The sequence below is a fragment of the Electrona antarctica genome (assembly GCF_951216825.1).
Source record: "Electrona antarctica genome assembly, chromosome: 11".
NCBI classification, from domain to species: Eukaryota; Metazoa; Chordata; class Actinopteri; order Myctophiformes; family Myctophidae; genus Electrona; species Electrona antarctica.
Genome location: NC_136792.1, coordinates 38,133,179 through 38,262,397, shown reverse-complemented (window position 1 = coordinate 38,262,397; position 129,219 = coordinate 38,133,179). Strand labels below are relative to the sequence as shown.

The 129,219-nt window shown below is 42.3% G+C and overlaps 3 protein-coding genes across 5 annotated transcripts; 2 read left to right on the top strand and 1 right to left on the bottom strand.

Moving 5' to 3' along the window:
• Positions 1–10,774: 10,774 nt before the first annotated feature.
• Positions 10,775–60,865, top strand: pak4 (p21 protein (Cdc42/Rac)-activated kinase 4). 2 transcript variants are annotated; one of them, XM_079515018.1, is made up of 11 exons: positions 10,775–10,996; positions 41,519–41,774; positions 42,169–42,368; positions 43,063–43,270; positions 43,739–43,972; positions 47,230–47,700; positions 48,234–48,367; positions 49,541–49,667; positions 53,784–53,909; positions 54,038–54,172; positions 54,992–60,865. In XM_079515018.1, the coding sequence occupies exons 2-11, from the start codon at positions 41,574–41,576 to the stop codon at positions 55,145–55,147; spliced, it is 1,992 nt and encodes a 663-aa protein (XP_079371144.1). In that variant the 5' UTR covers positions 10,775–10,996; positions 41,519–41,573; the 3' UTR covers positions 55,148–60,865. The 2 variants fall into 2 exon arrangements, with proteins under 2 accessions (XP_079371144.1, XP_079371145.1); XM_079515019.1 differs by lacking the exon at positions 10,775–10,996 and adding an exon at positions 23,936–24,250.
• A 1,690-nt stretch (positions 60,866–62,555) lies between these two features.
• Positions 62,556–80,862, top strand: LOC306932794 (sushi domain-containing protein 6). The gene is made up of 5 exons (XM_079514723.1): positions 62,556–62,696; positions 68,020–68,126; positions 74,085–74,288; positions 79,026–79,176; positions 80,092–80,862. Exons 2-5 carry the CDS (start codon positions 68,033–68,035, stop codon positions 80,429–80,431), a joined length of 789 nt encoding a protein of 262 aa, XP_079370849.1. The 5' UTR covers positions 62,556–62,696; positions 68,020–68,032; the 3' UTR covers positions 80,432–80,862.
• An 11,663-nt stretch (positions 80,863–92,525) lies between these two features.
• Positions 92,526–107,953, bottom strand: hif1al (hypoxia inducible factor 1 subunit alpha, like). Of its 2 annotated transcripts, none has more exons than XM_079514698.1 (15): positions 107,813–107,953; positions 103,124–103,314; positions 102,772–102,929; positions 102,436–102,520; positions 101,967–102,082; positions 101,244–101,440; positions 99,990–100,096; positions 98,937–99,084; positions 98,176–98,381; positions 97,343–97,509; positions 96,963–97,088; positions 95,600–95,748; positions 94,951–95,059; positions 94,494–94,611; positions 92,526–93,583 (listed from the first exon to the last, which is right to left on the bottom strand). In XM_079514698.1, exons 1-15 carry the CDS (start codon positions 107,839–107,841, stop codon positions 93,528–93,530), a joined length of 1,962 nt encoding a protein of 653 aa, XP_079370824.1. In that variant the 5' UTR covers positions 107,842–107,953; the 3' UTR covers positions 92,526–93,527. The 2 variants fall into 2 exon arrangements, with proteins under 2 accessions (XP_079370824.1, XP_079370825.1); XM_079514699.1 differs by having other exon boundaries at positions 96,990–97,088.
• Between the last annotated feature and the right edge of the window lie 21,266 nt (positions 107,954–129,219).

Below are 129,219 nucleotides of genomic sequence, written 5' to 3'. Positions count from 1 at the left end.
ACAATCCCACTCCCCCTCCCCACGCACATGCACACACATTCACTCTGTCGACTACACCCCCCCCCCCCCCTCCCCTTCTTTCTCTGGGTCACTTCGTTGCTTTCCCCAGGGAGTGTGTGGCATGCATTATTCGTAATATAACAGACAAATGAGAGTGTGTGTGTGTGTGTGTGTGTGTGTGTGTGTGTGTGTGTGTGTGTGTGTGTGTGTGTGTGTGTGTGTGTGTGTGTGTGTGTGTGTGTGTGTGTGTGTGTGTGTGTGTGTGTGTGTGTGTGTGTGTGTGTGTGTGTGTGTGTGTGTGTGTGTGTGTGTGTGTGTGTGTGTGTGTGTTGAGTGAAGATGTCAATACTGAGATTAGCAGCTGAAGTTGTCGGGAGCCATTCGTTATCCCCTACTACCCTCATATCCCTCCATTCTGAAACCAAACCTATAACTCTGCAGCCACCAACATCCCATTGAGCTACAGCAAACAGAGAGATGCTCAACCAAAGACTAGTACCTACCTACTAGCTATTTAATAGCAGTACAATGCTCATTCTGAAGCGAAGACGGAGAGCTCGTCTGAGGACGACCTAGAGAGAGAATTCAAAGAGTGGAGATGTCTATTTATATGTATATTTATTTATACATTTAAATGTGTCAACCCCCCCCCCCCCCCCCACACACACACACATTTCAGTGGGCATTCATGAGGCTCCACAGAGCGGTTTTTATGATCCGATTCCTGTGGAGAGAAAGTGTTTAGACTGTACTGTGAAGTTGACATTCAAAATATGTTCCTTCTAATACACAGTCTTATTTGCAGTGGAGGCCTGGGCCTGGGGGAGTAATTACCCTATCTGTGTCACCGCACTGGTCACTTCCAGGTTTTTCACCCCTGACTTTCATTTAAAATGCACCTTCAGAAGGAAGAATATATATATATATATATATATATATATATATATATATATATATAGTATATATATTCTGAAATCTGAATCTTTATTTACTTATGGCTATTGTAAAAGGTTTTCCTCTTCCTGAGAAAGCGTATAACTGATATCCCATAAAAGATGGGATATCAATTATGTACAAGAAAGGTCATGAATCCGTTTCCAACCCATGATGCAGCACATGGCCTGTGCTGCTCTCCCAGATGACCCCCAGGTTTTGAACAGAGTCTGAATAGAGTTGTAGTAGCTATCTACAGTATTCTAGCTATTCTATTAAACATGTGGTATGTAGGCCTAGATTATTATGGGAAATTACTTCTTGGGCAAAGGGCTGTAGAGTTGAAAAACTTGAAATACACAAGGTTAATAAACACACAGGAATTTGTCTGTGTGAGGGACACAGTATTTCACCAAGCATAGGTTACTGACAGACAGTAGGACCTTACACAATCACTGCAGCATGTAGCCTATACATTCCACTCTCACTCTACAAATAGGCCTGCCTACACTTTCACTTTGTGCATTCAGCCAGCTTATCACAGCTGCAGAGTGGGATGGTGAATTGTCCTGCAGGCTGCAGTGTGTCCTGGGCCAGTGTACCATGAGGCAGAGAATGCAGTAAATGACTGCTTTTCAAGTGGAAAAATATAACTCATTTAGTCCTGCAGCGTAACACGTATAATATACGTGTTACGCTGCAGGACTAAATGAGTTATATTTTGCTATATTATAGCAAGGTACAGAGCTGGCTGGGATAAACACTTAGCTGCAGGTTGTGCAAAATTTAAGAAGTGCTGAGGTAGACAAACTGAAATGCAGCATTCACTGATTGGCCAGGGTCTGTGACGGTGTCAAGATATGACTCCGTTACAAGTAAAGGCTAGTCACAAAAAGATAATTACATAAATGTTGCATTTGTTGCTACCTTGTTCTGCCATTGTTCCACTATAAGCATTTTGTTATGGCATTCACTTGTTAGTTCAAAACAAGCACTCCTGAAATTCTAGCATCTAGTAAATAGAAGATTATGTAGCTGCTTCCTTTCATTAATATTTGCACTTCTTTTCTGTGGATTAAATCATTAATTCAGACTATATCAGAATATTTTATTTCTTCAAAAATAAAAGTATACTGAAACGTAGCACATGCCTGAACAGTGTATGGTCATTGCAATGTGTGAAATTGTGTGTTATAGTGATAGTCAGTGGAGGCAGGTAGTAGTGGCAATGTTTTATGTATTGGTCCTAGTAATATTTGTTCTTAAAATGTCTGAAGTCAATGACCTGCACACAGTACCAAAATCACTGAATGAGGCTACACATAAACCAGTAATAACCAGCTTCTGCATTGAGCTTTACGATACAATGAAGTTACAGTGAAACCATGATAAATCAATACATCCGTAGACCTATAAAACAATTTACTCAGTAAGTCATTTGCAAACATTTAATAGAAACATTAAATGTATATATTCTGACATTAGATTCATAACATTAACTGACTCTGGATGTGTGCGTGTGGGATTATTCATGAGATGAGAGAGAGAAAAGAGACATTGGTATCAACCCACATATACAAAGACAGACTGCAGATGGGTAAAATATACAAATGGATGGAAATTGATATACAGCCCTTACCGATCAAAAATAAAATATGACTTGACCTCATTTTGAGCCGATCCACATCTGTATTTTATACAAAACCATTTGTCCGGTGAGCTAATTATCTTATATGTTTAAAGTGGATTCAGGTTATTTTAGGCTATATTCTACAATGCATTCTGGCTTGGCCTTCCATTTCTATTCTGTCAATGACACAATTTGTAAAGATTGCGTCGCGGGCCGGAGGTGGCCTGAGTTTGAGTATCACTGGACTACTGTATACTATCTAATAAAGGTAGAAAAGGCCAGAGATATCGTAAAAATAAAATTAAAAGGGCATGTCTGTATTGAGCTGGCCCTACTGGTCCAGCCCAAAATGCAGGTCTACTAGTACTCTGTCTACACAGGCAGTGTGGGTTGATAATATAAATCAGACCTGTCTGAAATGAGTGGTACTGTACTGTACTGTACTGTACTGTACTGTACTGTACTGTACTGTACTGTACTGTACTGTACTGTACTGTACTGTACTGTACTGTACTACTCTTCGTAGTACTGTACTGTACTGTACTGTACTGTACTGTACTGTACTGTACTGTACTGTACTGTACTGTACTGTACTGTGCTTCGTAGTACTGTACTGTACTGTCTGTACTTGCAAGGTGAGCTTGTAGGTCTGAGAATACTTGCTGTGTGTGCGTGTGTGGGGCTGTGCAACAGTGACACTTGGTGGTTAAAGGAAGATACTTTTGTGCTTAGACATACAGACACCGAGACAGACATACATACCATACACACATTGCTGTGTGTAGGAGTGGTTAGCACCACTCAAAAATATCCTTCGTCAGGTAGCACTAGTGACTAAGCAATCAATCAGTCTTTGATAATAAAATATATTTTCTACATCTACAATATATTAAAATGCAGCGCCATGCTTCACATAAATGTAACAGAAGATAGATTGCAGTACAAAATCAGAAAATAGAAGAAGACAGATGCTAACTTTTTATACTCAAATAAAAAGTAAAAAGTAAAATAAATAGCCCTCAATAAATCATTTCCTGTATGAAGTGGGTCTCAACAAGCCTATAATTCTCTTGTTGCAGATCCATATTCGAGCTTGAAATTGGTTATACTGAACCAAACGTAATAACCAAATGTTATTAAAGAGAGTGTACTGCACATGAGTCATTGCAACGAGTGACTCTGCTGTATACATTCATGGAAACATACTGTATTGTATGGAGACACCATCATACTTTAATCATAAGAGTATGATGGTGTTTACATATAGAGTCTAATATGCATACAAAACTGAACAAATATCCCACTGTGGTGCAGTTTGCAGCTAAAGGTGAACCCACTATTACAAACCGTGGATTCCTGTCCCACTTCCGCTCTTTATAGTAATTAGCCAGCTCTCTACTTGGAATGATTGATGATGAGGCCGTGCAGCAGAAAGGCTGCTACAATCCAATCAGGAATAGTCGTTACTCTAACGAAGCGGGCAGGCAAAAAAGAATGGATAACTGCTTAGTTTTAATGGGAATGGGAAGTCTGCACACCAACGCTACTGCTGTGCTTTAAGAGGGGAGTCTTGGGTGTGGATGTTCATTCAGGAAACAAAAGTTGCATGTCTATTACTCTTGTTGGGAAGCTTTGATTCAAAGCAAGCTGCAGTACCATGACTGGATATGTTTAAAGCAAGAACGGAACCGATTGGGCTTACTGTAGTAGTGCCACGCTCAACCCACTACTCTCAGTGTTGGGTACATTACTTTATATTTGGAATATATTACTTATTACTTATTACCTTAATTTTAAAGTAATATATTGTATTACATATTACTGTCTGGGCAAGAGAAATACATTAATATTACTATTACATATTACTTTTTTTTAAATGCTCAAATTGAACAATTCAATATTTAGTATAATTATTATAAATTATATGTTGCATAGATTTAACCTACCCCATCCTACTCAGCTAATGGACAGTTAACACAGGAGTTAAATGTATTCCTTGAATTCATGGAAGCCAATAAATAATTTGATGACAAATTATAGAAAATAAGTAATTATTGTCTCCACCAGGCCGAAGGCATGGGGAGAGAGTATGTTTTGCACTCCGTCCGTCCGTCCGTGTGTCCGTGTGTCCGTCCGTCCGTGTGTCCGTCCGTCTGTGAACAGCTAATCTCCGGCACCGTTAACCCGGTCGATGCCAAATTTTGTACACACACTCCCTGGATGCCAACGATGAATTTCCAGAATGGCCTGTTATAGCGCCACCAGGAGGCCGCTTTGTGCAAAACAAGTTTTTGGACAGTACACCTACATATTTTGTCCCAACATCACGCAAATTGGTACACAGTCTCTCTAGAGCCATTCAACGAAACGGGTCTTTCAGATTTCTCAGACTCCATCCTGATTGGCTAAGATTGGCTTCCAAAGTTTGCAGGAGTGCTCGGTTTCAAACAAAATGCTGCAAATCATGAACACATCATGTGATTTCCGTGCAATTGTGCACGCACATTCTCACTAGGCAGAGGAAGAAATGCCCCATGAACATTTTCAACTCAGCCTCATGGTGGCGCTATAACTGGCCGAAAAGTGTTTTTACCTCTAACTGCACGGATCTGTGAATAACTTTGTATGCCAACTCCCTAGAGGCCAAGGAAAAACCTTTGCCTGGAATGTTTCACATCTGCTCTTTATAGCGCCACCAGGAGGCCGACATATGTAAAACACATTTTCTAATATTACTCCTTCAGATTGTATCCAAATTTCACGCAAATCGGTACACATGCTCTCCATAGTCATGTGATCAAGACGGGTTTGTTTGATTTCTCATAATCCACCCTCATTGGCTACGATTGGCTCCTAAACTTTTCAGGAGTAGCCCGCTTTGTACCCGTTTTGTACAAATCGCCACAACTACTCAACGCAGCGTCCGATTGTGGTGAAACTGTGCATGCATATTCCCACTAGGCATTGGAAGAAATGCCACTTGACCGTTTTCAAATCAGCCTCATGGTGGCGCTACAACAGGCCAAGCCGCGACACACACACACACACACACACACACACACACACACACACACACACACACACAACACACACACACGTTTATATTGCTCCTAAACATTTTGCCAAACATCACACACACACACTCCTATCCTCCTGGTGGAGACCTGTGCCCAGAAGGGCACTTTTTCTAGTTTATCTTCTGCAGTTGTCACATAATATCACAAGACAGAGCCACGGGCAACGACACAGACAGACAGACAGACAGTGAAACAGACAGACAGACAGAAAGTAATGCAGAAAGTAATGCGGAATGATTTTGATAATATATTACAGATTTCTTGTTAAGTAATGTATTATATTACGCGTTACCGCATTTCGGTTATGTATATTGCGTTACGTAATGCGCATTAGCCAACACTGCTACTCATTGTCACTTTAATTCAGAGTAAGCTTATGTCACATTTTTGATTTAATATGTTTTAGCATGGATTGACAAATATTAAAAAGGGTATCTTTGAAAAACAAAGAAGAGGTCCCGCACACCTCACTTGCCAAAAAAATGTTGCTCTTTTAGCATGGATTGTCCACATGTGAAATTAACCTGTACAGTCACCTGGCAGTGATAACACCTACTGTATCTAAGCTATGACGAACATCATGATACTTTTTTGGAAAATGTGGTGGCATTGGAGTTCAGTTCAGTGAAATGAACTGAATAACTTTCTCAAATCTCAAGCCCATTTATATGGAATACATATATTTGTTTGAGTTATTCATGTATTGGTCATGTAAATGGTCTGCATTTCTATAGTGGCTTATCATGCTTTACAGTCACCCATTCACACACAGCATGCAACGGGACAGTTTGCTCAAGAACACTTTTGTGTTCACACGCACATGCTGGGATAACAACGCAGGCATGATCGTATGACTTACTGCCACCACGAAAATCGTCATTGAATGCTGGCATTCAAAATCGGCACACGTTCAGTCACACATGCCTAAATTGCCAGAATTTCAAACATGTGTGAATGGGGTTGATGCATCAAACTGCAGTCACACTGCCTCTTGAGCCATTGCTGCCTTGAATACTTGAAAATGTTTACATGTAAATGTGCCCTGTATACAGGTGTGAATACAAGGATGTGGTTAGTATACTTCATTTCAATTGTAAAGATAAAATGCAGTTCACATAATATAATAATAATAATAAATGTTTGGCTTGAAGAAGCCTTGTCTCGTACAAGGCTTCTTCGACTATGCATGCACCTCTTGGTACCACAGCACCTCAAAGGCCCTTAAAACAAGGCTCCAGACTTCCCAAAACAAACTGGTCAGGTACTTGTGGCCTTGTACGAGAAACATCATAATTCATATTGTTATGCAATGATGTTTTTCAAATAAACTTGAATAGGACTTGAATAGGCTCCTGTTAGGGTCTTCAAGGTGTTTTTGTTGACCAGTGAGGAGATCCTGTACAGGAATCTTGTTCTTTGGTTGACATTTTTTATTACGTTGGTGGCCATTTTATCACCAGAAAGATTTGCCTCCAGGATGGAACCTAGGTAGGTAATTTCATCTTTCCGTGTGATAATACTGTCACCCACTCTAACCAAGAAGCCATCTGCCTTGTTGAGATTACTATTTGATCCAAAGAGAATGGATTCCGTTTTTCCCAGGTGTAAAGATAGTTTATTATCAGTGAGCCGGAATCTACCGGGTTCAGAGCTGAGGGCCTTTTCAACCTGCAGTTTATTCCTGTCCGAGACCAGCAGTGCTGAGTCATCTGCGAACAGGAACAAGTTGCAGTCACAGGTAAGCCCAGTAAGGCTATAGATCAGAGCTAGGAATGCACCATGAACCTGAATTCAGCCAAACTGGTGAACCCAGAGCAAATGCCTATGTTTTTTAATCTTGCTTGACAATAACAAACGGTACCAGAATAAAACGCAAAAAGTAACAGACAGAAATAAACAAATACATAAATGTCAATCATATTTTGTAAGATTGCCTTAGTGCACAGAGTCTGTGTGTCAAAGTTTCCCACTCCCTGAGCAAGACACTTAAAACTACTGGCGACTATGACTTTCTAATAGTCAGGGTGGCTAAGTGCAGACAGATTAGGCCTACACATTTTTTGTATGCACAAATGGGTAACACAAAAACATTATCTCACATGTAAATGAGCACACAGTCATTCACAGGACTATGACGGAAAAGAGCTTGCTTGTTCAGCAAAGCCAGTCACTGGATAAATAAAGCCTTTAAGAAATATGGCTAACTGTGCAGGAGAAATCAAAGTCTAATTATATTCAGTACTGCAGTGTCAGCCTGCATGTTCTCAAGTACATTGATCGGAATTGGAATGAAGGTGTTACAGAGACTCTGTGCCCCCTTTATTCTGCTTACATCCCGGTAGATGGGGCCACCTCAGATAGAGCTAGAATGGCCTGATCAGCACTTCTGGCATTGAAAATGTCTTTCTTTCTTTCTTTCTTTCTTTCTCATTACTGGAAAGTTAAGGTTATTGCAATCATTTTCGTTTGGTTAAAGGACAACTTTAGTTTTTTTCAACCAAGGTTCATGTTTTAGGTTGTTATTAGAGAAAGTAAAAGATGAGTGTTATTTTTTTTTCATTTGCTGCTTTCTTTCGAAAGGGGGGCGGGGGCATTCGAGCATGGGGCTAAATATGTATTTTTTTACAAAATATTATGGAGATTTATCTTTTTATTATTTACTATAGTCCTAATAAACCCCAGGAAATTACATCTGGCCACAAATAAATCACAGGATCTACTGAATGTGAAGGTAGCCTACTGGGGGGAAGCCACACTGTGTGTCATAGGCTCAATGTCAGTTTGACACATTCAGCAGATCTCGTGATGTTTTGTGGCCAGATGTAATTTCCTGGGGTTTATTAGGACTATAGTAAATAATTAAAAAATAAATCGCTATAAAATACATATTTAGCCCCATGCTCGAATGCCCCCTGTCAAAAACAGCTAAAATCCCTAAAACGAAAGAAAGCAGCAAAACACTCATCTTTTAGTTTCTCTAATAACAACCTAAAACATGAACCTTGGTTGAAAAAAACTAAAGTTGTCCTTTAAGTCATAAGTCATAAAGTAGCATAATGTATCTGCCATTAGGGGGCAGTGTTGTATAGGTTAACCAGTGCCACAATGACAATCCCATAGCATTAGATAACATACTGCATTTTACACTAGCCCCAGCCTTGAGCAGGAGTTGGTTTGGACATTACAGCTGTGCTGCTAACCTAGAATAGCAATTAGCAAAAATACACAATTAGATCAGCATGTCTTTTAAAAAGAAAAATAATAATGGAATAAATAAAACAAATAACATTTTCAACCAGTTTCATTGCTTTGACATCTGACACTCACCTTCATTATCTTCATCCATGTTTGCTTTTGGGACCAATAGTCTTCCAGAATGCAGGCTGGGTTGGAATGCAGCACAGTGACAGGACAAACAGAACTGGAATTAGTCAGCAACTCTTCTTCATTGACTGTCTGTCGGGGTCTGTGAACGCCTGTCTGTCTCAGTGTCTCTCACTGTAGGGTCACTGCAGATCACATGGTTGGACAAAAGAAAAATCAAAAACCTCAAAAATGGTTTCCTCCCAACAGCAACGATATTTAAAGACCTCTATGAAATCAAATCAACCTTTATTTATATAGGTTTTATCACAGGAAAAAATAAAAAAGCTAAATTATTTAAAATGAAGGTTGCATTTTAGTTTACTATGAAAACCTGCATCTCCCGTCAGCCATGACTCCGTATATGGTCATGTCTGTGACATCACACCTCCATATGAAGATCGCGACACTGACCTCATCAAACCCTGGATAGCAATACATGGAGAAGACTGGATCATTACCTATAGATCTGCATATATGGAGCTGGCCAGCAACTCTACATCTGACCTAAAACCTCAAACCCTTAGATCTCCATATATGGAGCTGACCGGACATTCTATATGTTGATCCCTTTTGACTGATACCTGTCCATTCAAACTCTAGACGGGCCTGCCCTAAAGTTATTAGTGCAGCTGCTCCCGGCAGCCGGCGAACACTAGAGTTCTCAACAGGTCTGAAAATTAAGGCCCGGCCCTACCTGGGACGTCATCACACGCTGCCCCCGCCGCTACCCTTAGATCTCCATATATGGAGCTGACCTGTTCTGACATTCTATATTTTGATCTGACCTCATCAAATCCTGTACACTCAAGACACGCTCCATATATGGCCAGACCTCATCAAACCCTGTACACTCAAGACACTGTCCCCGCTGCCACCCGTATATCTCCATATACTGTATGGAGCTGACCTGTTCTGACATTCCTTATGTTGTCAGAGCCCAACAAACCCACGGTGAGGCCTTTAGGAGGGCCATTCAAGCCGCAAACGGAGCCTGCGGCACCACCATGGGCCAGGTGGAGCCTGCAGAACCATTGCGGCTTGAGAATCCATCACTCCTGAATGAAGTGCCTGGTGCTGGGAGTCTGGTGCAACGCACAGGTGCTGGACCTGGTGAGAGCAGGAGTGGACCTGGTGAGATGTAGAAGGGGCCCGGACAGGAGTCAATCCACAGAGCCTAGTCCTTCCACGCACCAGATTGATGCGATCCTCCCGCATACCCAGTCCCGGCAGAGTAGTTCCGGAGGAACGGATTGTGTGGCCCTGGTTTTTCCCTAATGGGACTGATCGAGGGTAGCTGCTGGGACGTAAGTCGGGACTTGATCACCCCGGCTGGGTCACCTGAGTGAGGGGTATGATGTTGGAAGACCTGAAACCCTGATGACCTTGGGATACATCACTGAGGATACGTCCCAGGTACATCCATGCGATGCATTTTTGTTTTAATGTTGATCTGACCCCCCATGCCAAACTTCCAGCGCTCGCCCAGCAGTCTGCCGTCACCCAGGTGGATGCGTGCACACTGCACGCCTTGAGGTCGCTTCTCACCCTCAGGGTGTCTTACTGCAAGTTACTGGTAGATAGCCTCGTGTGTGTGTGTGTGTATATAATCTCTCATGATAATGAACATAGTAATAATACATTTATTAGATGGGTACTAGTACACTTCCCCTGCCTGTGCTGTGACTCATTGCCCTTTGCCAGGCATGCCTTCGACCCATTGAATGACACAGAGATAGAGGTGTGAAACCGTGTGACCGTGGGGTGGTGGGGGGTTTAGAGTGGTATGGTTGCCATGGAGTTTGAGTGCAACTCCCCGGATGTAGCATTTCCCAGTTCAACATGGCGACTGAAAAGTGAGACTTTTTGCTAATGTTACACCGTTTGCGGACAGCGCAAGCGTTTTAAAGTCAGTCAAATTTTCCACGATCAAGGGGACAAAGTTTAGACCCACACACCGGTGGCCGAAAGAAGTTTATCCAGGAGTTTTCGGGTAAGTACCCGCGCATCGGTTTCGTAAAAATTGTGTTGAAGCTTGTTGTGCTTTTAGCTTGTGGCGCGTCCCCCCTCTGCCTTGTCTAGCAGCGTAGCCCCAGCCAGGCAAAACTCATTCAAGAGTTTAGCCCTTCTAGCTGCTTTCACAAGCTGTTAGCTAATGCTATCGGTTAGATCTGTTAAAAGATCTGTCCAGCCTCGTGTTTGACAAGATCATTATCACTTTGTGCTAGTTCTGTACTATACGACGGACGCGGGGACTCATTCACAAAACTAAAGGGAAGTTCCGTGAACGTAGGGACAAAGTGTAGGATAGGGAGTCACTTGCAAAAGTTGTTAAAATAATAGCCACAGCAACATAGGAGCTAACTGGGTTGCCCTATCCTGGCTCGTTGCTAAAACCCTCTAAGCTTTAACCTGTCACTTATTTCAGATTTTTCTTTTCATGGTAATAATAAATAATGCAAGCCAAGCTACCAAAAACTAACGCTAAGAAGAACATCAATCATCGCCGTCTAGCGATATGTCAGTTTCAATCATTGAATGGATGAGGTTTTTGCTGATTTACTTTAATTTTACTTGCTGGCCTCAGTATCTAGTGCACTGAGGAGGAGGAACTCTTCCTCCTCCTCAGACCCTCAGCCCTGTGTTTAATTTCTATCTAGTGTGACTGACGGAGGAGGACTTCAGTTGCATGCAGACATAGTGATGGTGTGAAAGAGATACAATGGTACCAAATGAATGCAAAACATTGAAATACTGCTGTCAACTTTCAAAAGTTTACACCAATCTAACAACTATGTCTGACAGAGAACAGCGCAAAATGGTGATCGTTTAAGATCAAATTCGAGTCTTAACATACTGTGTTTACACTTTATTTTATTCCTTTCTATTCAATATTTATTTGAACATTTGTTAGACTATAGTAATTGTCAGACTTTATTTATTTATTTTTCGTATAAACATTTTAGGGTCCCTGTGACATCATGTGGGTCAGTACATCATCATAATGTATTTCAACCACACTTGCAATACCCCAGAATATATTTTTATATATATTTTTTTATATTTTTGGGGCTTTTCTGCCTTTATTGATAGGACATAGTGGAGAGAGACAGGAATCAGGGAGAGAGAGACTGGGAATGACACGCAAGCAAAGGTCATCGGGATCGGGACTCGAACCCGCGACACGCTGTCAGGCATGCGCCACCTATATGTGGTATGCGCCTGGACTGCTAGGCCAGCAGGCACCCCCATAATTGCGCTTTTCTAGTTTTGTTCCACTTTTGTTCTGGTAATGTACCATGTTTTCTCATGCCAATAAAGCTCCATTGAATTGAGTGTAGAGGATGGATGGAGGGATGAGGGAAAGTGAGACTACGTGCAGTCAGTCAGTTAGTCAGGTTGTGCGATTAGTGCTGGGCACTCCACACATTCCTAACATGCCAGAGCTCTGCCGAGGGGGTCACTCACACACATAACCCCATATCCCGATTCCCAGCAGTATGCACTCTACTGAAACTAAACCCCACCTTTTGGTTTTGAGTCATTGGCAGGAGTCAGACTTCATCTACCAGACATATTGGGTTAGGTCGGTTGATGCCGGGTAAATTCTGTTACATTGTTTGGGACTTAGAATACATCTGATCCTGCCCTGTCAATGTTAGTAGACCCAATACATTTCCCCTTGCATGGTTGGTTGTTTGGTTGGTTGATTGATTGGTTGATTTTATTTGCGGACTTAAAAAAAGAGCACAGAGCACTTTCCGACATACAGTCAATGCATCACTGAGGATGAAAACACAAGAAAGCCAGAGGGATTATTTCCTCACAGAAAAACACTAAAATGAAAGAGAGACATCACAACGACACATAAATAATATACAATAATATAACAGATATAAATCAATAGAGGGTATGCGCGTGACATCATCAAACCCGGAAGTTATGCAGGAATGCCTACTGAGTGGCAAAAAACTACTTTTCTGGCCTTGACAGCCCATGTATCCAAACATCTGATTACATTAAACAATGTTAAACTCACTTTGCATGTTGCCACTCTATTTGCCACTCGATGTGCCATTCACTTTAAGCATGCACATACCCTCTATAGCTGAGTTTGAGTCTATAGAGAAATGGATACAAATTGAAGGGCTGAGCAACAACAAAAACATTTTGGTTACACAGTTTGTTCATCACTCAGAGAATGCCTTGAAACAAACATGATGTGTAATTGTGCATCTTTCTATGTCATTAACATTCTGTAAAATGTGAGAATGAAGATTTTGCATCACCATCAGGCACAGAGACCGTTGCTATTACTGTTCAAGTACCCACCCAGATGGTGCATATTCTGGCCTGCATGTTACAGTTTGTTTTTCCTTCGAGTTTCTGAGACATTGCTTGAGGCACTGCATGGAGTTTATAGTTGCAAACAGAGATGTTCTCTCTCCACTCAGTTTGTTAAGGAGGCTTCAATTTGTTCTACCCCTCCTTTCTCACTGTACTGTTATGTAAAGGCCGACAAACCTTTTCATGTCAAGTAACCTCATATAGAGCTGCATGGCATGTGGACATCCTTTTCGTCAGACTGTTTCCTACAGACCACTTATCCAATACGTGGTGTGTTTTATGTTTGTCAGTAGGGATTCACCGAAAGGGAAATTCTTGGCCGATACCGAATATAGGAAACAGTTGGCCGAATACCGAATATGATTAATATTATATATCTTTTTTCCTACCATTGCTGTCATGATAGCCGTACCTTAAAGCTACCTGATTTATGGCAAAATAAATCGTTATGGCAAAACTTAACTTAAATAATAATCACTATTATGGGTCCATACAAAATGTATTCAGCTCTTTTGAATGCATTCATTGCATACACTATTCTTTGATATATTTCCTGCCTATTCAGGCTGAAACCGAATAGGCCGAAAATGCATTTTTAGCCATTTTCTGCCGAATATTTTCTGCGGCCGAATATTCGGTGCATCACTATTTGTCAGATTTATATAGGTTATTGAACTATCCAGCTATATACTGCAGCACTGGAGTTTACCATAGAGTGCAAACTTTGATTAATTTGTGTGAAGTGAGGGGCGCTCTTAACACCAGCCAATCAAACCATCACATTCCGTGCTACAAACACACCTACACACAAAGCAGAATTATTTAGGGATAAATATCTATTTTAATGGTATGAATCTAAGTAGGGTCAGGCGAACAAGAAGTGAAGTTGAGAGGCTAGAGCCGCTAGATAGAGGGTCGCGGAGCAATGTTGTCATTGGTGTGGTGACTGGTCCTGACTACTGACAGAAACCATGTTTGTATTATGATGATATACAATAACATATACTGTATGCTTATTGGAGACAGATTGTAAGAGAAATATGATTTATGTTGTTGAGATTGTAGTATAAAGTAAAGCAAGTGACTGTTTCCAATACCAGCAACAGCACACAGAGGCTGACCCCAGCTTTGTACTGTATCTAATGGTTTCATGTACATTTCCGAAACTGGAGAAAGCACTTTGTGGAAAGGCGGTAGCAAGTCGATGAGTGAATAGAATATGGGTTTGGGCAGGCGGACTGACTTAAGATTGCTGTTGGAATGTGAACTTGTGAGGACTGAAGAGAAATCGAGAAGAAGAGGGATAGCTGACTGGCAAAGATTGTTCAAATCTTCTCATCTTCTTCCAGAGATCCGGTTGCATAGAAGAAAGATGACACAGGCTTGAGAAAGACTGAGGAAAATGGAATGAAGAGGGGGAGAGAGGCTGGGTTAGAGCGAGAGAGAGAGATAGAGATATAGAGTGAGAGAGAGAGAGAGAGGGTGAATAAAAGAAAGTGTAGATTAATGTGTGAGAAGAGAGAGAGAAATATACTCTAGAGCAGGCCAAGGAATGAGATTCTCATTGTATTTAAATTGCATTTATGTAATGTCCATTTTATATGCATTGTCCCGTCTAAATAAACAAATAGTAAAGTAAGAACTGGAGCAGAGCAAGTAAGGAAGTGTAGATGAAAGGAGATCCGTCTCCCCAGGCAGGTAGACTGTGTGTTTATGGAGAGTCCAGAGAGAGCGTGAGAGATGGAAGGCAAGGCGCCTTTCTTCTTTCTACAGATTTAGCCTGGTCTGATAGCCAAACAGCCAGACCTCCAGAGAAAACACAGTAGCAGGGAAAGGCTAATACTCTGTAAATGAAAACCTGCAGGCTAGGTGTATCAATTCGTTCTTTCCCATCTGTCCGGCCGTTGATCTGTCTGCTGTTTTATCAAGTCACAAATGTTAACGGGTCACACATTTTCCCATGTTCAATCTAGCATTTGATCAAAAGGAGAACCAGACTACAATGATGACAGTCATGCTATTGCTTATCCAACTGAACTATTATACATTTCAAAATTTGACATTGTCTGAAGTCTTAAATTAAAAATAAAGAGTGTTGGGGGGGGGGGTAGACGGAGGAAGCTGACTGGAAATGGATGAAATGAGCACAGGGTGTGGAATAACAAGTAGAGGGGAAAAAACAAAATTGGAAAGCCAATGAGAGGCATACTATGATTCTTTGCCTTAATGGGGAGAAAGGGGCCAAGCTTATTGCCTTAGCACATAAAAATAAAATCCCTTTTGGAATGAGCACAGCAGCCAATATCAACACAACCGTGTAGGTACGCAGGACCACAGACCACGGCAGTGCTCCTGGAGAAGAAGAGGGGAAAAAGGTCCAATAATATAACTAGAGGTGCTCCGATCAGGTTTTTTGGGACCAATCGCTGATTGTTTTTCTCATGATCAGCCGATACCAATCGTGTGCGTAAGGGGAACATTTGAATATTTCCAAAATTAAATGTCAAAATAGCTCCGTTTGGAAGTTTGGAACCTCTTCTCTCTGAGAAGAGGTTCTGTGTCAGGATATCCCTGCATCGGTAGAACAGGGGTTGAGCCGTCCAAAAACGGTGTCGAAAGCCCTTTTCGCAGTTTAGTTTCCAAAAACGAATGGTATTTCTTGCTAGCTACAGATGATAAACTTAGGAAAGGCACGTACAATATTTAGACAGGGGTGAAACAAGAACAACCGCTTGCAAAGCTTATGAAGTCAGCCAGTACCATGTTTTGTTTTCCCAATGCAATCTTACGGAAGCAGTACTGCGCATGTGGACGAAGGTTGACTGGCCACAGGCTGACTAAATATGCAATTTGAGCCTGATTTATACAGTTGTTTCACCCCTGTCTAAACATTTTACCTGTCCTAAGTTTATCATCTGTAGCTAGCCAGAAACGGTACTGCGAAAAGGGTTTTCATCACTGTTTTGGGATGGCCCAATCCCCCCCCCATTGGGCACCTTTTGACGCCTTTTGACGCCTCCTGTCCAAGCGCCCTCTGCGCCAATTGAGCCTTTTGACGCCTGTTTTAATATGAATTGATAACGGTTCACAACTGTGTCCTGTATAAGACTCCGGTTCGGGTGCTATGAAAACAAATGAAGAAAAAAAATGAAATAAATTCCGCTGGCTTATGCTGTCTGTGTTTAGAATCGTAATATCTTGGATTCTTCTTTTTGGGTCAAAACAAGCTTGATTTGCGGCTCATTTCTCTAAACGATATGGTCCTCGGCTACAAAAAGTATGTTTTGGGTGGATTAACTGACAATCGCGTTACATAGCTGATGTTCACTTCCAGATTCTCGTTTTCCGAGTGAAACGGCTTTCAGAATAAGATGCTTCGCCTATTAAATGACTGGATGGTGCCCTGAGCCCCCACGTGATGGTGCTGTTGGTGGTAAATGAGTTAACAAATACGCAGCTTATCAACTAACCGGTTAATCAATCGATAAGGTTATCAAAACATATCAATTATCAATCAATGAATGAATTAATCGATAATTCCTAACCCTAGTTTACAGTCCCTGGGTGAGTTGATGCATGGTACTCATACCCCCAAAAAGGAATGAAGCTTAACATGTCAAAAATGCAAAACACAGCTGTAATATGACTGAAGAGGTTATTTGCCCAAAAAGTTATGTTCCTCAAGTAAATGTTTTAATTCCGCAGCACTGAACAGAAGTGTCCTACTGTCCTTTACTATTAACACTGTGACCAAGTCTTTATCTCATAATAGTGACAGGCCACACTTGATGTTGTATTTTAGGTCATGAGATCACCATCTTGGTGGTTAAAAAAAAGACAATAGCCATTGTTTGCAGCACTGGTTTATTGTGTTCAACGAAGGCTGTTTCATGAGGGAAGCTACTGTAGCCTATATGATGGCACATAATGTTGAATGAATGAATCTCTGCTCATCTTTGTCTCTGTAACAATGCTCTGTCTGTTTAGGTCAACCAGGCAGTTCCTGTGTGTGTCTGTGTGTGTGTGTGTGTGTGTGAGAGACGCAAAAAAGCAGGGATGGTTGGGTGTGTGTGTGTTAGGGCATTCACTTCTAGTCATTTTTACTAGTTGACTAGTTGCCTAGTTTACTAGTCGACTAGTTGTTTAACCACCTATTATGTTTTTAAAAAAAAGATATATATATATATATTTTTTTAGAAATAAATATGTGTACATTTAAAAACTGTGTACATTGGTGACTATAACTATAATCTACCTGATATTAAGGCCTACAAAATCGGGAATAAACATATTTTTAATTTTTAATATATATTTTTTCAACTAGTCAACTAGTACCAGCAAGGTCGACTAGTGGATTTACTAGTCGACTAGTAAACTAGTCGACTAGTTGCTTAATGCCCTAGTGTGTCTGTAGTACTGTACATTGGCATGATTACAATCTACGTCCGTCTCTAGACATGGTAATGCCCCGCCTGCCTCTGATTGGCCTACCGACACTGCCGGTCTTCACCAGACTTTCTGGTGAGGATACTCTGTGGTGGGAAATAATACAAAACTCATCCATGAGAAAAAACTCACAGCCCCAGCGGAAAACTGCAGACCATGACCATCAATGTAATAGCACCCGATGAGGGCATAAATGAATATGGATTGGAGACGGACACATGATAATCAACACAAACACTTTATTAGAACACAGTACTTAAATCATATTACCGCATATGTGTTCAATAATTCAATTCAATCATTTCCATACAAAGCAAACCGCATAAACAATATTAGTTTTCCTCTTCTGCATAAATAAAAGTTAAGTTACAAGTTACAAGGCTGCATTCTGGAGCGTCATCTGTTGCGCGTGCCAAGCTGCGTTCACCTTTGGAATACTACGACATTTTCTCATTCTCTGTCTCGCAAGGGTTTATTTACTTTCATGTTAAACTCTCAAAGCATATTTTTGGAAAGTAGCGATGCCGGCAGCGGCGTCACAGGGCGCCGCCATCTGTGACTGTTTTTGACATTGACAACAACGAGCTCTGACCAGTTTCGACTGGTTGATTACGGGCAGCCGGGGCGTTACAAGAGCGGGTCGTTGTCTAGAGACGGACGTAGATTGTAATCATGCTGTACATTGTTAGCCTGGTATCCAGCCTGCTTCGCTACGTTCGGCGGATTTTTTTTTCTCTCTTCGCTTATCAGTCTGGAAAGCCTCCCATTGGGAGGTTTTGCAGAACTACACTAGAACTACATATGTTACGTAGTCAACGTCGTTGCTGATTGGATGTTGTTCCAACGAATGAGAGTAGCGTTAGGCAACCTACGTCATCAGCCAGCGCCACCCTCCATGCTTGTCTGTCTGCAGTAGCTGCGCTTTGCTATGACGTCTCACTGGTGCTTTGTCCCGCCCCGCACCACAGACCAATCAGAAGCCACGTTAGGTTTCGAAGCTTTTGGCATGTCCCGCCTCCCTTGGAGATAGGAGGCTTTCCAGACTGATAAGCGAAGAGAGAAAAAAAAATCCGCCGAACGTAGCGAAGCAGGCTGGATACCAGGCTAGTACATTGTGACAGAGCAATTATTTTATTTGTACTTTGTGATTGTACGAGCAATGATTTAAATCACAGCTTCACAATCAACCAGGAGGCAGTCTTTGTAAAACACAATAACACATTTCTTTATTACTCACAAATCGGTACACAGTATCTCTACAGTCATGTGATCAAGACACAGTTACCGTGTGGGGGTCCCTCTACTGTACACTCCACTGTACTGTACTGTCACTGTACTGTACTGTATTGGCACACCCGAAATCACCATATATACAGTTAATATGTGCGTGTGTTTGTGTGTGTGTTAGGTTGCGCACAGGTGGTGAAAAACAACCATGCTGTTTTCGTGCTCAGACGCACCCACCCAGCCAGCCAGCCAGCCAGCCAGCCAGCCAGCCACCCACATATACTTAAGGAAGTGGTTGCAATCACATAAGTGGTATGCAATCACATACTTTTTCCTACTAGGTAGACCGTAGAGGAATAAATGCCACCCTATACACATTGGCCTGTTATAGCGCCACCAGGAGGCCACAATAACCTAACTGACCAGGTGAGACCTGTGCTCCGGGGAGCACTTTTTCTAGTTGTTTCAGTGCTGGTGAATAGCAACATGTTGAATTGTAGGAGGCAGAACAAGAGGGAAAACTGTTTTTTTGTGTGTACGTTTCACAGTGGCATAATACTGGAATATTCTGAGTGACAGAAGAAGGTCTTTTGTTCCAGTCTAGAGAATAGGTTTAGGATTTGGCTCAGCATGCAGCCTCTAGGGCCATGGAGAAAACCGTACATGAGATTAAATATGTATGCAACAGTTACTAATACACGTGACATGATCTGATGGAACCATCCATGCAATTTAGTGACTGTGAACAAATCTGTCTTGAATGTTTGAGAAAAAAGGGGTGATAGTGACTCGAGATTTGGTACGACACAGGGTTTATCAATAGGGCTTACAAACCTCGCACCTTTGGTATGCAAATTCGGGGGAGCCCCCATGACGTTTATAAAAACATTTCGTCTCTGCGCGAACGCATCCGCGATGTATTGTGATGACCAGCTGTTGTAAATCACAGATGAAGAGACTCTCCGAATCAAATCTCCGCTTTGAACTTGTTTTTACGACATAATGACTTTATTACTTTATGACTCTCAGTCACTCGATCTGTCCCAGACTAGTCGCTGTCCCAGTCAGACAGAATATAGAAGCAGAAACCACAAGAGTGACAACTGACAAGTGATCATCAACATGTGTTCTCTCTGCAGTAAATAAATATCGGTTTTATGTTGCAGGCTAGTTTGTTGTTAGCACCTATAGCCGAGCTTGACTCTCATTGACTGTCGCCGTCGGTCGGAGATATTAAATAATTAAATGACCGAGTTGGTGGTTTGACAGACAGATGGAGCAGCAGGTAGGAAATGGGTCGCCCACGGCCCGTCGACTGCAGTATGAATCTGAGATTTTTAACATTATTAATCTGTTAACTGTGAGAGGATCTCAATGGAAAGAAGTCTCAGGGCTTTCTTGTGTAATCCTCGAAATGTACCAATGTGGTTTCAATGCTTTTTACATAAGCAAAATAAAATAAAAGTGAGACAGACAGACGGCAGTGAGATGAATGCGCCGGTGAACCGTTACATTAGTCCATTATCTATTTTATCCCCTTTATTCTGACCTTGTTTATGGTGAGAAGCCTACTTGTTCACACAAGTACTCAAGTAGGCTTAATAAATCCCATTTTGGCGAACTGAAAGAGCTCTAGCACTGCACTAAACACTCAAACACCAACTTTATACACTTGATGCAGATCTAATATGTAGGGCTTGTAGGCCATCACAATCAAAATGACGCCAGTAGGCGTGACAGCCTTGCATTCCCTATTGACTGTGTAATGTTAACTTCTAGCACTGTAAAAGTAAATCAGGAAACCCCCCATGTTTCATCAGTAGGCCTACTTGTTTCATCAGTAAAGTAGATAGGAATACCATAAATAATATGCTAGTTGAGTTAATTTTGGCTAACCAACTACCATTCACTGGCCAATGGTAGCAGCATTTGTCTGGTAAGTTTCAATTCACAACACTCTATATTTGGTTATATATGGTCAAACCTGGCTTTTCCTGTAGACCTCCTCTGTAGTTTGAAATGAATAACATTAGAGTACAAGACCGTGAAATGTGACCAGATGTTTGATAGCATGTTGACTTATTGTGATAATTGACATTACAGTCAACTAATGACTGGTTCTTCAACAAGAACATCACCTTGGCTTAGAGTTTACTCACAATGTAATGATATAGTTATGACTGCACTGTCTGCACCTACAGTAACTCCATGATTCATACATTTTCCCAAAACCGCTACACGGCAGGCTTTGTTGCTGCTGTAGGCTAGATGTGTTTCTGTTAAATTGTTAACTGTTTAATGTAAGAAAAAGACCATGTGCTCTGTCAACATTCCCTTGCTATTAGAAAGGCACTCTACCAAAGTGGTAGTAACTTAATGGATTGGTGGATTGTAATGAAACTTGGTAATGAGTAGTCCTGGTGACATTACTACATTTTGGGTTGAATACAAAGGTCAAGGGCACAAGCAATATCAAGGTCAAAACTTGCATAAGGTAATATGTTGTTGATGAGTCTGTGAATTACTGCGCTGCTCACTTGGCTTGTGTGACTCTTTGCAAACCCGTTGACATAACATCGGCCTAAATTAAATTAAATCTTAATCGTTCCATTCCGACATGAACGAGGCATTGGAAAAAGATAGGCCTAGTCATCAGTGTATCCAACCAGGATATTTTCTGTTCTAAAATAAACATGTTCTCCTGTTTTGGGTGTGCGACCCGATAGCCAAGTGGTTAGGGCACATACCACGCAGGGGCACGAACAATCACCAAGTCCACCGTTTGATTCCGGCCGGCCAGACCATTTGCTATCAAAAAGTTTAAAAAATGCTCCCAAAAATAACTTTAAACAGCTCATGCCTTGAAGTCCTGTCCCGTAAATCATTAGTGTTTAGTTTAGTAGTTGAACTCTGTTTAAAGGTTATAGACTGAACTGGGGCGTGCTGGTCATCCTTGAACTTGTGCTCTTTAATGTCAATGAACATGTCTGCATGTTTGTCTGAGCTTTTGAGAGTGAGCTCAGGGCAAGTTGAAGTCTGAATGTCCCATTATTAACAGACTAGCGTGTGTGTGTGTGGTGGTGGGGTGCACGTGTGTGTGTGTGTGTGTGTGTGTGTGTGAGAGAGAGAGAGACAAAGAAATGTGCTAAGAGCCTGTCTGTTTGCTTGTGTTTGTAACTATATTTGTATGTGCAATTGTGCATGTATAAGCTAGCTATGCTCAGCTCCATGATCTCAGTGCCTGCTTTATCATTGACCTTTCCACATTCCATAACCTGCTCTGGAAGTCGGCACTGATTGGCTGTGCTGCTGCTGCATGCTTTGTTTGAACTCAACCACAGGATTGGACGGTTACGGTTTGTGTTGTTCCTTGCTCTGATATGTCAAGTGGACCTGTTCCCGTTCCGTCTGTATTTTTACAGACCGAGCAGCATAAACAGGCCTTTTCCTTAGGCCTATTGAGATTGACACATTGTTGTCAGTTTACAAGATAAACATCAAAGAGGAGAAAAAAACATCCGCACACTAGTAATTTCTAGAGCTCTGAGACTTACTTTATTAAGAGATTAGATTAGATTAGATTAGATTTAATCTAATCTCTCGTAGCTGCAGGTTAGTCTGTCTGGGACAAGTTTTTTTCGTTAAAATTAGGTTTTGTTATAATAAACATAAAAACATATTTCAAATAGTCTAATTTCAATATGTTGTTGAAAAGAAGGGGGCTTGATGAACACAAGGGATCTGATCAAAGTGGGAAGGATGTGCATGTTTGTTATAAAGATCTTTTATGTCTGGGGTAAACATGTTTTGAAGTGGGGCCTGGGCGTATGGATGGAATGAACTTCACATGCAAGGGGACAGATAATTGGAAGTGACTTATCTGATACATCAATATTTCAAAATGTTTGGCCAAATAGCTGCTAAAATCATCTTGTACGTATTTAGTACCGGTATGTATTTTAATAGTGGTGATCGGATTTTTCCAGCCGATGCCGGACCGGTCACAGATAAATTATATTTCCTTTAAAAAAGGATTTAAAAAAGGAAGAAGATGTTTGCTCTTTGCTACTACAGTGTCTGTATTGGCTGTCTCTTCTAGAATGGAGATACTCTATTATTATACCCATATGATGACACTGTTTTTGCATTAAAGGGGGTGTGATATTATATATAATAAGTTAAAGATCTATTCAATGTGATAATGTTCCAGTTCCAATTTGGCTGCAATTTTTTCGGTTACCTGGCTGAACTGTTTAGTTAAGATTAGCTTGTTTCCATTTCAGTCGTGATGCAATGGGAAATATTTGGCCACACTTGGTTCCTATCATGCAAAAACAAATCTGCTGTATCTTTTAATGCAAACGTTTCCTCCTAAACAGTTCAAACCAAAGTAACGAGGGATTCCTGTTTTATTACGATCTATTAGATTAACAATGCTGAGGCTTAAATCTATAAACAATATTCCTCTATATAAACAAGTTTTCCAGAAATTGTCCTCAGTATCAATGCTTTAATGTTGACCTTTTCGCTCCCCCTACAATCTCCTTGCCATCATCGGTAATACATCTTTATCAAAGATAGACGTGGTATTTCACAAAAGTCTGTCGCTCTGTCTTATCATACGGGCTATTAATAGCATTAAATTAAAAATGCTGTCAGAATCAGCTGTATGCCAAATAATATCCTCCTGTGACACTGACTCAACCACTCATCTTGTAGTGAGCGCGTGCTCTCTCTCTCTCACGCACGCACGCACGCACGCGCCCAGGCTCTACTACAGTAGCAGCAAGTTCAGTCGAGGGGGGCGTGTTCTCAATCCCCTATTTCCCGGTGACGTCATGATACTGGGCCAGAGGAATGCAGCGCAACACTTTTGTATCCAGAGAGAGAGAGAGAGAGAGAGAGAGATTAGTTCAGTTCAGTTACTATCGCAGTCGCTTCCTCCTCGATAGAACTTGTCGTGTTCCCTCCGGTAACAACACGTTACTGTTGACAAACGAGGACCGTGGGGAATACGGCAACGACGTGACTCGTCGTGGAAACAACTTTTTTACGGTGTACTACTGTACTTTTGTTTTGTGTGTACACACAGACAGTACACTGCTGCTATTCGTTTCGTGTCGCGGCGGTGTTGGTGTTTGTGCTGCCTTCTGGCGACATGAGATCAGGTGGATTAATGTTGTTGGACCGTTGTTGGAGCAACTGAATAGCTGACTGATAAGCGAACGTAAGTAGCGCGGACTTTTCGGCTACGTTGTTGTTATTAGAATGATTTATAGCCAGCCTACTTGTTTGTTGTAATGTTGGACAGCAGTGGCATGTGTTGTATGGAAAGGAAAAGCCGAGTCAGGCGCTCATTTAAAGGTCTATTATACTCTATACGTTTATAGTGTTCGTTCAGACAGTGTGGAAATTAATCAGTGGTGGAAAAAAGCACTCGCTTTTCTAGCATCACTTTTCTTAAATGGTATCAAGACAATACTGCAATGTAGAAATACTCTTGTTACAAGTAAAAGTCTGGAATTAAAAATGTACTTGAGTAAAAGTACAACAGTATTTGTATCAAAATGTACTTCAAGTAAAATTGCTCATTGTGCAGGTCCCAAATGCATGAAATGTGTAATAATCCTTTGAAAATGGCATATCTACCATCTTGTAGGGGCTATTTTCGAAAAGTCTAAATGTATAGGGCCGAAGAAGTGGTTACTGTATCTTTTGTAGTAATCATCAAAATCTACAAAGTAACTAATAACTAAAGTTTTCAAATAATTGTAGTGGAGTAAAACATACTATAATATTTGCCTCTGAGATTTAGTGCAGTAGAAGTAAAAGTACTGAAAATTGGAAATACTCCAGTAAAGTAAATTGCTCTGGATTAAGAGCGTCTGCTAAATGCCAAAATTGTAAAGTAAAAATATCGCAAAGTTGTACAGTACAACTGTACTCAAGTACAGTACTTGAGTAAATGCACTCAGTTACTTTAAACCATCTCTCCCTACTGTACCTCCCAGTCTGCCAGGACTCAGCTGTCAGTCAAAACACAGGAACACAACCACTCTGCGTGGGAGTGAAATTATTTTTCAATGGGGCGGCCTCTTGTTTGTTGAGCACTTGTTTGTCCAACTTTTGCTATACAGTAAAGCGCCGTTTCTCACGCCTTTGTTTTACCCAGAGGACCCCCAAATGATTAACGTGTTTGGCTGCAGGTTCTCTGGCCAAGGACCCCCGGACCTCACTTTAGTAAAAGTCAGACTCCTTAATGCAAATGAGAGTGTACAAATCAACAAATGTATTACCACCTTTTTTAAATTTACACTACAAATTTGTTACAAAAGGACAAATGCACTTGTGTACTGTACCCGAACCTGTGACCGATGACCACGGCAGCTGTGAGGCCTAGAGTAGAAACTCCATCGTTCACTCTCATGGCCTTATCAGGCTACAGTTCACATGTGTTGGCGATGTGTGTGTGCTGGGACAACAGAAATGATTGTGCTTTGCACACTGCCTTTGTTTTCATGTCTGTGTTAAAAAAAATTGCTCAAAGTCGAATGACTGCTGAAATCAGAAAGAGAGGGCTTTGGGGGCGGGAGGGGTTCAGTGATTTGTCAAAATGACAAACATTTGTTACAGCAGCTGTGGGTCACACATGGTGAGATCACTGCTGTTCATAATGCTATAAACATTCTGTGGCAGTTGGGTTGGTTACTTTGGTGTCATTTTTAAGAAACAATAACAGTTTGTACCTTGAGTTTACAGTGGGTATTTGAGTGGCAAAGTGGCAAAATATACATTTTGCTTGTTTAACCAGTTAAACTCTACTTTTTCACTCAAAAATAATGATCTACAAGCGCTCATAACGATTTGCTGTGAGCTTGTATATCCGTTATTTTTCGTGAATGTTACCCCCAAATTAGGCATGTGGTTCAGGTAAAAACTATGCGTGAAAAACATTTGCAAAACTACTATAACTAACTACGTTTGGACTCGCATATATTGCTTGATAATTGTTTTTATTTGTAGGACTGTGCCGTTGTGTGTCATGGGAACTCTTAAGAAGTGAAGCAAGTGGGTGTCTAATCTTAACTCCCTCATTTACTGTAATAGCTGACAGATGTAGACCCACTTAGTACAATGTAGACACACACACACACACACACACACACACACACACACACACACAGTACCAATGAACAGGCTGATGTAGTTAGTAGTTACATCACAGAGTAGGTAGATCCAAGGTCACAATAAGTGTTTGTACAGCACAGGGAGAAAACTAAAGTGTGTGTGTGTGTGTGTGTCTCTCTCTCTCTCGCTCTACAACTGGCTTCTACCAGTGTGAGAACAGGCTATTAATTATCACCCCTGATTCAGCACTAGCCAGCTAACGTTGGAGCTTCCGAGCAACAATGGAACCCAGAATACTTCTATGTCCTCATTTCATCCCAGATTTTAAAGCATCAGTTTGTGGTGTTTAACATCCCAGGGGCCAGCTTGTATTGTTTGTCTCATGGAATGATGAGCAATGTTGCTGCCAACTTCAGGCACAGCTTACGGTACATTGAGAGTAATGACTCCACATTAAAGACAAAGTAGCCAACGGCTGGTAGATTTTCTGTGTAGCTGGTAACTTGGTTTACTCTCCCAGCCACGTAAAGGTTAGCTTCTGCCTTTTGTCAAAATCCTTATTTAAATGACAGAAAAATTGCTAATAGACCTGCACAGGAGAGCAGAATGAGAAGCACCCGGTATCTAATCTATCTGCTGCTTTTTAAAGATTTCATCATTTCCCCATTTCTGCTTTATTTGATAGAGCAGGGGAATGACACGGCCGGCCGTGGGACACGCTGAAGAGAGAGTTTTACGCTAATTCTGTACGAGTCCTGATTCGGCTATCGGGTCGTAGGGCTGGGAAATTATCTGAAAATATCTCAAACCAATAATCGAGAAGCAAGGTTTTTATCAAGGAATCAACATTAAAAAAAAATCTAATATTTTTAAATCGATTGAATTGATTACTTTTGTTAACCACTACCATGTATTTTAGCTTGTATATCTGCTATTTTTCCACTAGTTTTTGTTTTGAAAGAATCGTTCATTATTCGCAACCTTCCTTCAAAAGTTTGAAATAATCGTGATATATATATTTTTTTAATGATATATATATATATTTTTTAACCTTTTATTGATAGAATACAGTAAGGTAGATGGGGAAACGGGGAAAGAGACAGGGGACGACACACACAAAAGTTTGTCGGGATCGGGACTCAAACTCAAACACTGTCATGCTGGATTACCAGCCAAGGTGCCTGGACCGCTAAACCGGCCCAGGCTGTGATATCATGAAGTCATGTCACCCAGACAGCCCTATCAGGTTGCCATATGGTATCTGCTGTTAATGGTCCAGCACTGGTCAAGTGGTCAGCACGTGATTTGTGGAAATAATGCAAAAGTAGACATTTTTTCCTGTAGTCCGGTAAATTGATTATCAGAGTTTTGCATTTGTTTAAACTAGTACTGCATAATCCCTCTGCCTTACCAACAGAACCCCATAGGGAAGAGCCTATTTTTGTTACCCGTTACTGTAGCAAGATTCGGCTTGATGTACAGTCAACTAAGTACATCCCCCAGCCAATGCCATGATGTATGCATGTACTGTACAAGTACCACCCCCCTGGACATGACAACACACAACAGTGTATGTCACAGGGACTTAACCCCAATTGAATCTGTACCAAGCAGGGAGGTATTGGGTCCCATCTTTATACTCTTTGATTTGAACCCCGACCTACAAATCTCAGGGCAGACACACTCTAACCTCAAAGCCACTGAGCTTTTTAGACATTAACTCAGGTGTCCCCATTTCGGGAATGTCCATAAGGAAAAAATATTATCATTCTTTTTTTGTATTTTAAATTGTGAAAATGGCACATCTGCAAGCTCACAACATGCAGCAATGTAGATAAACATTTTTTTGCCGTTTGTCATACAACAAAGTATATAGGAGCTTAAGTGGTTAAACACCCCTGCATGACACCATGACCTGTGAACTGCCGGTGTTGGTCAGCTGATTGGGGATCGAGGAAGGATTTAGTCTACATAAGGATCTCTTGGAGTTGAGTCTAATTAGTGCCTATTAGTCTTCTCTTGCGTGTGTCTGTGATTTTACTTGTGTTGCCTTTCATATTTTGATAAGAGGGTTTACAGAATAGCCAGATAAGTTTTAACGTTTAGCAGAATCGCATAGCGGTCTGTCTAACACCATAATGAGTGCTTGTCCTCCTTGAAATTAATCTTAAGTCAGTTGGGTAGATGAAAGGATTTGCAGTGATTCGATGTAAAGATGATTTTCCCCTTGTTGCCTGTTGGGTGGGGGATTCTGCATAACATCAGCATGTCGTCGCTGTTGGGTAGAAACCTTGTATGTTCAAAACCGTTACTTTTCAGGACATGGAAAAAAGAGCCTTTGTTCCAAATGGATCCAATGTAGTTATTATTTAGTCACAAGCTCTGCTTAACATTTTCATTGGTTATATATTTATAAAATCCACAGACGGATGTAACCACTTTCAACCTGGTGGCTATTTTCACGACTTTTGCGTGATACTGTGATAAGTATAAATTGGGCATTCATTTATACAAAAAAATGTTGCACTAGGTTAGTATGTTTTAGAAGTTTGACATGTTGAGGTGTTAGGATTAGGCTACTTGTCAAGTGTAACATGGTTGGCCATGGTTGAGAGAGAATGAAATTGTTGAGCATAGTCTGCCTACATATTCTTGTCATTGATATAGTGCAAGATGCTGTTCAACAAGCCTCTGTTAATTAGCCTAGTATCATTTTGATACTGTCATCTATCGCACCAATAATCCATCTGGTCTGTGTTTTGTTTTGGCTGTATTCAAGTGTGTTTATGTTGCCCTTTCAACCCTCAAGTGTTACTGGTGTCTAGAGGGGAAGAGCGCTATGCAGGGCATGTGTCATTGGTATGTTTCACTGGCACTGTAGAGAGAAAAATCATTAGGGAACGGACGTGGGAAGCATGGGCTTTGTGTTGTGACTGATACTGATGAGGTGTTGTCTTTGTCTGAGTAATGGTTTCCTCTGGCATTCTTCCAGTCAACACCAGGACTACCACAACGTTTTGACAGAGATTACTGTGGTTTTAAAAAGTAGCATTGTTGTGAGCCTAAAAATGTGGCTGTATGTGTTAATAAACGTTGTGGTAATAAACACAATGGTGAGTCCAATATGCCTTGGATAAGATTACACATTATGCTTAGAATAACATAATGTAGGCCTATAGCTTGAAGGGCTAAAAGGCTATATTTATTTAGAAGGGTTGAATTTGGCTGGCGGGACTTACGGTAAACTGGGATAGATCAGGAGGATATTGTCACAAGGTTACTGTGTCTGTGAGTTACACACTAGGCGAGAGGCATTCAGACATATTGCTACTTGTCCTAGATGCTTTGCAGCCCATCAGATAAATGTAACGGCAGCAAACAGAGTAGACACAAGGGTGATTATTGCTCACTCCTTCTGCCCATGCATCCAGCCACAACATCACTACTAGTAATTCCCACCAGCTTGTGTCAAAAAAGTCAAACTATCCCTTTAAGTCATCCTGCTCAATTAGTCTTGCTTGACACTGAAATATTAATATCGGAATGATAATTGTCACTGCTGATCGTTCTCTGAGCAGTTTTGTGATTTGTTACACGAAGATGTAGGCTATTTGATATCTCAGTGTCGGTGGTTTTCAATGTAATGAGTACCAGGCCTGGGACCCACTGCGGGGTCTTTCAAATTGGTCCCAAGGAAATTGAGGGATGGTGGAGTGCTGATAGTTCGAGCATTTCTTTGTTTTGTGCATAGATGTGCAGGTTTTGTTTTGTTTAGTATAAAATGTCATAGTACAATACAAAGAAACATCAATAGATAATTCTTACAAACCAAGAAACGCTTCCTGCAACACACTTCAACAGTCAAGTGACTTGAGTGTTGAGTCCTCCTCATCGCAGACTAAACTATGGTGGTTTTCTGGAAACTCACTGGAAATTGAACACAAGCATTTGAAGCTCCCCAGAGACCTTAGTGTTTTGTGTTGCTTTATGCTAATGAAACGGTGTATCGTATATCCTCCTTGTGGTGACCCACCTTTCCCACTCCGGACCACCCAGTTTAGCTTTTGTTCATTTCCCAATTTTGCACCAAGAAACTTTACCTTGTCATATCAAATGCATCAGTTATGTAGTTTTGTGACTACCAAACAAAGAAAAGAGAGGGGGAAAAACTGGCAAATATGGAGATAATCCATGTTGGCCTACTTCTCATTGGTAGCTCTTGTGTATCATTCTCTAGAATGCATTGACATTAGGAGTTTTGTTTAGCCTGGTCTTTTTTGTTGTTGCTAGAAACAGTCCCTTGTGCTCTAGCTAATGTATGTTAGTACCAGTCCTTGCAATAGGCCTATATGAACCCTGATAACACGAAGGAAAATAGGAAATGCAAGGGCAAATCACCCTACCCACTGTGTTACCTGCGACTCACTAATTCTCGTACCAGTTGCCATGCGCGCCCCTGTCCCCGCGCCCACCCGCCTCCCCGGTCTCAACAGGATGACAGGAGAAAGAAGAAAAGGACTAACAAAAAATACTTTTTGGTTTCCGATTGGGATTTGGTCGTGTCTCCCTTCTGCGGATGAAAACCGACACCGGCACTGTTTCACCTCCTGAATTATGTCTGCAAATGATTTAGTATTCAATCGAATTATTTGTGGCAGACGACCGACACGGTACACAGGTCCATGCTGTGTTGTGTTGTGCGTCTCCTCGCGATGACGCAATCCAAAACATTTGCGCACGTGATATTTTAGATTAAAGAAAACTTTTTTTTTTTTTCACCAAATGCCAATAAAAAGCAAGGCTTTTGCACACCTACAGGCGACAGGTGCGTAGGAGAGGGTACGGTGACCAAAATTGAAAAAGGAACAAACACCCGCACACTGTCTTCAAATGCAGTGACCAGCTTTTATTTAGGGAAGGCCGAAACGTTGCTGTTTCCCTAAATAAAAGTTGGTCACTGCATTTGAAGACAGTGGGAGGGTGTTTGTTCCTTCACCGAATGCCAATAAAATCATTTATTGTGTTGTTGTTACTGTCACTGACTGTATGTTCTCACTGAGAGACCACACATCTACTTCAATGGGAAGTGCAGCTATCCCAGGGACCGTAGTGGAGGCAGAGCAGAGCTCATCAGTCTGTCTCTGTCCCTCTCACAGCCCTGTCTTTCTCACTGCTCAGCCAGGCATACACAACACACAGGCCACTAGTGGAATGTAGGGAGAGGGGCATAGACACAGTCAAGGGGGCGAGTGGTGTACTTGGTAGAGAAGCAAAGGAGTATGGAGAATTGGAGATGATGGGGAAAGTGCTTGTAAAAGACAGTTGCTGTGGACAGAACAGGATATAGGGGGAGGTAATGAGTGGGAGGGAGAGAGACGAGAGAATACTAGAGACAATAGAAGAGTGAGATGCAAGAGAGAGAGAGAGATGGAAACCATAACTGGGAACTGGAGTATTTGTTGTGTTTAGGGAGGGATCTGTTAATTTGTCTGTGAGCAGAGGCCGGGGCCCTCTAACTTCTGGATTGCTGTGTGTTTGTTTTGTGTGCGCCCTATTGAATGTCAGAGCACAGCATTGTATTTCTCTTTAACTACAAGGCAATAGGCCTATCTCACAGCCCGTTTTTCACGCCCACTTCCGGTAAATAGTGGTGACTTTAACATGAGCATTTACACGTTTTTTTCTCTGGAGAATCTAAGTACATTTTCTAATGTAAAAATGTGACAGACCAATATTATTATGAAGCAAACAATATGGTAAATCAGCTCGAACAGATAGAACAAACCTTACCTTGAGAAAACAAAAGTTGTAGACTTCTTAAATTACCTCTGTTAACATGAAGCGTCTATGGAGTGACGTCACGCTATCACCACTAACCCCGAAAGGGGGCGTATTAAGGGGGGCGGGGAAATTCTGTGAGATAGGCTTATAGGCAAGGCAGACAGCATTTTATTTTAAACAGCCCTACAATGATGATGATGCATTTCATTGCCTTCTAAGCTTAAAATCTTCTTTGCCGTACTCGCTGCAAACTAGCACATGGAATCTCAGTGGGACTTCTACGTTTAAGAAAGTGGCGATAGAGAGAGTCTGTGGAGGATGAGACCTTGTATGATTGATATTGGGCAAAAGGACATTTCCTGGTGGTTAAGTCTGTTGCAAATCACACCTAAAATATAATTTGGCTCAGTATGCAATTCATTGTTCACTTCAGGATCCTTTTCATTTCCTTCAGTTTCAATTTGATCTATATTTAGTTTACATCATCATATGGTGAATGCGTGAATCAACCTAAAGTATTGGGGTAACGGAGTAGTGTGCTAGTCAGAATAGACAAGACACCTGTGGCTCTTCCTCTCTGGGTAGGTAGTGGTACCAGCCATGTTAGTGCTCACTCTGAGCAAGACCTTGCCGGTTGAGTAAGTATCGTATCGTCCCGAATATAAGACTACTCTGATTATAAGACGAGAAAAAGTTTTCCCGCGATGGGATGCAATGTATAGACGACCAGCGACTGCACCTTAGTCTCAGCCGGACTCGGCATGCGCTCATTGCAGCTACAGCAAGAGACTAGTACGCTACGGCAGTACAACCACAGTACTAACGTTACGTTTAATCATTAATTCTGTGTCCGCCCAGCACAACACTTACAATACTTTCATTATCGTAAGCAATTAAATATGAATAATTGTTACTTTTGGCGTTTTGGGTAAATGTATTTATTTATTAACTAGCCGTGTAATAAGCGGGATAATATACGCACCGGTAGTTGTTGAGAAATATTGTCATGATGTGTTACTTCTCAACAACTACCGGCGTGGCATATATCATCCCTTGCTTAATATATGACTGAACTACCAGTCTGAATCCATGGATGGATCCATCACCACAACACGGGGTGTTGTGGTGGTGACCGACAGGGTCTGTGAGCTGTTGTTATGTTTTTGTCTAGCGAGTCTGTTTCTGCTTTGCATCAGGGCCCAGGGGTTGCTAACATTATAATAGTACAGGTAGTGTACACACAAAATTGCAGATAAACATTCACATTCTAGATACTACACTGACTATGCCTTTAACAAATTGCCTACACTTTCATGCATTGCCCATACATGACACAGCCAGCCCATATGCTAGGTTTCACCCATAGCTTGCTGCAGTCCAGCTCAAACGGTTTGGTTTGTTATAAACCTCAGAAACATACATATATGCTTTTATATGACGTTCATATAAAAAAAACATTAAGCAGATACGCATCCTGAATCATAGCCACGGTGATAACATTTGTAATAAACCAAACCGTTTGTAAATCTGTGTAAATTTGAGCAAGTTATGAGTATTTTTGTTTGAGTTGATCAACAGCTACCACAGAACGTACTGTACTGTAGAACTGCAGCAAGATGGCCGCCTCGAGCCATCTAGCCTTTATGTATGTCTGTATGGTTTCACCTAGCCTTGTGTTCTTCACTTTTCTGTTCTGCCAGCCAGGGAAAGTGTCTGATTGGCTACGCTGGCGCTTTCTGGCCTAAGGGGGAAGGTACTACCGTACTATGCACCTGTTGTTGCAGCTGTCAATCACTTTGACAATCTGCCTGAAGCTCACCTGTTCCACTAACACCCGTCTAATCCAAGCCTTTCATTGACTCAGGTGTACACTGCCAGCCAGTTGCTGTTTAACATTGCTTGCTAGTTGCTGTATGTATCTATCTATTAATCTGCATCTTTTTTGTTTGCTCGCTTTTGCCTTCATGTTCATCTTGCAAAAGTTTATCAAATTGCCTGCAGCAGTCTGTGTCTGCTCCCACATGTCTGCATTGGTGTGTGGATATTGCTTGCAATCTCACGATAGATATGTAGTATCACGATACAGAGGCCGCGATACGATATATATCGATATGTATCTATTATACGTTTATTCAAAATAATGACCATGTTGCATAAAAACAATAAAACACTTTCAGAACCCACAGAGATCTTTAAATCTAAATAAAATGTCTAAACATCCTAACAAGGGGTCTGGGAAGGGAGTGCATTGCAACTTGCAAGGGGGGCTTTAACGTTAAACAGAGGTACGTTTGTCAACATTGCATCACCCAGATAATTCATGGCGTTTATTGCCGTATCGATACAGCAGCCTTCTCGATCGATTCGATCTATATATTGCCATATGGATTAATTGAATGCCCCACTAGTGGCTGTGTGCATGTGTCTGTCTACTTTAACTTCTTAGAAGTTATCTCACAGGATGGTTTATAAAGAAACATGTGTAGCATACTAGAGAATGCAGCAGTGAGCTATATATGAAGTGCAAACGATAGACCTTGTGCTGCAATAAATACGCATTTCCACTCTCAGTTTGGCATTTTTGAGTGGTGCAACCACTCCAAGGAACAGCAATGTCCGTCCTCACCTATGTGACTGAGTACCAGTAGGGGGAAAAGTGGCGCTGTTGTGCCAGAAACAGAGAGATAGTGTTGCACTGTTGCCTGCTAATTACAGAGAGAGAGAGAGGCAGGGGGAGAGGGGAGTCGCACCACTCAGTTCACACGGGTGTGATATTTTTATTTCAAACAATCAGTCATGCACCTGTCGCCTAGTGAACCTCATATGAGCTTTGAGTTTGGTGGCTCTGTAATCTGTTTGCCTTGGAGCACCTGTGGCTCCTCTGAGATTCAAACCTTTATCGCTCCACATATCTTGCCGATTGCAACTAAGACATTGATATTCTCTTGCAGCTGATAGCCGATCTACAAGCTCACAAGGTCAGCTATTCTATAAGTATAAGTTAGACTTTCTGGATACTCCGAGGAGGAGGCAGTACAGTCTGCCTCCATTTTGAAAGCCACAATCCTTGCACACATCCAGACTTCCATATGTGAATTTGAGATTGACATATTTCACAATCCCCACTTGGTGGTGTCTTATTACAAAGCCTATTTATTTACTGCCTGTTTTTAATAAGGGGCAACCAATAACTCAAATTGGCAGCCCATCCATCTCGCTAATATTAAGGCTAAGCTAATCATCATCAACATTGCATCACTTTGTGTAATGATGATCAGTGAAATTCCCTGCAGCCACATCTGTGAGATTTCCATATTTTTCCACATACCTCAAAGCTGCGCTAGTTATTGAAAGCCTCAAGCTTGTGTGCACCAATATTTACTGTACCTATTGCTGTCAAAATTAAAACATTAATGATTGAGACCTAGGGTTTTGTATGCCCAGTCATTTGTTTCTAGTAAGTGACCAGGAAATATCAGACAGAAAGACTCAAGTCATTGGCGTTCTAAATTAACACCATTAACAACAGTTGTACAATACGCCTATTAAATGAAAAGCTCTGTAGACGGTAGTAGTTTTTATTTTCTATTACGTTACTAGCCTGGGGAACCAGCCTTGCATCATCCTCGTCCCCTGCCGGCTGTGGTGGAGCTGCGGGGAGTGCGGGCACGGTTTTCCGCATGGCTCTCAAACGCGATGTGCCTAGATTCATCTCGTGAGTTGTGGACTCGTGTAGGCATATTGATTTTGAGATGTTTCCTCAATGTGGACGTGGTGCAACTGGTACAAGTTGCAACAACCTTTAATTGCAGGGAACTATAGCATCGCATTTATTGCACTTTGCGTGCTCAGCCTCAGAGTCATTTCCCTCTCTGTTAACCACACTTTGGAGATCTCTTCGACATACTGTCCCACTCGCTCTGCGGCGGTGACCAGTTGCTGAATGCACAGAACAGTGGGCGTATCCTCGCCGACCCCACTCACTCATGTAGGTGGGGTGACGTCACCCCAGGCTCTGCTTGTATGTATGCACAGACACAGCAGAGCTAAATGACGACTGATGAGAACCGTTTGGGGAACCGTTAATAAAAAAACGATGGAACCAGCTCCGGATCCGCAATGTCGAAACCGGGTCTGAAATGGACCCGGTTCCGAATCCCAACCCTAGTAGCGGGTTAGGTTTGCTCCTCTACTGTTGACCGCTACAATCAAATCTAGTCCTACTCTTGACCCCCCTCCAATTGAGATAAACATTAGGAGACTGGTACGGTGGGTGTCTGTAGACAGGATTCAATCCTAGGCGTATGATTGGTTTTGTTTGTGTCAACGTCATGCAAGGGTTTTTACCTGATGGTGGAGTAGCCATGTTATTGTTGAGTTGACTGTAGTGTAGACTAGTGTTGCACGGGTCAGGGTTTCTTATGACCCGCGGGTCCCGCAAGTATTAATAATTTGACTCATCTCAGCCCGCCCTGCACCACCACATCAATTTTCACAACCCACCCCATACATTAAATACACTGAATCATTAAATGCTGCTTTTATTCCGTCAAAAAGGTGCTTGCCTAAAGCTAATAATGTCACTGGCAAGCACGCAAGGTCCAGGGTGTTACACGAAAACCTGGCAGTGACCTATCACCAAAGCCTTGCAGTCTGTGGTAGTTGGGTATAATAATTCTACCGTATTCAATGGATCAAAACATTTGACGTAACACGCCTACTGCCTACATTCATTTGTCACACTTGTGCATGTTACCTTTTAGTAAGGCCGACCATGGAAGTATTCACAGTCGCACTGTTTTTGGATTTATTGGTGATAGTTATAGGAGGAGATCAACGTCATTGCAAAATAGCCATGGTGAAGCCCAGCTGAGCACAGAACAGCTCCACACAACAGTCCAGTATGCTGCGGTGCGCACTCTTGATTTGTTTACCAAACTTCCACGCAGGACAAGTAAAATCCCCTTATACATGATTTAACCCGCCCCAACCCGCCTCGCCAATAAAGTTAAAATGTCTTCACTACGCTCTGGCCGCCCCACCGGATCCCGTGGGTTACAGGTCATCCCGTGCAACACTAGCCTAGACCACTGTTGTCTCAGTGTGTTTCTGGGTGGGGTCCTGTTACACTTCAAATAGTCTGACTGTCTGTGAAGTGGGTTTGTAGTGCAGCTCTTGGACTATGGCAACCACATGACTCATGTCCTCTCGTTCCGCTCCCTGGAACCGGCCCGTCACCCTGGACGCGTTCCTTTGGCTCTGGAAGTTCTGGGGACCCCCACACGGAGTTGCACAACTCAGTTCACACTGGTGTGATTTTTGACTTGAGAGCTACTTTCAAAATAACAAGCTCAACAAGATCTACCCACAAAAATAAATATATGAGAGAGAGAGAGAGTTGTCTGCTAATTCCCCCACACAGTAACTCTGTAATTTCTCGACTGTTTCGGACACGGGGCGGCTCGCCGGAACCGGGCCGGCACCCTGGGCACGTTCCTGTGGGTCTGGAGTCATGGAGTTGCACCACTCAGTTCACACGCGTGTGATTTATTTAAATTATATATATTATATATATGTGGTCTACCACTTTGTGATCTACTGGTAGATCGCGATCTACCTTTTGGGCACCCCTGATTTAGAATGTAGGTATATGTCTTTATAGGCTACTTGTGTATGTATTATATGCAGCAATCAATACTCTTGGGTATTGATAGTGTGTGTGTGATTAATTGTGCCACAATTAGTGTGCACACTACAGGTGATCGATTATTGTGCTGCCATAAACCAACAAGAACATGAGCTCTGATTGGTTGTCATCGGTAGGAAGGAGGACCAGATGCTGTACAGTATATTATATCATAAACATTAGTGGCCAGTTTGGTCTGTTTTTAAGAACGGTCTTGTATCTGTTCAGCTAGTTATAATAACACACTGGCAGGCCGCTGTTTGACCAAAGGGAGTGTCTCCTTTGATATCCACTGACAAAGCAATGGTGTGTGTGTGTCCAACAAACAGTAGGTCTTTCTGCTCTGTCTGAACAATAGTAAACATACCACATGGTTCTTGTACTTGACTTGACCAATCTGTCAGTCAAATATTTTAACTCTGGCTCAATGAACCCATTCTGGACGGGAACCCCTTTTGGTGTTTTAAACATTGTTATAATTTAGCTATTGAAAAATAGCAGATCTACAAGCTCATAGCGCGCCACCGAGTGGCACGCTACGAGCTTGTAGGTCTGCTATTTTTGAAAAATCGTGAAAATATTTATTTCAGAAAACTGGAGAATTTAGAAGATTTTTTAAAAGTTTTGAGGTCAGGCCTAAATGGGTTAAAAGCAAAGCAAAGCAAGAGACAGTATATGAATACCGACTGTAAATTGAATGTGTAATATGTAACTTTTTCTGCTGAAAACGTTGTGTGGCTTCACTTGTTTAAGGATGCCTGGGACCCTTTAAATCCTGTCTACAAGATGGATGGAGATTGGATTGGAGAACGGCAAAAGGAAGCGAGTGATGCAATCTTGAATAATATATAAGGAGCTTGTAACTGTGACAAAACAAACCTGCCTCTGTTTACTCAATTTGATCTGTCCCAACACCACGTGGACCTTTCTGAATGGTTTAGAGCCATTTTAAATTGAGTGCAAACTCTGCCCATGCTGGTACAGGACATGAATGCCCGCCCGGTAACCCTTAAAATGAGTGTGCCCATTGAAACATGTTCTGGGCTGAGCTTTGTGTCCCTATGTTCTTGACTACTGTAGCTAGGGGGCTTTACTGAGTGTGTCTGTGGGTCTCCGACCCCACACAGTCATTGTCATTCGCTCACAAAATAGTGATTGGCTGGTATAGCATGCATTCCCACATGCGACCCCTTTTAGACCAAAACATATGACATTTTCCCAGGTGGGGAATTGAAACTTATTCTTTTATATATCTAATATTTATATCTATAATATCTGTATCTGTCTAAATTGTTAACATAATTATTTGTGGGGAAACAGGAATACTTTTCCATATTGGTACAGTACAAAGCGTTCATATGAGCAATAGGCCTATTCAGGGAAAGTAAAGTCATGTGTTTTTAGTACATGGACATGGAGATCAGCCTTCTTTTTTTCCCTTTTGTGTGTGTGTGTGTGTGTGTGTGTGTGTGTGTGTGTGTGTGTGTGTGTGTGATATTCAAGTGCATGCTGCATAGACATGAAGGCGACAGTGTTTTCTTGACTCCTCAACAGTAGTATTCAATGTCCCAGTCTCACACCATTACTTTATAGAAGCATCAACCCGCCTTTAAAGGAAAGTGTCACCAGCAGCATCCAAGCATACACTGAGTACACCATTTTGTTGTCGGTCCATTGCTTTTCAGGAGTTGATCCATGGATTGTCCTCCCTCCGGCAGTACTTAGAACTGTCTGTGACTGATGTTGAGACCACTGGCTGCCATTAGTAGGCTAAATGTTAGAGAGTGCTTGTCTTATTAGCAATGGGGAGTCTATTGTAGTTGCTGTAAGTCATTGACCTTCAACTGGGCCTAAAGGTCACAGCAGTTTAAATGCCACTAGGATGTTGAATGCTCAGTCAGCGTTGAAAGCTCAGTGGAATAAACAGAGCCAACTGCCTGAGCAGAAAATGTAATTAGACTTTGTTGTCTGCCAAGTTCCAACCACTGTGGCCACTGGCCAGTTAAGTCAAAATGTCAATATTTCACTATTTTGGATGGTGTCTGCTAGAGCGGTCAAAAACAACAGCTAGAGCCGGGTCTTTCCAATTTGCCTGTTGGTTAACGTTTTGTGCCTATTTCCCACCCTGATCATCATTCTGTTAATGTTTGTGCCTCTGCTGCTCTGTTGTGCAGAGGCGTGGCTATGCGGGAAAAACAAGTGAGCAATCCACTTGTCCCTGCTTGTACTGTAGGTCCAAATCCACAGCACATTCTTTATAAGTTTGTTGAGCCGAATCGAAACTGACTGTTTTGTCATGATGTCAACTTATATTGTTGTGGCAGAAAAAGGTTAAAGCCAATGACTTTGTTATTCAGGCAGAGAGAAACGAATACTAACCAGTTGGCTGTGTCAATTCAGTCTTAAAAAAACTTTTTTTAACATCACAAAGTGCTGTATAGAGTAGACAGACAGACAGACAGACAGACAGACAGGGGTAGGGAGGGACGGACAAAGCTGGGCATTGGAGTGCTGCACCCTATGGTTGCACCACTCAAAGTCTATGAGAAATTCATTTTGCTATAGCCTTAAGACATGGAGGAGTCTGTGTGTTAGTGTTTTGCATGGGCTGTGACACTAGTACTCCACATTTGTATCTTTTGCACTCTGCCTTATCTTCTCTCAACTCTTACCTTGTCCTGTCTTCCCTCTGTCTTTAATTACCAAACACAGCTGTACAAAGTAAGAACGGACACAAATGCAAACATATGGCAGATATAGACCTAACATTATGTTAGAAGCTTGTGCGTTAGTGTTTCTGTCCATAGTATGTTATTGTGTCCTGTTTGTTTGCTGGGGGATTCCACTTGGTGTCACCTTCCTTCTAAGCTCAGCATTACAGACAGACCATGAAGGACATAGTCCAATGCAAACAAAAGAGAACAAAGTGGTTTTCATATATGAGGCCAGAGCTTATGTGTATTTGTTGCTTGTGCTTCTGCTGTACATGCTAATTGGTTCGAGGAAACATGCACTTTGGAAGATTTTACTTCCTCCACTGCACTGTGCTGCGAACTCTCCCTGTATTTCACATCAGTCAAGGAAAGCGTGCGAGGGTAGATAGATTATTTGTTATCCTAGAGCCAATACTGTTTAGCATTTTTAATCCATACACAGGGGTTGACACTGACACTAAGGGTTGCCCACCTGCCCCTGGCAGGTAAATTAAACCTCGGGCAGGTGGAGTTTGCTTTCAGGTTGCCCGACCACCAGGCAAGTGCTCGTTTGAGAAACGCAACACGAGATATCTGTCTAAAAACCTGAACGTGGCCAGAGCGCTGTGTCTTCTGGTATATTTCATGTTATTTCAGGCTTTCTAAGTATTTTTTAACACATTTATTGACGGATTAATACTAAAACACTGCCTGTGTTTTTCACAAACCTTTGAAGAATCACCGATCGTGACCATTGCACGACGTGTGCCTTAAAATCGATCAAATGTCCTAATGCCGTAATAAATATAAAATATAAAAAATATTCCACAATCGCCAGTGTTAATAATAATATTTTTAGAATCCAAATTGTAATGGGAGGCTGTGGCTCAGGAGGTAGAGCAGGTCGTCCAATGATCCCTGGGTCGGCGGTTCGAATCCCGGCTCCTCCTGTCCACATGTCGAAGTGTCCTTGGGCAAGACACATTGCCTCCAATGAGTTGGTAGGTGTGAGCTTTGCCAACATTGGTGTGTGAATGTGGGAAGTGAGGGCGCTGGCGTCGACTGTTCGCCGCTTCACCTCCCAATGTATGAATGAATGAACCATTGTAAAGCGCTTTGAACACTTGGAAAAGCGATATAAAAATGCAGTTCATTATTATTATTATTCATTATAATACCTGAACCTCTCCTTCCTCCCTCCCTGCAGGTCTGATGCTAGGCCGCAGCCTCGCGCTCTGTCCCCTGCTGCCGTCACCACCACCATGTTCACCAAAAAGAAGAAGTCTCGCATCCAAATCTCAGCGCCATCCAACTTCGAGCACCGCGTTCACACCGACTTTGACGAGCAGGAGCAGAAATTTGTGGGCTTGCCACGGCAATGGCAATCCCTGATCGAGGACACAGCCAAGCGGCCCAAGCCCTTCATCGATGCCTCCGTCATCACCACCGTCGAGCCACGCAAGGTGTGTGTGTGGGTGGGGGTCACGGGGTCATCAGTACGGGTGTAATTCAAAAACATACAATAATCTGAGAATCTTAATTTCCCTCAATGTCTAACATAAAAATCTATATTTTGCTGATATACAGAAAGAATACAAAAGGCATATTATATTCCTTAATCAAAAATGTACAGTATTTGACCATTTGAGATACAGGGCCAGGCAATTGCATCTTTTATGAGGAATACAATTTAATTAAAAGTGCACTGTCTTGTCTGTCACATCACATGCAAAAGCATGTAGAATCAACATTGACTGGACAGTTTGCGAGCCAGTCCCAAAGCTTTGGCAGCTTTTGGCTTGTGGTTGCTTTTAACTGACCATGTGCTTGTATCTGTGTGTGTGCGTGTGTCTCCAGACCATTGTGCGTGGCAGTAAGCTGGGAGTGGATGGCTCTCTGACATGGCTGCTGGACGAGTTTGACAACATGTCTGTGACTCGCTCCAACTCACTCAGACGAGGTAGCCCCCCTGTCCAGCCCCGGCGAGACTCTGGCTCCTCTGGAGGACAAGAGAATGGAGATCCTCACCACAGACACCCACAACCACACACCGACAGGTAGGTACCAGGAAACATGCTAACGAGTAACGCGACACCTATAGAAACACCGATGCATGGGACTATAGTAAGGTTACCACTCAGATTGCCAGCCAATCCACATATTGTCCCATATATGGGGCGGCAGTGGCTCAGGGGTAAAGTGGCAGGTAGAGCAGCCGAATGGGAACCGTGAGGTTCCCATTCGATCCCGGGCTCCAAGACTCTGAACCCTTAATTGTTCCCAATGTGCAGGTTGGTGCCTTGCATGGTTTCCTCCGACATCGGTGTATGAATGGGTTACACAATCTATATAAAGCGCTTTGGATAAAATGCTATATAAATGCACCATTTACCTTTTGTATATATTAAGAATTGGCAAAACAAAGTTTTGTTAGCCTGCTAGGATGTAATTTACATAATTATGTTGTTTGTTCTCTCAATATGAAAACTATATCCTGTACTGTATGCTGTCAATTGCATAGAGATTCACTGAAGGAACTAACACTATAATGTGTTGGATCACAAATTGCCAGCGTGTATCTATATTTTACTATTGCAAAAAATAACAAACAAAACTTCATTAGTACAGCTGTATAGCTGCTGTCATTGATAAAACACAACTCTACACTAGTATGCCAGATGGATACAAATCTAAAGACAAGCCAGAGTCGATACAATACCCTACCCTTTTCTTGTCTCTGTTGTCCCTCAGAGATCGACCCAGACCGGATCAAGGAGGGGACCGCGGGGACCCCCGCCAAGGACAGCGCGCAGTTCGGCCACCTCAGAGAGACGATCCCGTCGCGGGTCGGCCCCAACAGCAGCCCCGCGGCCAGGAGCCCAGATCCCACAGGGAGAGGCCCGGGTCTGGACCCCCACCTCCTCCCCATAGAGACAGAGAGCCCCGGGAACAACACCAGGTAACCATGGTACAACACCTTGGTAAAATGGATGTCACAATTGAGTATCTCTCCCTGAATCTTCAGTCTCCGTTATTTTAACCACATGAACACTAGCGATGCGTCAAATTGGTATCATTTGAAAATAGCAGATCTGCGGCAAAGATATTTGGTGTAGGTGGAAATAAGGAAGGGCCCAGTACAGACCCCTGGGAAACCCCAGTCAATGACATACAGATGCACACACACACACAGAGGAGTGCCCTGATGTGTAATTGATTAGCTACACCTGGCCAAAGATTACACTTCAGAAATGGCTGGGTTATTGAATTTGCGAATTTGCTATTCCATTTGTTTCCCCCCACAACTCCTCTTTCCTTTACACCCACCTTGTCTTTCCGCCCGTCCTATCCCTCTGGCCACCATTTCTGCCCTCTCCCCCTCCCTACATCTTTCCCTCATGTCTTCCTCTCCCGTCCCTCTCTCCAGGACCCAGTGGTTCGTAGGGAGCAGCAAGGTGACCGGAGGCCCAAGTCCAGCTACACCGGACGGGACGGCAGCCCTCAGTCTCCCCGGGACAAGAGGCCGCTGTCTGGGCCCAACATTCGAACCCCCAACCTGCCGGTCACAGAGGGGGTGATGAAAACGGCTCAGCAAAACACCCGGCCGTTTAACACCTACCCCAGGACAGACAGCGAGGTTGGACGCAGCCCCACGGGACAGGTATACATGAGAGGACAGACTAGACTGCATTGATTGAAATAATAGATTCATGGTAGTCTCTCGAAACAGACTGTTGACAGTTTGAGGCATTAAACTAAATGTCCACCTCACCCCCACTTCGTTTAGCTCACATAAATCAATCCAAATTAGACTAAGCATATACACAGCTTGTGCTGAAATGGAGAAAATATATTGTATTTATAAACTTTCATGAATAGAAATGACAAATAATGACAACTTCCTTTGAACCGCTTTCAGGGGGCATATTTTCAGACTGTATAGCTTTTTAAGATGTGCAATAGTTGGCTGGCTTGAGAAACAAGATCCATAGTAACACCATTTGATATAAAACTGCTACTTCATAGTGCTACAGTGGCCTGACAAGCAGCACTTTCTAGGGCAGATAAGAATATAAAGACAAACATCTTCCATCCAGGTCATTTCAAGACTGAACAAGACACTAAAGACAAACACTAAGGTGGTATTATAGGGAGCCAGACAGGCAGATAGACGGCTGTGTTGTACATGTTGGTGTTTTTTTTGGTGTGTTTTTTTTCTTTATCATGTGATGGCGTTGAATAGTGTTGACAAGAGATGTTCTTACAATACTTATGCCAAGGTATAACACATTTTTGGCTGCGTGCCAAAATGTGCTGCCTGTGACAACTAATTAAGTGCCTGAAGGGCATTTCCATTAGTGCTGGTAATCCGTCCAGGTATTACCATACAGGTATATCTGCGTGCCTGTGTCAAAGATGTCTCACTCAAGGATGCACTCAACAACTTCTATGCATGGTTTGAGGCACTGCACACTGAGCTCTGCCAGACAACCAGGTGTTCCGTCTGTCCCGCCGAGCAGGTGTTCAACATTGCTTGAAAACCACCTCCATCCGACTGCTGACTAAAAGGTCTGTAATGTCTGACCTCAATGACTACCACCCTGTAACATTGAACCCATCACTATGAAGTGCTTTAAGTGGCTAGTCCTTAAAATCATCAAATCCAGTCTTCCCGCCTCACTTGACCTCATGCCGTTTGCATATCGCACAAATTGCTCCATTGAGGATGCATTCTCACATGCTATCCATCTGGCCTTAACTTATTTGTGCCAGAAAAACACACGAACGCTCTTCATGCACTTCAGTTCAGGTTTTAATTCCGTCATCCTTCAGCAGCTAATAGGAAAGCTCAATCGTCTGGTACTCAACACCACCCTCTGTAACTGGATCCTGGATTTCCTCACCAGCAGGCCCCAGTCAGTACGGATTGGCACCAGCAGTTCTAGCACACTGGTTCTGAACAACAGCCCTCCCTAGGGCTGTGCACTCACTCAGCACCCTTCAGTTCACACTACTGACCCCACAACTGCACTTCTTGTACAAACCACATCACTACGTTTATGGATGACACCACTGTTGGATGGACCTCATCGGTGGCAGCAATGAAACATCCTACAGAGAGGAGGTGGAACAACTGTCGGAGAACAATAATGTATCTAAATGTCGACAAAACAACGTTGATTGTTGACTTTAGTTTAGAAGGTCCAGCCCTGACTACTTCCCCACTGTACATCAAAGGGCTCATCATGGAGGACGTCTTCTGGACCCCCAACACCAGCTTTCTGGTCGGGAGATCCCAGCAACAACTGCACTTCCTGCGGTGGGTGAAGCAGCAGGCCCTCAGCCCCTTTCGACAGTCATCTGTGTCTCTCTCCCTTCCATCGAAAAGATTTTCCACACATGCTCTGCTTGGAACGCATTGCGGAGGACCTCTCACACCTCTCACACATGCTTTTTGTCCCTCTATCATCTGGCAGGAGGTTCAGAAGCATCCTCACAAACACTACCAGGCTGTGCAACAGCTTCTTCCCCAGGCTGTCAGAATGTTGAACTCAATGCTGCCTCCATCTTCTTGTCTCACCCTGGTCCCCACCCCACCAGTAAAACTAAGGGAACACTGCACTGTAGATCAACTTTTAGCTTTTTTCATCTCCACCAGCCGAAGGCATGGGGAGAGTATCTTTTACACTCCGTCCGTGTCCGTCCGTCCGTTACCAGTTAATCTCCGGCACCGTTAACCCGGTCGATGCTAAACTTTGCACACACTCCCTGGATGCCAACAATGAACCTCTGCCCCAAATTTTCCAGAACGGCCTGTTATAGCACCACCATAAGGCAGCTTTTCACCATTTTGACCTAAAACTGCACCGATCTGCCTGAAACGTTGCATGCACACTCCCTAGAGGCCAAGGACAAACCTTTGACCTGCATTTTTCACATCTGCTTTTTATAGCGCCACCAGGAGGCAGACTTTTGTAAAACACATTTTTTTATATTACTTCTCCAGATTTTGTCCAAAATCCCGCAAATCGTTACACAGATTCTCTATAGTCATGAGCTCAAGACGGATCTGTCCGATATTTCATATTCCATCCTAATTGGCTAACATTGGCTTTCAAAGTTTGCAGGATTGACCTGCAAACTTCAAGAGCTTCAAATCATGAACGCAGCGTGCAATTTACGGGAAATCTTTCACGCATTTTCCTACTAGGCTGAGGAATATATCCCACCCTTTTCACATTGGCCTGTTATAGCGCCACCAACAGGTGGATTTTTGCAAAACAATTGCCATCAAAGGTGGCACCCTTTTCACATTGGCCTATTATAGCGCCACCAGGATGCCACAACCTGACCTGGCCTGTGCCCCTTAGGGGCACTTTTTCTAGTTCTACTATTATGTTATTTATTTATCTAAAAACATATGGCAACTTTGCACATTGTACTTTGTTATTGTGCTTTTTTTATTGATACGTTTTTTTTGTCTTATTGAGCGTCCACTCTTGAGTGTAGTTTTTAATGACCATAATGTCTAATTAAAGGTCTTGGGAGAAATGCTATTTCATATGCTGTGTAGAGTTGGGACGGGCCTGGGGTAGACATCAGCATAATATAACCCTAGCAGGGATTCTAGCTAGACAGAAAGGCAGGTGAATTGATAGATGAGTGAATTGGTAGATTAGCTCTTACCACTTTGTTTACTACCTTGTTTGTGTTTAGCTGTGCTTGTTGTTACTTTCCCTAAAGGTTTACTGCCAGTGATACAGTAAGTGGTTCTGAGTGATAGCATGGTAAATTGGTAATAGACAAATCCATAAGGATGTTGTTCTGTTGTTCAAATCCATAAGGATGTTGTTCCCTGTGCTGTGTATGTGCTATCGGGATGATTCTTTTGACCGCTCTCTTTTCTCCCTGTTCCAGCCTGGCCGGCACCACGAAGGCCCGCCTCAAAACGGACCCTCGGCCGTCTCAACCCATGGCTCCTCTGCCGCAAAACCCCCAGTGAGCCACCCGCACCCCCACCACACGTCGCACCCCACCCTGGGCCCTGCGCCCTCCCAGCAGCAGCAGCCCCACACGCCGCACCCTGGCATCCCTGCCCCTCGGCCCCCTCAAGGACCCCCTGCCTCGGCCCCGGGACCCACCGCTCCACCTCAGGGCCGCTCGCCACAGAGGGAGCCCCAGAGAGTGTCCCACGAGCAGTTCAGAGCGGCCCTGCAGATGGTGGTGGACCCAGGCGACCCACGGACATACCTGGACCACTACATAAAGATAGGGGAGGGCTCCACGGGCATAGTGTGCATCGCCACAGTGAAGAGCACAGGCAAGCTGGTGGCAGTCAAAAAGATGGACCTGAGGAAGCAGCAGCGCAGAGAACTCCTCTTCAACGAGGTATGAGATTATGCACTGTAATCTCACAACTACGACTGCAACTATCAATTATCTTATTAGTGATTATTCCATTGATAGGGGTCCTCGAAAACTGTTGGTGTGATTTAATTATGTTTCGGCACTGCACATCCCCGTGTCATATGGCACACACACGTCAAGATTTAGGCCGCTCGGTCACACCGCAAGTTATGCCCGGGACAGGAAAAAAGACACAGTTACACAGTTTTTCGTGAATTAATAGATAAGATGCCTTGACGTAGAGTAGACGTAACATTTTTTTGAGGGGCACTAGCCCCTCCTATGCCCAGCTTTGTGTGTTTGTGTGTACCCCATAGCGATGATTTGATTGGCTGAGCAATGTGTGTACCCCATAACGATGATTTGATTGGCTGAACACAGAAAGTGCTGTATGAGGATGAGAGCGTCCCTCACTTCACACGAGTGTGGATCTTTTTTTTACTCAATGCAGTGGCATAAATGTATGGGTTCTGTAATAATGATGACATGCTGCTCATCACCACGGTGACCAACAGGTGGTGATCATGCGGGACTATCACCACGACAACGTGGTAGAGATGTACAACAGCTACCTGGTAGGAGACGAGCTCTGGGTGGTCATGGAGTTCCTGGAGGGAGGGGCCCTGACGGACATCGTCACTCACACCAGGTGAGTAGGCTTGGGATCCTTGGGGATTTTAACAATGGTCCGATTCCTTAACCCATTCAGACCTGAAGTAGAAATAAAAAAAATGTTCACTCTGAAAGAATATATACCTATTCAAAGATTTGTGCTGCATTTTTACCATTTTTCAAAAATAGCAGATCTACAAGCTCATAGCGCGCCACTCGGTGGCGCGCTATGAGCTTGTAGATATGCTATTTTTCAATAGCTAAAGCATAACATAATGCTAACACCAAAATGGGTTAATGGTTCCCTTCTAATATTCCCTCGGGGACCACCAGTGGTCCTCGAGGGCGTTCCAGGTGGTCCCCAGCCATATGGAGAGTTGTTTAGACTAGAGCGTAACATGAAATATGCTCTCAACCGTTAAATTATTGTTAAACATCTGCATCAGATTTACAATAAGTCTACACACAATTAGAGAATGCTGAAGAATTGACATTTTGATCAACGTTTGCCTGTTGTCTCTCCTAATGGTACCACATCAACACAGCATGGAGTTGTGGACAAAATCTTATCCAACGATAAACTATTCATTAAGTTTTGGATCTGAAAGGCTAAATCTCAATGGTGATCTGTGGCTCAAATGCCAAATAAATGATGGCCCTTGATATGAAAAGGGTTGAAAACCACTGCTATAGGGTATTCATTTCCAAATGGGCCCTTACAGGTCTGTAACTCTTGAGTCAGTGTGTACAAATGGAACCAAATTAGTTCCATTTCTACCAGAGTTATGGTGGTCCTTGAAATTAAAAAGAGTTTGAGTACCACTGTTTTTTGTAATTGTTTAGCAGATGTGAAGTCTAGCCAACTGGTATAAGAATTACTGAGTAACACTGCATCTTGAGAGGAGATCTGTTTCTAAACTGCTTTACATCTCATTCTTGTGTGGCAACTGTGTAGCATGTTACCACCACAAGAGGGCAGTATCGTTTCATGTTTTCACCATTGTTGTTAAAACTACTACTGGTCCCTTGTGATTCAGCCAGTGCAGTGTTCTCAAACATTTTCATCTAAAGAACCCCCAAATGGATGGGTATTTGGCTACCTATAACATTACTGGTGTTATTTTTATCCCACTGCTTATGACATCCCCCTGAGTATATAATGATCTATTTTTCTTAACTTTTCCCCTCCCCTCCATATCCCTCCCTCCAGGATGAATGAGGAGCAGATTGCTACGGTGTGTCTGTCTGTCCTGAAGGCTCTGTCCGTTCTCCACACCCAGGGAGTGATCCACAGAGACATCAAGAGTGACTCCATTCTTCTCACCCACGATGGGAGGGTATGTACCCCAACTGCTCTTTCAGAACGGCAAGCCTGTACCCCTAATGCAATCCAAACTACATCCCTGTACCCCACGTTCTCTGCCGTACCCTAAATGCACTCCAAACTGCAACCCTATACCGCAAATGCACTCCAAACTACAATCCTGCACCCCAAATGCACTACAAACTACATCCCTGTACCCAACATTCTCTGTCATACCTAGGGTTGGAATTCGTTAGGATTTTAACGGTTCCGGTTCCTAACGGTTCCCTTAACCGATCCTAATATTATTTTTTTCCCCCTTTTTTTCTGACATAGATTATGCTTATATTATAACTAACCTAACCAAGTACATAATAAACACAAATTTCATTAATTAAATTATTGAAAATGCACTTTACAATTATGAGGTGGCACTATTATTTAAACTTCACCACCACCACCACCAGCAGCTAGCCACCACAACAATATAATTGTTGCAATTTGTACTGTATATTGCAATTTGTACTGTATATTAAATATACAGTACACATTGCAATAATGATATTGTTTTGGTGACAAATGTTGTCTTCAATGTTCAGATTAATTTAATATGAAGGACCCCTTACCCTAATGGAAACAAGCCATAGTGCTTTCTTGGATTATAAAATCCTCTTAGCAGACCTTTACTTGTATTGAACTGTAGGCTACGTTCCTGTGCTTTTTTCTGCAAACTGTTTATAAAGTAATCAATCTATGGAGGTATATGCACCTAAACGCTGGGCTCTCAACAGTCACGCGATTAATTTAGAGCCAAATCAAAAGCAGTTGAGTTGCTTATAAGTTGTAAAAATAAGTGCAGACAAATTGATTTGGCTCTATAGTTAACGTGATTCGTAAAATATCAGACAGAAAGACGTCGAGTCATTGGCGTTCTAAATTAACACCATTAACAACAGTTGTACAATACGCCTAATGAAAAGCTCTGTACTAGTAGACGTTAGTTTTCTAGACGTTAGTTTTCTAGCCTGGGGAAAGTAAACCAGCCTTGCATCAGATCGTCCCCCGGCAGCTGTGGAGCTGCTGGGAGAGTTGGCACGGCTTTCCGCATAGCTCACAAACGCGATGTGCCTAGATTATTCTCGTGAGTTGTGGACTCGTGTAGGCATATTGATTTTGAGATGTTTCCTCAATGTGGACGTGGTACAAGTTGCAACAACCTTTGCAACTATAGCATCGCATTTATTGCACTTTGCATGCTCAGCCTCAGTCATTTCCCTCTCTGTTAATATAACCACACAGTGTGGAAACACTGTATCTCACTCATGTAGGTGGGGTGACGTCACCCCAGGCTCTGCTTGCATGCATGCAGACACAGCGGAGCTAAATGACGACTGATGAGAACCGTTTGGGGAACCGTTAATAAAAAAACGATGGAACCGGCTCCGGATCCGCAATGTCGGAACCGGGTCTGAAATGGACCCAGTTCCGAATCCCAACCCTAGTCATACCCCAAATGCACTCCAAACTACAACTCTGTACCCCATGTTTGTGGTCGTACCCCAAATGCACTCCAAACTACAACTCTGTACCCCACGTTTGTGGTCGTACCCCAAATGCACTCCAAACTACAACCCTGTACCCCACGTTTCTGCCAAGCACTAACAACAGACATCCTACAACCGTCTACCCCAATATCTCTACAGCACCTGCTTATGCTGCTGTGAGCGTCTACTGTCTTCTACAGAGATGTTAGGGGAGCCTACACTGTAAATACCTGAGTGTACAAAGGTTACATTGGTACACTCTTGAATTACAAAAGGGCTAAATTACCATTGATGATTTTACGGAGTATACTCTTTAATGGTTTGAGTTGGGCAATTAGCTGATGTTTGCCTATTATCGAGTTTTCACCCCTTTTTTGCTGAATGTCTGCCTATTTTAATCAGAATCTTCACCAAGTATGATCTGCCCAAAATAGTGACGTGAGTGTTCATGTGGTTAACACATGGCTTCACTGTGAGAGCTATAGGGGAAGAGGAAATGAGCCTGCGCATGCACGCACACGCACACGCACTCATACACACACACACGCCTCTATTTAATCTGAATTTGAAGTTCTCTGAAGTGGAGTGGTAACCGCAAACTGACTCTCAGCTGAGTGCATAGTCACGTTTACAGCTCATAGCAGACCTAACCTCAACAGCTGTGAGTGACCCAGCTGATGCTGAGTGACTCAGTTATCAGAAACGCTGTCTTCTACTTTATTCAATATTCAATCCTCATAGTTCTTAACAGGTATATATATATATATGTGTACAACAGCTCAGCATGTTTGAGGTTCAGCTGCTGCCTTTATCACACTCGCATGATACAAATCCATCTGATAACAACTGCTCACTTACCGTACCTCCTCCTCTCACACCAACCTGTGCACTATTTATACCATGCAATGACTACCTGTCATTTGTGCTTTCTATTATGCCAACAACCCAGATAATAACATAAGTTGACAAATTAATTCATGAAGGAGTATATACATTTTTTATTGGATGATGTACGACGACAAGAGCGCCCCTCACTCTTTTTTTTTGTCTATATAAACAGCGGCCGTTGCTAGGCAACGCCTTGCTCAGCCCCACCCGGACCTGTAAACGTCCTGGTTTACAGCCCAACAAACGTCCTTATTGTCTCAGAATCTGTGCTGCCTCCGTGCAGATTGATCATAACTGCCATGTTCTGTCCTCATTTCTGACTTCTTCATACATCTCGGTTAGAATATTAACGCTTCTAAAGATAGATCAGATTTACGCTGGCGATGTAGTAATGAAAGATTTCACCTTCCTGTTTGTGGGGGTTTTCAGAGTAAAATCTCCCTCATCTGCGAGTGAGAAAAATACAAGTGCAATGTGAGGAGGATTTCCTGGCAAAACCAGCAGATGTCTTTGAATTTTTGGGGGGGCAAGGCTCAAAATCGTCTTATGGTGACCAACATTTAACAGTTTATTTTTACCTATATTCAAATTTGAGATGTATGTTGTCTGCGTGCGCATATAGTGTGTATATCCTCCATTTCTCGTTTTTACGCTTTCATTTCCTCTTCTCTATTTGTGTCTGCAAGTGACCTCAAAGAGTTCAGACACTGGTAAGCTCTGTCTAGCTACCTTCCCATGCAAGGACAGGTTTTCTCAGAAATGTAAGATGGTGCCCACCCAGTGTTCCACGATTCACACCAGTCAGATGAGTCTCAGATATATGCAGCTTTTAACCTACCGTAATTGCTCCAATTGGAGAGAGAAAAATATCACTCAGAAGGTCTTTGCTTTTCCTCACTGATTTAGTTTACATGCAATAATATTAGTCTGTTCTGTTCGCCTTTTCCTTTTAGGAGAAGCTTCTTTCATGAGCCCTATTGGGCGTCTAACGTCTCCTGCACACTTGCTTGTTTGTTTCTGTAATTAACATTTGCTTGTGCTAAGAAATAAAATAAACTCGTCTCAAACTCAGCAGTTAGTCTCACAGCGATTCAGTATTAATTGCGACCAAAGGTCGCAGGTAACTATGGAATCGTGCGTTTTTCGTCACTCAAAATCCCCATACATAGGGTGTTTTTTGTCACTTAAAATCCCCATACAAGGGGAAAGCCCCCATATATTGTGCCCAGGTCTTGTGACATCATTATGACATCATCAGGGATACACTCTAGACACTGCCCCCGCTGCCACCCTTAGATCTCCATATATGGAGCTGACCTGTTCTGACATTCCATATGTTGATCTGACACCCTGTACACTCAAGACACGCTCCATATATGGCCAGTGCACCTCACCCTTTAGGGCGAGATCGCGCATCTTACTGGTCAAGTGGTCAAGCATCTTACTGGTATTATTATTAATGTAAGATAAGAATAAAATTCCACATAATGTCCTAGTGATGCTAAGAAAAGATTCTGTTTCTGATGAAAAACTCTCTCTCCCCCTCTACCTCTGTCCATTTTGAACTCCTTACAACCCTATTCTTCTTATTTCATCCTCCTTTCCCACCACACCCTCCTTTCAACCATTTCTTACCTCCTTCTGCCTCCATCTCTCTCACTCCATCTCTCCCTCTATTCCACCTTCCACACATGGCCCCCCCATCTGTCCATCTACAGGTGAAGCTGTCAGACTTTGGCTTCTGTGCCCAGGTTTCTAAAGAGGTACAGAGGAGAAAGTCTCTAGTGGGAACGCCCTATTGGATGGCACCAGAACTCATCTCCAGACTGCCCTATGGTCCAGAGGTAACACACGCATGCACACCCCCACAAGAGTTTTCACCCACAAGACCACATTCTGACTTTCCTGTGTGTTTTGGAAAGCCATGATGGTTGAACTCTGACACAACACCCCTCCTCCTCCTCATGTCCAGGTGGACATCTGGTCTCTGGGCGTCATGGTTATTGAGATGGTGGACGGCGAGCCACCGTACTTCAACGAGCCGCCACTCAAAGCCATGAAGATGATCAGAGACAACCTACCACCAAAACTCAAGAACCTACACAAGGTGCGACAAGAGGAACACAGACACTTTTCATTCATTGTTTGATTGAATACTTTATTAAACACATTAAGGATAAAAGGATAACACAAAAGACCCCGGGGTGGGTGGGGGGGTATTGTTTCCATTGTGCTGCGACTTGTTGGTGCTATTTTCGGTGCACGACTTTTTGGTGCAAGTATAAATCCCTCTTTAGAGTCGTAAGTTGTAAAGTGAGTTACGTTAATTACAAAATAATATAATATCTTAAAATGATATATACATTTACATATACTCATTTGGATGGAACACTGGAACGGCTTGGACTACTTTTTTATTAATAAAGGTACTTTTGTATTAAAAGTGCTAATAAAACAAGTTAGACTGACACTTGGATGTTACTACATCTTCCTCAGAATCATGGCACTGAGAAAGATGTGCTAGGTCTTATTAGCATTTGTCTTAAAAAGGCTGCTCTGTGCTCCGCTGTGTTCTTACATGTTTTCTGTCGCCGTGTCCTACTCCTGTGGCGCACTGGACCTGCCTTAACCCATTTTGGGCGGGAACCCCTTTTAGTGTTAGCATTATGTTATGCTTTAGCTATTGAAAAATAGCAGATCTACAAACTCATAGCGCGCCACCGAGTGGCGCACTACGAGCTTGTAGGTCTGCTATTTTTGAAAAATCAAAGAACCACTGACATAGAAACTTTTCCAGAAAACTGTCAGGATGTAGAAGACATTTTTAGAATCTGATCTCAGGTCAAAATGGGTTAAAGAACTCCCTTTCTTCTCAACTAATTAGGAGGGCTTTCTTCCTCTCTTCTCCCGACTCGTTCTTTCTCAGGTGTCTCCTCTCCTCAAGGGCTTCCTGGACAGGCTGTTGGTTCGAGACCCTGCCCAGCGGGCCCCGGCCAACGAGCTTCTCAAACACCCCTTCCTGAGCAAGGCAGGCCCGCCCTCCTGCATCGTCCCGCTGATGAGACAGAACAGAATGAGATGAGATCTGGCCACCCTGACACCAAGGCCTCCGGACACTAGAGGGCAGTGTCTCACACGGAAGAGAAGATAATCCCTGCATACACACGAGAGTGGAGGTGTTCGCCTCTTTGCTGAAGCAGTGGCAAAACGCAATGTGGATGGTCAGCGGGGATTTCCTTCTGTGGAGTCAGGAGAACACTTACAAAAAGTAGTACAGTGCGAGCTCTTGAAGTGCAGATTTCAAACTCGGGTGTTCTAGGATTATTTTTTATCTTGTGTCAATTGCTGACAGTGGGGTCTGTATTCTCTGTACGAGAGGTGTGTGTGCGTGTGCGTGTGTGTGTGTGTGTGTGTGCACTCAACAAAATGTTAGTGTGACTTACCAACACTGTTGATGACAGTGTGTTCTGGAGTCCCTCTGCCCCAATGCGCACACAATTGTGCAGACTCGACTCCCAACTGTGGGAAGGGAAGCAGGGTGGGAATCCACAGAGAAGCCACTGGCTGCCTATTTGATTGATTTTAACTAATTTTGGTCAACTTTCTTTTTTGCCGAAGACCTTTCTGGAAAGAAAGCGAAGAAAAAGATCCCTATGGCTATCTTATGTACCATTTGCATTACCTGGATTTGAACTTTGGACTGTTTCTTTGCATCCCTTTGGATGCGTTTATTTGAGCCGAGAGCTTGCAAGCCGATAGGATGATGATGGATGATTCAGGATGATGGATGATTGATGATTCAGCGATATGCAGCGGCCTACAAATCTAGCTGTATTGGACGGTGCAAAGACCTCTGGAAGAACAGACCCCAGATCTCCAGACAACCGGAACTTACTACTGAAGGACAACCTCACTGGTTTCAGAAAGGAGTCATATGGACCTTTTTGTATCCATAGCAACACTAGCTTCCCGTTAACAGACATCCACTAATTCACAAGGTAAACACTGGAGTTGATTTATCTTTTAATAGATTATTCTTTTCATTCTTTTAACCTTTTCATTTTCCTGTGTAAGTAATACTGAACATAGAGAGTTATATCAGTTATGTTGTTCTATTATCTCTATTTTGTGAATTTATTATTTTCTAATTATTTTCCTGCTCTATACAGTGAGATCTAATGATTTTTTTTAAAGCACTGTCGAAGAGAGATAGAAGCTGCACTCCTGGTTGATTCAACATGTGAAAAATGGAATTTAGACGTTTTACTTTGTTTTTTGATTGTTATTTTGTGTGGGTATTTGTAAACTTTTAGAAGAGTCCAGATGAAAGATCTTTGAGCTTTTAACTCAAATGTCGATGTTTTAAGGTGTCATGGTCAAGAGAGCCGTGAGACAGACATTTACATCGACGTGATCCAGAATACAAAAACACAAGATGAAAGTGAGAAAAGGGTCATCTCCAGTTAGACACGAACTCCTGAAAAAGAAATGGAACGAATCACATCCCTGTTTATTTTAACTGCGTTATTTTTTTTAGATTGCTGGAGTTTAGTGTAATACTTTTCGCGTATTAGGTTGAATCCCATGTCACCTTAATTTATTTCCCATTCACCATGTACTCTTCTCACTGACATGAAGTGGGTTCAGCCAGGCACACTACAGAAATAGGTCATTTTGTCTGAGAGTTAGAAAAAAAAAAGGATATTGGCCTCTTCTCTAATACTGTAATTCTGTCTTCATTCTATGTTAACTACCTTTATGCTTTCCTCAATCCTCTCACATACTCTTAGCCACCAGTACAAGCACCAAGTCTGCAAACACCTTTAGTGATCGATCAGTTGCTAATGTGAGGAAGGGCTCTTTTTGTGCTTCTGATGTTCACCAGATAACACATTCATCCAAATTCACTTCACTGCACACTGTCACAATTTAAGTGATCATTTAGACACGAGACGAGACCATTTCCACGATTTTTGGTAAATCCAAACCATGCAGATAAATGGCCTTTTCCAAATCTTGTTTATCTGCACATGTGAGCCTGTGTGCTACGGAGTGTGTGAACGTACAGACACACTTCAAAATACAGACATTGTTACAGCTAGATCAACTCTTGACCACAACAGGTGTTCATACAATGAAAATGCACACGTGGCCTTTTAGCCATGACCCTCTGCTGTATTGTATTTGGAAATAATGCCTAGTGTTTGATTTAATGTGTTTGGAGTACCAAATGGGTGGGGATTAGCACACCAGGACAGGCCAGATGGTGTCAGATAAAAATTTGTCGATTGCAGAGAAGTATATAAAGTCCTTTTCTGTGATTGTCTTAAAGTCCTGGCACTTGCTGTACAGTGTACACTGTATGCGCCCAACCTATCTGTGGAAAAATCAACATTGTGACCCTATTCTGGATTTTCTAAAAAACTTTTGCTATGCAGCTTGTCAAGTTGTAAAAAACTGTTTCATTACCGTGGAACAGTATGCTTGTTTTTTAAGCTGCACAGTGTAGCAATGATAGGAGTGGGTAGTCAATTACACTACAAGGTGAAATAATGTTAAAGGCAACTACTTTCCTCCCAAGTTCTAGACTTCAGTTTCCATTCCTCTGAAATCTTTCTGTTCTCCTTGAAAAATCATTTGTCAATATACCAGAACAAGCCAGAGTAAATGGGCAACAGCTCCATTTGAAAGTCAATAAAGCATCCATTTCTATTCTGTGATCAACAATTTACTAATCTGTGCCAATGCATTTAACCCCAATAGAAATGTACAGTACAATGCAGGTGTAAATCTATAGAATGATTGGTTTTACCCATGTCAGCTTTTGTAAGTACCACAATTACTATAATCCAATTAATATAAAAATACAAGGAGTCGGCAAACGTATATGTCCCTATATACAATACAGTACTGTACATACATACTGTAGCACATGATGCCCACTAAGAATACAATTAACTACCACTACCAATGCACAGGGATGTCATTTGACTTTATGAAAATTGACTTTTTTTAATCCACCTCCTGTTTTGATTGAAATGAGAGTGAATTGATTATCCTTAACGAGGACAAATGACAACCAAAGACAATGAAGCCTTAAGTTGGTTTATACCAAGCATGTTCTCAGTAGAGCTGTGCTTGATCAAAAATAGACTTGGTTGATCCAGCCATCTTATATCATGATGTTTTACTGTTATTTGCATAAGCTCCTCATACAAAACGTAATCAGACATTACACATGGTTTTAAACTGCTGTGTGAAAGTAAATTCTACTGCTATTTTTTAATTGCCAACTCAAAAATGTAAAATGACACTTTCCCGGTTTGAATGGGTTAATCTGTAAACGCAGTACATCCTGTTCTTCAGGCTATTGTCTTCAGGCTAGAATGCAATTCTACAACAGTGTGTAATGAATACTGTTATGGGTGATTTATACTTGGATTCCGCACACCATAACTAGCCAATCTACAAGCTGACAATGCATTGCAGCATGACATAAGCTTGGAGATCTGCTATTTTCAGTGTGCGACACAGCTCACAACCAAGGCACAAGTTCTTCTGTGTGGTGTGATAGTGCACTACTGTCTTATAGTCATAGTTGAGTGCCTGCATAGCTATAGGTTATACGGTCAACTTGGATTCAGTTAGTTTACTTTTAAATTTAAATTGCAATGAGTCATTTGTACTTTTAGCACACTACACTACTTTTCAAACGTAATGCCCCATGGATCTTTGTAACCGTGGAAGAGGAGAGATTCTAACTCTAAAACCAGTTGGCATCTCAAGTCAGTTGATTTGCATCATGGCCACTCCAGAATGTTTATCCAGACAGCATGGAGAGAGGAGAAACACTAGGGATACAACCAGGCGTCCTGTTTTTCCCCCTGGATTGTCCCAGTTTCAAGCTGTGTCTCGAGTACATGACAAATATCTCTGAAACACTAAAAATTGCCCTGTTTTCTGCCACAATTAAAAAATGTAAAATGATAATAGTTGCATTGACGTTGCCGTTTATCATTCTCTGTTCTAACTAGTCAGAAAACATGAACAATGCATTATGTATCTGAATTCAACACTTGCGTATGTCAAGAACTGTATAAACACTGATACTGTATGACGGTTTGGAGAAAAACAGACAAATGTAGCCCATGTCACTCTTTCAAACTTAAAATCAAAGCATCTGAAATTCTGAATGATGGTCTGTTTGACAATCACTAATAGGTTAAGTCCATTTGTTTTGTGAGATTATTGCATATAAGTCACTCTAATTTCCAATGTACTTACATTGGAGAGAATTTATCACAAGCAAGCTGCCAAATGTGAAGATCAATTCCTTTTTTAAATTATTTAGATGGACTTTTTTTCTTAACTTTTTTTTTGTCCTAGTTTCATGCTTAATGGTGGCACATAAGGTGACAAATATGCTTAGCATTCCTTCCTTACTGTAGCAATAAGCACAGAACACGATGTCATCTGTTTTTATTGATGGCAAACACTCAACAGAATTTAGTTTTTCATTCCAAAAGGACTCATTTGTACCAATTTTGGGGACAAATAAAATATATGTATTACTCCATATTTCAAAAATACAGTAATGTCTATTTTTTTAAGAAAAGGCCTTAACAAAGCTAACAACTGCAATAATATTCCACAGGGAGCCTAACTGATGTCAACAATACATTTGTTATCGTAGATATCCGTTTTGTTTTTTTGTTTTTCGATTGTGAATATTGCATTTTGGAATGAAACTTTCTAGCACTAATGTGAAAATGCAAACTGTTCATTCTGCTGGTGAGTGACTTTACATTCCTGTTGATGGCACTGTACTGGATGTCCTGACCAGGTAGAAGTTGGTCTGAGCATACATGTTCTTAGCTGTACTTCTGTGCATCGGTGTGTGTGTGTTTCTGCCTTAACATTCACATTAGTTTCTTAGTTGATACTGATTCCAATGTGATTTTACACTGACTGTTAACAACAAAAGAACAATTTGGTTATGCGTTACACATCTGCATAAGACCTGAGCAACATTCCTACTTGAACACATCTCGGATATTTGAAAAATATTGGTTTGATGTTTGTTTATCAGGGTGGCAGTTGTTTATACCTGACAAGGTACCTCAGGTTTTTTTATATAGTTGAGATCACTTACAGAAAAATACAGAATTTCCATTGGTTATTGAGTGCCTCAAAGATTTACTTCCTCTGATCAATTGTTTTTCAGTCACACGATGCCTTGCATTGAGAGGGTATTTCATGAAGCATGATTTACCATTTAGTCAGATGACTGCTAACATGGACTGCCAGTCATTGAATTATCCTAATAATTTGCCAAATTAAACCCGGCTATACACAATGTCTGTCAGAACAGCAAGTAATTTAACACCTAAATGAAACGGACCCATTTAACATCTACATATGACTGGTCAAAAATGTCCACTGAAAATCCTCTATTCCCCCTTGCTTCCTGAAATACTCTATTCAAAAATAGTGAAATTCACCGCAAAAAAGTCTCACTCAATTGTTGAGCTGTTACCACTACTAACCAGCCACCCTACACAGAAAATCTAATTATGTACGAAAAAAAGAATTATTCCTATAGTATAGTGACTTTTCTTCTTCTCCTCCTTGTGTTATTGCTGATTTTATCGATCTGTTTCAGTATTGACCGATTTTTTGTTTTCCAGCACCTACACCCACAGCATTTTCTTTTTGTAAATTTCACTGATATTGTAAAAACAAAAAAAGATTCACTTTGCAAATGTTCCTCTTTTTGCAAATACAGTTTGTTTCTAAAATGTGTGAATTGTTTCTGAGCTTACTTAACCACCTTATGAATGATTAACATTATCATTTGTTCTGTATGCTTTTCAATTAAGTTTTATACAAGGACACATATCCATAAAGCCATAGTCACTTCCAGATGTGCTAAATTCAGTTTCAGTATTGTTTGCTAGCAAGCTTTAAGTAGCTACCCCTGGAGCTGACTATAAATTCAGGGTCACATGCATTTTTTCTGTAGGACAGGGAACTTTACATTTTCAACATTGAACTATGTCACTGCTATAAGTGTGGAAATAATAACCCCCCCCTTCTGTTTAGCCTAGAACTGGAGGTGTAGAACTTGTCATGTGATCTGTGACATCACATCGGTGTATTCTGCATGTAGCATTATAGTCAAATTGTGTCTCCTATTATCTTAATTACATTGTTTGGCATTTACGGACAAGTTAACTGTAGCAAAGAAGATTGAAGTTTAATGATGACAGAGGGTTAATATTAATAACTATAAGTAGTGCAGTGAACTACATGTGTTGAGTTATTTGTCTCAAAGGTCAAATCAACCTTCATGATTTCTGGGAATGAACAGTTACCTCATGAACAGATACACTTGCTGCAATATAATTACATAATATATAGCCTATAGTCCCTATACCGATTACCCATTTGGCTGGCCAATTGAAACACTTTAAAGCCTTTTTATCAGCTTGATTACATAATTGCATAGCTGCACCTTTTTTTCTTTCTCAGAAGAGATTATTAACTTCTTTCTCAGAAGAGATTAAAAACTTTATACCCTAGGGGTGCATATTGTGAATGATTATGACTTTCTTTTTTTTTGACATAATTATAATATACAATGTTCTCTTTGCTTCTTTATTTTACAGGCTGAATTTCTTATTCATAGCTTAAATTGGGTCAGGGTACCTTAGTGAACGGCTTCTCCTGGCTATCAGCCACTACCAGATTTACCACACTGGTCAGTCATCACAACTGACCCACCCTGCCTGACCTCTACAACACTAATGGTCACTTGGTCAGCCATCACCTTGTCATTAGCAGAACAGACTATTCTGAGTTTACATCAGCATGTTCACATCATGTATAGGAATATTTACATTACCATTTTTTCCTAATATTACATTTATAACATTTTGGACAAAATAGTCAATTTTACATGGATGTGCCCACTGCCCACTATCCTGTAGGCCCCGCCTATGCATCGTATTCGTATCATAATTAATAGCAGAAGATGATTGCAGTAGCCTATGCAGCTGAGCTGATTGCGACTCTTCTGTGAGCAGTGAGCATATTGCACAGGATTATTTGGAAACCTTTTTATAGCCTACCTACACTTTTTTTTTAAAAACGAGCAGGGGCATGGGTGACCAGGGTGAGCACACTCACACTGGGCCCCCGGCTATTATGAGTGTGCTATCCCATGGGCCATGACGCACATTTGTCTCGGTCAGCGACAGCCAGAGGCGACAGCGACCGCGTGCCATGCTACACTAAACAGAGAGAGAGAGAGAGAGAGAGAGAAGGGAGGGGGGGGGGGGGGGGGGGGGGGGGGGCGAGTACGAACGAGATTGGAATTTCCAGAATATGACGGAATGGAGCGGTGGGTGGGGTTTATGAACACTGGTCACCAATGACAAGTGTGTGTGCGGCCGTCAAACAGCTGATCGATGAGTGAAGCAGGCTGAGAGGAAAAAAGGCTCTACTTGTTGCTTTTGTTTTGTGTGAACCATTCATTTAGCGCCATTGTGGGTTTTTTAACAAGACTAAACGAGTTAACGAGGAGGACTGCCACTGCCTGATCGGACTGGCACCCTAGCATAGCGTTTAAGGTGAGTGATGATTTCTCTGTATTTGGCCCTCCCTCCCCTTTTTTCAATGATCACGGGGACCATTTTAATATTTCTAACAACTTTATACATTTATACAGTAGCAGCTTCTAATATTTGACTTTGCGCGCTCTTGTGGTTATAAAAGTGTTTTGGATGAAAATGATTTCATAAATATGTTATAGGCTATTGATCTTGATGATCGAATCCATCTCGTCGTAGAATTCACGTCTCAGCATCATCGGTCGTTCAATCCACGTTTTTAATAGGCTTCGGGATCTTACTCCCACTGTCGTTAATAATAGCCCACAACAGCATTGAACCGTGTGTGTGTGTGTGTGTGTGTGTGTCATGAACCTTCTCTGATAACACATCTGTTAATGTTATGTCACTGAAGAAGAACCGAGGCTTTAATTTCGCTGAAAGACAATTTCACCACGGTCTTTACGAGATATAGCTTGAGTTGTTATCGACTGTATGCTGATTCGATCTAAAGCGCATGAGAATGAATGAGAACAACGCGCTCTGGAGACGCGCTCTCAACTCAAGATCCTTGAAGAATGAAGATGCAAGATAAATCTGTTTGCCGGGTCATGCCGACTATGTGATTTTCTCCATAGCTCCGAGTCCAGCACAGCTGTCACTGGCAGGTTGTATTCAAATCAAGCATAGGCCTACTTAACTTTACCTGGCAAAGCAGGCAGCAAACTGACTGGGCCTACTGCAAGGTCCCGGGCTCCCTACATCCAACCAGGGAACAATATTTTATTACTCTAGTGTATTTGTTAAAGGTATATTCAGTGATTTCACTTAATTCAAATATCACTTCTTTTTTTGTTTTATTGTGATAATCCTCCATACTATAGAGTGTGCCATATAAGGAGTTCCTCCCTGTCCCCAGTTAACCCCTGGGATCAAAAAACCATGTTTCGTTTTTGGCTAGGTGGCCCAGCCTTCATCCAATCAGGATGGAGAATGGGGCCTTCCGCCAATCATGATCGAGCGGGGGCGGACCTTCGTGTGCATGCTGTTGGCCTGTCGCATGTCCCATTGTCCCCTAGCCTCGGTCCCAGGCTTACTTTTCTGCGAAAAGAAGAGCCTGGTCACAACGTAAGGCAAAGAAGCTATCGGCGGACGTATCCTCCGGAACATCCATCAGATGTATTTCCCCCGGATACGATATTTTCCCGACCAATCACAACACTTGTTTCATTCGCGGAGAATGTGAACTGATTTGTAAAGCATCAACGTCATTTCCTTGTTTCGGTGGGGACTAGTAAACACAGCCGCACCGCGTGACGTAGTTATCTTACACGCAACACTTCCGCCACTTCCGCTGATAGTCTTTTCAGCGTAGGTCATGCCCAGGGTGAATGTCCCCCCACTGTAGTGCGTGCATGTGCACATCTTGTTACCGGGGGGACCGGGGTTTTTCCAAATCACCCAAATCACTGAATGCTCCTTTAACCATTTAATTCTCTGGTGTGTGATGGATGGACCTGGGTCTGGGCCCTCTGGGGCATTGGTTTTTGTTTGTTTAGTTACTTATCAGTTGGGCATAACATGGTCAAGTGATCTTGGATCTGTTTAGGCCTAAATGTGATTGGATAGTCAATCTTCAGATTTTATTGTCCCATCAAACTAATATATTTTCTATTTTTATTTTAACTTCAGTAACAGCCCATGTGCACGGTACAGTTGTGTATACTGTATACACAACTGTACCGTGCACATGGGCTGTCACTGAATACAGTATACAGTCATAGAGTATAGAAACCATCAGGGCTACCTCAGACTGTTGAAATGAAGAAAATGCCAGCACTCATTGTATGTCCTTTTGATATGAATTTATTTACCTCTGACGTTGATAACGAACGCGTTTCGGCCTGTGTGGCCTGTCAGCGTTATGACAAGATAACAGGAAGTGAGGTCTTTATATATGTGAGATACAATCAACAGTAATTAAAGACAGGCGTCTGTCTACCTCAGGCCTCATTCACACGTACCAAACACCAATCAAGCAATGTTTGGTCGTTTTTTTGTTTTTTTGGGCCACCACAATGCTTTTCCAATGGGAGTCACATGATTTGATCAAACATTTGTGTTTGATTGCTGATTGCTGATTGCTCCCCCTTCATCAAACAAAAATGTTTGGTCAAACCATGTGACTCCCATTGAAAATGAATTGGAGCAACACACCTACACAACATTTGTTGTGTAGGTGTGAACTAGGCCTCAGACTGACCATGTGAATCTACTCAGGCTTTGTAAACGGCATGTCCACTTCTGTTCTGTCTAATAAGGAACCAGGGATGCTTCCAGTCAGGTGAATGGGGTCCCAAGACTCCCAACACTTCTCTAGCTTAAATCTATGATCCCTCCATTGAATACACTGATTCAATCCCTCCATTGAATACACTGATTCAATCCCTCCATTGAATACACTGATTCAATCCCTCCATTGAATACACTGATTCAATCCCTCCATTGAATACAGTGATTCAATCCCTCCATTGAATACACTGATTCAATCCCTCCATTGAATACACTGATTCAATTAAGCATTGTGACTGTTAGTGGTGGGTTCAATTCATCGATATGGCAATATATCGATATATACTGCAGACGATACAGAGGCTGCTATATCGGTTGTGTGGGCGATGCAGTTTTGACATATAAACACATGGTGTAGGTGCAATGCACAATAAAGCCGCGAGGTGGCCTTCATTTTAATTTAAAGATCTATGTGGGCCTGAACGTGATTTATTGTATTAGTGCAATACTTGCTACAGAATAATAAAGAAAAGCTCCTGTAGTAAATACATGGTCATTATTTGGAATCAACGTAAAATTTCGTATATCGATATCGTACCACCGTGGCCTCTGTATCGTGATACGTATCTATGGTGAGGTTGCAGGCAATGCCCACCACTACTAACTGTACAGTCCACCACTACTAACTGTACAGTCCACCACTACTAACTGTACAGTCCACCACTACTAACTGTACAGCCCACCACTACTAACTGTACAGTCAAAGTGTATTTTGTGGTATGATAGATCTCCTGCAAGAAGAAAGAGAGGCAAATTCTAAATGTCTCTACCTGTATAAACAGAGGATCTAAAAAAAACAAGTAAATTATAGCTCAGGTGGTGCATTGCATCTCTGCTATAAAATAAATCATAAAAAAATCAAAAACAAGGGGAATGTCCAGATGACTTCTTGTTCTGATTATTGCATTTCAATGATTTCATAATGAACACAGTAGCAGGTCAAAGGGCCTGGAACCAGAAAATCACTGCCTTGGGAATTAAAATCACATGCCCATCCCCCAAGTATTAACAACGGATATTGATGCTCCAGTAGTAGTAGATGGGAACAGTCTATGCACAAAAACGAATTTCACCCACTATTTTACTTGTGAAACTGTGATGTGACAAATGACAATAAAGCTAATTCTGATTCTAGAGCTGCTCCTGACGGTATATATATATTCCTCTGTGGCTGACTCACTGTACAGTAAAGGGCAGCTGACTCGCTGTACAGTACAGGGCACCAGCCTGTACATTTGTGTCAATATGAAGTGACAGCTAGGGCTTTGCTGAAAAGGAGCATTTTCTGCTCAGTCAGCTCTGCCTGGATAATCACAGAATTATGTATTCACAATTTCACATCATAAACATTACTTCAGGTAGGCCTACACAGGGTGAAAAAATATATTTATTAAAAACTGGAAATTAAGAATAACACACTTGTGTAAACCTGCATGTCCAAACATGTGACTAATAGACCAAGACCATGACATAAATTGACACTGGTATGGTCCTTTAATCAACAAATTAACATAATGAAGGGGATTTTAGATGGCAGGGGAATAATACATTCTCCCTTTCCCAACTTGGCAAGCTGTAACACAGCTACAGAAAGACAGAAAGTGTCTTTTAATATCACAGAGAGATTTGATGACTAATATACAGTAGCACCATCTCACAGGTTGTTGTCACATCATCAAACAGACGTGTGAAAGAGTGCGTAAAATCTGCAGTGTTCATTTATAACTCAACAAGTGCAAAAGGGACCCAAAAGGTGTGTGTGTGTGTGTGTGTGTGTGTGTGTGTGTGTGTGTGTGTGTGTGTGTGTGTGTGTGTGTGTGTGTGTGTGTGTGTGTGTGTGTGTGTGTGTGTGTGTGTGTGTGTGTGTGTGTGTGTGTGTGTGTGTGTGTGTGTGTGTGTGTGTGTGTGTGTGTGTGTGTGTGTGTGTGTGTGTGTGTGTGAAAGGCCTCGCTCCCTTACCACTTCTGAGATGACTGCCGCAGTTCTTGACATTAAAGCATGGCATGCATACATGATGCTGGAGCATCAAAACACACCTACACATTCTGAAAACACTGTAGCATTCATGCTTCCATTCTAACCAGTTAACTTGGTCCACTGGCATACACAGGAAATATCCCTCTGGGTTGAGCGGTGTACAGTAGTCATACTGGGAGAGCTTTGCTTGGCAGTCGACAGGTTTTGTCAGTGTTGAAGATGAGCTGTGTTTGTTTTGGTTGAGTCAAAGGTTGAGGTCAGTCCCAGTTTACTGACACAACTCGACATGTTTGACTGAATAGAATACGATAGAACTGAAATGGTATCTGAAGAATTGAGTGTAATTTAATTGAAATTAAACTCTGTAAATGTGGTTGATATGCAACTGAAATCGCATGCTGCTAAAGTCGGTCCTCACTGCTACTGTTGCAAAAATAAACGGAATTTATGGGACCAGTTTTGGGCCGTACATGGTTATTAATTTTGACTGGTGGAAAAGCATCAAGTAGGGCTGGAGGTATTATGGTACAGGAGGCCCCACTAGCCTGGCACAAAATGTCTGGATTAGTGTTGCTTTCATATCGAGTGTTCCCATTTGACCCTGTGTTAAAGTCGGGTCAAGGGCCCCACCCACACAGCCTTTTAGTTTGTTGTTCGTATTGTTGTTGCAGCTGTGTCCTACTAGCCTGGCTAATAAGCCAGACTCAAATCACACTGTCGTGTGGTAGGCAATTTTTTTTTAAAACATCTGATGTTGTCGTTTTGCCATGTTGACATTTTGCAGAGAATTACACAGAAGACGTTGTAGGTTATTGCTTGTAGATCTGCTATTTTCGTACAACATAATATATAGTGCTTAAGTGGTTGTGTGGAGGTTTGTATCCTGTATCCGTCTAGCAACAACAGCGTCCTCTTTCATTTGCTGTAAATAAAGATGTACTCATCTCTCTCTTGTCTGTGTGGTGGGAGTAGCCTACTGACGGAGCGTCTGTTTCTGTCTCTGTTGTACCATCAGGAAGTCTGTTTTGATGTCTACGCCGGTCCTGTATCCATGGCTGTGTGCGCCCGTCAGTCTGAGATATGGACTCCTTCTCCTGGCAATCCTGCCACGCCTCACTGAAGGTACCACCTCTGACCCCTTCATGACGTCCACAACCACACTCACACATTTACACAATAAAACAGGGCTGTGCATTAATTATTAAAGACCTCTTCAATGAATCTCAAGGGCAGCCAGCATTGAACATTTCAAGCATTTCAGTGCTTCTTTGCAGAGCGACATAATAGCAGTGGTAGAACACGTTTCAGTTCCTTCTTCATTCTGGTAATAAATATTAGCTAGTGTTTCATAGTGTTTTTCCACCCTCGCTTTCACCCATGACCTGCTCTGTACGTGTCCGGGTCACTAGCTAAGGGATTATTAGAGGAGCCGGGAGCCTTAAGACAAGAGCCTCAGACATGCCACATTTGCATTGCAAGTATAGAGGAAGTCTGAATGGATGAATACTGCTCTCGCAGATTTACAACACAAAATGCTGCTCCAACAAAGCCAGCAGTAAAATACAATAGACATACTTGGAACCATAGCCGTACTTTCATTTTCATTCTGACCACTGTGTCTTCATCAGTCTGGCATGTCCAAAGATAATGTTTATATCTATTAACCAACAGTAGTTTAATTTTGATACTCATACTGAAAAGCCTCTTTAACTTTCATTCTTTTGTCTGGAATGGATCAGTTCATTTTGTTTTGAGACACTTTCATTTCCTAACTCCTTAAGGGCTCAGTAGGTATTATATGTTGTAATTCATGTTTGGCTTAGGGCTGATAGCCCGGCTATAGGTCTTATCCTCGAATCGCCCCTCACCTTAGCTGTGAGTATGTAACTGAATTAGTGTAAAGCAGGGAAGTGCTTACATTACAGGGGAAGTGCTTACACACAAGTAAATATACGTAGCTTCTAAGAAATGCACTTTTCCCTGGACTTGGGACCCTTAACACTGACCTCTCCCTTACAGACTTGTAGACACTCAACACTTATACAGTGACCTTATCGCTTTGCTGTCCATTTACAATGAAGCCATCTACACACACACACACACACACACACACACACACACACACACACACACACACACACACACACACACACACACACACACACACACACACACACACACACACACACACCCACACAAACACACACACACAGCATACCTCCATTTCACTCCAGTATCATCTCTGCTTTTTTCATTTTGTCAACCGATTTGTCATGACGATTTGTCAAATCGGCTTTATGGACGTCAATAAATGACCATCTGTCTGATCATCAGAACAGCTGTTACTAAAATCTAAAATGACACAGATGCTTTCCTGGATTAAACAAATACAGTTGTCTAAAACTGTCATAGTCTAGAAATGCTTTGCAGCATTCAACATCTAATTACCATAATTAGTATTATTATTTTGTGTATTGTTTCTACTATACTATGTTAATTTGACAGTTTTTATCAAATTCCATTGCTTCTTCTTTTCCATAGTTTATTTAAAGTGTTCAAATTGTCGTGGCAGGAAATAACCCATTTAGGACTGAGGCCAATTTTTGCTATATAGTGACAAGAACTGATCTGGGGTCTGATCAGACTTGCATTGGGGGTGCCATACCTTTGGCTAGCATCAGAGCTTTGCACTCTGTGCGGGTGGCAACCGGGAGCCAATGGAGGGAGTGGAGAAGGGGGGAGACATGTGAGAATGTTGGCTGGTTGAAGACCAAGCGAGCTGCGGCATTTTGGATCAATTGAAGAGGCTTAAGTGCGCATGTCGGTAGGGCTATAATCACGGATAAAACAGTGTGGTATTGTCATAATTGCTATTACAGTAACTGTACAGTAAAGGTGGTTGCACATGCACTGGACGCGTTTTTCGGAAAACCGATGGAGTGCAGGGACCTCCAAAGTACCATATGAAGAAAGATGATTATTATGCAGAACTCCCCCAGTTTCAAATTAATGTTTTACTGAGGGCCGCTCAGTACAAGGATTATATTCTACTGCTGGTTACTTGCTTCACTGGAGCAGTTGGGCATTAATTAACCTTATTCTAATTGCACAAATTTGGGGATTCAAACAGATGACTTCCTGGTCAAAGACACTTTTTCCATAAACCAGCCTTCACTTACACTCCTTACAATCTACTGTTTAACACTTTAACTACAGAACCCGAGTTACTTGAGTTAATTGACTGCGGTTCGCGAGTTGCCCGAGTTATGTTTTCATTGATTAATCTGTGTTTTTAATCAGTTTTATATATAAAACTGATTAAACTGACATATGGCAATGCACCAGACAGAGTGAGTTTTGATGATGTCATCGCAAAAAGGTCCGGGAAATTGCGTCCCTATTCATTACAATAGTGACGGTGCTGCGCAGCACGTGCCTTCCTCGTCCGCTCTGTTGTTGTGATCACCACTTTGGCCAATAACAATTTGCGTCCTCACTTTTGTCTTCAGGGGCTAACGTCAAAAATGTTATTTCGTGTGTGGTGTATTTTCACACCCAATTAACCCTAAACTCACTAAACCGTAGTAAACTCTAGAGAGATGAACTAGGCTAAAGCAAACTTGTAGAGTAGTGAAAAACCTCGTCAAAAAGCATCAGATCGGATCGGAGAAAGAACAGGCAGGCAGAGAGATGAACTGAAGATCCATGTTTGACCATTTATTGAAACCAAAGGCAAAGGGAGAGAGCGTCCCGCGGCCCTGACCCGCAGGAGCTCCCAGCAGACTGACCGTAGCCAGCCCAGACTAGTGAATGATTTTCACATTGACAACATGACATGATATACTTTTGCATAGACAGAGTTGAATTCAGAGGTGGAGTTAAAATTAACATACAGATCAACAGATGGCCTTTTGGTTAGCAGATGGCTGTCCCCCTGTGTGTTTTGATTCACACCTGTGACTTCAAGCAGTATAGAACAAAAGGCTTTAGCCACAGGGTACTTCATGAGAACCGCTGAGGTGTTTGCTCTCAGACCCAAGCACTTTTGACCAGACAATGTGACTCCACTTAACCTGTAGTACCAAATTAACACAGAGACCCAAATAAACAGTGACCTATTAATGTATAGTGTAGTTATTGACAGAATATTGCATTATGGCCATATGGACTATATTTTACGATTCCACACTCCCCCCTTATGACAATCACAAGATTGGCATACAAAACAATACATATAGTCCATATTCAACTGTAGTACACCCCCCTTTGACTCCATCACAGCCTACCAAACATCAGGAAAAACAACAACAAATGACAACATTACACAAAGTTCCCAAAATGATTACAACTGGTTCAGATTACATGTTTACGTTCTTCTAAATGATTCTTCTTCTACATCTTCAAATCACTTTTTTAAAACGAATTTCACATAACCTTATCCTTATCGATCAATGATAGAAATGAAACTTTAAACATACTGACACTAAAATCACCACAATTCCCTGTCTGTAACTTCAAATCACTTTGAAACTCCCACTTTGTTTGGAATAATTATTGGCCTTCAATCTTAATAACTAAACACCCAGTTTAATATGATATTAAGAGTAAAACATAGTCATAACCTTCATTTTCAAATAAGTTTTTCGGACATGTTCGATAAATTCATTTATATTTTGAAACTTCTCCCTCAAAGGCTTGGTGAGCGCGATGCGGGGAAGGAGTGAGGCAAAAATAAGTCCGATGCCAATACGATCCTAGCCAGAGGCCGCCTCCTGCTTCAGACTAACAAGTCACAGTTCAACTTAACCAGGGTACTATCGGGTTACGTTACTTATCCTGACCCTAACTTTTCAAGTAACTACTTGATGAACGCTAACTCCCTCACGTTTAAAGGCAAAAGTTCTCTCAATAATAACAAAAGAATCTTTGCACGTCGTGGCACCCTAACTGCCTCTAGTTGACATTATCGTAAACTAAATTTAACACGAGAAAAGAATAATCAGCTCTACTAATTCTAAGACGATTTTATACTGAAGCGTATGAGAGTGGCACCGGGATCTCGGCCGTCTGACACAGAGCATCAATTAATCTCAATAAAGCTAAAATTATTTAAACATTCTCCAAATTACCCCATAGACTCTATTTCTTGAATCAACTTCTTAACTAATTTAAACTCGACAAAACACAAACATCAACGTATGCCTACATATACGCTGAATAGACTCACATTTAGACACACTTTTTGAATACAGATAAAGACTATTGAACCTCTCCATCCGTTATTAATAAACTTCTTGTAATGTCGCTCTCTTCATTGTTCTCACCTCATGTCGGTTCAGCCATGCTTGGTCAAACAGAAGCTGCATGAAAGTTGCTGTTCTCGCGCACCGCACGTCGCCCTGCTTCCATTGTCCCATCCAACACAGCACCATACTCCCCCCTCCAGACATTATATGAATATGAAATATCACATAAATGACTGGAAAGAAAAACATGAACGCACGTGTAGCTACAGGCCTCATCGAAACAAAGAAACGCCGCAAAACGAGCTTGCAGATCCGCTGTCTCTGAAGAATGAAATGAACCCGTGGTCGCCGTTCGAGACCACCTCCGCTGATGAAATGAACCATGCGCCGATCGCTCTCTCCTCCCGGTGCATGGCCCGCTGACGAACCCCCACGGTCCGCTGCTTGGAGAAGGCCGTGTATCGATCGCCCCCCCTGGGTTGGAGACTCGCTGCTCCCCGCCGAGACGTGAAGAGAAGCATGGTTCCCCGTCGACGCGCTGTAGAGGGCTGCTCCACTCCTGTCCGTCGCCGTGTCCAGGCCGCTGTACACATCAGAGCCCCGGAGCGCACCGTTTGCGCTGTTGTCGCCGTAGAGAAGACCACTTCTTCCCGCTGTAGACGAACGCCGCCCCGCCGAAAAAATCAAACCAACCACCAACCGCCAAAATTAGACTGAAATTGTCAAAAAGTCCCCGCCGGCCCTCTTCTGCCTGGCGCTGGAAGCACCAAAGACACCGGGTTTCAGGGCAACATCTATGTGGTGTATTTTCACACCCAATTAACCCTAAACTCACTAAACCGTAGTAAACTCTAGAGAGATGAACTAGGCTAAAGCAAACTTGTAGAGTAGTGAAAAACCTCGTCAAAAAGCATCAGATCGGATCGGAGAAAGAACAGGCAGGCAGAGAGATGAACTGAAGATCCATGTTTGACCATTTATTGAAACCAAAGGCAAAGGGAGAGAGCGTCCCGCGGCCCTGACCCGCAGGAGCTCCCAGCAGACTGACCGTAGCCAGCCCAGACTAGTGAATGATTTTCACATTGACAACATGACATGATATACTTTTGCATAGACAGAGTTGAATTCAGAGGTGGAGTTAAAATTAACATACAGATCAACAGATGGCCTTTTGGTTAGCAGATGGCTGTCCCCCTGTGTGTTTTGATTCACACCTGTGACTTCAAGCAGTATAGAACAAAAGGCTTTAGCCACAGGGTACTTCATGAGAACCGCTGAGGTGTTTGCTCTCAGACCCAAGCACTTTTGACCAGACAATGTGACTCCACTTAACCTGTAGTACCAAATTAACACAGAGACCCAAATAAACAGTGACCTATTAATGTATAGTGTAGTTATTGACAGAATATTGCATTATGGCCATATGGACTATATTTTACGATTCCACACGTGTTTAAAAATCACACTCGTGTGAAGTGAACGGTGCCTTTCATCGCAATGATGACGTCTGATGATGTCAACAACATAATGTCCAATCATATGAGCATATGCTGTTGTCAAACGGACAGACAGACACACAAAGCTGTGCATTGGAGTGGCTGCACCGCTCAATAAAAGTTGAATATCTTTTGTGCTGCCAACAATAAGTGCCTTACATATCGTCTCTGTGTCGGGTGGAAACCTCATATGTACAAAATTGTATCAAAAAGTATCAAAAGTTGCAGATCTCCAAGCTCAAGATCTGCTACATATGATGCTTTTGTGTGACGCTGTAGTATGATCAAGTAGGGCGTCAATGATGCCTCGAACAAATGCCTCTCTGCTGTCTCCTCAGGCAGACAAGGGAACTGCAGCCATCCCGTGATGCCGGAACACGGGTGGTTCCGCTGTGAGCCGTCGCCATGCCGAGGCTTCCCCCAGAAGAGCTCGGTCCACTACTTCTGTGAGCCGGGTTTCTACATCCCCAGCAAGGCACGCAGCTCACGGTGCCGACACGGAAAATGGATGCCATCCGTACCAGCATGTGTGCCGCTGAAAGGTGAGTGGGTAGACAGGTGTGTGTGTGTGTGTGTGTGTGTGTGTGTGTGTGTGTGTGTGTGTGTGTGTGTGTGTGTGTGTGTGTGTGTGTGTGTGTGTGTGTGTGTGTGTGTGTGCGTGTGCGTGTGCGCGCGTGTTGGGGGTGGATTAAATCACACCACGATCTAAACTGTTTCCCAAACAGTGGGTTGGGACCCACAGAGCAATTTTTATGGATCGCCTGTAAATATTATGTTCATACGTTAAAAATAGATTAAAGCAAAGCTAGCGGCTAAGATCAAATAATGGCAAAGCTGGTAATTTGGGGAGCTTGGATAACTTTCTCTAGCCAGTATACTGTATTGCCCAAGTTCCTAGAAAGAATTTTATTAGATTGATTATGTTCCTTTTTTGGTACCACAGACAATCAATTTGGGTTCAAGGCCAAGCGTGGTACTGATCTATGTATTTATGCTTTGAAAGAAGTGTTAGAAAGTGTTAGAAATATAGAAGCCAGAATTTTTCATTGATGCTTCCTGGTCTTTTGACCGGGTTAATCATCGGAAGCTGTTTTTAAAACTTAGAGAAAGGGGTGTGCCTGACAGCATTATGCAAATCTTGGCTTACTTGTATGCAAACCAGAGTATTCAGGCTAGATGGGGAAGTGGGGTTTCGACTCAATGGGGTCAGGCAGGAGGGGTTGTTAGTCTCACCAGTCCCTTTTGATTTATACATGAATGATCTTTTTGTTCAGCAAAAGTAACCACCTTATGTATGCGAACGATTTGGCTATACTTTCTCCTAGCAGTGCTTGGTTTCAACAGCTGCTGTATCAGCTGAGTATGGAGTAGCATGTGAAAATGCCAAAAATGAGTAATGAGTAATGACCTGCAGGACGAGAGAGGATAAGGACCTCTCCTTTCCATCTTTTTGCCTTGCAGGTCAAGTGTCAAGGGTTCGATCCCGGGCACCGCCAACTCAGCGTATGAGTAGCACTGCAGGGTGCAGCAAGTTGTGCGAGAAGTACTGGGAGCTGATGTTAGGTGTGGCGCGCCACCTCAGCAATCCATCCCCCAGGGGTCTAGCACATTGTAAAGGGTACAGACTCCCGCTTGATTGTTTTTCTAGTGATATTTTGCAGCTGGCAGTTGCCTACAGGCAAGAGCGCACGCCACTTAACGTAGCAAGAGTGCACAGAACACACAGAGTGCGCGCTGCGCGGCACAGACAGGCACAGAGCGACACTAGCTATGCAAATGTATGGCTGTAGAGCGACACTAGCTATGCAAATGTATGGCTGTATGCCTGTATGGTATTGTCTTCATGGGGCCTTCATCGGAGCGGCAGGGCCGGTATTGCGGCCGCTCCGATTCCCCGGCTGATCTCCTTCTCCGTCCTCCCCTCACTCATGAACAAGACCCCGAGATACTTAAACTCCTTTACCTGAGGTAATGTCTCATTCCCTACTTGGACTACACAATCGGTTTCCTGCTGAGAACTCAGATTGGGAGATGGACATAAAATTGCATCTGCACAACTGTATATTTGAGATGCTGTGATGCTAGTAAGGTATAGTGATAGCAACATCCAGTGGAAAACGCAGAAGAGGAAGTTAGATTACATTCAAGATTTAACTGTGCGGTTAATATTTCCTCAATGAGCCAAAATGAGTCATTTGGTCAGTTGAATTGTTTTTTGGTTCCAGTTCTGTATGGACTTGATGAGAAGTCTATCACAGAGTTTTTTCATTTCAGTCCCTCAATGGTATTATTACAGACTTGTTAGTTAGACTAGGGTAAGAATGTTGCTCAGGGACACCTCGAGACATTGCTAGGGCTCAAACCTGAGACTTTCTGTTTCTCAGGCAGCCTCTCTACTACAGTAATTCAGCTACGGACAACACTACTGTTGAGTTTTAAAACTGTTTTTTAGTTTGCACGCACGCACGCACGCACACACAAACACCCTTAATAGCCCTAAGCATTTCCTCATTCCATAGCTACAGTATATTGACATTAAATAAGTGTCATCCTGACAACATCACAGATGGGGCAAAGTCAGCCTCAGGCTGTTTACAGTATAGTGATAGCAACATATCAGTACCATATACTGTAGTACAGTATATGGTCTGTGTGTCAAACAGTGTTTGAAATGATAATGCTCCTTAGGCCTGTCACAATTATTACATAATCGTCTAATACATGTTGAAAGATGTTCATACATAAAAAAAGCATAAGTAGCAGATCTACAAGCTTATAACACGTCACGAACAGATCTACAAGCTTACAACACGTCACAAACAGATCTACAAGCTTACAATGCGTCACAAACAGATCTACAAGCTTACAATGCGTCACCAACAGATCTACAAGCTTACAATGCGTCACAAACAGATCTACAAGCTTACAATGCGTCACAAACAGATCTACAAGCTTACAATGCGTCACCAACAGATCTACAAGCTTACAATGCGTCACAAACAGATCTACAAGCTTACAACACATTACAAACAGATCTACAAGCTTACAACACGTCACAAACAGATCTACAAGCTTACAACACGTCACAAACAGATCTACAAGCTTACAACACGTCACAAACAGATCTACAAGCTTACAACACGTCACAAACAGATCTACAAGCTTACAACACGTCACAAACAGATCTACAAGCTTACAACACGTCACAAACAGATCTACAAGCTTACAACACGTCACAAACAGATCTACAAGCTTACAACACGTCACAAACAGATCTACAAGCTTACAACACGTCACAAACAGATCTACAAGCTTACAATGTGACGCATTGAAAGCTTATAAATCAGCTGTTTCTGCTATTTATTTATTTTTTTAACGTAAAATGAATAAAAATGCCAGTAATTTCTTGGTATATTTCAGTTATTTGTCATATCTGCCCTGTGCACCTTTTTATTACGAAGCCTAAAAGGCTGAGAGAAATGTAATTTCTATTCATATAACGTTCCAATTTCTAATGCCAAAAACACAATGAAATCGTTAATCACAATTATTTGTGTGGCAATTAATCGTCCATTTAAATGTGTAATCGTGACAGCCCTCCTTTTCTTGTATCAGCTGAGCTGACCTACTTAATACAACACCCGACACATGGGCACCCTTTACCCCCTACAGTGTGCTATGTCACTGTCGGCTAGAAACCCTGTATGTACAAAACCTTTTCAGGAAATGGAAAAAGAGCTGTGTTCCAGTGGATCCAATGTAGTTATTATTAAGTAGGTATGATTTAGTCACAAGCTCTTGTTAATACTTTTCATTGTTTAAATATTTACCCACTGATATTTTAATAACAGATCTATGGCAGATCTATTATTACAAGCTCAGCATTTTCAGGACACTGAAAACTATGATGAATTGGAGTAGTTTACAAAAAACCCGCAAAAAGTTGAAATATGTAGACGTGAGGTTTCTGCTCCGACAGCAACGTTATCATCATCGCCCAATTTCTGACTTCCTCTCTCAAGACTCAGACTGGCATGTTTCGACAGGAAGTCAAGAGCACCGAAAGAGGAAGTGGGCTACCACCATAATAACCTTGAAAAGCTCTTCGCCGTCACTGGTGGAGCCTCGTGGAAGTCCACTGGTGGAGCCTCGTGGAAGTCCACTGGTGGAGCCTCGTGGAAGTCCACTGGTGGAGCCTCGTGGAAGTCCACTGGTGGAGCCTCGTGGAAGTCCACTGGTGGAGCCTCGTGGAAGTCCACTGGTGGAGCCTCGTGGAAGTCCACTGGTGGAGCCTCGTGGAAGTCCACTGGTGGAGCCTCGTGGAAGTCCACTGGTGGAGCCTCGTGGAAGTCCACTGGTGGAGCCTCGTGGAAGTCCACTGGTGGAGCCTCGTGGAAGTCCACTGGTGGAGCCTCGTGGAAGTCCACTGGTGGAGCCTCGTGGAAGTCCACTGGTGGAGCCTCGTGGAAGTCCACTGCTGTGCCGTGACAGCATAGACAAACCACAGAATTGGATAGAAACCTTTTTTAAATAGATTGTCTATAGACTGTGTCTATGATACATTCCGCTGCATGCTTCTTGGTACCTTTGCAGTAGACTTAATGGCATGTTCCATTCGGTTTTATGGACATTTGGGGTACACAAGTAGACCAAAACAGTTCTGGTAAGGCACATTGAATTATTGTATTGTTTTCCCTCACATAGTATAAAGCTCTGCTAGAATCTTAGTTGTGACACAGATTCACAACCTTAACACTGCAAGTTCATGGTCATGCTTATGGCTTATCTACCAAGACACCTTAGTTTAGTTTTAACGTTAAGGGTGAAAAGGCTAATTAGCTTTCAAACCAAAAATAGTTGAGCACTTTTACATCGGTGGTTCAGAGGTTAGCTCTGTTGTATCAAAACAAGAAGGCCATGGGTTCAAACCCGAAGGGGCCTTTTGAGGTGTTTGCATGTTATCCTTGTATTTATGTGGGTTTCCTTCAGGTGGTCCTCCCACACCAAAATACAGGCTTTATTAGGGACCAGTGCACTGGGCTTAGTGCTGAAGTTGGTCCACTGGTATGGCACTGTTCCATAACCAATCTCTGGTCTGGATATAAGCTCACAAAGAGTGCTGTGCTGCGGCTCCTGTTGTCGGGGGCAGTTTTTCTGGTTTGGTACTCCCAGTGCTGTACAACATGAGAATAAACTGAATTGCATTTCATACAATATATAAACACATTGCACACAAAACATCTAATTTTTCACAAAACAAACCTTATTCTCTCCCTCAGATAAACACAACATGAACGTGAACCATGAGGACAGAACAGCCCACTCCCTGCCAAGTGTTGCCACGACGGCAGTGGGCGTGTCCATCTTCCTCCTCACCACCACTGCCTGCATGGTCATCAAGTCCCGCCTCTACCCATGTCAATCACACAGGTAAGACCATGAGGTTGGCGCTCATACACCGCCAACCACACACATTACAACAGCTGGTCAGACAATGCTTCCCCGCTTGTCTGTACGACAGAAAATTGGTGCAGACAAAGCCAATGACAGCTCCCGACCTAACGTGAGTTCTGGCGTAGGGTACGTCCAAGTTCAAAGTCACGCTGGAATGATAAATGCCGAAAATTGATAATGATAAATGAGGGCCAATGTGTTGTAGCTGTCCATGTTATACTTTTGTTCTAACAAATTGCCCTTGCTTCTCTCTTTCCCTCATTTTTCTCACTCTTTTTTAAAACCTCCCGACTCTGTCCTGCTCTCTTTGTCTCTCTGTCCCTCTCTTCCCTTCTTCCTTCTCTTTGTCTCTCTGTCCCTCTCTTCCCTTCTTCCGTCACCTCCTCCCTCGTTTCCTTTGTCTCTCTGTCCCTCTCTTCCCTTCTTCCGTCACCTCCTCCCTCGTTTCCTTTGTCTCTCTGTCCCTCTCTTCCCTTCTTCCTTCTCTTTGTCTCTCTGTCCCTCTCTTCCCTTCTTCCTTCTCTTTGTCTCTCTGTCCCTCTCTTCCCTTCTTCCGTCACCTCCTCCCTCGTTTCCTTTGTCTCTCTGTCCCTCTCTTCCCTTCTTCCGTCACCTCCTCCCTCGTTTCCTTTGTCTCTCTGTCCCTCTCTTCCCTTCTTCCGTCACCTCCTCCCTCGTTTCCTTTGTCTCTCTGTCCCTCTCTTCCCTTCTTCCGTCACCTCCTCCCTCGTTTCCTTTGTCTCTCTGTCCCTCTCTTCCCTTCTTCCTTCTCTTTGTCTCTCTGTCCCTCTCTTCCCTTCTTCCGTCACCTCCTCCCTCGTTTCCTTTGTCTCTCTGTCCCTCTCTTCCCTTCTTCCGTCACCTCCTCCCTCGTTTCCTTTCTCCCGCCAGTCGTCGTTCGTCAGACCAGATGGACCTGATGGTGGACGGTCTCCCCATCTCCCTCCCCTCCTACGAGGAGGCTGTCTATGGCAGCTGGGGCCAGCGCCTTCCCCCCTGCTCCGCACCCGGTCCTACTCGACTACTGATGGCTCAGGAGTCCTCCAGCAGCAGTCAGTCACCTGTCACTAACCAATCAGACACCAGTCACCCCCCCCGCAGACCCAGTCAAAGCCCAGATCACCCCCCACCCCCTTATGAGGAGGTCCCATCGCGTCTCAGAGAAGCGAGGAGTGATGCAGGAGATGTCCCCCAGTTACAAGTTGCACTTTTGGGTCATAAGGACACCTGATGATTGACAGACCTAGGCTGTCATTTTTCTCACATTGCAACACGAGAGCACTGAATCAGTTTGATGTATGAAAAAGGATTGATTTCATTGGCTGTTGGCTGGTCCTAGCCGGTGTGCTTGTCATGTACTGTTGTCATCCATTCATTAACCAACCAACCAACCAGTGATGGTCTGAAACCATAGCCTGACTGTATAAACCTGCAGGTCATCAGCATCAGCACAAAGTTAAAATCAGGTTATTTTATATGCAGCTGAAGGGCTCTGCTTGGCTTAAGATCAGAAGTGTCTTCAGGATTATTGATTGTATTGTATTGTGTTTTCAGCGCTGTGCTGGAGATGTTGTGCATCTATCCCATCAGTGATGGGGCTGAGGCCTTGTATTGTAGGCCAGCGTCGTTTTCTTGAAGTTAAGTGATGTGATGTGTTTCAAAGACTAAAGGTCTCCACACACCGGGCGCGGATCGGATGCGAATTCTGATTTTTAGCGGCGTTTCTCCATCGGTTTTCCGAAAAACGCGGCCGGTGTGCAACCACCTTAACTCTGTTCCCTGTCCCCATTTACAACTTTGTACATCACTGATCATTTGCTCTGGGTCTAAATGGATTGTGACGACTTGAAGGCTTTCAAAATGGACAAACTAAAGTGAGCAATTACATGGGAATCAGTGTGTATCATGCTTGGATTAGTATCATAGTATTTGGTTCAGTATAAAAGCCTAATTTATGCTCCATCGCTCTACGCAGTCGACGGTGTCATGCGCCAAAAGTAGCAGACATACAAGCTAACGATGCGGTGCGAGCTTGTATTGGCTATTTCTGACACAGGACTTCATAGTGGGAGTCAAAGTCATGTTGTGTGCTCTGAGCAGTCGTTCCCAAGTGGCAGTGGTGGAAAAAGCACTCATTTGTTTTACTTAAGTAAAAGTATCAATACCACAATGTAGAAATAAAACCAGTAAAAATTCTCAAGTTACTTGAGTAAAAGTACAAAAGTATTGGCATCAAAATGTACTTAGAAAGTAGAAAGTACTCATTATGCAGAATGTCTAATTTCACAAGTTTTCAACTGTATAAAAATAAAAGAAATATAGATCGGCTATTTTCAAATGGTCGAAATATATATAGTGCTGAAGTGCTTAATGTATGTTTTGTAGGGGCGCCTGCTGGCCTAATGGTCCAGGCGCATGCCACATATAGCCTCTGGCCTGACAGCGCCTCGCGTGTTCGAGTCCCGTTCATGACGACCTTTGCTGTATGTCTCTCACCCTCTCCCTCTTTCCCTGTCCGTCTTCACTGTAACTATCAATAAAGGCACAAAAGCCAAAAACAAATCTTAAAAACAAATATATATATATGTTTTGTAATAATAATTCAAAACTAAAAGTAATAGTAACTCAAGTTTTTAAATAATTGTAGTGGAGTAAAATATTTTTACAATATTTTGGAAATTCTCAAGAAAGTACAAATGCCTCAAAATTTTACTTAAGTACAGTACTTAGGTAAATATACCTATAGTTACTTTCCACCACTGCCAAATGGTGTGCCGACTGCCGTGAGGCAAGTCCAGGTGTGCCTTGGGATTTTGTCACACATTATTATTTCGTAAGGGATAATGAATGGAGGTGGTTAAACACCCTGAACCTAGCCATTCATTATCACGCTTATTACACAGCTACTTAATACATACATTCAAATTTACCCAAAAGTGACAACAAAACAAAGTATTTCTTTGCTTATGGTAATGAAAGTATTCCAAGTTGGCCCTGTAGAGCGCAACAAGTCACCGTGGAAACAAGGAAGTGAGTGTTGATCAAATGGAATCAATCTTCGGGTACTGCATCGTCTATTTCTCGCTTCAAATGTTTTCAAAAGCATTCTTGAAAGCATGTTTAGTTAAATGACATTGTGTGTTTGTTTACATGGCTGTCATGTTGGGTACAGCATAAAATCCAAGGAGTGCAGCAGGTGCTCCGAGCCTTTCATTAGGCTTCGGTCTGTTATAGAGCGGAGCCGTTTGTTATACAGAAATAACACCACTGAAGTCAGCGATTGACCAATCAGAATCAAGCAACCAAGCCGTGTAATAAAGTAAGCTATGATTGTTATCAGTGCTATGTGTTCCCAGAGGCAAATAAAAAATAGAAACCCTAAAAAATACATTTTATTAAACTACTTTCAAAGAGACTTTATTCTTCGTCTATATTCAGCAGTGGTGGATCACCACAGCAATAAATGTAACCACTGCTAGAGAATTTAACCTTTATTCGCTTATTATTTTTGATCAACATTTGGCCCAAAACCAGTCTATGCCCAATTTACACAAAGAAGAGAGACCATGTTTCAAATTAGAGTCTTGGTGGAATTGTTGCGGAGACATAAGCAATATACAGTACCAGTAATTTAATCCAATAACATGCATGACAGCTACAATTTTGACCAGAATGGGGAATGGAAGTTAAACCAAAATTACCCCTAACCATAAAGTTCTAGATGCCTTTCATTGACCATATTCACAGCCATTCTGAGAATGAATATATGACGAGTACAGTTGAAGAATAAAAAACAATTGTGTGGGCAATGTTTACCAATGGGCAGACAGCCATGTTCAAGACTATTGTAACGTTTTCACCTCATAGCCTGATTGATTATTGTTGTAATTGTTATAATTACTGGCCACAAATGTTTAATTCCATGATTAACTTATAATAATTCGAACACCCTGAACGCTCCTCTTTTTGTTTTGCCATTTGTTTTGTTAGAGCAGTGGTTTTCAGGCCCACCAGTGGTCCTTGAGGGGGTTCCAGGTGGTCCCCAGCTAAATGGACAGTTGGTAACCAAATGGACCCTTATGGATCTTTAACTCTTGATGGTTTCATTTTACACTCTCAAGAGTTACATTAATGTTAAACATCTGTATTACTTAATTTACAACAAGTCTACACAAGTAGAGAATATAGAATAATTGTTATTTTGATCCACGTTTGCCAACAGTATGGAATTGTGTGTCAACTGTCAACGATAACATAATTATTCTTTAGTTTTGGGTCTGAGCTCATCATGGTGGTCTGTAGCTCAAATGCGGAATAAATAATGGGCCTTGATATGAAAAATGTTGAAAACCAGTGGATTATTTTAATTGTTATAATTACTGGCCACAAATGTTTAATTCCATGGTTAACTTATAATTCGAACACCCTAGCCCCTCTTTTTGTTTTGCCATTTGTTTTGTTAGAGGAAAACGCGACAACATCACAATCGCTGCTTTTGTGTGTCTTTCGTAACCACGGTAACTACATCATGACCCATGGGAAAAATACAGGTTTGCACCATGAAGACTCTTATAAATGTGCAGCACTGGACCTTTGTTGTATTCTACCTTTACAACAACCTTTGCTATCTTCCCCACAATGGTTCTCATTTATGTTACATATTCAGCTCTACAAAGTGTGTGTTATGTTTCCTAGAGACCTTGAATGTATTTACTGTATCATATTTTGTAGTAAGGGGAAAAATAATTCTTAAAGCAAATGATGAAGTTGGTGGTGGTGGTGGAGTCACGTGGGACAGTTTGCCACATATAGCCTATACTTTGTATTTTGTTTTATTGCACAGAGTTCTATGATGAATAAAAGTTGATATATTTAAATGTTCAGTGCCTTGAGCTTGTGTTCAATTCATAATGAGATCTGTTGTCTATTAATTAATTCATTCATTTTGTCATCTTTTAATTTGAAATATTCATATTAGTCACATTTTATTTTAGTGGGAATACATGCCATTCAGAATGTACAGCATTCCTTGCATCTTTAAAGGGACATTCCACTCATTTTCAACATTTTACTATATCATTAATATACCTTAGAGCTGTTATAATAAAAAAGTCCCCCCCATTCTGTGTTTCCTAGAACTATGAAAAAAATCATTAACATGGTGAAACACATCTTGATGACATCATCAAGATGTGATTCACCATGTTAATGATTTTTTCAGACCTCCAGTTCTAGGAAACAGAATGGGGGGGACTTTTTTTTAATTATTTCCACACAACAGCTCTAAGGTATATTAATGACAAAATGTTGAAAATGAGTGGAATGCCCCTTTAAGTTAAATTCAAAACACATTTAATAAGGTTAATAAAAGTAGTTATTGGTTTCATGCAGGTCTGACGCTTAATTCTTTATTTAAGAACTAGTGCAGAGTAAGAAGAGAAACTGATTCTCATGGACAATACCACAAGAAGGAAGCATATCAATATTGTGGGTAACACAAATTGATTGTGTAAAAAAGTCATTATACATTTTTGTTACTATATTAACTGAAAGTGCAGGGGTGAGGTCTGATTTTTAAATAGCAATGTGAATGTGATCAACCTTAATTTACATTTACAGGAATGATATTTTTGGTCAGTATGTCAGTACCATGGTCAGTATCATGCCAGTAAGTATCATGTACATGTACAGTATGTATGAGAGAAATGACTGCAAAGCAGAAGGCCCACAACACTCCATAGTCTTTATCCGTTTCCAGAAATCTCAGTTTTAGTGGCCGAAAAACACTGTTTGCCTGTGGCTCAAAGGCCCAAACGCACACTGTAACGAAGTGGTCCTCCGTTACTTATATTTTGCACATTTATGCTTATTTTGCACACATATTGTACCAGTGTTTGATTGAAGTATTTATATTTACACAGCATATGCACTTTAGTTAGTTGTATTTGCACACAAAGGAAAAGTCATGAGTTGAACTGGTTTATTGAAAGTATTATGAACATGGGAGTTGTTTCCGATCCGGCAGGCTGGCCACTCAGCATTGGACAGTACCACCTGGGGAAACAGAGGGATGTTTGGTCAGGATGGGCAAGTGCAATACAGTTAAGAGTGCAATATGTTTCAGGGCAATATAAGTACAATATGTAATATGAGACTGTTTTATGGGTGATTGAATACTTACTGCTTCTGTTCTGTCTGTTCCAGTGTGTTCGGGGAAAAAGAGTCCCCAGGCTACCAGAGCACCATATATTGGTCTGGACTGGACCACAGTGAAATGGCCAGGGGGTGTTTGAGTTATACATTGGAGCTGCTAATGATAATGGGATAGGTGGTTTATCTTGCAATAGTGGGCATAATTGATATTTACTTACCTGTGTAGTGATATAGATTTATAGGCTCATGTGATGTGGGTTATGTGGGGTTCAGAAGTGTTGCATGTTTGACCGGTAATATGGTAGAGTCTGCACTGATTGTTTCATAAAAGGCTGCCAGGAAGCACACACACACAGTGTTAGATCAGTGAGAGGACATGGTGGAGCTGCACACCAACATGTCCTATGGCTGCGGTGAGGGGAAGTACAAGAATTACAGGTATAAATATTGGCGGGTTTGATCATCAAATTGCTTTATATGCTGATGACGTGATTCTTTTTCTAAAAAATCTGGAACAGTCAATACCAGGGCTTATGGAGCTTATTAAGCAATTTGGCAGTATATCCGGATATAAAGTTAACAATTCAAAATCTTCTATAATGCTCCTTAACCCAAAAGAGAGGGCTAATCCGCCGAATTACACAAGTCACTTTAGAACTGTAGACAAATTTACCTATTTAGGTATCCAGATAGTCCCTAAACTAGAAGATGTGGTAGATCAGAATTATAACCCAATTATAGAGTCTATTACTTAAGCGTTGGACAGATGGTCAAACCTTCCAATTTCTCTTATAGGTAGAATAAATATCCTCAAAATGAACACACTCCCTAAACTGTTGTATTTGTTTCAGAATATCCCCTTGCCACCTCCTGACGTTTTTTTCACTAAAATGAAAAAAAAAAAATCGTAATTTTATTTGGAATAATCGACGCCCCAGGCTCCGTTTATCTCTGTTATATTTACCTTATGATAGAGGAGGGCTAAAGTGCCCTAATATGTTATGGTACTATTGGGCAGCTCAGTTGAGAACTATAATGTTCTATTATACAGAGAAGGGATCCCCTACGTGGAGGAACATTGAATCATACTCTTTGAAGCTCCCGCTGCCCGAGTATCTCTACTCTAATTCGAGTAAAAAACTGAAAAGATATACCGCTAATCCCATTGTTAAAAACATGATTAAAGTTTGGCAGGATGTCAGACTGTATCTTTTGGATATCCAACCCAGTTTTCGATTCAGCCCAATTTGGGGAAATTAATATTTCACCCCAGGTAGGGCGAACGGGGGCTTCAAGATATGGGCTGAGAAAGGGATTAAACAATGGAAGGATGTTTTTGACAAAAGGGGGAATCTACTCTCTTTTGATGGACTAGCTGCTAAATACAATTTACCTCGTACACACTTCTTTAAGTATTTACAACTCAGAAGCTTTATAGGGGTTAAACAGGTGAACTCTTTGACACTCCCTCCCCTGTCAATAATAGAGAAAGAGCTTATCAGAAACCCCTTTAATAGGGGCATCATTTCTGATTTATACTCTATGTTAGTAGAATTCTCTCCCGAATCCTCTGAATCCAAATATAATGCATGGAAGGCTGATCTACAAGAGGAATTGACATTGGAAGAGTGGAGCACAGCCTGTATGGCGGCTCAATCCCAGACGGGTAACACTCGGTTAAAATTATTGCAATATATGCTGATGAGGGTGTATATCACTCCAGAGAAATTAAATAAATTTAGTGTAGATATTCCAGATACTTGTATCAGATGTGGTAAAGACAAAGGTACACTTTTCCATTGTCTGTGGGCATGCCCAAGAGTGAAAGAATTCTGGGAAGAAGAACTGTTTCTATTAGGTCTTTACCCACCTGGCCATAAGATTCAGAGTAGCGAACAAAGATTTCTAGATTTATGCTTACTACAAGCCAAAAGGGCTATAGCTTTATCGTAGAAAAAGATAGGCAAACCTAGTATTGCTCTGGTTTAGGGAGCTGTCATTGTGTCTGCCTCTGGAAAGAATCACTTATACTTTGAAAAATAAACAAGAGATGTTTGATAAGATATGGGGACGGTTTATCCAATATATTACGGTTAATGATTTATCTTATTTAATGGTGGAAACTGAAAATGTCTAATTGTATTCTCTGCAGCTATTTGGTCTTGTGGCCATAAGGACTCTGTATGTTGTTGTTACCAGTCTAAGTGCCCTTATTTTGATATACTGTATTTATATGTATGTACTGTATGTTTGTTTTGTTTTTTGTTTTGTTTTTTGTTTTGTTTTTTAAGTAATTGTATTGTCTGATGTATTATGTATTGTTCTGTTGTAATGTCTGTTTGTACAAAAAAAAGAAAAATGCAATAAATATATTGTTTAAAAAAAAAAAAACATGTCCTATCTGTTTGCTGCTTGTGACATGCCATTTCCCATGCTGTAAACCTCTTTTGGGAATAAATCACGATGTGGCTGCATTTTACCTCCTGACCTCCTGTGCTCATTTCCAGCCGCGTATTGGGCCAACCCTACACACACCAAAAAAAAATGCGATTTGAAAAAGATACATAAATGGTAAATGGTGCATTTATATAGCGCCTTTATCCAAGGCGCCAACCAGCACATCAGGAGAAATTAGGGCTTCTGTGTCTTGCTCAAGGACACTTCAACACTAACTCTGGGGGAGCACAGGTTCGAACTAGCAACCATCCGGTTACCATCCGGCCACTCTAACCCTGAGCCACAACCGCCCATTTCCTCAGCCAGGAATTTGAAGCCAAACTGTTATTGCATTGTAGCACATGGCTGATCTTATCATGTCTGTCTAAAAAAACACAAGTTATGGTTAGACTTCCACATTCTCTTCAGCCACTATAACAAGTTATGGTTAGACTTCCACATTCTTTTCAGCCACTATAACAAGTTAAGGTGTTTGATACAAAATAGAATTCCTTCTGTTCCTGTGTATTACAAAAGCTTGAGGATATTTCTATCGAATGGGGAACTTGCAACATCCTCTTGTTAGGAAATGAAAAGGAGAAGTAATACAGTAGGTTTGTTTGCGGTAAGCATTTCTCAGTGCTGATGCAGTGATGCTCCAGTCGCTTCAAGTATGAATGGATGGAAGATACAAACTAGTAGTTATTTCCCCATTTCAACCAGACAGACAGACACTGACCTTCATCTCCATCTATTGTGTAAGAGACTAGCGTTAACAGAGGCTAAACCACATTGTTGATCCAGGCATGGGAGCAGCTTGGCATTCTGGCCCCCCTGGCAACATACCACACTGTACGTCCCAACTTTTATTTTTTTAAACAACCCCTCCCCCCAACACACACACACACACACACACACACACACACACACACAGTCACACACACACACACACACACACACACACACACACACACACACACACACACACACCGTTCATGACCGCTTTGAGTCTGTTATCCACTTAAGCCCCATACGAGGGTGTTGCAGGGCAAAAACACACACACACGCATGCACGCACGTGCACGCACACGCACGCACACGCACACACACACACACACACACACACACACACACACACACACACACACACACACACACACATGGGAGCCCCATACGAGGGTGTTGCAGGGCAAAAATGGCCAAAAGAAGCTGACATAGCTTGTAGTTCTGCTATTTTTATCTTGCAAAAATGTTGAATCTTCACATGTTCAAGCACACAAGCATCACATTTTGAGCTTGTAGATCAGTAATTTTCTCTATTTGATGTGCAACAAAGTATATGTAGGTTTAAATGGTTAAGCCCCAAAGGATAGTTGAGTGTGTGTGTGTGTGTGTGTGTGTGTGTGTGTGTGTGTGTGTACCAGTAGAAGATTGAGATTGGGTACATGTATATTACAAACGGCACAATATTAAAAGTAATGGATTGTCATCCTGGTTTTTGCCCCTCCTATGCCCAGCTTTATGTGTTTGTGTGAATAATAGCGATGATTTGATTGGCTGATATTATGTTTAATATTTATAATATTTTTTTCCCCCGACGCTACAAGTTGAAGCCGCACACGAGCGTCATTTCCATCCACCAGCTGTTTTAAAACCCAGGAGACACGTGGTCTAGGCGTTTTTTGACGCGACAATGTGCTAGCGCCCAAAGAGAGGACAGAATAGTGAGGACGCAAATTGTGATTGGCCAGAATGAGATGATGTATGATGATAAGAGCGACTCTAACTTCACACAGGTGTGATTTTTAAGGTACAAGTCATAGGGTCCAATCATATGAAACAACAAATGATAAGAGTAATGCACAGAAATACCACTTTTTATTATTTATTTAATTTATGTTAGATATCGAAAGGCACAGCAAAAGTGTAGAAGAATGAATATGTAAACTATGCTTTTATGATGATGAAACTGGTATACAGATGTATAGATGCAAAACGTACAATTCGGTCCCTATCGATACATAACTCGAACGGCGCTGAGTCGGCTCAAGCGAACTTCGCAACGTTCGGCACGGCGATTCGCGATCGATTTGATATACAAAACACAAACCACAAATATGATCGAGCGTTGTATTTCCTAATGCATAATAAGAACTGTGCTTCAAACCAACGTCTGCTCATCAGAAGCATAATCTACAACATAGAACTCAAAATGTCGTCATGAATAATGTTTAACATTTGTCCCATATTGTACAGTTTATAGATAAAACATTGTTTCAGTACAAATGACATGGATTATATGATAAAATATACTGTATGTATGATATATAATACTATATAATACATTATGGTATATTTAGGTGCCAGATGGGTGTGGTTTGTCACGCAGCACAATACATTTTAGACAATCCCAGAGGAGTGTTTTAAAGTCAAATCAGTATACTTCTTAATTAGTAATAGTATAGAGCATCGCAGTCCCGCCCCCTCGAGAGACCCGGAAAAGAAATCCCCGTTCATTTTCCTCATAGACTTTTCAGAAAGTATTTATTTAAAGACGTTTACACCATGGACAAAGCCAACTCTTGTCGTGACAAATCATGACAATAAACACAATGTTTTGGGCCAAATAAAGAATTAGAAAGTAGAAAAAAACGGCAGATTACAACACTTTTTGTTTTGTTTTTCTTCTTTGTAATTATTTGTTTGGTCCAAAATATTGTGTTTGTTGTCATGATTTGTCACGACTCCAGTTGGCTTCGTACGACGCTTAAAAGGTCTTTAAATAAATACCTTTTGAAATGTCTATGGGAAAAATGCATTGGAACCAACACCTTTTGTGGGGTCTGATGAGCGTCGGCATCGGGCGCCTTAACCCGGCGTTCGGTTCATCCCGCAGCGCCAGTTCTGCTTACCAAAAGTGGCCCACTGGGCGCTCGCATTCCACGCCCGGCTCCGAGTCGGCGAGCCGGGCCTCTTACCCATTTAAAGTTTGAGAATAGGTTGAGATCGTTTCGGCCCCAAGACCTCTAATCATTCGATTCATTTCCTGGGCCTGGCATGAAAGGGGGCATGACTGCGACTGTAACTGAATTGCCATGCTGAGGTGAACTCCACCCATCTGGTTACTCAAGTCATAAAACAAACCATGGACTATTATCATCACATTGAATCCAGGCCTAGAACAAATACCTGGTGGATGGTACAGTAATGGTAATCCCACACACAGCAGGAAAGAAAATAAATGCTACCATCATAATGTATACTTTTCAAAAAGTTAAAAGTATAAAAAACATGTATGTAAAAGGATGCCACTGTAATAATCAGTTGACTGATTATGGTCTGACTGATAGCAATACACTCATTCCACTGTGAAGTGTATTATGGTCTGACTGATAGCAATACACTCATTCCACTGTGAAGTGTATTATGGTCTGACTGATAGCAATACACTCATGCCACTGTGAAGTGTATTATGGTCTGACTGATAGCAATACACTCATTCCACTGTGAAGTGTATTATGGTCTGACTGATAGCAATACACTCATTCCACTGTGAAGTGTATTATGGTCTGACTGATAGCAATACACTCATTCCACTGTGAAGTTCCATTCCAACTCTTCACGCTTTCCTGATCTTTTCCTGAAGGTTTTCTGAAAATGCATGTTTTCCCTGCAGATTTTATACACTGATTAGCCTTGCTAATTCTACTGCTTTGTTAATGAAATGAAGTGTCCAGCACAGGAACTCTATCTATCAGGCAGTCTGAATAGAATTAAGCAATATTACAGTGTAATATTGCAATTATACAACAGTTACCCTTAAAACTAAGAAAATCGCTGAAAAAAAATATATCTTTAATGACAGATGTAGTCACTACGACCACAAATGTTCCAAGAAACTAGCTAGCCTAGCCGAGTTTGCTAGCGCTCTGGGAGAACAGAGCAGCTGGATTCTTTGTTTTGATTAGGTGGTGAATGGTGCTGGTTTAACCCACGGCTAGAAGGCTGTTTCAACCAATCAGATTGCTTCCTCGAAACGACCTGTGGTATAATTAACATTAACACATTGGCAAATGCCCCCCTTTCTCACTGACAATGTTCTGTTTCTGACAATGTTCTGTTTCTGACAATGCTGACAATCTACTGAATTGGCAGTGGCAGGACATGTGAAGTCTGTACATGAGTTGAGAACTGTAACCTGATTTAATTTGCCATGATCTTGTGTTGTATCTCAACACCTGACAAAGAACATGGAGTACATGACTCCGGCAACTTGCAAGCGTCACCATGACACCATGTTGAATGCCTATTATCCCTGGGAATGATGTCCATTGATTGACAGGTGTGTGTGGACAAGTGATGGACTATATATTTGGAGGTTCTCTGTATCAGCCTAAAGTTACGGCCAGAGCGTGTGTGTGTGTGTGTGTGTGTGTGTGTGTGTGTGTGTGTGTGTGCGTGCGTGCGTGCATGCGTGCGTGTGGAATTCTTACGTGTGTGTGCGCACAGCACGTGTATACATTACAGTATACAGTACAGTGGCATACGCCATCTGCCATAACTCTATGGTAGATGTCAACAAATTCCTGACACTGAATATCTTGAGGTAAAATTGGAAAGTTTGTTCGAAAGTTGACCGCGCTTGTACAGTACAGTACAGTACAGTACAGTACAGTACAGTACAGTACAGTACAGTACAGTACAGTACAGTACAGTACAGTACAGTACCACTGCATACATATATTGTTAGTATTTGCAAATAATTCTGTTTAAAGTGCCAGCTGGATGTGATGTGCCATGAAACAATGCAATGTGTAGTTAAACAATTTAAGTTTAACAACCTATAACATTTTTTCAAAATTTCTCAAAATATTTTATAAAGTAGGCAATTTACAAGCTCACATCGCATTGTGACATGCTGTGGACTTGAAGATCTCTTTTTATTTATAACATGATCACCTATAATGACATGCTCAAATATGGATGCCAGGCTTAAAGTTGTTACAGATAAACAATGACAATTTATATAACATTTATTATTGTTTGTTTTTGCTTGTGTAAACCTCATCCAACTGCTCCGCTCAGAATTATTTTTAGTCTGTTGATTACAGACCACCAATACTTTCTCAATATTGTTCGTTGGTGTATTTTCTCTTTCTTTCTACGCTCTGACTAGAACTGACACAAAAAACCCAATAAAGCCCCAACATTGACCAAGTGAAACAAAGTGAAAATGGCGATCTTACTGTGAGATGGTTATAAGTGTACAATCAGGTCATGAAGACGATACATATAAACAAACAGGTAAAAGGAGGTAGCCCAGTTTGGCATTATTTAGAAGTCATCGTGAGTGCTTCTTTCACAGTAATATACTGATGAGCAAATCCCACAGTTGGCACCTTTGGAGAAGCGTGGCTATCTTTGTTCAACATGGCCGTATCAGCAACCAGGTCAAATGTAGTGTTTTAGCGCTGTGTATAGTCAGTGTTTGTGTGTGTGTGTGTGTGTGTGTGTGTGTGTGTGTGTGTGTGTGTGTGTATGTGTGTGTGTGTGTGTGTGTGTGTGTGTGTGTGTGTGTGTGTGTGTGTGATGTATGATTGAGAGATGTGTACATGTGATGGAGTCTGTAATCACATACTGTACTACATGTGTTTGTCATATGCGTGAATCCACTGATGGCTTTCTCACTTCCTCACAGCAGAGCAGCCCATCCAGCAGCTTGATTGGCAGGTGCTCCATCAAGTCAGAGCCGATAAGTCAGGTGGACGGGCTGCGAATAGGTCTCTCATCAGAGCTAAGAGGGATGGAGGTGGCGGGAGGGGGAAAAAGAGAAGTCTAGTCAGAATAGTATTGATTCTCTGTTAACCAGGGTGCTGTTTGTAAAAAAGAAAAGAAAATGCTTAACTGCTTAACAAAATGAACCCTACTCTCCCTGGTAACAAGACAACGCACCCCTTTTCTGTTTTCCTCCCGGAATTTTCCCCAGTGAGTGGGTGGGAGAGGCTGGACAGCAGACGGCTGGACTTTGAATTTCTCTAACTATAAACTTTCACGACAGCAGACAGCCTAAGTACAAAATATATTTATGAAAAGCTACTACAGTGAAGTCTGTTCACAGAAGTTGTTGTAGGCTATGTGGGGATTATCTGACCAGGTACCATTTGAGTGAGAAAAACCTTACATACTAAATAATACTAAATTGTTTATAGGGTCAATATAAGTAAAATAATATAGCCTTTCCACAGGAGTATCTTTTTATATTTTTCCAAAAAGAATACAAACAGCCAATAGCATATTACAAAGTTATCCCCCTCACTGGGGAAAATTCCGGGAGGAAAAACGGGCAAGCACCGGGGTGAGTTGTCCAGTATTCCTGTCCCTACCCTGGGGGCAGTTCAAATAGCAGTGTAACAACAATAAAGCCCTGGGACACCCCGGGAAACTAAGTGTAGTATAGTTATAGTTAGGAGGTTTTCACTATTTATAAATTAATGTATTTTTTATGCTGACAAATGTTGACAATTTGGCTAAAATATATATTATTATCCAACAGATCATATCCCAAATGCACTGTGTATATACTGTGTATAGTCAGTGTGTGTGTGTGTGTGTGTGTGTGTGTGTGTGTGTGTGTGTGTGTGTGTGTGTGTGTGTGTGTGTGTGTGTGTGTGTGTGTGTGTGTGTGTGTGTGTGCAATATCCAACCTGCTGTATCACAAAGTTCATGTATCCCTCCTAAAACAGGGTCTCTGTCCGTCAACAACTGACTCTGGGGGTGTGGCTTCAAATCCAGATCGTATTTGTCAGTTTCCACCAGACAGTCCTGAATACAGCATCCATAAGGCAAGGGCAGAGACAATTTTTTTTCCAGTGTTACAAAAGCCCATTAAATAAACAATCTCACTCAGCCGCACTTTCCCTTAACATAGCTTGGTTCTCATCTGATTACATTCTGTTATATTTTCTTTTTTTCCCCTTTTTTAAAAAAAAATCATGTAATTTTATTGCTTATTCTTAATTATTTTCCTATTTCATTGTGTTTCAATATTTCTCTTTTTTTTTGCAAAAAGCAATCTGTAACCTTGATAAAAGGTCAGTGGGTTGATTGTTGAATGATTTAAGTTGATTATTATTATTATCATCACAGATATAATTTTCTCACCAGTAATCCGTTGCTAAAGAGTACTTGAGGTTCCATACAGGAGGAGGCGAGTCTCTCTCTCTTGATGTGAATGAAATCATGGAAGGAAGCATCTGGGTCATCATGGGTTCTAATGGAGGCGAGACAAAGGAGAAACACCAAAGAGACACAAACAGCGAGAGAGAGGGAGAAAAAGAGAGACGGACAGAAGGATTAGACCAGTGTTTTATAAAAAAAAACCTATGTACACACCTCAGAAGCTCATATTGGCCAATTTGACATTATCCTGCATTTATCCTAGGCCATCCGGATACCCCAACTTTGATTGGCTCCCACAAAGTTTCCCAAGGGAGTTGGCTTGGAACATTTTTTTTCTGTGATAGTAGACACCTTTATGAACACATCTGTGAAGAAAGCTAGTGGTAAGCATTTTTTTCCAGATTTGCCACAATTTAAGCTAATTTTCCCTAACTATTGTGTCTGTCTGTGCTTGGAGGGATTACATCAGCTGTGACCCAGCACCTTGCACCCTGCTGATGTGTCCTGGGCTCCTGTGATGTGCATGACATACAATGACAGAGAAAATCCAATCAGAAGGACATAAAAGACTAGACCCCTTTAACTAAAAATTGGTCCACTATTTTGAGAAAAAAGTGTCACAGTGACCTACCGTTTCCTGATGACTGCGGCGGTGGGTGTTATGGGAGGGTCCAATGTGGTCCTGGATGACAAGGAGGGCGAGGCAGAGGGGAAGAACGTAAGCTGGAAGTCATCATCCATGGAGATATAAGGAGCCAACATATCCAAGTCCATGTCCTCCTGAAGAAATACAAGTGGAGGGTGAGAGATGTCTGGGTCCAATGTTCAAAACCCACCCATTACATGTGTCGCATTTGTGTTTGCTTAAGTGCATGTACAGAGTCAGACCATCACATACTGTAAGTACTACAGGACAATGCCCTTAAAGACGACATGAAATTGCATTTTGAGAGTATTTCATTTCCACATCGTGACATCGTTAGGGAAACAGGGGATGGGGCCGGCTGGGCGTGTCTCAGCCAATCACAGCAATGGAGCGGGATTAAACCGCACCAGAGCTTCCATCCTCCAGATTCAGAATAACATGCAGCTCAACGTCTTGCATCCGGCTATGAGGACTGATGTGGGGCATTGGGGACTACCATGACCCACCTATGAGGACTAATGTGGGGCATTGGGGACTACCATGACCCACCTATGAGGACTGATGTGGGGCATTGGGGACTACCATGACCCACCTGGATGTCATGTTATGATCTGCACAGAATCAGCATTTTATTACTACATTTCAAAAAGACTGATGAATGTTTCACTGCTGCTATTTCCAGAAAATTACTTTAGCTGTCAACACTAGCCACGGTGTGGGCGCTTGCTGCTATGTTTACAATACTGGTTTGATAAACCAGGCAATGCTAAAATGTCCCAAAAAATAGACATGCAAGGAGGCATCATTTCTTTGAATGAGCTCATTTGACCAGTCAATTCACACTCATATACCTATACAATACGATACGATACAACTATATTGTCAGCATGCACTGAAAGTTGTTTTGCGTCCATGACAGTACCGTTCAAGATACAGACAAGACATAGAGACAATAGATTGCGAGACAAAACGATATCGTATCATATTAGATTAGGGAGGAAATTTTGTTAAGTTTACAAGGTTAGACCACGCAAAGTATACGGGTGGTAATAGAATTGATTGGGGATGTGGGAGTTCCCTGAAAATTCACCCAATTTTCCAGGACTGGGAGGTTCGATCCCCGGCACTCTGAAAAATGGGACCCAGTGCCTTCCTGCTTGGCACTCAGCATCAAAGGTTGGATTGGGGGTAAATCCCTGCGACATACAGTACTAGCGTCATGTTCAGGGTGTGTACTTGTACATCACACATCATGTGTGTGTGTGTGTGTGTGTGTGTGTGTGTGTGTGTGTGTGTGTGTGTGTGTGTGTGTGTGTGTGTGTGTGTGTGCGTGCGCGCGTGCACATACATGCGCGCGCGTGTGGTTAGCACCCACGTAGAGTGTGTTTCCGACCATCGTCTGGCTGTCTTCTGGGGAGATGGCCAAGAACCTTTCAACTTCATGTGTTTCCATCTCCCGCTCCTCACAGGGGGACTGTTACAGGGACACAGACAGATGAGCTGGCCATTTCAATCATTTCATTTAAATATAAGAAAAACGAGTCTCATAACATGACAATGAAATGTCCTATGGACAATTACTGAAGCTATCATAGATAATATAACAAATACAAAATAAGCGAAATAAATACAGAGTAAAATATCCAGTATGAATCCTGTATGTCGTTTTATCAGTTCGTAAACAACAAAACAAAGAATGCAAATATCTAGTGTCTGGCTTCTTCTTACTGGTGCTGGCTCAGACGAGGCTGTTACTGGCGATGCTGACGGAGGTGGAGTGATGGTGTCGAAGATAGGGGAGAGCAGCTCACGGAGCTCTGTAGTGCACAGTTCCTGAGGACTGCTTGGTCCTGAGGTGTCGTGGGGAAGAGTGGCGAAGGACAGCTCCACAAAGTCTGGGAGACAAACACCAACAGAGCTTTAGCTATGCTGTGCGTCATGTATCGTATATACAGTACATACCTGCAGGTTGTGTATCTCTTATCTTTTGCATCAATTATTAGGCCTGTCACAATCGATCTAATAATTTAGCGATCGCTCGCCCGCTGTCTATTTTGCTCGGTCGCTGTCTGTCCGTCCACTTCCGGGTCACCAGTGAAATGCATGTTGGGACGGCTTCCGGGTGAAATGCATGTTGGGACCGACACAGATTAATACTGGGACACACTTTTCCGCGTAACAGACCCACACGGGGGGGCGAGCGATCGCTAAATTATTAGATAGATTACCCACACTGAACATCATTTGCTGTTCATATATTCAGAACGGGTAAGGACTAGTATTATAGATTCACCTAATCCAGGGGTTCCGAATCAATGTGGTGTGCGCACCCCTTGTGGTGCACGACCACCCTCGGGTAATGGCGGTTTTATGGTGTTTGGTGTTCATGGTTTATGGTTTAACACAAGCAGCTGAATCCGGTAAACACTGTTGTAAGGAGATGTATAGAGCAGAGTATACAGCAGCTGAGTATCTCTCAGTGCAGTGACATTCCTTTCTCAATATGGACGCATTATAGTGATTATACGTTTTGCCATAATCATTGTCGTTTGGACAATCACCTGTCAGTGGCACAGTATCTCTAGACTTTGGCAGAACAAGGTCCTCTGGGTTCTCCTTGAGTTTACAGAACAGCTCCATAGCACTGCAGGGCCTGGGAGCATCTTCCTTGTCCTGACTGGTGGGTGCTGGTGACTCTGATTCCACCTTCGGCTCCACACCACGAGTCTGCTCCATGGAGAACACAACATCTGGCTCTTCTATCACACTGGAGAAGGTGGAGAGAGAGAGAGAGAGAGAGAGAGAGGGGGGGGGGGGGGGGGGGGGGTGAAGAAGAGATTTGCCTCTCTGCCTTTGTCTCCCTTAATCCCTCATTTATCACGGTTTTAGTCAAGAGACTATACAGGGTTCCCACACATGTTAGAAATTCATTTAAAAACCATTTCCACAATCATTTATGTAATCTTGTGTCTGAAAAATCATTTATTTGTTTCATGAGCATGTGCCACCAAAACTAAAGACCTCCCATAATATTAAATCCAGCAAAGCGATAGTTCATTGTGACACGGAAGTCAGAAGGTTTATTATATAATCCCCCCTTCATTCTTTATAATTCATTCTGCTCCTTTTAATCAGCTGTCTCTTTCCAAGTCCACTCCTTTCACTCTGACAATTTCATTGTCAGTCAAATGTGTCCATAACAGTGAAATCGCTTGAGGAGTCATGTGGTGTACAACAGGCATTTACTACATTTACTACACAGATACTACATTCCTTTGGACAGGTCAGAGTTGAGTCCCTGTCCACTGAATGATGTTTGTACCTGAGTATGAAGTTGAGGCAGACCACAGCTTCAGGCTGGGATGTCTTGTTGTTGTAGAGTACTGTGGCCTGGGTCTCTGCCCACACGAAGCCTCCTCTCTTTGCCAGGAAACGGTAGTGCCTCGTACTCACCTGGCCCTTTAACAATACTTTGGACAGCATGGGAAAGACAGACAGAGGAGGAGAGATGGGGAGAGACAAAGACAAAAGTAAATGCGTAAGGACAGACACAGAGATTTTCTGCTGCCTTGCCGCATGCTTTAATGCCTTTTTGGGGACATTTTAATGTGGTGGCATTTACACCACTATAACAACAACAACATACAACAAAGACAGTTTATTTCATGAAAATGTCGGCGACTGGCTGCTCACACGAGTTTCACTTAGTTACACTTGGATGTGTTTCCCATTCAATCAGGTCTGCTCATGTCACGGCAGAGAGACGGTTATGCGCAAACAAGTGACCCTACAGAATTGGTCTGAGCGTGCACAAAATGGCGGTGCTCGTGTTATCATTTCGATAGTATTTCTACGACGATTGCTATGTGGATTTTATTGTTTAGGATGAAGTCGTGTCCGTGGATTTTTATTATGAACACTTTGAGTCCCACCTGGTGGACAAAAGGTAGCGTTTGGCTTGCATTCTCAAACAAAAAGGTGGGGGCTGAGGCATTTCTAGTCCTTTTTATCAGAATTACAGCCCTAATCGCGCTGGATGAACAAAGCGACCATGTTTAGTGGCTCAATACCAACTCCCGGTGACCACAAATCTAAAATATTAATGCTTCTAAAGACTCTTAGATAATCATTGATCAGATCAGAGCAGTCTTATATATTTGAAAACTTGAAATGGGACATTCTGCATAGTGAGTACTTTCTACTTTTGGTACTTTAAGTATATTTTGATACAAAAACCTTTCTACTTTTACTTACTTACATTTTGAATTCCGGACTTTTACTTGTAACAGATTACTTCTACATTGCAGTATTGATACTTTTACTTAAGTAAAACATGTGAGTACTTTTTCCACCGCTGCCTGTACCAAGAACTTACACGTATGTAGACACTTATTGATGTGGTCAGAGTCCAGAGCATGATGGTAGTCGTAGGCTGATCGACCAATCAAATCCTCTGGCTGGTAGCCCACTAACTCCATAACCCTGGAGACAATGACATGGAGAGAAGGAATGATGAGCTCCGTTCAGTTGTCTTAACCCATTAACCGTTTCCGTCCGTAGGACGTGGCCACACGTCCTAGGGAATCCAATCGAGGGATGCATTGGACGTGTGTACACGTCCTAGCGCATCCTCAATGATATCAGGCGAGGGGAGAATATTCTGAATTTTTTCATTTTGTTTCCTTTTCAGTCGGACAATCGGCCACCGTAGAGCGAAGCCTACGGTCATATTAGCTTACCGTTCACTAAGCTGTTACCGCGGCAGAAAGAATGCCTCGTCTCTCCTAATCCAGGGCGCTCTCCGTGGTTTTGATCTGATGGATATACTAAGCGCTCCATTTCTGACTTCAACATTACATGCCTCTCGTTCAAAATAGGAACTCTTTTTGGATCATGTATCATATAAGTGAAGGTAAGCTGTAAGCTATAGAAAATATTTCTCTGTTTTTCCGGTTGGGTAGGGCAAATAAATATTATATATATTTGGCCACGTACCCCCATCTGAAAAACGTTTTGTGCCGGGATTTGTGTTAAAAAATTTAAAAATTAAATTATTCAACATTTTCCAAAGATTTCGAAAAATAGCTATAGCAGATCCTGTAAGTCCATATATGGGCTGGGCTTCCTTGGAAGTATGCCACTTTAATTAAGAAAAATCAATCAATGTACAAGCTTGAGCTTGTACAGTATATCTGCCATTTTTGAGAACCACTGTTATAAACAACTGTTCTAAATCCTAAGAGTTTTCTGAATACATAAAATGTATGTTGATATAGCTCAAATCTAAAATGACATGAATGATGATGCTTTCCTGGTTTTACTGGGTTAACCACTTTAGCCTAATGTACTTCTCCGTATGATGAGTCGTGAAAACAGATGGTTCACTTATCGATCTGCTATTATTGCCGTTTTTGAATGATTTTGATTAGATATTTTTTGATTGTTTTTGTTTTTTCCTTCCTTAGTTTCAGCTATAGTGACATATTGACCAAAATAGGAACGACAGGCTGACAGACTGCTCATATAATAGAATAGGCTGCTCATATAACCTGTCCATTCAGAAAAATTCAGAAAAGATAGAATTCTTTTCAACTTCTTTTCAACTCAACGTGTGTTCAGCTTGGCCTACCTGCCCTCGCAGTGAGTGAAGTGGAGGTCCATGGAGTGTCGTGTGAGGAAGGTACTGCTGTCCAGAGGGAACTCTACACTGGAGGGGTGTGGGATGGGCTCACAGAGCAGTGTCATCACATGGCCACCAGGGGGCGACGCAGTACCACTGCTACTGCTGGTACTGAGAGGTTGCAGGTGGCCAGTGCAGTGGAGGACCTTCAGACATACAGTAGATGAGACAGATTGTCAGGACATAAAATGCAAGAGGGGATGAGAGAGAGAGAGAGAGAGAGAGAGAGAGAGAGAGAGAGAGCATAGAATTAAAAACTAGACGCCTCCTTCGGCTCTGGGGCGTGTGCTTCTCGAGAGGAGGCAAGCTTTCCCGAGATTCCTTGCGAAGCGTAGCGGAAGTATGAGTGGAAGCTTGCCAAGCTTCTGCGTTTGTCACAGAAGGGGAAGTTCTGTAGGCCAATCAGAGGCAATGTAATGTTTGTTTTCTCATGCCAATAAAGTTCCCTTAATTGGATTTAATTGATAAGTCCTGGAAAAGACGCTTGATACTTATAAGTTAATAAGTTATACCTCGTTGTAAAGTATAACAAATCAACGATAAAAAAATGACATGAAATACAATATCAATCGGTATTATTGAAGGGGAGAAATAATCGACCGAAGTTACGTTTCTGAACTCTATAATAGTATAACGTGTGCATTTGTGCGATAGAAAGGAGTGTAATTGAACCTTCCAGGTGGCAGACTTGATGTTGACGGTGCGCCCTCTGCTGGTCAAAGTGCTCTTCAGGCGCAGGAAGAAGTTTCTCCCTGGCTGCTGTTGTAACAGGATTTTTTTAGACACACCTGCAATTAAGATAAGAGATGGGTAAGATAGGTAAAAGTTACCTTTGCAATGAAATGCATTAATGACAATACATTTAGTTTCAGTTTAATCTGGAACTTTATTAGCATTGAATCATGAAACAATGAAGTTTGCACTGGCACAAGTGTGAGAGAGGACTTTTGGTTTAAAATAAACGATTTAAAAAAACATATATAGTAAAATAAACAAAGTCCCTCACATTTGTATGTAAATTACATCCTGCACATAATTCTACATTCATTAAAAACATGGCACTTCATTTCAAAAAGGTTGCAGACCCCTGATATAGACAGTAAATGCCAGGGATGTGTCATGTGCAGGGACAGTGACTGACCTGGCCTGGGACCCAGCAGGTCTCTGAGCTCCTCCTGGTCACAGGGGTGGACGAAGTCATACACACTCTGACCCAGCAACTCCATCTGCACATGGACAATAACAAGCATACAGTATTTATCAACACAAATCCACCTATACATTATACATTTAACTGTGGGTTCTCTGAGCACACACTACAGATAAATAGTACAGTGTGTGTGTGTGTGTGTGTGTGTGTGTGTGTGTGTGTGTGTGTGTGTGTGTGTGTGTGTGTGTGTGTGTGTGTGTGTATGTGTGTGTGTGTGTGTGTGTGTGTGTGTGTGGGAGGGGGGGTACGCAAATAACTTTCTAGTACCTGTGTGATGCCGATGTGTTTGCTGACGCTGTCCGACAGGTAGATAAGGTCTCCTTCTTCTGTCATCACCATGACGAATCCAGCCAATGCTCGTGGATAAAAAGTATCCATCAAATCCTCTTCCGCTTCCCGTTTAGGCTCCTCCTCCTGCTTCTCACCTGCGGTCACAACACCACAATGGCACACAGGCATAACTACCGTAAACTGGATTTGTGTACCATAAACATTATTATTATTATTAGGGATGTCCCGATACACTTTTTTCGTTCCTGATCCGATCCCGATACCACAATTTCTGTGTTTGCCGATACCGATACCGAATGAACAGAACCACGTGACGGATGTTCCTCACCTGTTCTGAGGAGGTGGTGCATACGCAGGAAGCTGAGGGTGACCCTCATGATGGCGGCCTTGTCCAGGTCGGCGGAGACTTTGTGTGGGAGGGGCAAAGTGTGCGCCAGCTCATAGAAGATCTCCGTCTCCTGGCTCCGCCTACATCTGGCCGCATCACGTGAACGCACCTTCCTCTGCTCAGAACTGGTGCTGCAGTGAAGAAAGAAAGATAGAGAGAGGTAAATGGTGAGGAGATGCAATACAATATTTGTATTATTTCACTGGGTCTTCTTATTATCCACCTTAAGAACCAGTCATTATTATTTGTACATTTATTCTTTGAACATTGCCGTTTGGATTTCCAAAAGTATAATTGCTTGCATATTAGGATTATCTGCTTAATACATTTGCTGATGTTTCCATCATAACTCTGCAGCTCTGCACACAATCCTTCAACCAATCTGAGTGAGACAGTTAAACATTCCCTGCTTTGTGAATTGTGGCCATATCATAATAAGAAGCCTCTGTATCACTTGCTGCCAAATATAGGGTGTTTTATTTGTACAAGGATACATACAAAATGTATCATATGGAGGACCATATGAGGACATATGAGACCATACGATGCAGCACTGCCTTGTCTGCCCTCTACTACCCAACACAAGCTTTAAAGATCTTGCAGACTTCAATAATAATGCAAAGGAGTGAAAATGTCATCTAACCAAATGCTTCAAAGACACGAAAAGAAGAAGAAGCTGATTCTCACAGTCTGATTCTATAAACAGCCCCTGTTTGTTTTTGTCAATGTGGAAAGAAAACAACATGGATGGTAAAAAAAATAAAAAATAGAAGATAGCAGCACAGAACATTTTATTTTGACGTCTGCTTATCGAAAGCAGCTCCTCCTTCCTTCACTCCTTGCCTTGTCCTTCCTGTCATGCCCCTCCCCCCGTCCGCAGGCTGTGTCAGAACACTGTGTCCTGATAGGTTCAGGTCAAGTCAGGCAACAACAGTGTTCCTTCCTTCTCTTCATACATACATACTTTCTCTCTCTCATCTCTCAAACATTCCACACATGCTGCTGTTTTTGCCCACTCTGCTCCCCGTTTGCTCAGCTACAAACTATAAATACAACCTGATAAAGTGATAATGACCATGAATCATTGTAAATAATGAGAAACATAATAATTACACAGTTAATTACAGTTAATTATTAATAATAATAGTCAAATAAATGCAACAACAGCACATGCATAATCAACAACAACATGAGCGCTTTAATTGCGGTTTGGTGCTGCCACCACTTCTCCAGCAAAGACAACTTGTCCGTTATTGCATTAAGTTAAATGCTGCCACTCGGGAAATGGCTTTGAAGCCACAAGGCCACTGGCAATAAATAGGCTTAAAAATAGCTACTTCCACCCCACAATCAGGTTTATGAACAAACAGACCAGGAAGAAGATCAGTAATAATCTTCAGCTTCGGAAATGCTTTGAATTAGTTGGTGAAAGTTAATATCTGGTAGCATTAAGATGGCCTGTGAGTGAGATATACTGTATGCTTCAGCCCAGTGTGCAAAACATATACCAGCAGTAACCAGACAGAGTAATGTAAAAGTCTCTACACAGTGTACGCACGCACGCACGCACGCACGCACGCACGCACGCACGCACGCACTTCCTCAGGCCTAAGGGAGAGGAATTGTACACTTTACCCTTAGACAATTGATCACCCCCCCCCCCCTCTTTACAACACCCTCCTGTTTTCTTCCACTCAGTACATATAAAGGACAGGCAGTCAGGCACAGCGACGCGTCAGGTAAGATTCGGGGTTAACTCCGCCCACTGTGGGCGCCATTTTCCAATCCTATGAGTTTGACGTGTATAAGTAACGCCAGTCTGTAGTTCTTAAGTTTGCTTGTCGTGACTCTGGTGTGTAGACTGTAAATGCAGTACGCTATCTTCCATCTCTCTACTATCTTTGACTTGTCTGTCGCTCCACGATCCTCGCCTCAAAACAGTCAAAACACTCAAACTTGACTTGATGAGAAGACATGTGGACATCCTTAATATGGAACCAGAGGTGGCTCAGAGGTGGCTCAGGGGTAGAGTGGCTGGATGGCAACCGCAAGGTTGCCAGTTCGAACCCGGGCTCGCCCAGAGTTAGTGTCAAAGTGTCCTTGAGCAAGACACTGAACCCCTAATTGCTCCTGATGTGCTGGTTGGTGACTTCCATGGTTTCAGCTGCCATCGGTGTATGAATGGGTGTGTGAATGGGTGAATGTAATGCACAATCTATGTAAAGCATCTCTAATAAAAACATGAACCGTGGTTGAAAAAAACTAAAGTTGTCCTTTAGGCTAGTGTTAGCATGTATGACACACACACACACACACACAGTGCGAAACTTTTTATTTTCTTTTTTTTTAACCTAAATTTAACACAATCAACAGCCAATGAAGGTCCCCCCCAGAAGCTCTTTCAGGGTCTCGAACCCAGTACGGCGCAGTCCAATTTCCCTGAACGGCCCCTGAGAGCCAAGGGCCCCTGTGCCTTGAGCCCCAACGGCTAATTTGGCCCTGACGCACGCACGCACGCACGCACGCACGCACGCACGCACGCACGCACGCACACACACACTGTCCACATAATGAGAAGTACAGGAATACCTTGTACAAAGGACATAAACACTGCCAGTGCAGTTTGACAGTGGGAGAGCAGCCAGTTACAACGTGCGTGGACGGCAAAGCATTGTTACATACAGTACAGCTGACATGTCGGACACAGGGCAGCAGACATAAATCATGGATAAAGGAAACAACGCCTCCTCCAAATTGAGCGGCTTCCTATAATGGCTGAAACTGAGCAGTACCTCGCTAACTGCTTGGCTCTCCTTTTGGAAAGGCCGGCCATTTGTAAGCCCCTCACAACCAACTTATGCACATGCCCTAGGCTGCCAAAGATAAAAACTAAAAGTATACATCTGTAGCCTAGCTGTGAGATGGTCTGCACTAGCTGCTGATACTCCAGCACTTTGGTTAGAAAGGCTTCTTCCAGGCTATAGTCAAAGGTACAGCCGACCTCGAGAATGAACACCTCTATATGGTTTTCATTTACAACAATGACATCAGGGGTGTTAGCTGAAATGTTAGAGAACACAGAATCATCATTACACAGGTTAAACATCCTCGGCTTCACAGTAGAATGCTTATAAAGCATGATGGAGGACCTGAAAATGGAAGAGATGTCTTTCGATATCAAATCCACTATTCTGTCATGCCTACTTATGTAAAGGCCCCTGTAAACATGGCAACCATTTAAGATGTGGGACATGGTTTCAGCTATTTGTTCATGGCCATGATGGATACAGTGAGGAGCATGATTGCCTGGAAACCAGAACACACACACACACACACACACACACACACACACACACACACACACACACACACACACACACACACACACACACACACACACACACTAGGGAACAGAAATATGTGCAGTCACACAGGAGGAGGCAGAGAGAGAGAGAGAGAGAGAGAGAGAGAGAGAGAGAGAGAGAAGGAGAGAGAGAGTGTGAATGTAAGCGGTTTACAGTAAGCCATCATTTGTAATCTCCATACAATTTGGAGAGTGAAAGTGATAGATCAAACACTCGCCGTTAATTGCTGATTTGCATATGCCCCCCCCACACACACACACACCCATATGACCCATGTGACCCTTGCCACAAGGCTGATAACCTCACCTGCTGTGAGAGGTCAGGTTGCATGCTGTCTCTCACTCTCTCATTGGCTCATCATGTTAAAATTGTCTCAACAGTGTTAACAAGAAGGCATGCAAAAAAACAACAACAACATAACCAATGCTTTTTAGGATTTGTTTTGGATTGGTGCACATTCCCTCCCTCAGTAATACATTAACAACGTATTACTAAATTGTCAAGTATAGCATAAACTAACCTCTCCCTCTTCTATATAGTTACTATACAGGAGGGTGGGGGGGGGTGGGGGGGGGGTTGCATAAATAAAGGCATCCACAAAACTAGTGGGAATAATCTAACCCAGGATGCTTTGTCTTTTTGCCAAATCAATGCCTCCAATCAATGGCCCTTGAGTGACCAATGCGAGGTTTTAGAATTAAATTCGTCGATGAGGTAAGGCCCGTTGCAAGTAGATCAGACATACGTACTGTACGTACTGTACGCGCAACAACAACCATACCCATATATAACTAGCGAGCTATTAGAACTAAATCAGTAAACTGTTTCACCAGTCATCTATTCTGACGACTGATTATTGAAAAATCACACGAGGTAAAAACAGCAGTTTGACGATACAGCAGGCAAATGACACAGGGGCGCAATCGTACAATTAAGGCCCAAAATATTCCGTCTTAAAAAAACTGCATCCACCAAGTTAGCTCAATCGTGGAATCAAGACTTCGGTTCAGATCACTGTAAATGAAGGCAAGTTTGATCCTGTTGATCAAATGCTCGGTCTTCATATTAACCGATTGGACCATGTATTATTCCATTCTCAAGGTACAATTTAGATATATTTTTTCTTCAGCACAGTCTGATTTTTAAAGCACGGGGGCGCGTCACAGAAAGTTGAACACAAGACAATACGAGAGGTCATTGCATGGAATGGAACTTAACTCTATGAAGTAGACACAATTAAACGCACATTTCTATGCATTCTTACCCTTTGACTGTCTCCTGCTTCGTATCCATGCCTACAAGAAAAACTGCATGTAGACTAGTCCTTTACAATGCCTTTATATTTGTTATTGTCTTGTCTTACAGGCTGTAAGTTACAGCAACAAGCATGCCAAAAGGCAAGAAGTCGGGCCAGTGTTTTTTGGCAAATCTAAGCTAATAAATATAAGACTTCTGGTGGACGATCTCTTCAAAATAAGAGTACCCTCTAAGCTCAGTATTAAAAAACGATTCATTTGCACATTAAAACTATAAATTAAGCATTTAAACGATGCTATAATACACACATTATGTGTGTATTTGTAATAAATAAATAAATACATAAATACATAAATACATAAATAAAGTTATGTCAATGGATAATTGCTATTCACTGGAGTGCATGGCCTTTAAAAATTGGACGCTGGGCAAAACTCAGTGCTATGTTTCAACTAGTCTGACATGTATGTTGTAGACGGCTCCCCGGGAGCAGTATGGGTTAGCGCCCCTGCTTGCATCCTCCGTGAGGAGGAAGCCCAAAAACCTTTGAGGAGGCCTTTAGGAGGGCCATTCGAGCCGCAAGTGGAGTCTGCGGTAGGCTACTACCGTTGCCCAGCGTTGGAGCCTGCAGAACCACTGCGGCTCAAGAATCCACCACTCCGGAATGAAGTGTCTGGTGCTGGGAGTCTGGTGCAACGCATAGGTCCTCGCGGTACTCCTGGTGAGAGCAGGAGTGGACCTGGTGAGACGTAGGAGGGGCAACCCACAGAGCCTAGTCCCTCCACTTACCAGAATAGTACCTCTCAGTCCCGGCATAGTAGTTCCGGAGTGGTTCCAACGGATTGTGCGGCCCTGTCTTTCCCTAGTGGTCTGATCGAGGGTAGCTACTGGGACGTAAGTCGGGACTTGATCACCCTGGCTGGGTCACCCGAGTGAGGGGTATGATGTTCGAGAGACCCGAAACCCCGATGACCTTGGGATACATCACTGATGATACGTCCCAGTTGCATCCAGGCGATTATTTTCGTTTAGAGGAGGTCGCCCTGAACTTGTACGTATAGTTGAAACATAGCACCGATTTTTGTCCAGCGTCCACTTTAGTCTGGAAATGACACGTGTTTGACCTCTGACCCCACTAGATGGCCCACCAATTTTTTTTTACACCTCTGCTGCTTAGTGGAGAGTGTGGTGTTGTAGAGGAGATCTCCCCGAACGCGTGTGTATGTCAGACCAGTTGATACAGAGCCGTTTTTTTCCAGCGTCCAATTTGTAAAGGCCATGCACCCGAGTGAACAGTATTTATCCATTTAAATGAGATAACAGGCGTTGATGAAAATTAAAAAATCTACATTCTCTAATTGTTTACTCATTGTAACAATAATTTAAAGGCGTAGTGAAACGGAAATGGTGGACATTTTATTTTGAAGTTTCAGACGGTCTCAAGTTGAAACGCCGCTATGAAGTTTCTAAACCAATCAGAGCGTCGCATCCCTTCAGGGGATGGGACGGTAGCTAGGGACGGTAGCTATGCTACGCAGGACAGCGTGTGGATGTTTGTTTACAAATCAGATAGTCGACCAGCTTTACCAGTTTACTCTTATGTGGCTTATTTCTACCCTATAATGTTTTCAGATACATTTTTTAGCGTGATGATTAAGTTGAAACCGAGTAATACACTCTCTGGATGTTATCTTGAATGGGAATACAAACGGAAGATTTCTGTAATCAGTAGCAGCTGTGCAGCCTGTGCTGGACGGATGCGGAGATATGGGGAATTAAACGGGTGAGCTTCATTTTTATTGGCTTTTATCGCTGTGGGCCTCGACACGTCATCACGCAGCACGTTTTCGTTTTCAGGAAGTAATAAAAAACATGGACTTTTGATATAAAAACACACAAAAATTAGACTTTTCCCATTTTTTTGGCATCCATTGTTAGGTATGCCCATATATGACCGATATGGTCTAAAAGTGTGAAAAACGTATTTATCATTTCACTACACATTTAACTCTTGGTGTTAAATGAAACCAATGTCCATTTGGTTTTATTTTACACTCAAGTTAAAAATCTATAAGGGTCCATTTGGTTACCAACTCCATCATTTAGCTGGGAACCACCTGTCCCCTCGGCTCAAGGACCACTGGTGGTCCCCGGACCACTGGTTGAAAACCACTATAATAAAACCACTATAATAATTGGCTATAATTATAGGCAATCTGAGAATCTATCTGCAAATAGAGGAGAAACAGTGCCCTCTTTTGGTTTAGTTAATGGGGAGTCAACAGTATGTCTCGAGAGACTATTAAATAGCCTAGGTATGACGCCCCACGTAGAAGGGTATGTGCCAACTGCCAACTGCCAAGTGCCCAATTTAATGTGAATCAATAGCCATTTTAAATCGGTAACAAACTTTTAGGGCACATATAAGTACTCTAGTATAAGTCATTTCAAAATACATATATCTTAAGTGCATTTTTAAAATAAATGTAGGCCTGTCTTTTACAAAACATTAATTACGGAATCCCTCAAACATGAACGCAAGGACAACACAAGAGACGGTCGCGGCCACACAGCCGCAAGGACAACACAAGAGACGGTCACGGCCACACAGCCAACTCAAGGTACGGCCACGGAGCCGACTTGGGGACCCAACGCAGCTCCTCCAAGGAAAACAAACAAATTAACGGAGCTGAACGTGAATCCCCCCACCGCCCACCCCTTTTTTTCCCCCTCACTGTATATGTTTCTTTTCCCTTTTTACCTCCTTTATGATGAATTCCTGTTCTGTCTATAGAAGTGTCTATTTGTACGTCTCTAAATGTTTTGATGATTTGAACATGGTGGACCTAGTATTGGAAACAAGTGTAATGCTTAATTGGGTCGTCCACTCACAGTTAACAGCCTTTGTATTGAGTTTGTGCTTGAAATGTACTGTAATTCTGCAAACTGTTAATAAATTCTTCAATCAATCAATCAAAACGACACCTTATTCTGAAGGCAACCGGATGTCTTATATTTGCTTGCTCCCAATGTGGAAGTAAACCTGAAATTCTAGATTTGCCAAAAAATAGAGCTAGAAGTCGGATGGTTTTAAACCACGCCCCGTAGATAGACGCGGATTACAAGTAATGTACTGTAGATGTTTATATGCGATACATGCGAAACATATGTCTCTCTACCACCATCTATCGACTGGGTGGGGGAAGATGTAGAGTTGACTTTACAGTGGTTCTCTATTAACCACCTTTTAATTTCAAGAAGGACCCCAGTCACAAGACCACGAAGTTGGACGGACGGTCACCGGGACCCCAATAACTCTCTGAAAATGTACAATTTACAAATGCAACCAGATGGAAATTGGTTCCAATTTTACACTCAAGCTAGGGTCCACTTGGTTCCTTGCTTAAGTCAATAATTTGAACTTTTGAAGGTAGGGTAAGTGCTTTTCTTTGGAAAAAAATAAGTGTTAATTGACTGGGTACATTTCGAAGAAAGCACAAGTCAATACAAAAACTGTTACTTGTGGACGAACCATATAAAGCATTACACTTGTTTACAACAAGGTCCACCATTTTCAATTAATCAGAGCATTTAGAGAGTACAAATACTTAAATAAAAAGAAAACAGGAAATCATCACATAAAGAAAGTAAAAAAGGGGAAAAACATGTACAGTAGAAATGAGCAGACGAATTTGGAACTGGAACACTTTTGTCACCTATACCTGAAAATGTATTTTCTGTTTAAGAACTGGAGAGACAGGGAGACCACTGTTACTGAACAAACAATCAATGATTACTATCAGAATACATTCTGATAGTAATCATTGAATGTTTGTTTTTAGTTTTTAGTTTGGGTACTTTAAGTACATTAATTTGTGATGCCAATACCTTTGTACTTTTACTCAAGTACATTTTGAATTCCCGACCTTTACTTTATTTCTATGTTGCAGTATTGATACTTTTACTTAAACATTTCAGTACTTTTCCACCACTGGTGGTATGGGTGGTTTAGCTCTGGTCCATACCATAGAGAGTTCAGTTCTCCTTCGCTATATGGACCAGCTAGGGTGGTCTGGTACTCTATACACAGCAGAATTCAGCTATTTTAACTCAAAGTGTATCCCATGTACCTTGTGTATACCAGGCGGCTGTGGCTCAGGAGGTACAGGAGCAGGTACTGGGTCGGCGGTTAGAATCCCGGCTCCTCCTGTCCACATGTCGAAGTGTCCTTGGGCAAGACACTGAACCCTACATTGCCTCCAATGAGTTGGTGGGTGTGAGCTTGCCCATGCACCATTGGTGTGTGAATGTGGGAAGTGAGGACGCTGGCGTCGACTGTTCGTCGCTTGCAATGTAAGAATGAAGAATGAACCATTGTAAAGCGCTTTGAGCAAAAATGCCATTCATTACTCTGGGTATCTCTGGGTTAACGCCACTACAGTGAAGCGTAGAGTATTAAGATTGTCTTGTTTGTGTTCAAAGCCCAGTTCTCTTGCACATCATATTGTGGAACCTTTTCAGACCAATCTCCCAGCACCAGGTCACTCAGATATGACAGTCAGCTGTACATAACAGGTGAGCACAGGTGAGGGGTGACCGTGTCTTACTGTCTTACTGTCTTTGCTCTGTTGGTACCATAGTTGTGGAACAAACTCCCTTTGAGGATCAAAGCTGCCCCCACCCTATAGGGACTTTTAAAAAACATGCTTAAGTCACCTTTTCACCATAGACTACTATAGGACCCCTAGGTTCACTTGTCTTCTGGATTGTGTGTTTATTTTTCTACTTCTGACTGACAGTGGGTCTGAATTATGTTGTCTTGTCCTGTTTTTGAGTGGTGTAAACCACTCCTACAACTGGCTTTGTTAGTCTGTCTGTCTGTCTGTGCTCAAAAAATGAGCACGGTTGCTATGGTCACCCAGTTCACATGGGGTGTGATTTCATTACGTCAGACATTACGTCAGACCACAGCTGATCAGTCTATATAAGACCTTACACCACTCAGTTCACAGGTGTGATTTTTTATTTTTCTATATACAGCTTTTGTCCCCACACGTCTCAAGATTTGCCATTGACAATGAAAGGGGAATTCAGGTCAAATGTCCGCTAAATCTTGTCAGATGAGACCCTCCTGGCAAGCCGTGATGATGCAGTCGTCCATGAACACCAGCATGGTCAGCCTCTCGTGTGCGATCTTCTTGCACACTAGCGGCTCCAGCAGCGGGACCTCGTGCATGCGTGGACACAGCGTGGTGCCCAGCACCTTGGCGGCGTCCAGTCGGCTGCTGCGCGGTGCCACGTTGATCTTGTCGTTGCTCTTACTTATGTTACCGAGGCTGTGGTAGCGCTTGTGCTCCTTCTCCACCCCTCCGCTCCCACCACCCGACTTGTCAGACTTGCGCTCCTGGAGCGACAAGGTGGCAAAACGTCCGATACTAAACGGAGTGGAGTTACCTGCTCCTGATCCGACGCTGGTACTTCCTCCTACTCCTCCTCCTCCACCACTGCCACCGCCTCCACTTTCCGAGGCACTCTGTCCCTTGGAAGCGGTAGCCACGGCCGGGTGGGGCAGGGAGTTGGAGCGCGAGAGTGATCGAGGGAGGGGCAGCGGGAGTGTCGGGGGGTTGGAGGGGACTGTGGAACTGTTGGTGTTGGGCGGGTGGTGATCATAGAGTATATAAAAGGATAGAGACTGAACTGGCGCGAAGCTCCGCCCCCCCAGCTATTCATGTCAGTGGAAGTTGCTCAGTGGCGTTTTGAAGCACCCGGAAAGACTGCCGGAAGTACCGTCTCAGAACGTCTACTTCCGCATTTGACCACCAAATTTTGGTGGTCAAATGCGGAAGTGCAACCGAGCGCTCAATGTTAAAGCCCAGCTGCACGGGGTTTCCCGGTCATGAATCCACGGGTCCGCCTGTAGTCCCTCCTCCTACCACTAGGGCCGAGCGCCTCAACGTTGAATAGCCTCACTGGCCCCTTGGTGGTGATGGCCCTCCACGCTGCCCGTGACTCCACCCCCTACCACGGTGGTGGTGATTGGACTCCATTGGCCAGCGGTACACGTAATATTCCCATGTCCTTCGATAGTATCAAAGCCGGCCTCACACACAAGGACTACGTAAGAGCCATGTGGAAACGTTTTGTTTCCGATGTCATCCTCATGAAACACCATATTTGGTCCTGTTTGTGGTGGGAGACAGGGGACAGGGACCCTGCACTCTGGGACCGGAGGAACCCACACCCCATTGTTACAGGTGATATTACTTGCTCCGACCATGACTAAATTGTCACTAAGGCAACCAAGATACAGCCAATGATTGTGTTGAATTGGGGGTTCGTATCCTTGTTGCACATACAAGTTCCGTCCAATTAAATCAGGCATTGTGCATTTGTTTTTACCTGCTGGAGTTCCGCTTGCAGGGCTAATTAAGTGACACATCACAAACACGAAGTACAAGAGGAGGCCCATATTCTTCATTACGGCTAATGGCGCCATCCTAAAGCCTTTGCTTGTGCAAGTCGTGCTGTGATTGGCCTGTGCACTTGGGCAAGGGACACGCTGTGATTGGGTAGTGCACTTGTGCAAGGACGCGCTGTGAGTGCACTTGTGCAAGGACACGCTGTGAATAGAGTAAACCAAATTGAATAGAATAAACAAAATTACTTTTTCCTCTTCTGGTCGTCGTAAAAAAAATTCCTTATCTCGGCAGTCTTTTTCCAAAATGTCATATGCTCTGGTCTATCATATACCATGTCATATGTCATATACAACACACACCGTTGTCATGGATGCTTGACAGTGCCAATTTTTGCACATGGCAAGCAGCAGTTTGTACTGTCCATGGACGGTCTTATGGCGGCGCTCCACTGAGCGCATTGCATCGCATTGCATTCGGCCGGCGTCTGTGCGTGTTGTTCTGTTGTGAATGATGTAAATGAATAGCCAACTTCAGAATAGCACAGTTACGAAACAGGTTGGCGGGATGCTCTGGTATATGATAGACCAGAGCATATGACATTTTGGAAAAAGACTGCCGAGATAAGGAATTTTTTTTACGACGACCAGAAGAGGAAAAAGTAATTTTGTTTATTCTATTCAATTATAGGCTTATGGCATATAGTTGTTGATTGTTGTTGGTACATTTTGTAAAGCGTCCTTGGATTCATGAAAGGCGCTATATAAATTCAAGCTATTATTATTATTGCATTTATCACGAGGAAACCCCAGGCCGCTGGAGTTTAACATTGATCGCTCGGTTGCACTTCCGCATTTGCCAACCAAAATTTGGTTGGCAACCTGTTGGCAATCTGCCGTTCTGCCAGTAAACATCCTGCTACTGAAAACCTTTTGTTGTGGCTTCATTCCACATGCCTCTCCATCACAGAAAGTTAGTCCACAACAATACACCACATTCCGTGCTCAGCCTGAAGTATCATTTGATTTTGGAATATTATGGAAGAGTACCTCAAATTGCCGTGTATTGTTGTACTTTAATATATTTTGATGAGACATATGTAATTTATCGGGTAAAATATACCTGACGTTGGTGATGGTGTGACAAAATTGAGGGTTACTAGGACACAGACATTAATCAGCACGTTGAATCACATTCCGTGCTCAGCCAAAATCATCTCGGATTTGATACACACAAACACACAAAGCTGGGCATAGGATAATAATAATAATCGCTGTCCCCAGCTACAGAGAGCTCCACACACTGCCGTAGGCTGTGCTTATAAATATGGCGACATTCGTTCCCCTTTAGACTTCTGAGTACCGGCACCGAGTTAGTAGGTTTGTCTTCCAGGTCCTGTAGTACAAATGGCAAACCCCAGCAATGGCAAGTACGACAAATGGAATGACAATCCATGACAAATACCATACTGTTCTTTCTATTTCTTCACAAGTTGGAGGAGCCGGGTGAAAAATTCCATCAACTTGACATTTTGATGAACCATGACCTTCAAGTCTGAAACCTTTTCTACATGTGTATGTCACACCTTCCCCATAGTGGTACTTCTGCTTCAAAGGGAACCTATCAGCACCTGGACCATCTGCTGGAGGTTTGCATTGAATCAGCTCACATACCGGTAGCTTGTTCGTCCAGCCGTCGCTGCCGCACGTTATGGCACCTGCACCACTTGCCATGTTGAAGCCGACATCACAGGTGTAAACCACGACGTCTCCATAGGCATACAGTTTGACCGCACTGTCACTATTGGCGTTCTCAACGTTTGGCGGTCGGTTACATGTAATTCCTTCACATTCTGGTCGTTTCTCTGGCCAGCCATGCACTCCACAAGTCAGTTCTGTCGGGCCCAACAGCTTGTAGCCAGCATCACATGTGGCCACAGCTTTGTTACCAACCATTGTTCCATTTGGATAATGTATAGCTCCATTCGGTACGTGACCAAGATAACCACAGTCTGTAGGCCTATCACAAATGAGCGTGATGGGACTCCATTGGCCAGCGGTACACGTAATATTCCCATGTCCTTCGATAGTATCAAAGCCGACCTCACACACAAGGACTACGTAAGAGCCATGTGGAAACGTTTTGTTTCCGATGTCATCCTCATGCAACACCATATTTGGTCCTGTTTGTGGTGGGAGACAGGGGACAGGGACCCTGCACTCTGGGACGGGAGGAACCCACACCCCATTGTTACAGGTGATTTCACTTGCTCCGACCATGACTAAATTGTCACCACGGCAACCGAATAACAGCCAATGATTGTGTTGAATTGGGGGGTCGTATCCATGTTGCACATACAAGTTCCGTCCAAATAAATCTGGCATTGTGCATTTGTTTTTACCTGCTGGAGTTCCGCTTGCAGGGCTAATTAAGTGACACATCACAAACACGAAGTACAAGAGGAGGCCCATATTCTTCATTACGGCTAATGGCGCCATCCTAAAGCCTTTGCTTGTGCAAGTCGCGCTGTGATTGGCCTGTGCACTTGGGCAAGGACACGCTGTGTAAACCAAATTGAATAGAATAAAAAAAAATTACCTTTTCCTCTTCAGGTCGTCGTCCTAATTTCTTATCTCGGCAGGTTGACATGTTGATAGACTTTTATTAACTGAATGGTGCTCTGGTCTATCGTCATATACAACACACACACCGTTGTCATGGATGCTTAACAGTGCCAATTTTTGCACATGGCAAGCAGCAGTTTGTACTGTCCATGGACGGTCTTACGGCGGGGCTCCACTGAGCACATTGCGTTGCATTGCGTTCGGACGGCGTCTGTGCATGTTGTTCTGTTGTAAATGACGTGAATGAATAGCCAACATCAGAATAGCACAGCTACGAAACAGATTGGCGGGATCACTCCGTTCAGTCAATATCGAGAAATCTAACCCAGATAACTAGGTAGCCTAGGGTGATTTAAACACAGAGACGAAGGGATTTTATTTTATTTTATCACTGAGTCTGTTTGATACTTTGATTCAAACTGTTCCCCAATACGATTGCCTGGTCCATGATTCAAATTGGCCTTGATTCTTCGACACCCATTACCCTGTAGGGTAGCACTTTACATTAAGGTCATTGTAATTAACATTAATTAAGCGTTAAGACACTCATTAACAGTCTTATTAACACTTAATAAACACACGTATTAACTGTAGTCAATACTTTCACATAGCATCGATCCATGCAGGTATACCACATACCTACATGTGGTCCCGGGGAACAGTTGGATGATCTGCTCCCAGGAAGGGGAGCGGATCACCGGGCAGCCATTCACACTACCACAAGTCAGCGGCGTCAACTTTGGGAGTGCCTGAGGGCTTGGGCACTCACTGAAAAAATAATAAGACAAATAGCACCCACTGAGATTAAGGCTGAAGATCCCCTCCCCCTGGTCCTTTTGTCACGTAGGCACACACCTTTACGGTGTTCACAGAACAGGTATTCAAATGCTAATACGGTGGCTTTGTTCCAGTGACCGCACGGTTCATTCACTGCACTCCGTCTCCTGCAGCAACACAACACTAACACAGTCAGCGGAGAGGCTGCTGTCTGTGTACCGTCGGCCCGTCTGTAAAGAGCCATGACTTGAGACTTGACAAACAGAGCCATCTCAGCCAAAATATCCCAAAACAATGTCCGGGGAACAGAACTGTTCCTTTTCCTCAGACTACTTTTACTTTAATTAAAAGGTAAGATGCAGTGGCTGTAATTGGGTCAAGGATCTTGCTTTCGTGAGCAATGGTGTACGAGATCGGTAATACATTGGTCAAATCATGACATTGTTAGACCATCTGGGGGAAATAAATAAATAAATCTGCGTCGTCGTCGTCCCACCTAGCTAAAGGTAAAATCCACCCGCCGCTTATGGCTGAAACAATTTAATTATTTACTGTTGATCATGCTGAAATGTTGAAACAAGATGCTGAAACAATTTAATGTGTTCGTTAATTGTTGTGAACTGAAAGCGCGCACCACTGTATTTATTAGCAAACTGTAAATTAAGTACCAAAAAAATGTTTTTTTCCCCCGCTGGGGGGGGGGGGGGGGGGGGGGGCAGGGCGGGGGGCACCCACTGCCGTTATAGGAACCTGCCGCCCCTGCCACAAGTGGTCCCAAGTGAGCACCCGGGACCATAGTGTGAATCTACCCTTAAACACAACAGATGGTTGTGATTGGATGAGGCTGACATCAAATCAAATCAAACTTTATTTATAATGCAAATTTACAAAGACCAAAGGTTAACCAAAGTGCTATATAAGATCAGATAAAAGAAGAACAAGCAATACAAAATAGCATGAGCAACAACACAAACAAAAGAGCATCAATTTCACAGTTGTAATTCAATCAGACAAACCAAAATGCAATCCAGAATCAGAAAAGCCATGGAGAAAAAAAAAAGTTTTAAGAGAAGACTTAAAATCTCATAAGGAGCGAGCAGACTTAATCTGCAGGGGCCGACTGGGGTGTATGGATTTATAAATACTGGGGAGTCAGCCCGTTTAGGGCTTTAATAAAAACAAATAATACATCTTAAAATCTATATTGCAGGGAAGTATATGAGCCTGAGGGATGGAGAGACAGCGGGAGGAATACAGAAATCCCAGACAAACCTACGTGGAACGTGCACAACATTACAATTGAAATAATAAAATCTGTCTAAAAGTTAAAAATTAATATCTTTACCATGGCACATTTGGTGAGGACAACACACTCTGTGTACAGTCTAAGCAGGTGAGCCAGTAGGGTACAACAGATGTGGAAAGCAGTGGGAATAATTGCGATAACAATGATTGACTACTGTAAATGATGGGGTAAAAAAAAGAAAAGAAAAAGTTGGCTGCCAAATGTGCAAATTGGCACATGAGAGTCCTGTGTGAAGGGCCTGTAGCTATCATCATCATAACCTTTATTTAAGCTCGGAATACAATTGATGGGCAGGCCCTCAATTTTCAATGTAGCCAAAATACAAAACACAAAATCAACAATCAACAATATACATTAAATACAGCAATATCAAATATATGAATTGGAAAACAGAACGTTTTAAAAAAATAACTATAATAGATGAATGAGAATTAATTAAAACAGTTACATTGTTGAAGAAAAGTGCTAGAAATCATTTCCCTGAATTGACCTAGGGAAGGCAGTGATCTGATTTTTAGGGACTTCTGGAGTTTGTTCCAATCAAATGGAGCACTGACAGAGAAAGCTGCTTTACCTAGCTCTGAGTTAGAAAATGGAACCTTGAGGGTCAGGAAGTCACTCGAGCAAGTCTGATAAGGACTTGGATTCTGATCCAACATAAAGCAAATGTAAGAGGGGACCATTCCTGAGATGGCTTTGAAAATAAACATGTATACCAGTGCTTGTCCCGCCACTCGGACAGAGAGGAGTGTGTACAATGATGGGTACCATAGGTGTCACCAGTGACCCATCTTAGGGCAGAATGGTAAACCGTATCGAGGTGCTTTAAAGTGGATGGTGCAGCAATCCTGTAAATAATGTCCCCATAGTCCAGAACAGAGAGAAATGTGGCTTCAATGATTGTTTTTCTACAGGATGCCGGAAAACATGCTTTGTTCCTATAGAGAAAACCATTTTTTTTGTCTCAGTGAGATTGGAGTATGGTTACAGTAAGACCACATGGTGCAGTCAGCAGGTCTGATCTCAACCCGGCCAAAAACATCATGACTCGGATATGGTGAAAAAGATGTTTAAAGGATCTAACTCCACAATTCAGTACAGTTCCCCGAATATGTAAAATGTGCTTAGAAACTAATTCAGCTTTTAGTGTATGTATGTTCACAAACTTTGTCCTACACAAACATTAAATTCCCATTGACAATGAAAGGAACATTTTACGTCATAGTGTCTGAGTTTTTTTAACCAACACACAGACATAAACGATGTTCAATAGCACTGATTTATGGGGAAAAAAAATCTAAAACCTCAAAAATGGAGTTACGTGGACAGCAACGATATGACGCATAAAGAATATTAAAGGAAGTCGTAAATAAATCAGTCATGATTTGTCAGAGCACAAATGAGAACAATGGTTGATAGCTGTTGGTTGATAGAGGAGTGCATGCAGGCTACTTCTCTCCCTCTGGAAGTTCTGCTGGCGGCCCCACCTACAATACAGGACACAACAGCAGGTTGATTTATAGTTTGTCATGGTATATAATGGTAATGGGTCACACACACCAAGACTGCATTTTTCTTGCATAGTGGACAGGATAGTCAATATGCAAGCTCACCAAGCATCACAGATGGACTGAAGCTGCCTGATTCAATACTACGTCCGTCTCTAGACAAAGACCCGCCCTTGGTAACGCCCTGTCTGCCCCGCCTGCCTCTGATTGGCCAGAGCGGTACTTTCTAAAAACATGCTGAACTGATGTTTCAGATTATAATATTCAAAAATGTTATAACAACAAATAAATAACATTAAGGGCTGTGCAACAACAATATGCCATATTCAAACTATACTAACCAGTAAGACGCCTGCACGCATCCGCCTCGGTGACAGGCGGCAGACTATGGTCGAGCGCTGGCGCTTTGGAATGGGGGGTCAGATCAACATATGGAATGAATTCTGTACTGGCCATACAGTATATGGAGCGTGTCTTGAGTGTACAGGGTTTGATGAGGTCAGATCAACATATGGAATTTCAGAACAGGTAAACTCCATATATGGAGATCTAAAGGTGGCAGCGGGGGCAGTATCTTGAGTGTACAGGGTTTGAGAACTCTAGTTTTCACCGGCTGCCGGGCACCGCTGCACTAATAACTTTGGGGCAGGCCCATCTAGAGTTTAAATGGACAGGTATCAGTCAAAAGAGAGACATCGAAGAGGAAGGATAGATGGGGAAGGATCAACATATGGAATGTCAGAACAGGTTCTGTCATATCCATATATGGAGATCTAAGGGTTTGAGGTTTGAGGTCAGATGTAGTAGAGTTGCTGGCCAATATTGATGACATCAGGATCTCCATATATGGGCTTAATTGCGACAGCAGGTCGCATTTACTATGACATCAGGGAGCTCCATCCCTGATGATGTCACGAGACCTGGGCACCATATATGGGGGCTGTCCCATGTATGGGGATTTTGAGTGATACACTGACTGACGGGCAAAAGCGTATGATTTCATAGTAAATGCGACCTGTGGTCACAATTAATTATAGTAAACTAATAGGCCTACTATTAGGCCTATACTAAAAAGGATAAAGAGGAAGGGAACAATAATGTTTCAAGTTTAATTAAAAATAAATTACATTAATCAGTGCTGCAGATCAAACAGTACAAATTAAGAACTTTGTACAAAATGTATCAGGTCTCTGAGACCTGATGAAGACCCGGTATCAGCGTGTTTCTTGTTGGCGGCCAATCCGAGGCAGGTGGGGCGTTCCAAGGTCTGTTGTCTTGAGAATCATCACAGATGCGATGCGTGGTGAGCTTGTATATTGACTACTTTCGGCATGCGACACCAGACCAATGTAGTTTATCAATTATCCTGATCATCTGAATGAAGGGTTGCAAGCCAATAATTCCTTCAGTTCATTTAAAGCCAAATTATTCTTACACTAACACATTTAAGGTATGTTTTTACGGCTGCTGTTGGTCTTGAGGAGGATAATTGTTTTGTCCTATAAACATGCATGGAGTCAGATGCTTCTTTTCAGTGTTAATTTTGTTAAAACTGGCAAATAATGTTTGTCGATTACCTTTTTTTCACTGACTAAAACTAAGCTTGATGACTAAAAAGGAAGACTAAATACGATAGATAGTGATAATTTCGTCAACAAATAAAAACTAGACAGACTTTTATGTTTTGTGCTCGGGTTTTGCGCTCTGAAAATATTATAAATATATATAAATATATAGCATGCAACCAAATGTAAAATCAGGCATTACAACGCCATCAACATACAAGAGGTGTATTTACATGTCGGAGCCGCTTCTTCCCCAGGAGGATCTGATCCAGACTGACAACGGGGCGAGGATGTCCAAATCTGCTGCCCGTTGGAGCAACGGGGGGAGGTGGCGTGGGCACAGAGTGATGGGTAGCACTAGCAGAGGGAGGTGGGGGTGGGAAGGCAGGGGGAGAAGGTCCACTTCTGCTGGGCGTTGGGACAACAGGGGGAGGGGGCGTGGGCACAGAGTGATGGGGAGAAGAGGGAGGAAAGGCAGGCGGGGGTGGCATGGCAAGTGGGAATCCAGCCAGAGGAGATGTTGAAGGGGAAGGAGGCACTCCCTGTGCGGAGGGAGGGAGAATGGACATCTGGAGCCGAGGGAATTGGGCCACGGTCACTAACAGGACATACATACAGAATAAGAACAACAAACATGTTAGGAGATATTATTGAATTGGAGCATGTTTAAAACCTAAAAATAATTAAGGCCTCAAGTGTGCCCAGAATTAATTTGTCACGCGTTGGCAGTGTTGGAAAGGTTATTAAAAAACGGTAATATATTACCTATACAGTTCCTTAAAATATATATAATTATTATTATTACTTTAAATATCTCTCCCTGACAAAGGTTACTAGTTACTTACTTTACTTTTTTTTTACCGTCCGAAACGGTAGAGAAATGAGAGAGTTACCATGTGGGGGTCTCTGGGGGTCCCCGGAACATCCAGACCCCCAGAAACGCGCCCAGGGGGCCGGGACGATTGCGGCGAGACACCCCACGTCCGAAACGGTTGAGAAATGTCAGAGTTACCGTGTGGGGGTCCTTCTACTGTACCCTGTACTGTCACTGTACTGTACTGGCACACCCAAAATCATCATATATACAGTTAATATGTGCGTCTGTGTTTGTGTGTGTGTGTGTGTGTGTGTTAGGTTGCACACAGGTGGTGAAAAACAACCATGCTATTTTCGTGCTCATACCCAGCCAGCTACTCAGCCAGCCAGCCACACACATAGCTCCGTAAGGGAGTGGTTGTACCACTCAAATAAACAGTCAGTCGAAGGTGGGGGATGAGATCACGTATCTGTGAGTGTGGGTGTCGCGTCATACTCACCATGAATGGGAGTGATGCCCATGGTGGTCTCCAAAAGCCTCGACACTAGCCCTGTCAGTTGATCTGTTAGGCATAAAACCATTGTGTGAGATTTGACAACTGGCAATTATCAACTGGGAAGCTGAACTTTGCTTTATACTCTAGGACTTGGCTAAGATATGTATGCGCTTCATTTAGCGGAGAATATCTCAACTGTTCTTGGCTAATATGACCGCTGCGAACAACGTGGGAATTGTGAAAAATTCTCTATCCGGGGAAATACCCGGAAATGACCACACCAGACAGCTACTTCAAACATGGCTCTATCTTCTAAACTGTTTGTGTGACAGATTTCCTGAGATGCTCAAAATGTTCAGAATACTCATGTTTGAATACTCAATAGACCATATGCACACGGTCTAATTGTATTAAATTATGTCAAACTCACTAAAATTGCAGCTGTACGAAAAGCTTGAATGATGCTCTTTCTATCTGCAAAGTGTTTGTTTCATAAAAATCCACCATAGACATGTTATGAGCTACTTTATGTCAAGAAATTCATTGCAGGTTAAATGTTGGAGTTTGGAAGCGCTCCCTTTCAGTAACGCAACATCCTGCTGCCTCCTGCATTATGTGCAAATTCAAAACAGGTGGCACGCAGGGCTGTTGAGTGATTAATCAACGAGCGCTTCCAAACTCCAATACTTTGGAATTTCTTGACATAAAGTAGCTCATAACATGTCTACCGTGGACTTTTATGAAACAAACACTAGAAAGAGCATCATTCAAACTTTTCGTACAGCTGCAATTTTAGTGAGTTTGACATAATTTAATACAATTAGATGTCTGTTTAGATGTATGGGCAAATTGCGGCTAGTTTCCACCCTGCCATTAACTTGTGGAAAGATGAGTAATACTCTATTGAGTATTCAAACATGAGTATTCTGAACATTTTCAGCATCTCAGGAAATCTGTCAGTTTAGAAGATAGAGCCATGTTTGAAGTAGCTGTCTGGTGTGGTCATTTCCGGGTATTTCCCCGGATAGAGAATTTTTCACAGTTCCCACGTTGTTCGCAGCGGTCATATGCAGTTGAGATATTCTCCGCTAAATGAAGCGCATACATATCTTAGCCAGGTCCTAGAGTATTAAATATTCTCCTCCTCAGAGGGGAGTACGTTTGGTCAGTATTCCGGGAACCTCACCCTGTCCTCCCCCCTCCTGGACGTTCTGCTCATGCCCATGGACACCATCTCCTGTCTGTGAACATGTTGAACAATGTATAATTGATATGAAAGTCAGTGATAATGACGAACCCTTTCTTCAACTCAGTGAAAACATAACAATTCAGAAACGTCTCAAAGATACAACGTGGAATTAAATCGTACATTATCATGACGTAAAATAGACACTGCCTATTTGCTCAGACACTATGACGTACAATTCTCCATTCATTGTCAATGGGAATTTAATGTTTGTGTAGAACGAAGTTTGTGAACATACACAAAGCTGTATATAGGACGGGCTAGCGCCCCTCAAAACAATACCTGCTGATCTTGAGGAATCACCGTCTCCGGGGCATCTGTCTTGTCTCTGCAGCTCTTTCTGCATCTGAGGAGACATTTTGAGAAAGAAGAAAAGCATCTCAGCAATTGTTTAGTTCAATGATTAAGAAATATTGTTTCATATTTCTCAATAAGAATTGAAACATGAGAGAGATTAAGAGATTGCACTGCACCTGAAAAACCAATGCAAAATCATTGCAGTCACAACAACGACCAGAAACATGATGGCTGCCATAGCAAGCATGCCTGTCTTAAATGCTTCCATCATTTGATGGGATGATCTGGCTGAGGGCAAACAAGCAAAGTTGCACTATAAAAATCACATGAAAGAGGAATGTGTATATAGAAAAGTGGAAATATGTGTCCTCAAAGCAGCTCAGTGCAGTGTACAGTTAACCTGACTGGCGGAGTCAGGTTAGTGTACAGTACTTACAGATCACAAATACATGAGTAAATGTAGTCTTCATCTCATTCAGATGTTTTGCTGTACAGATGTACTTTCCAGAATTTCCAGGTGTCACCATTGGAATGAAGAGAGTAGCTGTCTGATTACCACTCATCAGTGTGGTGTCAGATCCATCTACAGTCCAAATGACATCCGATGGAGGGGAGCTTTGGGCCGTACAGGTCAAGTTCAGGTTATGACCTTGTTCCACACTCGTTTGACCAATTATTCTGGGTTGTCTCAGTCCTAGTGTGTTATTTTAAAACAAAGTGTTAATTTACAATGAGCAGACGGGTTAATTTGATTATTTGTACACACTTAAGAGTAGAATTAGACAGATTAAAGTAACAATAGTTCATACCTGTGACTTTGATGGTCTTTTTGCGGGGAGTGTTCATTGATGCAGGACGTCCATTCCTTTGACCTTTGAGTCCAATTTGATAGGATCCAGACATGGAGATACTGAGGTCATCGATGCGAATACTGCAGTTCTTTTTGCTGAGATCTGACTCCATGAGGGCCACTAGGCGGCTGAACTCGCCCGTAGTGGCATTGACATCCTCGGAGTTGAAGATGATGTTGTTGTCATCCTCACAGAAGGATCCAGATTCACACTTTCTCAGTATTACAGCCGTGGGTTTGAATTCAGCACAATGATTGAAAGCACAGCCAATTTCAACACTGGCCCCAGGTTCAGCTGTTATAATGCGGTCTTCATCGTAGTAGATGCCCTCACTATAATTAGTACCTGTTGACAGCAAAGACAAGCATCAATAGATTAGCCTACCTCTTGTGTCACTTGTCACAACAGCAGATTCGCACGAGTATAGAAAAGTGAAAATAAATGTTTCCTCAAGGTACTTACAGATCACAAATACATGAGTAAATGTAGTCTTCGTCTCATTCAGATGTTTTGCTGTACAGATGTACTTTCCAGAATTTCCAGGTGTCACCATTGGAATGAAGAGAGTAGCTGTCTGATTACCACTCATCAGTGTGGTGTCAGATCCATCTACAGTCCAAATGACATCCGATGGAGGGGAGCTTTGGGCCGTACAGGTCAAGTTCAGGTTATGACCTTGTTCCACACTCGTTTGACCAATTATTCTGGGTTGTCTCAGTCCTAGTGTGTTATTTTAAAACAAAGTGTTAATTTACAATGAGCAGACGGGTTAATTTGATTATTTGTACACACTTAAGAGTAGAATTAGACAGATTAAAGTAACAATAGTTCATACCTGTGACTTTGATGGGCTTTTTGCGGGGAGTGTTCATTGATGCAGGACGTCCATTCCTTTGACCTTTGAGTCCAATTTGATAGGATCCAGACATGGAGATGCTGAGGTCATCGATGCGAATACTGCAGTTCTTTTTGCTGAGATCTGACTCCATGAGGGCCACTAGGCGGCTGAACTCGCCCGTAGTGGCATTGACATCCTCGGAGTTGAAGATGATGTTGTTGTCATCCTCACAGAAGGATCCAGATTCACACTTTCTCAGTATTACAGCCGTGGGTTTGAATTCAGCACAATGATTGAAAGCACAGCCAATTTCAACACTGGCCCCAGGTTCAGCTGTTATAATGCGGTCTTCATCGTAGTAGATGCCCTCACTATAATTAGTACCTGTTGACAGCAAAGACAAGCATCAATAGATTAGCCTACCTCTTGTGTCACTTGTCACAACAGCAGATTCACACGAGTATAGAAAAGTGAAAATAAATGTTTCCTCAAGGTACTTACAGATCACAAATACATGAGTAAATGTAGTCTTCGTCTCATTCAGATGTTTTGCTGTACAGATGTACTTTCCAGAATTTTCAGGTGTCACCATTGGAATGAAGAGAGTAGCTGTCTGATTACCACTCATCAGTGGGGTGTCGAATCCATCTACAGTCCAAATGACATCCGATGGAGGGGAGCTTTGGGCCGTACAGGTCAAGGTCAGGTTACGACCTTGTTCCACACTCGTTTGACCAATTATTCTGGGTTGTCTCAGTCCTAGTGGTCCAACAAACACAAAGTGTTAATTTACAAATGTGACCAGACGGGTTCTTTTGGTTATTTGTACACACTTTGTACACAGTAAAATTAGACAGATTAAAGTAACAATAGTTAATACCTGTGACTTTGATGAGCTTTTCGCGGAAAGTGTTTAGTTGTGAAGGGTGTCCATTCTTTAGACCTTTAAGTCCAATTAGATAGCGTCCAGACATGGATAGGCTAAGGTCATCGATGCGAATACTGCAGTTTTTTTCGCTGAGATCTGGCACCATGGGGGCCACTCGGTCCCTGAACTCGTCCGTAGTGGCATTGACATCCGCAGAGTTGAAAATGACATTGGTGGGGTCATGTACACACCACTGCACTTCAGGTTTACACTTTCTCAGTATTACAGACGTTGGTTTGAATGTAGCATCATGATTGAAAACACAGCCAATTTCAACACTGCTCCCAGGTTCAGCTGTGATGGGGAGTTCATCGTAGTGGATGAAGCCCGCAACAGGACTATAATCAGTACCTGTTGACAGCAAAGACAAGCCTAATGTAAGCACATATCATAATTATATAGTTTGCTAAGAGTATTTCACAATGAATTGTGAGATAGTTCAAACCAAAACATTTAGAAGGTTTGTATATCAGAACATAAGTAAATCAAGTGTGTACGTTTGTGCGACAACAACACACATAGGCCTACAATAGATTAGCCTACCTCTTGTGTCACTTGTCACAACAGCATAGAACAGCAATGACACGAAGGGGAGAACCTGTTTCTTCATTCTTCTGCTGTAGTTCCATAGACCACGTGTTCCTTTAAAAAAGCACACAAATATTCCGTATTAATGTGCAATGAATTCATACCGATTGATTACCTGGGAAACTTACAGCACATAGGCCTACATCATTTTCTGTTGTGATCTTATAGGCTATGAAGAATAACAAATTGCCTGGATTTATTTATAGAGAAACCCCAACATTGTTGTATTTATTATACCACCCTTTGTGATGACAGTGATGTCATGTGGTTCAATACATCATCATAATATAAATCAAGAAATTAGGACATGTTATCATGGGTGCAATTTGAACTTTGAAGGATTTATTTGTTGCATTGTGAACTGCACAGCAATCTGTGGACTATCTGAGACTTTGAAATGTGTGAGACATTGAGTCACAAAAAAGCATAATGATTAAATAAAGAACAGCCAAAGATTTCCTCGATTTTATATTGTTCAGTTTCATGGGCATGTGGTACTTTGGCCAGTGTTTGGCCACTAGGGGGCAATGTAAACCAGACAATGGACCAGAGAAATTCCTTTGACCTGCTGTTTGATTCCCACTTATTGTGATAGTTATTATTACTTTACATGAGTGTGCATATACTATACATTGATATAACCCACATCATTCCCCTATTCCACATTCTACAAAACACTTTTGCAAGGGGCTTGTGAGGATGTCAATTGTCAAATATGTTTTGAAATTGAGATGTAGGTTGTATGAAATGCCATTGATGTTATTTTGGTCAGGGATCACCTGGAACCTGAAACCAATCAGACCACTGCAACGATATAAGATCATTGTATGTATTTTAGTTGTATGATTAGTTAACCTAACAGTTTTAGTTGTGTATTTGTGTTGAATCAAGCTAAGCATGAGAGAGCATGATTCAGTATATTGTGTGCGGACATGACCTTGCTTTAATCAGATATTCAACCTGAAACAATGTTCCTGTGTGGAAACCAGCCATTCCACATCAAAGCCTCATGAGGTTTCAATCAGTTTTTCACATACATTTAATTTAGCATTTTACATTTGATCTTAAAGGTGCTGCAAATGTTTGTTATTGTTCCCTTTAAAAAAATAAGAAATAAATTCCAGGGAGTCAGGAGGGAAAAATGTAGAATGTGTGTA

Bases quoted from the DNA above. Each gene is read 5' to 3' on its own strand.
- pak4 (XM_079515018.1), top strand. From the start codon at position 41,574: ATGTTCACCAAAAAGAAGAAGTCTCGCATCCAAATCTCAGCGCCATCC. The intron at 43,271-43,738 runs GTAACCATGGTA...CCCTCTCTCCAG, and splicing joins AGCCCCGGGAACAACACCAG to GACCCAGTGGTTCGTAGGGA. The intron at 47,701-48,233 runs GTATGAGATTAT...GGTGACCAACAG, and splicing joins GAGAACTCCTCTTCAACGAG to GTGGTGATCATGCGGGACTA.
- LOC306932794 (XM_079514723.1), top strand. From the start codon at position 68,033: ATGTCTACGCCGGTCCTGTATCCATGGCTGTGTGCGCCCGTCAGTCTG. The intron at 68,127-74,084 runs GTACCACCTCTG...CTGTCTCCTCAG, and splicing joins CCTGCCACGCCTCACTGAAG to GCAGACAAGGGAACTGCAGC. The intron at 79,177-80,091 runs GTAAGACCATGA...TTCTCCCGCCAG, and splicing joins TACCCATGTCAATCACACAG to TCGTCGTTCGTCAGACCAGA.
- hif1al (XM_079514698.1), bottom strand. From the start codon at position 107,841: ATGGATACGAAGCAGGAGACAGTCAAAGG. The intron at 98,382-98,936 runs GTACAAACATCA...CACCTTCTCCAG, and splicing joins TGCCTCAACTTCATACTCAG to TGTGATAGAAGAGCCAGATG. The intron at 97,089-97,342 runs GTAAGAAGAAGC...TCCCTGTAACAG, and splicing joins CCTCGTCTGAGCCAGCACCA to TCCCCCTGTGAGGAGCGGGA.